The 144,179-nt window shown below is 39.3% G+C and overlaps 4 protein-coding genes, 1 long non-coding RNA gene and 1 pseudogene across 9 annotated transcripts; 3 read left to right on the forward strand and 3 right to left on the reverse strand.

Moving 5' to 3' along the window:
* The first annotated feature begins 12,302 nt into the window (after positions 1–12,302).
* Positions 12,303–30,713, forward strand: Ccdc90b (coiled-coil domain containing 90B). The gene is made up of 9 exons (XM_021646698.2): positions 12,303–12,657; positions 20,044–20,163; positions 20,976–21,079; positions 23,976–24,077; positions 25,391–25,432; positions 25,512–25,583; positions 26,076–26,129; positions 27,250–27,364; positions 30,282–30,713. Exons 1-9 carry the CDS (start codon positions 12,558–12,560, stop codon positions 30,341–30,343), a joined length of 771 nt encoding a protein of 256 aa, XP_021502373.1. The 5' UTR covers positions 12,303–12,557; the 3' UTR covers positions 30,344–30,713.
* Positions 30,714–35,124: 4,411 nt separating this feature from the next.
* On the reverse strand, positions 35,125–72,300 carry Ankrd42 (ankyrin repeat domain 42). Of its 4 annotated transcripts, none has more exons than XM_060367583.1 (9): positions 72,193–72,300; positions 69,037–69,156; positions 60,790–60,990; positions 58,131–58,256; positions 53,768–53,873; positions 47,163–47,335; positions 41,528–41,654; positions 38,982–39,126; positions 35,125–35,320 (listed from the first exon to the last, which is right to left on the reverse strand). In XM_060367583.1, exons 2-9 carry the CDS (start codon positions 69,107–69,109, stop codon positions 35,234–35,236), a joined length of 1,038 nt encoding a protein of 345 aa, XP_060223566.1. In that variant the 5' UTR covers positions 69,110–69,156; positions 72,193–72,300; the 3' UTR covers positions 35,125–35,233. The 4 variants fall into 4 exon arrangements, with proteins under 4 accessions (XP_060223566.1, XP_060223569.1, XP_060223567.1 ...); XM_060367586.1 differs by lacking the exons at positions 69,037–69,156; positions 72,193–72,300 and adding exons at positions 66,909–67,057; positions 68,747–69,009; XM_060367584.1 differs by lacking the exons at positions 69,037–69,156; positions 72,193–72,300 and adding exons at positions 67,216–67,351; positions 68,747–69,009.
* A 5,449-nt stretch (positions 72,301–77,749) lies between these two features.
* On the reverse strand, positions 77,750–83,174 carry LOC132646991 (transcription initiation factor TFIID subunit 1-like; the record flags this gene model as incomplete). Its single annotated transcript, XM_060366220.1, has 2 exons — positions 77,750–78,487; positions 82,148–83,174. Coding segments are annotated over 2 exons (1,041 nt in total), but the record flags the coding sequence as incomplete, so codon positions are not given.
* Positions 83,175–83,176: 2 nt separating this feature from the next.
* On the forward strand, positions 83,177–90,032 carry LOC132647261 (uncharacterized). The gene is made up of 2 exons (XR_009585627.1): positions 83,177–83,657; positions 84,964–90,032. It is a non-coding gene; the product is annotated as an uncharacterized LOC132647261 (long non-coding RNA).
* Positions 89,833–115,415, reverse strand: Pcf11 (PCF11 cleavage and polyadenylation factor subunit). Of its 2 annotated transcripts, none has more exons than XM_021646707.2 (16): positions 114,913–115,415; positions 111,194–111,319; positions 109,430–109,618; positions 108,931–109,125; positions 106,550–107,664; positions 105,563–105,740; positions 105,367–105,457; positions 102,854–104,415; positions 99,631–99,730; positions 95,956–96,072; positions 95,236–95,341; positions 93,991–94,174; positions 92,905–93,060; positions 92,398–92,490; positions 92,009–92,044; positions 89,833–90,901 (listed from the first exon to the last, which is right to left on the reverse strand). In XM_021646707.2, the coding sequence occupies exons 1-16, from the start codon at positions 115,102–115,104 to the stop codon at positions 90,686–90,688; spliced, it is 4,656 nt and encodes a 1,551-aa protein (XP_021502382.1). In that variant the 5' UTR covers positions 115,105–115,415; the 3' UTR covers positions 89,833–90,685. The 2 variants fall into 2 exon arrangements, with proteins under 2 accessions (XP_021502382.1, XP_021502381.1); XM_021646706.2 differs by having other exon boundaries at positions 104,974–105,457.
* Positions 115,416–122,780: 7,365 nt separating this feature from the next.
* On the forward strand, positions 122,781–124,058 carry LOC110554215 (pantothenate kinase 1-like; annotated as a pseudogene).
* The last annotated feature ends 20,121 nt before the right edge of the window (positions 124,059–144,179 follow it).

Raw genomic sequence — 144,179 nt, forward strand, 5'->3', positions numbered from 1 at the left:
AGGATGGTTTGAGACTTGAGTTCTGAGGTGAGTTGGATGGGGAAACAGACAGAGCCTAAGCCATTAAGTATTTCACATAAATCGGAATTGAGCTGACTTGGTTCCAGAGCAGAGAGTTGTAGCATCAGCTTCCTGCTTGGGTGAAAGCCTTTACTCTGCAGTGTGATTCTGGGTAACAATTCCTGGAAGCTCAAATTAATTTCTGTTTCTTTGTCATTTCCAGTGATTCTGAATTCCATAGATGCTTTTTTGATAGCTTCTCACTTAGACAAGTGGAACAGATTACATTGTTTCTAAGTACATTCTCTAGATGATACTTCACAATGTCTCATGTTGCTTTGACCTTGCACAGTCCAGAGTTATTTCTACAACTGAAAACTCCTACACGTTTTCTTGCAGTTCAGTTTACCTAACCTCTATTATGAACTTGTTCTGCTCCAGGCCCTGGTTGGAACCTGGATGGGCCCCTCCCTTTTAGAGAAACAATAAAGTGTATAGTCACTGTCAATCAGAGCCTGCTAATCTAATTTTAAGTGGCAGATGCTTGTGTTTCTAGGGGTTTTATACAAAGACAGTGATGTTTGGGAAAGAACACTTGAAAGGCGTCTCATCTTTGTCCCAAGCTGTCCACTGCACACTACTCTGAGCATCTTCTCATTAGTGCACCAAGGGTGAGTAAACATCCTCAGAGGTGATGGATTTTAAACCTAACATGAGCCGGAACCATTGCTCGTCACAATCAGCCTGACTTCTATAAGGATAACAAAACAGACAAGATCTCCACTGACTCTGTCTCTTCCTAAGAGATGCTGTCATTCCCTGCTCACAACAGATCAAGGAGCAAGAAATTGCTACCTGCAGCCAGCTGTTGAAGAGGAGAATGCTCTTTTGGGAATTGTGGGGTTTAGTTGTGTTACAGCTTTACCTCTCACTCACCTCTTCATCCTAAGGTTCAGAAATATCTGATCTTCCTCATATCTCTAATATGTTATGCCCTGACCCTTGTGCCTCCCTCATTCTGATGCTCCATACTGCTCTCCTGCCTTGTCAATATCCTGCCCATCCTCTATGGCTCAGCTAAAATGCCACCTGTACAAACCCTTCAGTCACTATAGGCAGAAGTAATTTATTCCACATCTGTAGAGGGGAATAAATAAGTTCCGTAGACATTTACAGAGTTCTACATTATTAACTTTGACCATTTTCAAACCATCATAAATATTCAGAACATTAACTAATTTGAAGTTTTGTTGGAGCAGAGTTTGATTCACAGCTAAGTCACCGATTGAACCAAGTGATCAGGTTTGGTAAAATGAACTCCTGGAGAAAGAAGATGGAGGATCAAGCTCCCATTCCCACCTTCATCTTCACTGTACCTCTTAAAAAAAATAAAGGAATGGCCATGTCTGTGATCTAGTTCCTAAACTTAATTAGATGGGCATAGGGCAATCAGGAGGTGTAGGTCATAAAAGTTAAAAGAGGGTGAAGGATGGATGTACAGGAGGTAACCAAGAACCAAGAGAGCAAGACTGGAGCAGTTAGTTAGGTGCTTGGAATCAGGCTCCACTTGTCAAGTAGAAGTTGAAGGTCTGAGGGCCAGAGAATTGACTGGGCCCCCAAGAATCAGCCCCCCTTATTTCTACACTCCTTTGTACATGCCTGATCTAGTCAAAACATTTCTATTATGTTTGTTTCTGACTTCTGTGCCGGTAATATGAAACTACGGAGCACACCCAAGCGCAGAAGTCCCAGTGGCCTTAGCAGTTGCTCTTAAAAACAAACAAACAACAACAAAAACATTGCTGTCCACTAGAATCCAATAGTGTGCCTCTGAGCCTTGAAGTGTCACCCTGGGAAGCTGAGATTCTACTTTCTCTCTTTTATATAGTCAAGGACTCATCCTTGTGGCCCTTGTATTACAGTCGTGAGTCAAAGCTTCTTAGAAGTGGGATGTTTGGCCTACGACGTTCTCACAGGGATAGACCACTGGACTATGTAGGGATGAAATCAAACTCAAGTAGTCTATGAGGCTTTTCCCTGTGGGTTTTAGACAAAGAATTAGAGAAAACTCATCCTCATTCTGATGACTGAAGTAAAACATAATAACACAACTTATAGCCCATTTTCCCACCATCTGGAAAAATCTCTGAAATAGAATAATAAAAATAATGGCAATAACCCTGACACTTTGTAAGAACTTTCTCTGTCTCAGGCACCATGCTGAGCCTCCAGGACTAACTTAGTCCTTATAACAAGCCCAGGAGGTTAGTGATGAGCTCATTCTTGTCTAAAGATGAAGAAATGGACACAGTAAGCTTAAGTAACTTGTCCAACATCACAGTTTATAAGAAATTTACCTTGTTCCAGACAGCATCACCTCAATTATTAATATATCTCAGAGCTGAAAAGCTGAATACAGTAAAAATTGGAAATAACAAGAAGCCTGGTCACATTCAAGTCCCATTTCCAGGTGTTCCAAAAGGCAGGCTGTAACCATGCTGTCCAATACAGGTATATTTCTACCTAGCAGCTAAACAGTGGTTACCGTGAGTCTTCCAAAGCATGTAGTGTGCTGTCCACCAACACCTTCTCCCTCTGCACCTACTCTCCCATCTCCACTGGTGGCCAGAATGATAGTCCAGTTCCAAAAGACACATTTTTAAACCTTCTAGTATATTCCTGCAGCCCAAAGAGAAAGACCAGACTTCTCCATGCAATACAGAAGATCCTCTAGACTCTAGAGTCTTGCTCTTTACTTCTTACTATTATTGTTCCCCTGGTCCATTCCCACAATGCTCTATGAGAAGGAAACAAATGTATTCCCAAGCTTCCCTAAGCTCCTGCTACTATCTTTGTCAAAGCATTCCCCAACTGTTCACAAGTGGCTGTCAGGTTTGGAATCTGCTTTGGTTCTGCTTTTGTCTGATCTTTGCTAGTCCCTACTCCACAGGCAGAAAACCACGATATGAGTTTCAGGACTTCAGCACAGCCTCAAAGGACCATGCTCCTAGTTGATTCCCAACTTTCATATCATTTCATCCACGGGGCTCCAACTACCCTGCTTCCTACCTGAAATGGTATATGGGAAATGGCACAGTGTCTAGGACAGAGTCATTGTTCAGCATGTGCAATTTTTCCTTCCTACAGTCCTCTTACTCCCCAGGGAACCCTATTGTTGAAGGGCTGTTGCCCTCACCTTGCCCTTGTTAAAACATTGCTGAACAGGTACTCTATGTCATTTGCCCTGTGGCATGTCTGAGAAATCTCAAGCCTCTGACAAGAATAGCTTGATGTCTGAGTGCTCTGCACCTAATGTGGACACTGTGTGGGCATCTGTGGCTGTGGGTGGATATCAAAGAACCCAACAATAATAAAGACAGACCTCCAGGTTGGCAACCCAGCAAGCCCAATGGGCCTTTCCATACAGGGCCTTGCTCTAACCCTAGATACACTATAAAAAAGAACTAGCTAAAAGCAAGCTGCTCTAGCTTCATAGTGATTCCATTTGTGTCTGCAAAAGAAAGAGGGTGGGGATTTCCCTTCTGCCTCAAATGGAACCATCAGTTGCTTTAGTCAGTCCTCAATTACCATAACTGCACTTTGACCATCTTGTAAGCAAAAGGAATATTGGTTCCAAGAGGTGCTCCTCATTAGAACTTTCTCTGAAGAAACTGACTCTGCTCCTAAGTCATGGGCTTCATATTGCAGAGGCATCTATGAATACCCTTCAATGTCTACACTTACAGAAGGACAAGAATTCTAATTCTCTTTTTCAATGTTCTAAGAACTTTAAGGGGGAGCCTAGATAATTATTTGGGTAAAGTGAAACCAGGAAGACTAATGATTAGCATATTATTACTATGATGAATATCTGAGAGAACGAATTTGGGAGGAGGAAAGATGTATGTGGTCTCATGGTTTCAGCGAGCCTTGTTTCCGGGCTATAGTGAGGGAGAACTTCATCCTGAAAGAACGGTGGAACAAAGCTGTTCACTGAAGGCAGCCAGAAAGCAGAAAGAGATAGGTAGGAAGAAGTGAGGCTCAAGTACATGCCTCCAGCGAGCTTCTTCCTCCAACTTGATCTCACCTACTAAAAGTTTACATCTTCTAAAATAGAATCACTAGTAGAAATGAAGCCTGCAACACACTAGCCTGTGAAGGCAGCTTTCTATTCAAACTGTAATAACTAAACTTTTTGCATGTGCCCATCATCTCAAGAGCTGGCTCTTTTGTCAGAAGCCATGCTGACATTATGGCACCTATTTGATGAACAAAGCAACACAAATAGTGTGCCCATCAAGACCTTGAATATGGAGAAAATGTTTTATTCAATTCCATTTTACATGGCAAGCTGTGTAATAGGTATGCCTATGCTGGACTCCTCAATCTTACCAGCAAGATTCAAGGTTTGGGATCTTAGAACGGCTTTAAAGCCATAAACAAACCCAAACTATGGAATAAATTTGCTAAGAGTAACTGAAAAATTTAAGCACATTTATCTATAAACTCAAATGCAACCATCACAGTCTGGTAGAAAGGCATATTTCGGTAAAACCATTTGATCTTGACTGAGTATATCTAAAGATGTTTCTGCAGCATTGCTGCAGCAGAAGGTCCTCAGTTGTCATCCTAACTGCACATTAAGATCTTTCTCAAGGCCTCTTCAGGGCCCACGTTCTACACGTCTGCTTTGCGTCCTTCTTAGTTTTGAAGTGTAGAGAACTCATAGTCTTTCGTAGTGGAAGTTTTGGTTGTGTTGTGTGGATATGTTTTGCTGTAGTCTCAAGGGTGGGATCCAGAATGCTTTGTCCACAACTCTTAACAGCTTCACAAGAGGGCAAGTGATCTTGCCAGCTAAAAACTACCTTGTGCAGGGGGCATGTTTTTTGCCAGCAGAAAAATACCCTGGTGTAGCCTCTGAAAAGGTATAAATAGGAGCTGAGAGACAGACAGAGAGAGAAAGAGAACATTATGTTTCAAGATGCTCCTAGAGAGAAATGCTTCAAGGAGGTTGCTGCTGCTGATTGTTGTTGCTGCTTTTGCTATTGCTGGATTGCTGGTTTGGTGGTTTGCTGATTTGTTCTGCTGCTTCATTTGCTGCTGCTGCTGGTTTACTGGTTTGCTGGACTGCTAGATATCCTGAAAACAAAGCATGGAATTGCCCCAAGGAATGACATCTAAAGAAGTCTGCATCCCATTTGATTGTTGATCTTAGAGCCTGTGCTGTTGGTGTTCTGTTCAGAAAATTGTCTCCTGTGCCAATGAGTTCAAGGCTCTTCCCTACTTTTTCTTCTAACAGGTTTAGTATGTCTGGTTTTATATTGAGGTCTTTGACCCACTTGGACTTTAGTTTCATACAGGGTGATAAATATGGATCTATTCGCATTTTCCTACGTGTAGACATCCAGTTAGAGCAGCACCATTTGTTGAAGATGCTGTCTTTTTTTCCATTGTATGGTTTTGGCTTCTTTGTCAAAAATCAAGCATCCGTAGATGTGTGGGTTTATTTCTGGGTCTTCTATTCAATTCTATTGATCCACCATTTTGTTTCTATGCCAGTACCATGCAGTTTTTATTACTATTGCTCTGTAGTACAGCTTGAGATCAGGGACAGAGTTACCTCCAGATGATCTGTTATTGAAAAGGATCGTTTCAGCAATTTTGCTTTTCCATATGAAGTTGAAAATTGTTCTTTCAAGGTCTGTAAAGAATTGTGTTGGTATTTTAATAGGAATTGCATTGAATCAGTAGATCGCTTTTGGCAGGATGGCCACTTTCACTATGTTAATCCTATCGATCTGAGCACAGGAGATCTTTCCATCTTCTGATATCTTCTATTTCTTTCTTCAGAAACTTGAAGTTTTTTTCAAACAGGTCTTTCACTTGCTTGGTTAGAGTCACACAAAGGTACTTTATGTTATTTGTGACTATTGTGAAGGCTGTAGTTTCCCTAATTTCTTTCTCAGCCCTTTTGTCTTTCATTTACAAGAGGGCTATTGATTTTTCTGCATTAATTTTGTACCCAGCTACTTTGCTGAAGGTGTTTATCAGCTGAATAAGTTCTCTGGTTAAATTTTTGGAGTCACTCATCTGCAACAATCAATAAATGGGAACTCATAAAACTGAAAAGCTTCTGTAAAGCAAAGGACACTGTCATCAGAACCAAACAACAGCCTACATCCTGGGAAAGGATCTTCACCAACCCTATATCTGACAGAGGGCTAGTATCCAGAATATACAAAGAACTCAAGAAGTTAAAAAGCAACAAATCAAGTAATCCAATTAAAAATAGGGTACAGAGCTAAACAGAGAATTCTCTATAGAGGAATATCAAATGGCAGAGAAACATTTAAAGAAATGCTCAGTGTCCTTAGTCATCAGGGAAACGCAAATCAAAACAACCCTGAAGTTTCACCTCACACCCATCAGAATGGCTAAGATCAAAATCTCAAGTGACAATACATGCTGGAGAGGTTGTGGAGAAAGGGGAACCATCCTCCTTTGCTGGTGGGAATGTAAATGTGTACAGCCACTTTGGAAATCAATCTGGTGCTTTCTCAGACAATTAGGAATAATGTTACCTCAACATCCAGCTATACCACTCTTAGGCATATATCCAAAATATGCTCAAGTACATAACAAGGACATTTGCTCAAGCATATTCATAGCAGTTTATTCATAATAGCAAGAACCTGGAAACAACCCAATTGATGTTCCTCAATTGAGGAATGGATACAGAAATTGTGGTACATTTACACAATGGAAGACTACTCAGCAATTAAAAACAAAGAAATCATGAAATTTGCAGGCAAATGATGGGGATCTAGAAAAGATCATCCGGAGTAGGGTATCCCAGAAGCAGAAAGACACACATGGTATATATACTCACTTATAAGTGGATATCATACATATAATATAGGATAAACATACTAAAAAAAAAAGGAGGACCCTGGGTAATATGATCAATTCTCACTCAGAAAGGCAAACCAGACAGACATTGGAAGAGGGAGAAAACAGGAAATAGGACAGGAGCCTACCACAGTGGGCCTCTGAAAGACTCTACCCAGCAGTTTATCAAAGCAGATGCTGAGGTTCATAGCCAAACTTTGGGCAGAGTGCAGGGAATCTTATGAAAGAGGAGGGAGATAGAAAGACCTGGAGGGGACAAGAGCTCCACAAGGAGAGCAACAGAACCAAAAAATCTGGGCCCAGGGATCTTTTCTGAGACTGATACTCCAACCAAGGACCATGCATGGAGATAACCTAGAACCCCTGCACAGATGTAGCCCATGGCAGCTCAGTCTTCAAATGGATGTCCTAGTAAGAGGAACAGGGACTGTCTCTGACATGAACTCAGCCACTGGCTCTTTGATCACCTCCCCCTGAGGGAGGAGCAGCCTTACCAGGCCACAGAGGAAGACAATCCAGCCAGTCCTTATGAGACCTGATAGGCTAGGGTCAGATGAAAGGGGAGGAGGACCTCCTCTATCAGGAGACTTGGGGAGCATGGGAGGAGATGAGGAAGGGAGGGTAGGATTGGGAGGGTAAGGTAGAAGGGGCTACAGCTGGGATACAAAGTGAATAAAATGTAATTAATAAAAATAAATAAATAAGAAAAAAATTAAAAATCAAAGCCTACACTCTTTCCCATTTGTAGTTCTAAGTCCATCCCTAAAGGGTTAAGTGTATCACAGGACTGAAAGATCCATATAATCCTGTGGACTGAAGATGCCCACAGTCCTGCCGATGTCTCTGTAGCTGCTGGGAGCTGAGCAATGGTACTTGTGTCCCTCAGGTTCTGGAGAAAAGAGCACCACTTCTGAATGAAGGACCATCGTCAGGAGTATAGAGTATACGCAACATGCTGTTCTCAGGCTACTTTTAGTGTCTCATGAATATCATCCCCTCTCCACTCCCCAATCCATAGGAGCTTGGAGCACCACAATTTTCTATGTTTCTAATTCTCTTATCTATGTTTTTTATTCATTCTTATAAAAGTTAGTGGTAGAATGTCTTTGTCATATCTTTGTCTTCTATGTGCAAATACCCAGCTCTTTCAATAAGGAATTCTCAATCCACTTCCTCCTGGGTCATCTCAGGCTGTATAGTGTGGCCCTGACACATAACCATAGTTATCAATTAAATGTCAGGTGACAAATCCAGAATCCCTTTTCTAGCAATCTAAAATTGCAATTAAATAATTCTCAACTGACTATTCCCCAATATAATGTTCTGGTTTGATTACTGACCAAAACCAGCCTGGAGAGGAAAGGGTTTACTCAGTTTACAGATTACAGTCTATCATCAAAGGAACTCAAGGCAAGAGGTTGAAGCAGAGACCATGGAAGAAAGCTGTTTACTGGCTTGTTCCCCTGACCTGCTCAGCTTATTTTCTTAAACAACTTAGGACAACCTGCCCAGGAGTGGCACCACCCAGAGGAAACTGGATACTCCCCCCAGGCCAATCTGATAGAGGTATTTTCTCAGTTGAAGTTCCTTTAACCCAAATAACTCTGTCTCACTGTAGAAATCCTGAAACCAAGCACAGTAGATAAAAACAGAACAGGAAGTTCTTGAGAAAGGTCACACAGAATAGGAGAAAGACCTTTTCTGGAGGTAGACATTCAAAACTTTAGATCCCATCCACAGAAGTTGTGTAGCACTAAACAAGTTCTTGATCATTTGAGCTACAGTTTATGCATCTATACAGTGGGAGAAATCATTGCTACTAGGCATTGTGTTCTAGAGATTAGAGTCCATGGCCCAAGAGTTCCTAGCTTCTAATCCTTTAAATTCCTAGGTCAGTATTTGCCCCACTGAAGTAACCATAATTAGTAAAGTAATTATAATTGGGGTGACTATATTTAGTGAGGTAGCTGTAATTGGTGAGTCAGGTTTAAAAGTTTCTAAAATAAAGTTAAAACCACACAAACTATATGGCTAAGAAAAATGCTAGTTTGGAGCTAGTGAGATGGCTCAGCAGGTAGGAACACTTACTGTGCAAGCCTCTGACTTGAGTTTCATCTCTGGATCCCATGGTGGAAAGAGAAACCCAAGTCAAAAAGTTGTTCTCTACCACCTGTGAAGTGGCACATGAAACACATACACACACAAAATAAATTAACTAAATAAAAGGTTGTTTTTCTTCTTTATCAAACATACATATATCTCCTATAGGAGAGACAAAGAGAACTAGATCTTTCCTCAAAAAGTTAAACAGAATGGCTGGAGAGATGGTTCAGTGGTTAAGAGTACTGTGTGCTCTTCCAGAGATCCTGAGTTCAATTCCCAGCAACCACATAGTGGCTCACAACCATCTGTACTGGGGTCTGATGCCCTCTTCTGACATGCAGGTATATGCAGTCAGAGCACTCATATACAAAAATAAATCTTTTAAAAACAGTTTATCATATAACCTTATAATTTCACTCTTACATGTACAGCCAAAAAACTAAAAAGAGATAAAGTATGTATGTATGCGTGTTCATATCAAGCCTATATACAATAGCCAAAATAGAAACATAACAAACATTAATCAGTAAATGAATGGAAAGTGTATAATTATAGATGCATATAAAGAAATATTTGGCATGAAAGACTGATACATGCTGAAACATAGATGAACACCTGAAACATTTTGCAAAGTGAAAAAGGTATGCGAAAAATGTCACCTATCAAGAGTTCCATTTATATGGTATATCTAAAATAGATAAATCCATAGAGGCAGACTACAGCTTGGTGTTAGCCAGAGGTTGAGAGGAGGGAAAACCTACTTAAAAGAAAAGGTGTTTAACTTGGCCAGGGATGGAATTAGATAGAGATAGTAGTTTTACAACACTGTAAATCCAAGCAGTACAATGAGGATGGTATTCTGAACTGGGGCTCAATCTCTACAGAGAAAGAATGTGTCCTTGCTCAGAAAAGGAGTCACCAAGGCTTCCAAAGTAGGTGGTAGGTTCAACAGGGGACCTTGGTGAAAAAATATAGCCCTGACTCCTAAAAGAAAAGCCTACTTAAGAAGACTGGGCAAAGACTTTCTCAGTGTCACTCCCCAGGTGAATGGCTCCCCTGGTGAATATCTCCCTATTTTTTGGAGAAGTGGGGGTTGTCTCAAGACACTATCTTCTTTGTAGTTCTAGATGGCTGTCCTGGAACTAGCTCTGTAGACCAGGCTGGCTACAGAGATTTGCCTGCCTCTGCCTGAGTACTGAGATTAAAGGCAGACCTGTAGCACCACCGCCCTGCCCAATGTGCTTCTTACTCACTGAGGGTCAGCCTCACCTTTTCTGACCTCATCTTCTGAACCTATGCTCAATTCACTGCCACTGTCCCTGTTCCTGCATGAGGAAGGCTCTCTCACACATACTTCCCAGTTTTTGCATGTGCTACTGCCATCTGCACACAACTACCATCTGCCAAGTCCCCTTCTACCTTTTACCTATTCTCCCAGAGGAAAGCATTGACAGAGCTTCATGCCCACTAGCAGAAGCCCCGCAGGTGTGTTTTCTTGGTCCCATGCTTCCCTTCACTGTAGCAATTATTAAACTCACAACTAACTTGAGGCCAGCACTGTGTTTTGTGTGTATCTTTTTATAGCCTGTCACAGCACTTAGCAACATAAACCATGGCTTTTTAAAAGAGCAAATGAATAATTAGCGAGAGACAATAGGAGATGATACACTACTTTGAAGTATACAAGTTTAGACAGGTTTTGTTGTTGTTGTTTTCTTTTACCATTCTTTCCTTTGAATTACTGTAACTGGCACACTTGGAACGTGTGTGTTTGTTGAATTCCTGTTACACTCAGGAAAAAAGTTGTCCCCAGATTTGCAGACGGTAAGGTGTGGCTGACATTTTTAAGCCATGAAAGCAATGTTCAGCACAGTTCCCCCCAAAGCTTTCTTGGCAATGGGCTCCTCTGTCTTAAGAAAAATCTGTAAAATAAGCTTCAGAAGAACAAAGACCAGACCTCTATCCTTTCTCACATACGCCCCCTTGTGTCAAGAACTAACACGTAGGCTAAGGTAGAAAATTGAATCCAGATAAAGCTATTTCACTGGCCTCTTTTTAAAAGGCACCAAAACCACCTATGATTTCAGAAGAATACTGACTGTGTGAGTGCACCATGCTGCATTCTCTTTCATTTATGTCACTCAAACTGCACTCACAGTGCCTAGAGCTCTTGGTCATCCCAAGCAATTGTGCCAACCTTTGACCTGGGTCCTTAGGCACCTGGGTCTTTGAGAGAGTTTAGACACTTGAAATGCTTAATGATGTTATATTATCACTAGACATGAACCTGAAAGCCCACCAAAGAAAAGAGCAAGTGCCTTTGCCTTCTCCTGGAGAGTTATCACCTTGGAGCCAAATGGGCACTACCCTTCTCCCATTCACTAATAAGGTAACTGAGCACAAATTGCTTGAAAACTGGAAGAGGAGTAATGGCTTTATTATCTATATCATTGGCAAAAAAAAAAAAAAAAAAAAAAAAAAAAAAAAGAGTAGTGCTTATCTAAATTTGGTGTACACAAAAGTAAGAAATAATAAAAGTGGTTCTCCAGAATGAAAAAGTGAGACCCACTACCTCTGCAAACCTGCCGGCCTTTGAGTTATGCACAAACTAGGTTACTTCTGTTTGGTCACATCCCTAATGCCCAGGTCACCATACACCAGTGGCACAAGAAATGATTCACGTCCCTGCATTGGTGAATGGCAAATAGTTCCTTCCAGGAAAGGAACTTAAATGGACTTTTAACTTACTTTGGCTCAAAAGCTTTAAAAATTTCTTGTGATCCACTGTATGAAACTCAATTTCTTTACTCATTCAAGTTTTGCCTTTATTTTCCCTAATTCTACCCACTATCCATGTATTCCTTTGCCCCATCTAAAGGTTTCTTACAAAATTATGACCATATTTTGAACACTCAGACATTTAACATACATTTATGAAAGGCTTGCTGTGGGCTGGACACTATGCCAAGTGCTAGAGAACACTACTTTAGTCCTCCTCTTTTAGGGAAACTAAAATAGTTGGTCCTCCAGTGCACCAGAGGGCCAAGCAGAAAGACGGGAAATCGCAAGTACGCGCTGCGAGCCGGACTTCCACAAGTCTCCTGAACCGAAGCTACAGCGCGGTCTGTCCCCGACAATGCTCAGCAGCGAGGACTGCGGGTCCCAGGATGCCATGCGGCTACCCACGACTCAGTCTGGGGAACTCGCTGTGGGACTCTAACTCACCGCTAGCGCAAAAGGGCGCCAGAAGGTGCTCCAACAAGCCGGTGTCTTAGGGTGGTAGAGGCGGGATGGGATGGGGAAGTGGCAACGGGCTAAGGGGATGAGCGATGAGCCCTGAGTCGCGTTAGTCAAGGGTAGCTCTATCTCCGAAGAGGCCCAGCCTTGTAGCACGGGATTGGAGAACGCGCCAGTAGGCGTGTTAGTGACAGACCGGAAACTACATTTCCCAGTATTCTTACGGTTAGAGAACTTCATTGCCCGAAAGCCTTTGCGAGAGACAGCACGCTTTGCGCTTCCTCCTGCTGCCCGGGCGCTCCGAGACTATGAGGAGCCGCTGGGTTTGGCGGCTCTTGCGCCCTGACGGCAGCGGGGTCCGCTGGACTTCGACTCCCCATGGGCGTCTGTCGCCCGCTCTGCGGAGAGGTGAGACGAGAGTCGCTTAGGAAGACGGTTCGGGCGGGTCGTGCCTGCTCGGGCTTAAGCGAGAGCGACACACCTCCTGCTGGGCCCCGCCCACAAGCCTGTCCCGTGGCTCGGGGCTTGCGGGTCGCGGGCTGAACGGATGGGGGTCTGGGAGGAAGAAGGGTTTCTTCCTTGGAGATCCAGCCCCCGCGGACCTGCGCTTCCGGCGGGCTTCTGAGTTTTGGGGGGGCGCGCTTCGGTCTCATCAGAACCCTTATGTAGTTTGTGAGTGTCCTGATTTTTTGTTTTGTTTTGTTTTGTGTCCCGTTCAGATTTACTTATTTAGCCACTTGCTCTGCAGTCTATTCGTTTCCAAACACATGGCCCCTTTATGTTAGTCTGTATATTCCGGAGAATATCTTAACTTTATTCTGAGGATGATTTCCAAGGCTTTTTAAAAAATGGTTTTTGCTTTTGTTTTGTTTGTTGCTTTCAAGACAAGCTTTCCCTGTACACTTGGCTGTCTTGGACTCCCTCTGTAGACCAGGGTGGCCTTGAATTCAGAGTTGAGCCTGCCTCTGCCTCCCTGAATGCTGGGGTTACAGGCGTGTGCCACCACGCCTGCTATGTTTTTGCTTTTCAATTTTTAAATTCTTTAAGGTCTCCCGCTGTAAAGGGCACCTCATCCCACCCTTCACATGTTTTTCCTATGACGATAAAGTGAGCTATTCAGTACCCAAACACATCTCTCCCTTCTCCACACTTGTGTGATTTGTTTTGTTGTCCTTGTTTTGTTTTTAACCTGTTCTTTAATTTAATTTACTCTGTTGACCTGCAGTCAAGGCTGCTGTATAACTGCCAGAGTTAGTCACATGACTTTGATTACATATTTAGGTAGTTAGTATGCATACACATTCTGATGGACTTTTCAAAAAGGGAGGGGGAAATGTGTCCGCTGGTAGTGTGCTGCACGAATTTGAATTGCCAACACCCTCATAAAAGGCTCTTGCTATGGCCGTCCACCAACTCCAGGTTCAAAGAAAGCTGGCCTCTCAAAGAATTAGGTGAGACATGGCAGAGCAGTGTACCAAAGGCCTCCTCTGACCATTCTATAGGTATGTGCACCCTCACACACAAAGGGGTATCATTGTTTTGACTCTGAAAAAGTAATTCAAATATCAGTTTATCTGTGTGCTTTTAGAAATATACATTGTTTAAACATTATTTAAAAATAGATGTCATACCGAAAATACAACACCCCAAGAAAACGTTAATATTTTAATACAGTTGTTGAGTTATTCCACTTGAGTCTGGTTACTCTTGAGTAAATCTTAAGTCTCCCCTTAAAATTAGTTCATGGTTCACAAACCCTGTTCAGTGTAACAAGTATTTACTGCTTACTATAAACAAATAACATCAATAGCCAAGCAACTTTGAAAGGTGATCCTTATCCCATGGAAAGACCTTAGTTATCTAGTCCAGTACTCTTTAAAAGTAAATGATGAGATGCAGAGGAAGATGTGATTTGTCTAAATTGTCTCTTCAGTAGTACTACATTTCAAGTTGGTTACTAGTTTCCACACTTAGAAGTATAACATTACATGTTTCCTTTAAGTACAGATTCCCAAGTCTTATCACTAGAAGTACGGAATTAGTCCTCAGGGTTGAAGAGCAGGCTTTTTTGTTCATTTAATTGGCCATACACCTCATGAAGCAAAACACACAGCATATAATGTAGGTATATATATACTTTTGTGGGTGTTTGCTTATCTGAGACAGTTTCACTGTGAAGCCATATCTGTCCTGGAATTCACTCTGTGATCAGGCTGGCCTTGAACTCACAGAGATCCATTTGCCCCCCACCCCTCGCCTCTGACTCTCCACCTCCTGAAGGCTGTGATTAAAAGGCGTGTGTGCCACTACCACCTAGCTGAGAAAATATGCTTTAATGTTTCCTTTTTGAATTCCAATAAAGAACTAATAAGCTAGGACCAGACAAGATGACTCTGCGAGCAGAGGTGTTGCTGCCAAGCCTGATGACCTGGATTCTGTCCTGGAACTCATGTGATAGAAGAACCAATTCCTCAAAGTTGTCCTCTGTCCTCCACACATATCATTACATGCACACACCCACATACATAAATCTACATACACATATACAAATAAAAGAAATTAACCATTTATGTCATTGAAGTGGTTCAGTTCTAAAACAGACAGTAATTTAATAAAACTTGCAACTTAGATTTAATGAACTTTTATATGCCTTTTTATTTTTTTAATTTTTTAAAGATTTATTATTCATACAACATTCTGCCTGTACACCAGATCTTACTATAGATGATTATGAGCTACCATGTGGTTGTTGGGAATTGAACTCAGGACCTTCGGAAGAATGCGAGTGTTCATAACCTCTGAGCCATCTCTCCAGGCCACTTATATGCCTTTTTAAAAAGCAAATTTTGGCCTTTTTCAGCAGAGAGTCATTTACTACGATTTAGGCTAGCAATCTGACCCTATATATACAATGTAGTAGTGTTGCAAATTGATGTCTCTTAGATTTGAATTTGTTTTTCTCAGTATAAACATACAAGATGAGTTTGAAAACATTAAAATGAAGAGAAAGATGTAGGGTTTTGTATAGATGTCAAATGTACTCTTGTTTTTCGAGACATGGTTTCTCTGTGTAGCCCTGGCTGGGCTGGAACTTGCTCTGTAGACCAGGCTGGCCGCAGACTCACAGAAATCTGCCTGCCTCCGCAGGGATTAAAGGCATGCACTACCACCACCTGGTTTCAAGTGTACTCTTAAGGAGTCCTTATGAATCAAATTGCTGGTGCCACAGTCAGGCCAGTGAACATAATACCTTGTTGGGAATACTCAAAGGCTTTTCAGAGAAATGAAAACACACCTTCACTCACTCAATATCCTGTTGCCAGAGACTATGTCGACACCCACATCAGAAATAAACAAAGTCAAATATAAGAAATAAATGGACTGGAGAGATGGCTCAGCAGTTAAGAACAACTTGCTCTTCAGAAAACCTGAATTTGGTTCCCAGCACCTACCTCAGGCAGTGCTTCTAACTGACTGTAACTCCAGCCAGGGGATCCAGCACTCTTCTGTAACCTCCACAGACATGTTCACAGTTGGCATACATTCATATAGACACACACATACATCTAAGTAAATTCTTTTTAAATCTTAAAAGAAATATCCCACATATCTGTCTTTATTCTTAGCCTCATCAGAAATAGAATCCAAGGTAGAAATGGCAGTGTTGTGTACCTTGGTGAATTTTGCCCATTCTGTTTACCTATCTGGCTTACTTCTCTAAGATTTCATGTAACTCTAGTTTCATTTCCAAATAATCTTTGTTCCCACAGAGGACCAAGCATCTTTTCTCCCTGTAGATATATTTTAAAATCATATCATAAGAGCCACACCCTTAAATGTCCAGAGCAGAAGTCAACACATTCAGTCTTCTGCCACTCAGAAGGCTGAAGTAGGATTACCTGGGCCCAGCAATTTGAGGCAAACTTGAACAAGTCTCAGACCCCAAAATACCATTCATCACTGTACATGCGGTGCCAGACAAACAAAGTCCCTTTCATTCAATATGTGTCTTAGAGCACCTAAAGCTGTGGGCATGGGAACTCAACAGAGTCCAAGAATAGATGTGGCCCCTACTCTTAATGTCTTACTTCAGTGGTTAGCAAACTTTCTATGAAAAGGCAAATGGTAAATATTTTAGGCTGTGTAGACCATATGGTTGACTACAACTTCTCTGTCATCCTAACGTGAAAGTACCTATATATAATAATTTCAGTAAAGTTTTATTTATAGAAACAAAAAGTGAGTGTTTGTAGCCTGATAGCAGTAGTTAACTAATACCTGATATAAGAAGGATCTTTAAAATTAATAGTTGCATAAATGAGAAAACTGTGAGTGGTGTTGAAAAGAATATTACAAAGCACTTTCAAAACCATTAGAAGAGATCAGACCTCGGGAATCCATGCACACTTCCCACCAGAAGAGATACTTGTACAGAGCTCTCAAGAATGAATATGAACATGGCAAACAAGAGCTTTCTGAACACAGGCTAGGCAAAGGCCCCAAGAAGGAAAAGCAAGCAGATGGCACATTTGTAGAGTTAAAGTCCAAGAGCCAGATAACATAATAGGACATGAGATTAGCTGTACCCTGCAGAGATTTGATGACAGTGTTAAGGCCTCTATCCCAAGGAGTTGATTTTGTGTGAGGCATTCATTATTTGTTGACTGACTTCAGAAGCTGTACTAATTTGACTGTGGACAGGAGACCTCTAAGATTTGAGATTTATCATACTTGCCTCCGAACATCACTTTTTCCCATCAATAAAATGAGAATTTTAAGAATATAGTAATAAGCATGAAAACATAAAATATATACATATTTCAGATTTTTTCTAAACTAGAGTGAACTTATGAGGAAGTGGTAACTAAGGAGACCAAGTCATCACTTCTAATGCAGCTGTTCAGGGCAGCTGCTGAACTCTACAGTTCTGACTTTTATTTTTCTCTCCTACTTTGACTCTGACACACAAAAGCACTTTTTTGTGTTTGTTTTTTTAAACTTTTCTAGATGACATTCAGTCAAAAAGAAGGCTGCTATGCTAGTGTATATTTCAAAGCAAGGTTCCACCTTTCCAGGTGCTTCTTTTATCTCTTTGGTTAAATGGAATTCAGAGGCTTTGATTTTTTTTTTTTAATAACACCTGTTTACTGTCCTCTCCCATAAAATCAGTGAAGACACCAGGTATGTTCTTTCACCATATTTTGCTCTGCGCCCAGTGCTTAATCCATATTTGTTGACTAGAAAGATACTTAAGAATTGTGTCTTAAATTTACTAGCATAAAGTAATTCCTGAAATTGAACCTGTCTTTTAAGTACCTACATATGTAAGTAGCTTGGGGTAAAACAAGAGCGACAAAGAACACAAGTGATAGGAATATTCTGAGCTTTGTAGTCAAAAGAACCTAAACCTGAATCCCATTACCTGTCAGTAGGTGTGTGACGTAAGCAGATTCCTTTGCCTTTCCTAAACACGGTATGGCTTGATCTAGTCTGGACTGGTTTTGGTATGTAGCCCAGGCTAGCATTGAATTTATGATCCACCTGCCTCTGTCTCCTGAGTGCTAGAATCACCATATCCAGCTATAATAGGCATTTTTTTTTAAATTTAAAAATGAAAATACTACTTTGCTTTGGCAGCATATAAGTTATCTGATAAAACACCTTATACTTGATTATTACACTGAAAGTTATTTTTTTCATTTTTTTATTAATTACACTTTATTTACTTTGTATCCCCCCTGTAGTTCCCTCCCTCCTCCCCTCCCAACCCCTCCTTTCCTTCCCATTCTCCACGGATGTCCCTCCCCAAGTCCACTGGTAAGGGAGGTCTTCTTGTCCTTCCTTCTGATCCTAGTCTGTTAAGTCTCATCAAGAGTGGCTGCAATGTCTTCTTCTGTGGCCTGGTAAGATTGCTCCCCCCTCAGGGGGAAGTGATCAAAGAGCAGGCCAATCAGTTCATGTCAGAAGCAGTCCCTATTCCCATTACTATGGTACCCACTTGGAGACTGAACTGTCATGGGCTACAACTGTACAGTGTTTCTAAGTTATCTCCATGCATGCTACTTGGTTGGAGTATCAGTCTCAGGGAAGACCCCTGTGCTCAGATTTTTTGGTTCTGTTTCTCTCCTTGTGGGGCTCCTGTCCTCTCCAGATCTTACTGTTTCCCACTTCTTTCATAAGATTCCCTGCATTCTGCCCAAAGGTTGCCCATAAGTCTCAGCATCTGCTTTGGTAGTCTGCAGAGCAGAGCCTTTCAGATGCCCTCTGACAATTAGACAGTTATTTTAATGTATCACAATAGTAAAGAAGTTTTTTGTTTTTTTTTTTTTTTGTTTTTGTTTTTTTTTTTTTGTTTTTTGAGACAGAGTTTTTCTGTGTAGCCTTGGCTGTCCTGGACTCATATTGTAGACCAGGCTGGCCTCAAACACACAATGATATGCCTGCCTCTGCCTCCCTGAGTGCTGGAATTAAAGGCATGTGCCACCATGGCCAGCATAAAGAAGTTTTATAAGTGCAGAATTCATCCTCAGAAAAAATACTTTATAATAAAATGTATCAGTAACAGAGAAAAGAACTATACTCTGCATTGTTTTGGGAATTAAATGGAACAGGGCCAGGCAACTTAGCAACGACTGGTAGCTCCTAAGGCTCCTATACTGACTAGTGAATGCTCCAAACCTTAATCATATTCATTGATTTTGATTCATCTCTGTGTCAAAGTACTGTTGTATGACAAAACTTTTCCTGGGGAGATGCAACACATATGTCTACTCACCCCAACTAGGGTACCTGTGACAGATCAAAATATAGATAATACCAGAGTCCAACTTGTTGAACCATGAACTTTATTGAGGTTACTTACAGGAGCAGAAATGACTGAAAAACAGCTGTATCACCAAAGCCCTCCCCGTTATGGATGACAGTCAGAAAGCTAGAAACCTGGAGCCCACTGCACAGCTTGCAGGCAGCTACTTAGGTTGGAGAGTGTCCTTTCCAGGTGCCTCAGTTGGTCTAAACCACTTCCAGGCAGCTCAGCTGGTTTCTGCCACTTTGAGGGAGCTGTTCTGGTCTGAGTCATATTTCAGCTCAGCTTGCTGAGTCTTCTTAACACTGTGTCTTCTCCCAGAATCTTTGCAGTATCCTTCCATCTGAGAGGGACTTCCACCTTGTATTGATCAGTCTGGCAGGGAGTGATATACCTTCTTGCTTAGGGTGCTTCCCTGCTGGATGAAATGTTCCCACCTTGGAAGGAACTGTTAAACAACAAGTGCCCTGGTGGGTCCTGAAGATGTAGTGATAAAAAATACAGCCAAAATAGCATAAGGCTTATAGTCTGGTTCAGAAAGAAAACAGCTATTGTGCTAATTGTATTAGTGCTGAAAACTAGGAAATAGTTGATATGGGTTTGTACAAGAGCCAAAAGTAAGAACGTACATAAACAATGGTTCTGTAGCTCTGTAAGAAACTTCTGAGCACTGAAAAAAAAAAATGGGGCAGACTCTGCTTCCCAGTTGTTAGGACAGAAGCCGTTAATACACAACCTTAGGATTTAGACCGACTCTTAAATCATTTCTGAATGTCAAAAGAAAATGAAATATCCACTAATGTTTGCCATGTGCGGAACAGCATCAGAGACTTTTCCAATGAAAAGGGTTCAGAAGAGTCAGTTAATTTGGATTACAGGACTCCTAATTTGGAAGCTAGAATTGTATTTAAATAGATGAGGAGAGCTCTTTAGAAGTCAAAATGTGATACCACTGTAAATTCCAAGATAACACTGTCTTCTCTTTTCAGGTTTCTTGACCACGACAACCAAGTTGAGCTATGATAGTAGGCCAGTGGACATAACTCCTTTAGAACAAAGAAAATTAACTTTTGATACCCATGAATTGGTGCAGGACTTGGAAACTCATGGTGAGAAACATGAATACTTGAAAGAAGAAAATTAGCAGCACTCATATAATTCCCAAGTCAAGGCAGTGGCACTGTTACCAACAATTTAAGCGGGATTATTGAAACAGGAGTGCTTGCCACACACTGGCATGTTCTATGGTCACTTAAAATCATATTGTTAGGAAGGACATAGAGTGAGAAGACAAAGTATAAAACTATGCACAAAATGATTCCAGTGAGGTGAAAAAAGAAATTCTTCAGGCCAATACTAAATCCTGGGTGCAAGTTATAAATGTTGAAGAATATTAAAGAATAAAATATTTCCAGATACCGTGATTACAAGAGAACACTATATTGACAGTACAGAGTGGTATTCAGAAATAGTGAATATGCTTACTGAAGTTACAGATAAACCTAAATGTTGAGTTCTTACGAAACAATAAAAGAAAGTTTAGTAATTTTACAGAAAATGAGTCAAAAGTTGTGCAAAAAAGTAGTACACAGAAAACTAAAAATGTATGTGAACTTACTTGTGCGTAACTTCATTATCAACCAAGTACAAATTGAAGTACAAATGAAAATAATGAAGTACCATTTTATTGTCAGTAATATACTCACTGCAAAAAAAAAAAAAAAAGACTGGGAATATTCAAATTTGTTGTAGATCTAATTATATTAGGAATTACAGAGTGCTTTTAGAATAAGATAGCATTGTCTGTTGTATTTATCATTGTAACTGTTTTAAGTATAATAGTTGACATGTTGAACATCTGTTAGCTGTCTCTTCTGCTAGTGATGTACATGTTTTAAAATGCAGATTTATTTGTATACAGGATTTGACAAAACACAAGCACAGACAATTGTATCAGTACTAAGTACATTATCAAATGTCAGCCTGGATACTATCTATAAGGAGATGGTGACTAAAGCTCAGCAGGTAATACATTCATATTTTTTTTATCACTCCTAATAGTTTCATTATATAGTATTTTCCAAGAAAGGAGGACAGAATTTGAAGGGCTTTTCACAGAGTCTGTGTCTAGAAGAATTGTATCTTCCCTTGTATGAAATGAATGTAGTATTTCAGTCATGGTGATACACATTAGTGAAACAACTCCCAACCCCCCCTGCCCCGGAAAACCCTCCAAAGTAGAAGAGCCAGCCTTTCTACATGACATAAATATGTGTGCCATAGTTAATTTTCACAGACTTTGGAAGTTAACAGGGACTAACATGGCTACAAAAGACTTTATAAAATACCTGAATTGCTGAAGTGTTTAAATCTGACTGGATAGAAAGCTCTTCAAAAAAAATTTTTAAACATTATTTATTGGGGGTGAGGGTGCATGTCATAGCACAGGTGTAGACGTCAGAGGACAGTTTACAGGAGTCAGTTGTCTCCTTCCACCATGTGGGTCCCAAGAATTGAAGTCAGGTTGTAAAGCTAGGCATATGTGCTTACCCACTGGTCCATTTTGCTGACCTGTGTGTGCATGGTTGAGTGATTTTTAAGACATTTCATATTTCAGAGATAATAAACAAAAATAAGTGGCATTGAGCTGTTTAAAAATCTGTTCTCATTTTTTATATTTTTTCAAATTTAGTCTTTGTTCTTCAGATGGTCATTTAAAAACACAGACATAAAAATTATGATTTCTTAAATAAAATTCGAATTTATGTCATGAAATTTAGTTATTTTAAGGGTTACAGAAAATCAAAAACTCTTATAAATTTTTACTATAATTCTAAAATAAATTAGAAATTGAAACACCGATCTCTTATATTTAAAACTTGCTTTTCAGTTTTGCATTATTTTAGCCTATCTTATTTCAGGATCATCACAGGCTAGCAAATTAACTGAGGGGAAAAAAGCCAAGCATTAATCAATCCTCCCAAAGTTCTGATCTGTCCTGTAGTGACCTATCCAAAGAAGCAATGGATGTTTTCAATAAAATAGCTTACTATTAAATTTTAAGCCTGTTTTTTATGTAAGCATAAATTTAAACTACGACCTTAGGAATATTCCTGCCAAAACCACTTAATCCAAAGTAGCACCAAGCATAGAAATATTACTAAACTTTAAGCTTTTTAAAGTACTTGTTTGTGATGTTAAAAAGACCCTTTAATCTAGGGACCTAACCCTACCTCTACGAAAAAGAAAGCACAAAGATGTTATTAAGGACAATGCTAAAGCTCGTGGCCATCTGGCAAACACACTGATGGTGATTGCTTCAGAAAAGGCCTCCATGCTCAGTCTTGAAGATAGGCAGTTGTACTGTTTTGTCGACTTTTCTGAGTCTCAACCTGTATTTCTATAAAGAATATAGGTAGTTATTTCTATTTTTCCAATGGGAAAACTAAAGTAACTTGTTGAAAGTCACACAGAAAATGGCAGAGTTAAAAGTCAAACATCTTTGTAGGCCATTCTCTTTGTAAAGTTGTTTTTGAAGATATATGCATTGTAGACCCTTTGAAGACTAAGTTATCTTAGTTTTTCAGCTAACTTAGCTTCTTGACCATGTGTCTGAAATTACTATACCCTCTGTTACCAAAAATGTCAGTCACTTTTCTCTTTCTCACCCTCATCAGTCAGCAGAGAACTGTAACTTTAAAAACTGGACTAGTGGTCCTTCTTGCTTGGGCCTTTTGCTGTATCAATAAGCCCTGATATGTAAGGGCCTGCTCAAGATTACATATTCTTCTTTTGGTAAAGAGAGACAAATTATGAATCTGCCAAATTTGAAGAAGTTAAATATGGAAACAGATTTCTTTGTAGAGTTGCATGAGTCATTTCTGCAGAAATGCTCATCTGCTAGGTGTACTTGGTACACACTGAGTCTGAGGCAAGAGGGCCAAGAATTTTGTTGAAGACCTTAATTTTTTTCCGTTTGTACAGACCTTTATTACAGAAACTAATAAAGTATTCTCTAAGTATTTTCTTGAGTTATGTAAAGCAAGGCCTTTCTGGGGGAAAAAAAAAAAAAGAGCTTAGAGTCCTTTATAAAGCAAATGTGTATGATGTCAGGTAGGAGTTATCTTTCGTTTCATGTTTTCTCTGTAGTATCAAATATAGGAAAGAGACGAGGATATTTAAACAAAACTGATTATGCTGTGCTGATAAAAGGCAATTATTTTAGCTGTATATCTCTCTTTTAAAAATCATACCTCTGACTCCTATTTGATCTTAGTCCCGTAAAATGAAAACACTAAAATATTGTTTAAAAACAAAACTGAGGGGCTAGAGAGATGGCTCAGCAGTTAAGATCACTGGCTGCTTTTCCAGATGTCCTGGGTTCAGTTTCCAGTGACTACATGATGGCTCACAACCGTCTACAATGATGACAGAGCACTCAAATACATAAGTATATTTTTAAAAACTAAAACAAGCTAGGCGTAGTGGCTCACACCATTAATCTCAGCACACGGGAGGCAGAGGTAGGTGGATCTCTGTGAGATTGGGGCCAGCCTGATCTACAAAGTGAGTCCAGGACATCCAAGGCTCCATAGAGAAACCCTGTCTCTAAAAAACCAAAACGGAAACACTATTTGTTGAGGAACTCATAGGAGATCCTATGAGTCTTGTTGGGCTCCTCATCATTAAAAGACCTAGATATTTCTCTTCACTGGAAGATAAGGTTTTCTTCCTTGAACTTCCTCATTTTTGTTTTGATATTTCAGATATGTGAGTTTCATGTGTATTTTTTTATTTAACCAGTAATAATACCTGTTAGCATGTTGACATAGTTTTCTTTTGGAATTCTCTAAAACAATTCAAAAACAAAGGGTTGCCACTATCCCATATATCACTCGATTCTTTTTATTTTATTTTCTAGGAAATAACAGTCCAACAGCTAATGGCCCATTTGGATTCCATCAGAAAAGACATGGTCATCCTAGAGAAAAGTGAATTTGCAAATCTGAGAGCAGAGAATGAGGTGATAGAGTTTTTAACTTCTAGTAATTAAAAAGTAATTGATTTCACAAGTATGCTACTTAGTAAATAACTTAGTAAAACCAAATATTATTATGTATTACAAATTTTTAGATTAAAAAATTCTCTGCTTAGAGCTGGGCATGGTGACACACATCTTTTTTTAATTAGTTTTTTTTTTTTAAATAATTTATGCACTTTACGTCCCGATTGTAGCCCGCTTCCTTTTCTCCTCCCAGTGCTACCCTACTTTGTTCCCCTATTTCTCAGAAAAGGGAGCCCTTTAATCTCAGCCTTAGAAGGCAGAGGAAGGGGAATCTCTGTGTGGTTGAGGCCAGCCTGGTCTGTAACACATTCCAGGCCAGCTAAGGCTATAAAGTGAGATCCTGTCTGAAAAACTAAAAACAAAATTCACTGTTTGAAAGGTTAAATTAGATAACCTAATCTTTATCTGTAAACGAATTTTTTTTTGTAAACCAATTTTTTTAATATGGGTTCGTAATGTAGGTTTTTTTTATGTAAAAATCATAGAAAAGGAGAAAAAATTGAGCTCCAGTATTACATAAATTTTCTAGTATAGCCTGTCATATATTTTTTAAAACAGAAAGTACTGTGATTTTTCCATCTTATTTAATGCTGTATTGTCCTTGTAACTGAGAAAAAAATATACTTAAAAATATTTATTATTTTGAAATCCAGCTTATATGTGAGTGGCTATATGGGTACAGGTGCCAGAAGAAGGCATCAGGTCCCATGGAGCTGGAGTAACAGGCAGTTGTGAGCAACCTGACTTGGGTGCTAGAAACTAAACTCAGGTCCACTAGAAGAGCAGTAAGCCCTCAACCATTGCGCTATCTCTGTAGACTCCCAGAATATACTTTGTAGTTAAATCAGAAACAGCTTAAAGTTTATGATTTGAAGGTAGAGGGTTGGGGGTGGGGGTGAGATACATGCCTTCTGGTAACTGTACAGGTCAGAAGAAGGTGTCAAATGCCCTGAAACTGGAGTTACAGGCTGCTGGTCCAACTCAGGTCCTCTGGAATAGCAGCAAGCAGTCTTAACCACTCAGTCATGTCTCCAGCCCTAGCTTACTTTTAACTTTAAAAAAAGCAAAGCATTTAAAAAGTAGAATCTAACACCAAAACTAAGTGTTTTGTACCTAAAATGAATACAGTGGTCTGTTCTTTACTTATTTAAATCTGTATTTTTTAAAAAAATCCATAGAGACTAAATTTTGCTAATCTTAACTTTTCAAACTTATAAAGTAATCATAGGAACTTTTGGATTGATGCTAACTGTCACCTTTTTTACACCTAGAAAATGAAAATTGAACTAGATCAAGTTAAGCAGCAGCTGGCTGTAAGTGAAATTTATTCCACTAATGCAGAACAAATGTCCATTACAGAATAATTTCTAAAACTACTAATTTTCTTTAAAGCATGAAACCAGTCGAATCAGAGCAGATAATAAATTGGATATCAACCTGGAAAGGAGCAGAGTAACAGACATGGTAATACTGTTTTTTTTTTTTAATTTAATTACATTTTATTTGTTTTTTTGTGTATATAGCCAGTAACATGCTTTTTTTTTGAAGATTTCTTTTAATTATGTGTAGCTGTATGTTCTGTGTCCACCTAGGAGCCCAGAGTTGTCAGATCTCCTGGAGCTGGTATTAAATACAATTATGCACTGCCTGACATGGGTGTGGGAAATCAAACTGAGGTCCTTAGGAAAACCAGCAAGTCCTCCTAACTTCTGAGCCATTTTTCCAGACCCTCCAATAATATGCTTTTAAATTAATTTTCTTTATTATTTATTCCCTTTTTCACTGGTTGTTATATCACATGTAGAAGTGAGAGACACCTTTGCAGAGTCAGTTTTCTCCTTCACCTGCCTTGGACCCAGAGATCCAACTCAGGTTGCAGGCTTGTGCAGCTAAGTGTCTTTCCCCAGTCATCTTGCTGCCCTTTTTCCTCTTAACCTCCGACTTCATATCCTTTAGTTCACAGATCAAGAAAAACAACTCATGGAAGCAACCAATGAATTTACCAAAAAGGTAAGGTTAGTATGTAGAAGCTTCTCTTTTATATCTCATGTGCTTGTATATGTATCAGCTTGTAAGTTCGGATTTTAAATACCTAGCTCTATGGAATCTGATTTCTTCACAGCTGTTACAGTGTACCAGCTCTTTGGGGAAAGCTGCCCCTAGGAAATGGTAGTACCTGAGCTGAACCTTGGAGTAGGAAATAAAGGTTTCCAGGGCTAGGGAGATGACTCTATGTAGAACACTTACAAAGGGGATCCCACACCCTCACATAGACCTGCATGCAGGCAAAACACCAGTGCACATGAAATATAAAACAATAAATTTTAAAAGAAGACATTCTAATCCAAAAGATTCTAATCCAATCATGACATGTAATCCCAGCACTCAAGACTGCCATTAGTCTGAAGCCAGGCTGGGCTACTATGCAATATCTTTTCTCAAAGAACCCAGACTCTTAAACCCAGTACTTAGAAGTCCTGTTTACATTCTCAGTAATCTTGTAATATAATCATTAGATGAATAAACCCTAGCTTTCTGATTTTGCCTCATCCTTTTTTTTTAAAGTTCTCTTGTTCAGAATTTAGTAGAAGGAAAGATCACCTGTGCTCTTTCAAGAATCTCTTTTCTTACAATTCTTGGCCAGAGAAAGTAATACAGAAGGAAATGAGTGCATTCTCTCAGCTAATTTCTGATCTCTGTTCCCTATGCATGCAAAGTTACCTACCAAGTATATGCCAGTTCCTTTTATATTGATCTCCATTCAAATTATAAACTTGGTTGAGTTTTTTTGGCAGAATATATTTAAAGTTTAAAGGGTTAATATTCCAAGGACTTTACACACAAAGTGATAGTTCTGGGACTAAATGTTTGCTTTTTATTTTATCATATATAGTTAGGTCGCAAATATCTTAAAAGATTTTTAGTAGACTATCCCAGTATTGAATGATTCAAGAGAATTATCTCCAGATATGAAGGAGGAATGTTTTCTTTTGTCACTTGGCAGTATTTACTATTAAGACATTTTTTTTAAGACACCATTTGCACACAATTGAAGGTTTCAATATAAATGTTTTTGTCCATAATACATAAGGGTAAAATTTAATTCTCTGCTTATTCTTATTTGCTGCAGGATACACAAACCAGAAGTATGATTTCAGAGACCAGTAATAAAATTGACACGGAAATTGCTTCCTTAAAAACATTGATGGAGTCGAGCAAGCTTGAGACGGTTCGTTATCTTGCAGGTAAATCTGTCAGAGAAAGGAATTGCTGACGGTGAATTTTTCGATCTTTTGGCTCCTACCTCTCAGGATAACCATGCCAGAACAGAGAATAAAATGAAACTAAAATATTCCTTTATTGCTTGGTACCCTGTTTTCCTTAAAGAAGGTTCCAGTTTCAAGATTAAACTTTATCAGGCAACTGTGCAATTCACTGATAGAAAACGATGTCTGGTTATCAAGAAAATAAAGCCAAAAACAAAATGGTGAAATTAGTTGGGTAAATTCCACAATGAAAATTTTCATTTTATTGTAAAGGTTTGAAAGATCACTAAAGTAGATGTAGGTTGTTAGAAACACGAAATGCAGGGAGAAGTAGAGGGTAAGGGAACCTCTTATCTCAAACTGACTGAGGACACAGGTACTGTCCCAAAATTAGATTGTCTCATACTGAGCCCCACAAGTTCTGTCTGACCTGAGATTTAATGGCCCCATGTGCAAAAAATGCATTTGTCAAGAACTTTTGTCTTTTGTTTTTTCGAAACAGGGTTTCTCTGTGTAGCCCTGGCTCTCCTGGACTCACTCTGTACCAAGATGGCCTCAAACTCATAGAGATCCACCTGCCTCTGCCTCACAAGTGCTGGGATTAAAGACATGAGCCAATACCGCCTGTCAGCACTTGTTAAGTTTTACTTGTCTTTTTACATTTTCATAAAAGCAGTATGTTTTAATTTAAATTACATAAGTCAAGAGCAATGAACATCTCCTCACCTTCATTTACTGTTAGTGGTTTATATCTTATGTTCTGTATACAATATATACACTAGTAAAAGAGAATAACCCATTATAGTTCAACGCCATGTGTTGAAATTTGACTAAATGTCTTAAATATATTTTAACATTAATACATGTAGAAACATGTTTTTATTATAAAAGATAGCATTTTGTTGTAGTTTCCCCAGCTATGTTTTGCTCAGTTCTTCTTCTTTAAAAGCAGTGCTATTCTGAACACGTATATGTATACTTCACTAAATACAGAGATTTTATACCCTTGTTGCTGTGCACATTTAAATTTTAGGGTCACACCTGGTGTATTGGTGCATGCCTTTAGTCCCAGCACTTAGGAGCCACAAACAGGTGGATCTCTGAGGTCCAGGAAAGCCCTCTTTTACATGTGTATATTAGCAAATTACCATAAAGATAAAATTTCTGATCATAGTGCTTTTCTGGTCAGCCACTGTTTGTGATGTGGCAAGTTGAAGATGAATGAGTCTCAGCCCTTAACTGATGTATAACCCCCCCCCCTTATAGTTAAAATGTTTTAGATAATGTTTTATCTCTAACATTAGCTTTCTACTAAAAATGCAGATTAAAAAATAATCTAAAGTTAGGTTTTGAAAGCCCCTACTCTAACAAAGACTATAGAACCAAAGGGCTTGAACTTAACTGTAATGCCAAGGGAAATTCTAAAACAGCCATTTGGAATGTTCATTCTCTTCTAAAATCAGTCTCACAAAGGAATGATTTGAGATTCTACCTGGTATTTCCCAGTATTCTTCTTCTTCAGAGTATAGACTTAAGAATACCATAGTTAAACCAGGCATAGTGGCACATGCCTATAATCCCAGCAGAGGCAGGCAGATCTCTGTGAGTTCAAGGCCAGCCTGGTCTAGAGTACCAGGCTAGCCAGGGATAGACAGAGAAACCGTCTTGGGGTTGGGGGAACCACAAAGTTGAAGATGGTGACATTTTCCAGAAAGCTTAATTCAGCAGTTTAGATATACAAGGCAAATCTAATAGGCTTAGTGGTAGTAGCACAAGAAATAAGCAGATTAGCAATTGTTTTTAAAAAGACTTTCTTGGGCTTGGAGAGGAGGCTCATTGGCTAAGAGCACTGGTTGTTCTTATACCAGGACTTGATTCCTAGCACCCACGTGGCTACTCACAGCCATCTCTAACTCCAGTCCCAGGGGATCCAATTCCTTCTTCTGGCCTCCACGGACACCTGGCATACACACTGACATAAATGTAGGTAAAACACCCATACACATTAAAATAAATATTTTGTTTTTTCACTGAGCGTTTGGAACCAGTAATCCTGAGGCATCTTCTTCCTCCTTTTTTAAGTATATTTTAGTACTGTTGTTACTGGTGAGCAGTTTAGGAAGCTAGTGTTACACATTTTAAACAAGTAGGATAAAATATGAGTGGATCTATTTGTCCTAGAATACCTGAGATGTTGCTAATAAGACAATAAGGTCCCCTTTATTGAAGATTCACAAATACCAGGCATGGTAGGATTTGGCTGTCAATTTGCCCAAAACTTGTAGGATTAGCCTCCCAAGTATCTGAACTATGGGTACATGCCCTCTGTGCCCAGAAACCTCAACTGAGAAAATGCCTCCATAAGGTTGGTCCATAGGCAGTGCTGTGGGGAGTTTCCTTAACAACTGATGTGAGAGGACTCAGCCCACTGTGGGCGATACACCTCTGGATAGGCTGAAGCAGGCTGAGGAAGCAGTCAGCAACACTGGGTTTTGCTTCAGTTCCAGTCTCTGGGTTCTAATCTTGACTTCTTTCCCTGTCTTCCCTCAGTGATATAGAGTGTGACCTGAGAGTTGTTAAACCTTTTCTTCTCCAGGCTGCTTTGGTCACGGTGTTTAGCACAGCTGTAGAAACCCTGGGACATGGTGTTTGAAATACTGCTTACATTTTCTAACATGACACCTGTATTTTTAAATTATTTTCATTTTTACTCTTTAAAATACAGGAAGCTATTGATGTAAATCTTGCCTTTACCAGATGTCTTTTATCCTTAGTTTAATTTTCTGGGAAATAACATGGGTTATAAATTGATTTTCTTTCTTTCTGTTCATTTAATTATTATTTTACTGCCTGAAATTAAACTATAACTTGTAACCTATTTTCTTTCTTTTCACAGCCTCGGTGTTTACTTGCTTGGCAATTGCGTTGGGGTTTTATAGGTTCTGGAAGGAGAACTGACTTTGTTGCTGCTGATCACTGTATAGATTATACTTACTACAAATTCTTCAAAAATATGTACGGACTAAATAGAAGTGTTTTGGTATTTTATTTTTATGTTGTATGTCTTTATTATGTTGAAAAGCTGTCACTCAAAGCCTCGTTTGAAACAGAAGAGCATTTTGTCCTTACCTTTTTGATAACTATAGCAACAAAACAGTTTTGCATTTGAGCTTTGTAAATGAAGTAGGGTTTGTTATCAGGCTGCATACTTGAAAACAAATCTGTAATCTATGTACTTACTGGATTTCACTTTCCTGGTTATTATTGCAGTTAGATTTTTATACTAAATAAAATAGTATTAACAAAATTGGTTGAATTTTCAAAATGACTTCCTGTGTAAGTGGAGATTTTTTTTTAATAGATCTTGCCTCTGGTTTATTTATAAAAACAGCATAGGACACTGGTCATCTGTAGAGTGTATAGGTAGGTGTGTCACACCGGTCCATCTGCCTTCACATTGGCCAGAAGCCCTCACAGGATCCTGGGCACCTTTGGGAGCCTGAGTCTGAAGCTTGGGCCTCAGATGGAGCTGTAGCCTCTGCCTTGATTTAAACCTTGAGCTTTGGTTGGCAGAGCCTACGAACCTTGGCCACAAAGCGTTGAATCCACTTCCCAAGCTTTGGTTAAGCAATGAAAGCCAGACAGCTGAGTTTGCGTCTGGGCTGTTTGGCATCTTAGGCTTTCCAGCCATAGGCTTTGATGTCCTCTGCTCCCACACTCATTGCCTTTGTGTTGTTTGCCTGCATCTTCTTCAGGCCTTTCTTGTTGTGCTTCTTGGCAAAGCACGTGTTCCTCAGGAACTTGAGGTCAACCACCGTAAGAGATTTGTGTCTTTGTGACCAGGGATTCTGGATGCCATTTCTGAGCCATTTGCGGGCCTGGTTGAAGGTGGTGTGGTTCTTGGACTTGGCCACGTCTGCACAGTAACCTGCGGCTGCTGCAGCATCTGGGACCAGAAGAGCGGAGTTTTTTTTGTTGTTGTTGTTTTGTTTTGTTTTGTTTTGTTTGTAGTGAATAAATTTTAAAATAATATATATATAATATATATTGCAAATGTTTTGCACTTAATATGAAATCTGTAGAGGTATTCTGATTATTACCTGTATCTTTTAAATTTTTCATATATATAGCAATTTGAGGGGTGGGTCTTTATGGTTTGTTTTCTTTTTTTTTGTTTGTTTGTTTGTTTTTGCTACTATCGGGGATTGAACCTAAGACTTAATGAGTGTTGGCTGATTAAGTATTCTACCAACCACCCAATGTTCCCCAGCACTCATCCTCACCTCTTAAACAACTTCACATTTAACCCATCTTAGATTTATTATATGAAACAGAATTTCTCAATAATTCGTTTAAATTCAGCAAAAATCTCTTGATATATATGTATGCATATCTGTATGTATGCATGCATGTGTTTGTGTGTATATATATATATATGTATGTATGTATGTATGACCATCTCAAAAAGAATTAAGGATTGGAACCTCCCAGAACCAAAAAGAAAAAAAAAAGAAATTCAAATATGTATTGTTTTCCTTTTGTTATCTAGTCATTACATTTTTTTATTTCTGTTTGTATGTATGTGAACATGTACATGTGTATTCATATGGAAGCCAAACAACACTGGGCATCTTATTCATTCTGGTTTATGCGGCAGGGGGGCTTTCTCTGTGTTTGCTGTTCTGGACTTACTGTAGACCTGGCCTCGAACTCACAGAGATCCACCTGCCTCTGCCTTCCAAGAACTGGGATTAAAGTTGTATGACACCATAGCTGTACCTTACTTTTCTGAGACAGGATCTTTCCTCCCTCTCCACTCCTCTTTCTCTTTCTCCTTCTTCCTCCCTCCTTTCGTCCTTCCTTCCCTTTTTTCCTTCTCTCCCTCTCCCTCCACTCTTTTCCCCATTTCCTCCTCCCGCTATACACTCCCCAAACTTGGGGCTTACTTCAACTCAACTGGCAGGCCTCAGGAATCCATCTGTTTCTGTCCCCCAGAGTGGGATTACAGACACAGGCTGTGTGCCCAGGCTTTACAAGGGTGCTAGGGGTGCAAGCACAGGTACTTCAAGCTCTTTATGCACTGAGTCAGCTCTCCAGCCCCCCTATATTTCTCTTAGTTCTCTATTCAGATTGAAAATGCTAAGCATTTCATAATATTCCATAATGCCTTGGCAGAAGCTTTTTAAGAGCTTCTGGAGATATCTCCATCCCTGCTCTCTAGCTGTACTATAGAGCAACAATAATAAAAACAGCATGGTACTGGTGTAAAAACAGACTGGTGGGTCAATGGAATCGAATCAAAGACCCAGAAATAAACCCACACACCTATGAAAACTTAATTTTTTACAAAGAAGCCAAAACTATACAGTGAAAAAAAAGACGGTATCTTAAACAAATGGTGCTGGTCTAACTGGATGTCTACATGTAGAAAAATACAAATAGACCCATATTTATCACCCTGCACAAAGTTAAAGTCCAAGTGAATCAAAGACCTCAACATAAAACCAGACACACTAAATTTGTTAGAAGAAAAAGTGGGGAAGAGCCTAGAACTCATTGGCACAGGAGACAATTTCCTGAACAGAACACCAACAGCACAGGCTCTGAGATCAACAATCAATAAATGGGATGTAGTTCCTTGGGAGGAGATGAGGGAGGGGGCTGCAGCAGGGATACAAAGTGAAATAATTGTAATAAATACATAAATAAATAAAAATTTTAAAAGAATAAAACTTAAGTTCAATTCAAAATAATCCTGCCATTTCTTAAGATACAGACTGCCTACAGGAGATAAGAGACATCTTCGTGTCTCTTTATTTGAAACAGGGTCTCATGTAGTCCTGGCCTCAAAATAACCAAGAATGACCTTGACCTTCCCAAGACATAAAACAGGAATGCACTGCCATACATACATATACATATATATAATATGCTCTGTTTTTGTTTTTGTTTTGCAGTGCTGGATACTGAACCTAGACTTTCATGCATGCTAGGCAAGCACATTTTCAGCTGGTCTACATCCCCATACATCTATAGTCCATCCATGGCATTTTTAACACTTGCTTATATGCTTCTGACTAGCTTGATCTGATCTTGGGACCAACAAATCCTGCTGATACTTGCTAGATTAAAATAGCCATCACATACCTTGCTGGCTCACCATAGGAATAAAGAGAAATAGAATGGAACCACAGAACTAAATCAGAACTACAGCGGCTTTTTGGTCAACAAAGGTCAAAGTCTAAATTCAAGGGATAATGGGAAAAGGAGAAAACAATTAAGCCATGTGCTTTTGTCTTGCTGAGCCTGCCCTTAGCTATATTCCTATAGAGCTCGCAACAGAGTAAGGATGGAATTATGAACCAGATTATTTAGGTGGGGTTTCTTTGCAAAGGTGTAATAGGCTTTTTGTAAGAGTAGATTTTCATTCATGTAAAGCTTTTGAGACGTTTTGTAGTTGTAAAGCTGTACTGTTTGAAAACTTACTACCTTTTTCTTCAAGTAAAGATGCTTTGTAAAAGTTGGAAGTCATTTGAATAAATGTTTTGTCAGGGTGGGTGAGTACCTGTGCAGACATGCATGCATATCTTGAAACAGTCACTGTGAAGCCCAGTTGCCCACAAGTTCATAGTATTCTTTTTTTTTTTTTTTTTTTTTTTTTTCTCAATGCAGTTTATTCAGGAACCTTGAACAATCTTCTGACCCTGGGGAAAGCCAGCCCACAGCTTAAAATAGCCTCTGGGTAGCCAACCCCAGCGTGCCACGTGGGCAATGCAGATAGGTCCACATACATGGAAGCAAGCCAGATCCTCAGCCTTAGCCAAATGTGGAGTTGTTTGTAACAGAGAGCACTCACCATCGGGAAGGTGGAAGGCAGAAACCAGCTCCATCTTTAAGGCGCGGCATTACGCAGCTCTCTACAGTTCCCCCTTTTTGTTTTAGACGCATCAGGCAAGAGTAGAGGTCTGATCTCTGATATTAGAAATAAATTGGGACTTTGTACTGATGTTCATTTAGGTGTCATCCACCCAAAGAGCATCAGACCCGTCCGATGCCTCTGTTTCTCAGAGGCGGGACCTGGGGCATCAACCCGCATGCAATCAGACATGCTCTTCTCTGGGTCCAAAGTGGCTGACCCTGAGTGCAGTGCTTAGCCTCGCATCCTGAGTGTAACATTTTAGCTTTTTATGGTAGCCAACCATGCTTGGGGAGACTGTCCTGCTTCAATGGCTGTAAAGGCCTGAATGATCATGGCTGCATTATGCTGTTGTGAGACTATAATCTTGCATGTACACCACAGGCAAACCAAGGAGACCAACACCAGAAGGCCTGCTAACGCTCCCATGCCCGCCCATTCCTTCAGATGATTCATGACTGCAGCAATCCATAATAATCCTGTGGCTAGTCCTGCGTCCACTCTGGTAGAATTTACCGTAACAATGGCCCTAGTTCCCTAAGTGCTGGATTTAGAGGTGTGCTCTGTAATACAGCACAGAACAAAACTCTTAAAATCATATGCACATTAGTAGTACATAGCACTTTATAGACTGTAAAAGAAATACAACTTTAATGAAGCTGTAGTGTCATTTTAATAATTTTTATTATCTAGAAATGGATTTCCTTTGATATTAAATTATACCATCTTTTATTTCACAGCTTTTGTGAATGCTTACAAAATTATTACTCATAAATGTTAGCTTGCATATATATATGTATATAAAAAGTATCCTGAGTCCATGGAATTTTCCAAGCATCTTTAATATAATATTTTCACCTTTAGAACAGAAGAATTTCCATCGATCTGAAGTGAAAAAAAAATTAGGTGTTTATTTAACCTTACTGCACTGATTAGTACCTTCTGAAAAGCAAGCCCCCAGGAGATACTTTTTTTTTCACTGGCTGCTTCTCTTTGCTGGACTCAAAAGAGTCATCTTCCTATAAACAAAGAAAAAGAAAATTAAATAAAAGCTCCATGCTAACATTCTTCTACAGCGTATAAAAAGGAAGAAGAGAGCCACACTAAGTGTTGTCTACTCTGACTGAATGTCCTTTAGGATTCTGTGTAACTATATTTCTAGGTCTGAAGTACTAGCGCTTCCTGTTGTGCTGAGTCAGCAAGACTGGTGACCTTGGAAAGCCAGGCAGTGCTGACTCTACTTAATAGAGACCTCAAGGGAACAACTTATCATCCCTGTTTTATCTTTACTAACTTTCCATGGCATAACTGCAATGTAGAAGTGTACTAATGCAACTTCATTTGGAATCTTTAAGAGCCCTACAGGGCTAGGATTTATATTTCTTTACTTCTCCATTCACAAGTTTTGGTTGTAGTTTATAAATTTTGTTTCATTTTCCACTTTGCTCATTCTCCACTGTTTGTGAATCTTTATCACCATCTTGGTATTCACATGACCTAACACAGAAGAATCAATAAATGCTATAGGAAGGAGTAAGCACAACAGATGTTCATTAGTTGTTAGTCATTGTTGAATAATTCTAGTCAAAAATGCTGTGCATACCACTTGCCCCAAGGCATACTACATGTTATAGAATAATTGGCCAACATTAAACAGACTCCATGTTTTTATTTTGTCTTGTTTCTTGGGGTGGAGGGTGTGCATGTGTGCACTTGAAGTTTGGTTTGGTTTGGGGTTTTTTCTTAGAAAAAATATGAAGTGTGGTGGGCATCTGGGAAGAGTTGAGGGGTGGACAGGAATATGACCAAGATATACTGTACCAATTTTTAAAAATAATTTTTGTAAAAGAAAAGGTGCTATTTAGGTGAGAAATGTGTACACAGATATTCCCAAAGCAGCCTTTCCAGCACATGTTCTTGGGGAGAGCTTGTGGCTAAGAGTTACTTCTGAAAGTATTCCTGCCCATGCCATTGCTAATGTGCTAAGTAAGGAGTTAACTCCTATATACTAGCATGTAAACACAGAAGTTGCTACTATCCAATACAACCTGAAAAAACAAGGCCATGTCTCCATACCCTTCCATCTGATCATTTCCTGAAACTAGCTTGGAATCATTCAAGTTCTTTTTTGTTTTTTGTTGTTTTTGTTTTGTTGTTTGTTTTTTGAAACTGTTTCTCTGTGTAGCCTTGGCTATCCTTGTCCTGACTTACTTTATAAACCAGACTGGCCTCAAACTCACAGAGATCCCCCTGCCTCTGCCTCCCTGAGTGTGATTACAGGTGTGTGCGACCCTGCCAGCTATCATTCAAGTCCTTTAGGAGAAGCTACTGTAACTTTACAAACTATTTTATCTGGCACTAGGTTTCACAACTTGTAATATGAAATAGTGCATGCAAAAAAAAAAAGCCATGACATTAGCTCATACATTATTAAGTAATACCTATTATTGATAATGACCAAGATCTCACAAAGTATGTTAAATGTTCTCATGAACCTTAAAATTTCAGTACTGTGGGTAAGGTATTCAACCATACTAAAAAAGTGACACCCCTTCAAAGTGCTTTATGGAGAGAGAGTATCTGTGGTTAGGAGCCTTGGGACAGCAGTAACAGGTAACTCCTAGGGCTTATGGGGCAGATTTGATAGGGGACCTTAAGAGAGAAGAACAAAATGAACAAAGGCTTGGGACTTGGAAAGTGTGTACTACGTTCAAAAAAGATAACCTGCATAAGACAAATGGAGGGCTGAAAGGGTACGTTAAAGCTGAACCCAAATTGAGGAATCCACTTCATTCAGGCAAGATTTTCAGAACAAGACACGATAGGAAACCAAGCTGACTATTTACTCAAGTGAATCTGGATAGGGAAGGACTAGATACCTAAATTCTGTGCTGAGACCACAGTTTATGAAAGGAGAAAGAATTGTAGGGAAAGACTCAAGAATCCAAAATTGGCCAGCATAGTGGTGTACACCTTTACTCCTTCATCCCAGCACCTGGAACTCTGGGGCCAGCCTGAGCCACACAGTGAATTCTGGGCCAGCCAGGGTTACATAAAGGGACCCTGTCTCAAAAAAAAAAAAAAAAATGGCACATGACTTTAATCCCAGCACTTAGGAGGCAGAGGCAGGTGGATCTCTTTGAGTTCAAGACCAGCCTTTTCTACAGAGTAAAGTCTAGGAAAGCCAGGGCTACACAGAAAAACTGTCTTAAGAAAAAGAAAGGAAGGAAGGGAGGAGGGGAGAGGGAAGAAGGGAGGAAGGAAGGAGAAAGAAAAAGATCAATCGATCTGGGGTGAAAATCTTATCTTGTTAAATTTGGTTTTAGACATTTTTAACTTAGACACTAGTGGAAATCTCAAAGAAATGTTTAGCTATTGGTCAGAACAAAGAAAGGGAGCCCTAGTGAGAGAGTAACACTAACATGTGTTAGAGTCTGTACAGAAACAAAGACATGATCAGAAGAAAGAGGGTCTCAATTTATTCCTGCTTCACACTATGTGTCAAACAAGCCACCCAACATAGCTTGACCTGGTAGCACATACCGGCAGTCACAACACAAAGGGAGACTGAGGCAGGGGGTTGTAAATGAGACCAGCTTGGGCTACCAAGTGCATTTTAGGTCTGTGATATATCACAAGACCCTGTCTCAAGAAAAAAAAAATGGGAGGAAAGGAAGAAAAACACATACAAGTATTTGTAGATAAATGGAAAATTTGCTGCATCTCATGGTGTACTAAACTGTTAGCAGTAGCTTCATCTGGAGAGTGGAATTTGGTGAGTGGAATAGGAAGAACATCTATATGGTTTTAACAACTTTCAAGCAACTTTACTAGGTTACAATTCTCTGAAGTGATTAAGAGGCTAACAATTGGTTTGCGTAAAGTTAAAAGCCAGGATGTTTTGTTACAGATTAGACAAGGTGGTAGGGATATGAAACAATTTATTCATGACTGGAGGAAAAAACTACTCTAAAGGATGAAATGTTTCTCAGTCCCCATAATGACAGGATAAGCTGTCCCCAAGGCCTCATCACAGTGTTGTTTTTTTGAAATAGGGTTTCTCTGTGTAGTTCTGGCTGGCCTGGAACTTGCTTTGTATACCAAGCTGGCCTTAAACTCAGAGATCTGTCTGCCTCTGCCTCCTGAGGGCTGGGATTAAAGGTGTGCCCACCACACAGTGCCCTTTCTTGCAGAGGAGTGGGAATCAAAGCCTAGTCTACTGAGTCTGGGTGGCTGTAAGTTCCCTGCAGACAGAGAAACTGCTTTTCTATCCTCGTTCTGTTTCTCATGTTCCTTTAGGTGTTGTTGATCTGGATATTTGTGGGGAGGGTGTTTCTTCTCTCTAAAACTGACATTGAGTGGAATCACTATTTATATTCTTGACCCTTTGATCTTAACCTTTTTTTTTATAACAAAAGTTCGTATTTGAACCTCAAAATACAGCCCCAGAAACTAGAAAAATGCGTATTCACAGTGGCAAAGAATGTCAAATTCACCATCTTGATGTCAGCTTTAGAACACATATTTCTAGTTTGCAACACAACTTCAAAAGGCCAAAGGCTTGCCCACATCAAAGAATATTATTGGCAGGACTCAAATTCAGCACCCACTCAGAGCTTACAATCTTAGCCATTTCTATATACCACTTATCAAGAAAAATAAATATGTAAAGACACCAACCATAGCCACAACACTGGGGACCTGAATTTTCTCCAGTGTTTCCTTGAGTTGATCCACTTCTGCTCGATATTCATCCATTTGACACTCTAACTTTTCCCTGCGGAGTCGCTCATAGGCCAGCTGGCCCTGCAGGTCTTTGATGGTCCTATGAAAAAATGTTTTCTCAGTAAATTCTGATTTATCCAACAACCTTTTTTTTTTTTTTTTTTTTTTTTTTTTTTGAGATACGGTTTCTCTGTTTAGCCTTGACTGCCCTGAACTCATTTTGTAGATCAGGCTCACCTCGAACTCACAGTGATCCACCTGCCTCTGCCTCCTTGAGTGATGGGATTATTGGCGTGCACCACCGCACCAGGTTTCCAAAAACCATTTTTGCTAACAGTGGAAAGCATTCATACTTTAAAGCAAATAAAATAACTCATGTATTTTTCAACTGTATTTAGGATATTATATGAATCAGGAGTGATTTACATACCAGAGACAAGCAGTCACCATGAAATAAATAAGCAAAATACATGGTATCCTGGAAGGTAACAGGTACTAAGAGAGGATAAAATAAAGCAGGATCAGTAATATAAAATGTGGAGCAGGTGATTAACACTTCTGTGCTAGTTTGTCAACTTGAAACAAGCTGGAGTCATGTACCCCAACTGGGAAATTACCTCCATCAGACTAACCTGAAGGCTTGTCTGTGGAACATTTTCTTAATTAAAATGATGTGGAAAGGCCCAGCAAGGCCCACCAGGGCATAAGATATAAGGATATAAGAAACAGACTGAGCGACCTATGAGGTCCACGCCAAAATCAGCAGCTTCAGTTCCTGCCTCCAGGTTCTAGCCTGGAGTTCCTGCCCTGACTTCTCTTTAAAGACAGAGTTTAACTTGGAAGTATAAGCCAAATAAACACTTTCCTCCTCAAAGCTAGTTTTGGTCAATGTTTCATCACAGCAACAAAAAGGAAACTAGGTACCAGAGAGTGACCTACTACTGTGACAGACCCAGCCATGTGGTTTGGGGGAGAATTGTGGAAGCTTTTGAAATTTTGTGCTCCAAGTGATAATAACTTAATGAAGTGTTATGGGATCTTGCTTGGAAGTAAGAATTCTGAAGAGATATAAGCTGATTTGCAAACTTTCTGAAAGAAGTAGAGACTACCAGGGCCATTCCTGTGATAAATTGGAGTCAAGAGTCTTTGGAAGCAAAGCCTGTGCTTCCCTGCAACAATAACAGGTGCTAGTTAGCTAGGGCTGAAGAATCAGCTGGCATTAACCAGAGGCCAGCACTACTGAAGGGAATTTGCTTTTGGGGGCTAATAAATACTGGTTAATGGGGTTCCAAAATCAGCTGTTATTAACAAGAAATTATTGAATTGAAATTTTCTGGCAAGTATTTCCTCAGAGTCAGCACAGGCTGTATGGTCCACTAGGTGATTCAAAGCTGCATCTTAAACTAAAAGATGAAGTCAGGCATAGTGGCGCATACCTTTAATCCCAACACTTGGGAGGCAGAGGTAGGTGGATCTCTATGAAGCCAGGCTGGTCTACAAAGCAAGTCCAGAATAGACAAGGCTACACAGAGAAATCCTGTCTCAAACACACACACACACACACACACAAACTAAAAGACAAACTTGGTAATATGTAAGAATCCCCCAGTTCCAGACATATGGCATAAACCTTTAATCCCAGCATGCAGGAGACAAAGGCAGACAAATATCTGTGGACTGAGGCCAGCTTGGACTACACAGTGAATTCTGAACTGCCAAAGCTACATAGTAAAATCCTTTTTTGTTTGCTTATTTGTTTGTTTGTTTTTAAATAAGGATTTCTATATAAAGTCTTGTTTGTCCTATAACTATGTAGACTAGGCTGACCTCAAAATTAGAGATATGCCTCCCAAGCACTGAGATTAAAGGCAGGTACCACCATGGCCAGAAAAAAAGGAAAAGAAACACTCATGTTGGTATAATGTTCTTTTGAAATGTATACACCTTACCCTGGTTCATTCAAATGCTGATTTCTCTCCCCCACTCTCTGGTTACAATCCGGACATTGCATTGTGATACTCTTTCTAAGCATCACCTGTCTCAACTTTGTGTAAACATGCCAAAATAAAACAACTAGCCACAATGTTGAGCAATAAAGAGGAAGGAGTAGGCAAGAGGGGGGAGGAGCCAGAGAACAGGAAAGAGTGGGAGACTAAGGGCAGGAGAGGCTGGAAGAACAGAGGCAGGAGCAGATGTCTTGGAATGCATGGAGAATGAACCAGACCTGAGATTTCACAAAAAGCAAGTATAATGGGTGAATCTAAATGTTAGGAAACTATGAGGGCTTGGAGGTTTAGGAAGGAGTAACTATTGCCCAGCATTGTGTTCTAGGTTAACTAAGTAAACCCAGTGTTTGTGTGTGGTGAGTTGAGTATACAGCTGTTTAGGACTAACAGCAGCATTACTACAAGATAATTAATAGTAAATATTAGCACAATACAACACACTCACATGGAATTCATAAATACCTAAATACAAAGCATTGGTTTTAAGGACATTACTTCTCAGACTCCAGTTGTTCTTTCTGCTGATTTAGATCCTCTTCTGTTATCCCACCCAACTGTTTGAAGTTGCTCTCAGCAATTTCCAGAAGTTTTCTCAATTCTACAATTTTCTTATGAGCTCTCACTGAAAAATAATTGAATAGGAACCTAGTTAGATGACAATACATATGCTTACAAGATGATGATTCTCTTTCAACATTTGCTTCTTTTTCCTTTACAAAAGGTTTTTTTTTAAGTATTTATTATTTTATTTGTTGGGTGTTTTGCCTGCATGTGTGTCTGGTGCCTGTGGAGGTCATAATGCATTAGATCCCCTGGAAATGAGTAAGATGGTTGTAAGCCATCATGTGGGTGCTGGGAATCAGACCCAGGTCCTCTGCAAGAGCAAAAAGTGCTCTTAACCACTGAGTCATCTCTCCAGCCCATTTGCTTCTTCTTTAACAGAACCATTGCCTGCTGCTTATGTAAGAAATTGATGGGAGTGTGATATATAGATAGAATGGAAAATATCAGTAATGCAAGCAATGAAATACCTACTCGGGAGAGTCTTCATCTGTTATTAGAATATGCATCATATAATTATGATGCTGACATTACAGGTGAAATGGCTTAAACAAGACTGGCTGTGTTTTAAGATGAGAAGCACCAGACCATATCTTTTTTTTTTTCTTAATATATTTTATTTTTAAAATTAGTTTATCCACTTTGTATCCCAACTGTAGGCCCCTCCATCATCCCCTCCCAATTCCACCCTCCCTTCCTCTTCCTCTCCTATGCCCCTCCCCCAGACCACTGACAGGGGAGGTCCTCCTCCCCCTCCATCTGACCCCAGTCTAGCAGGTCTCATGAGGAATGGCTGCATTGTCTTCCACTGTGGCCTGAAAAGGCTGCTCCCCCTGAGGGGGAGGTGATCAAAGAGCTAGCCACTGAGTTCATGTCAGAGACAGTCCCTGCTCCCATCAGTAGGGAACCCACTTGGAGATTGAGCTGCTATGGGCTACATCTGAGCAGGGGCTCTAGGTTATCTCCATGCATGGTCTTTGGTTGGAGTATCAGTCTCAGAAAGGACCGCTGTGCCCAGGTTTTTTTGGTTCTGTTGCTCTCCTTGTGGAACTCTTGTCCCCTCCAGGTCTTTCCATCTCCCTTTCTTTCCTAAGATTCCCTGCATTCTGCCCAAAGTTTGGCTATGAGTCTCAGCATCTGCTTTGATACCCTGTTGCACAGAGTCATTCAGAGGCCCTCTGTGGAAGGCTCCTGTCATGTTCCCTGTTTTCTCCCTTTTCCGATGTATATCCATTTGCCTTTCTGAATGAGGAATGATCATCTTACCCAGGATCCTCCTCCTTGCTTAGCTTCTTTAGGTGTACAGATTTTAGTATGTTTATCCTATAATTATATGTCTAGTATCTACTTATAGGTGAGTATATACCACATGTGTCTTTCTGCTTCTGGGATACCTCATTCAGGATGATCTTTTCTAGATCTCACCATTTGCCTGCAAATTTCATGATTTCCTTGTTTTTAATTGCCAAGTAGTAGTCCATTGTGTAAATGTACCACAATTTCTGTATCCATTCCTCAGTTGAGGGACATCTGGTTGTTTCCAGATTCTGGCTATTACAAATAAAGCTGCTACAAGCATACTTCAGCAAATGTCCTTGTTATATACTTGAGCATGTTTTGGACGTATGCCTAGGAGTGGTATAGCTGGATCTTGAGGAAGCACTATCCCTAATTATCTAAGAAAGCACCAGCTTGATTTCCAAAGTGTTGTACAAGGTTACATTCCCACCAGTAATGGAGGAGGGTTCCCCTTTCTCCAGAACCTCTCCAGCATGTGTTCTCACTTGAGTTTTTGATCTTAACCATTCTGATGAGTGTGAGGTGAAATCTCAGGATTGTTTTGATTTGCATTTCCCTGATGACTTAGGATGTTGAGCATTAAGTGTTTCTCTGCCATTTGATAATTCTCTAATGAGAATTCTCTGTTTAGCTCTGTCCCCATTTTTTTAAATTGGATTACTGATTTTTTGCTGTTTAACTTCTTGAGTTCTTTATATATTCTGGATATTAGCCCTCTGTCACGTATAAGGTTGGTGAAGATCCTTTCCCAGTCTGTAGGTTGTCATTTTGTTCTGATGACAGTGTTTTTGCCTTACAGAAGCTTTTCAATTTTAAGAGGTCTCATTTATTAAATGTTGATCTTAGAGCCTTTGCTACTTTGTTCAGGAAGTTGTCTCCTGTGCCAGTGAGGATCCAGATCCAAGAGGATCCAAAGCCTCTGGCCTTCAAGGGCACCTATTTTCTCTCCCCCCCCACACACACACGAAAATAAAAAAAAATAATTATTTTTGAAAGAAAATCATAAATGCTCTAATGGTTTTTAAAAATAAGAAAACAGCCAGGCACAGTGGTACACGCCTATAATCCCAACACTCTGGGAGGGAGTGGCAGGTGGATCTCTGTGAATTCAATGCCAGCCTAGGCTACAAAGTGAGTCCACGATGGCTAAGGCTACAAATAGAAAAACCCTGTCTTGAAAAAATATCAGTCCAAAAGCATGGAGAAATGATTTATGTGTTTCCCAATGTAACCCTGGCACTTCACACTGCCTGACACATAAACAATATTCAGAAAGCATGTGATAGATAATCAAAGAGAAATCACTGAGGAAGCACAGTTACAGAAACATCTTGTAGTACTATCTTGAGTTCAGAATATTTCTAAATGCCAAAATGTAGAACTGTATCTGGCATACTACCATAGTCCTGAGCCAAAGCTATAAACACAGTACAGACAAAATGGATAAATGGCATGCCTCCCTAATCTATTTCGCCTATCTAAATCTATTCATTCACGAAAAAGCCCAAACCCCACTTTTACAAAGGTTTCCTTGCTACTCTCGCCTGAGTGAATAATCCCTTTAAACTCATTACCATGTACCATAACTCAGGTATCTATCTATCTATCCAGGCCAAGTACCTAAGAGTCATCCTTCCTACCTTCATCTTCAAATTTCTCATACCCAGATCAACCAGCAAATCCCATGACCCCCTATTAAAAGTGCATCCAAATCTCACCATCTCCATTTCCAATCCAAGCTATCACCAATTCTTTCTCCAATTAAGGCCACATCCTCCTACCTTCCCACTTTTGTTCTTGCCCTATGAAAGGAAATGGACTTTTTACCCTCTGGAAATCTAATCAGATTCTGGCTTGCCTTCTCCATAACCAAGAATAGATAATGTATGACCTTAGTACTGTTGTCTGGTTAAAACATCAAGAAGGGTGTGCGTGTGTGTAATATCTTAAAGGGAAACACAAAGTGCTAAAGCAAGCTCTTCTGGAGTGAAAATCTCTAGTATAAAAAGGTTGAAGTAAAACAAGAATGTATTTCTAGTAGTCATGCACCTCTATTACAGACTATAGAGTCCAGAAAACTATACAGATAATACTGTAATTCTGTACCTGCTCGTGCACAATTCTAATAGAGTGTGCCTGACAAATTTCTAAATTAGAAACTTCATCCATTTGACAAATGGAAACCTTCTTTCCTAACTAACCCACCTGAAATATTACACGATCCATGCCCTCCAATCTGTTATATCCCAGTAGTTAGAATGACAGTCTTTAAACATAAATCAAATAACATCTTTCTTGCCCTAAACTTCTCCAAAGGCTTAGAAGAAAACCTAAAATGAAATTCTTATCAGGACCTTTATGATCCTACCAGGCTCCCACTCACCTCTCCAACCTTTTCTGTTAACTTCTTCTTAGTGATTCTCTCAGGCGCACTGATAAATAATATTTGCACATGCTCTGTTTAGAATTTTCTCCCAAGGTCTTCACACGGTTCATTCTCATCATTCAGATCTCCTCTGAAATATCACCTCAGAGTCCTAACAGCACTATACCACCACCTGATTCATTTTCTTCATATTCCTATTTTCTTATCAATTATTTATTACCCTCCCCTATGACTACCATCACCAAACAGAAGTTTTTTTGAACTGATCCATTTCTCTAATAATGACAATTGTTTTTTTTAATTTTATTTTATGTGCATAAGTATGAAGGTGTCAGATCCATTAAAATTGGCATTACGGAGAGTTGTGAGCTGCCATGTGGTGCTGGGAATTGAACCCAGGTCCTTTGGAAGAGCAGACAGTGCTCTTAACCACTGAGCCATCTCTCCAGCCCCTAATAATGACAATTGTTAAAGAGAAATCATTCTCTTAAAAAATTCCTAGACTGAGAATATATGCAAAAACAATTAGTGAAAAAAAGAGGCCATAAATTTGAAGGAGAGTGGGAAAGTTATATGGAAAGTTTTGGAAGGAGGTAAGGTAGAGAGAAATGATACAATAAAGAAAATAATAAATAAATAAATAAATAAATAAATAAATAAATAAATAAAATAATTATTGGTGCTGGAAACATGGCTCATCGGCTATAAGCACTTGTTGTTCTTGCAGAGGACCCAGGTTTGATTCCTAGTACATATGGTGCCTAGCAGCCGTATGTAACCACAGATGCAGAGGATCTGATGCCTTCTTCTGGACTCTGTGAGCACCAGGAAGGCACATGGTGCACAGACATACAAACTAAACACCTACGTGTATAAAATAATAAATCTTTACAAAAATATCGATTATCCAATAAGCCTGTGTGTATGTGTGTGTGTATGTGTGTGTGCTCCCTATGGTGAGAGAGAGTTAAAATCTTACTTTGTGTTCCATGCTTGCTTTAAGCTTACTATATAGTCCAGATGGCCTCAAAAGTGTGATCATCTCACTCAGACTCCAAGTGCTAGAATTACCACTCTTCAGTTGTCTTTTTCCATGCTTATGATCCATTTAAATATGTTTGTCTTGAAGTCTTCAGTTTCCATGTTACAATCTTCTATTCCAAGACCATATCTTACACTTATTTATATCTTCAATAACCCTTAGGACAAAAATACTGGAGCTGGTTCTGATTTCAAAAATACCAAATTACTTTTCTTTGTAGATGGTGCCATTTGAATAATATCCAAACATGTACCAAAAATTAGGTCTTATTAATATTAACTTTTATTTATGTGTATGGTGGGGAGGTATCCCCTAAAGCTAGATTTATACCAGAATTGGGTGCTGGGAATCAAACTTTTATCCACCCACTGAGCCATCTCACCAGCCCCAGTATCTGTCTATCTGTCTGTGTATATGTCTATCTTCCTTTCTTTTTTTTTTTTTGTGGTGATACATGTTGTCTGTGTGTCACATTCATATGTATACATGTTCTTTTATGTGCAGTCAGGCAGACACATGATAAAACACATTTTTAGGATTCATTCAAAGGACAACCTCAAGTGTTGGTCCTTGCCTTCCTCCTTGCTAGAGACAGGGTCTCTTTGTTGGTCATCGATACATACTCCAGGTTACCTGGCCCTCGCATTCAGACATCCTCCTATCTTTGCCTCCCATCACACATTAGGAGCACTGGGATTAGAGAAGCATGCACCCTTACCAGCATTCTGTGAGTTCTGGGGATTAAACTCGGGTCCTTGTGTGTGCACAGCTAGTGATTTTACCACTGAGCTATCTCCCCAGCCCCATGGCCATCATATTTCTTAGTGAGGCATCATACTTACTTCTGGCATTTGCTTTGTCTGATTCACTCAGACATAAGTCATCCTTGGCATCAGTGCTTCCCTCAACACCATGCCTTATAAAAAACTTTATATGATTTTTATCAAATTCAGTATCATCTATATCATATTTCTGTAGCCCCTCTAACAGTTTCACTGCTGCCAAATGAGCAAATCTGTAGAAAAGAATCAATAATTAGCCAGATCCTCAAACTTCCATACATTAAATCACAGTTCACAATTAACTTATACAATTTCACCATATATGCACTTCTATCAACCCACCACCAAGCAAGGAAGCAAACCTGTAGCTGAATGTCACTGAAATCTGCCATGCACTCAGCTATGTGGGAACCTTGGTTACTGAATACTATAAAGTATTCCTACTGAGAAGTGCTCACATAATTGTTGCTGCTAAAAATTCACCAGGAGAGATCTCAGAGTAGAATAATACTTAATGTGCCCCAAACCAGAATGACTCTACTGAATACAGAGCTTAGAACCATCCTACATGATTCCCTATTTTATTTCCTTCTGTTAGCCCAAGGTAAGTGACACAATTAATTCTGGTTCCAGTTGCAGAGTTAACTATAGTTCTTACTGTACATACTAACTCACTTTTCATCCTTCAACTCAAAGCACTTACCACATTTTGAAATTTAAAGAAAAAATAATGAGCTTTCCTTCTGCTTTCTATTCCCTTTGCTCTTTTCCACATTTCATGAAGCCTCTAATAGTAAATTCTCGGTCTTAGAAATTTTTCTGTTGTGAGTAAATTAAATAAGCATATTTCCCCACAATGTTGCTAATTGAAATATGTAATACGTTCTTCTAGGACATAGAAAATCACCAAATATTAAATTCTAATTTCCACAATGTTATGGTTTGAACATACAATGTTTCCATACATTCATGTTTTGAACACCTGGTTGCTCCCCAGCATGTGACACTACATGGAAGAAACTTTAGAAGATGAAGCCTGGCTCACAGAACCAGGCTGCTAAGGTAAGGCTTTGAAGATTCTACCTAACTCTGGAGAGCCAGAGCTGCCTGCTTCCAGATTTCCTGCATGTGAACAACCACTGACACATACTCTCACCCCTGTGCCCTGGCTGCTAGGCCTTCCTAACTGTGAAGAGCTAAAATTCTCTGAAACCATGAGCACAAATAAGCTTTTTTTCTTCTCAAGTTGTTGGTTAGGTAATTTGGTTACAGCAATGCAAAAGAAGCTAATACATTCATCTTTTTATAAAACTACACATTTATACATATATCTTATTTTTTAATCAGGTTCTCAAGTAAATTATTAAAGATTTATCAATATGGCTGGGTTTGCAGCTCGGTGGTACAGTACTTGACTAGCATGTACAAGTCCCCAGGTTTGTTTCCATCACCATAAGAACAAATAAAAGATTTAATTATAAATTATATAGAGAGTTGTGTATCTGACAAGGGAGGAGAGGATGGGGCTACAGACACAGGATAAAGAACATTCCTTTATTGTCACAGGATTGGGTATGTGACTGCAGCTGTGTGCAACAGTTGATGACCAGGCCAAACACAGACATATTGTACAGGTGTTTGCTGCTTGGTGGATTCCTTTCTCTCCTCCACCCTTCTCTACCCCTATACTCCTTTCCTTTCGACCCCCCAACACTAGATAGGAGAGAAAAGGGATGGAGGAGAAAGGGGGCATGTTATTATTACATTACTCTCTGCTGATTAGGGATGCCAAGTTCCGTGGGGAAAGTTTGATCTTTGCATTCAGGATATCTGATTTCTTCACACAGGACTACTTGACAAACCACAACCAACAGCATCCAACCATAAACCAGCCACACCTATTGGGCCTCAAGCATTTATATATCCTCTGAAAAGTCTCCAGAATTCCAGACATCACACACTCAAAGAAACTATCTACAGCTGGCAAAACCACACCCCTGCCAGAACATGAGGTAAATTGTAAACAGCTGCTACAAAGTAGCTCCATATCCCCACACCTGGGATTACAGGAGGAATAATAATTATATATATATATATATATATATATATATATATATATATATATATATTCCCATAACATTTCTGTGTTTTTTAAAGAAACCAAAATCACATGATTCTCACTGCACTGACTGCTAGGCAGCACAGCAGGGGACAAGCAGAAACTTGTCAGGACTTTAAGAAAAGGAGAGACAAGAACCTGAGCAAACTCCAAGGGTGCACAATTATTTTCAGACAGCAGATCTGGGTCCATACATAGGCAGGTGCAGGAGAGGCCCCTGCACTTGCTAGTTTGCTCAGTGTGCTCTACTGACCAGTCATCTTAAGAGAGATGCCACCATCAAACCTAAGGCTTAAAGAACAGGCCCTGCACCTTCATGCCTTTAAGTGCTAACAGCCTCTCTTCTTTACCAGCCCTGCTCGTGATTATTGCAGGAGTCAATGTGGATCCAAGAAACTGGTTGTGATTTGAACAAATTAACTGACAACGGTCTCCAAGGCTGGGAAATTCATGCAGAGGGAATCAGGGAGCTTCTATTTGGAAATAGTGGCCTAACCTCTGAGAAATGGAGTGAAACTAGCCATTGGCAGCAATAAGCAGGAGCTGCAACAGAGACTACAGCATTACTCGATGCCCACTCTTGGTGCAGAATACCTTCTCCACTCTCAGAATCCCCAGGGCCACAAATGGCAGGAATACTGCCATAGCTTTGCTGTTTCCCATGGCCAAGCATGACTGGTGGTGCACTGTGCCTGTGCGTGGGTGCTTCTCCTGTACTTGCTGCAGTGCTAGGTTCACATACAGAGATGACAGGCATGGACTGTAACAGTGTTGGTCACTCTCCTAGCTCTTTCCCTCTCAATAACGCTCAGAAGGACTCAGCCTACCATTCTTTCAGGTTCAAACTATTTGGAATAGAAAGGGAAAAAAACCAAACAAACAAAAACCAACCTCTCTGCCCATTTCCCCATCCCCAGTACATCCCAAAAGATGCAGCTTGGGGCGGGGGGGGAACCATCAAATACCTCCCATCCACTTACAAGAAAGATATAATAATGGCCATTTGGGTTTGTTTTGTTTTGTCTTTGTCTTGATTTTTGTTTTGAGACAGGTAGCCCTGGCTGGCCTGGAACACTGCAGAGATTTTCCCACCCTGCCTTTGGAATGCTGGGCAGGCACTACTCTGCCCATATTGTTTTTTAATTGCTTTTTTCTTTTTACTTTCTTTTCCCTATTATTTCACATACCTTTCCTCTCTTGCCAATATTCCTGCTACTTTCCCCAGTCTCGTTCCTCATTTTATTAATATTTTAGTTCAATTTTTAATATCCTAATTTACCCTATAAATTACCTTATTTAGTCTTCTTGGAGAAATAGTTCTTATTTCCTTTTTTGTATTTTACTCTATTTAAGTATTAGGTTAGGTAGATGGTGGAACATGCCTATAATCTCAGCGCTTAGAAAGTTGAAGCAGAAGGACTGCAACTTTGAGGCCAGTTTGGGCTATAATTTAAAGCCAGCCTGGACTATGATGAAAGACCCTGTATCAAATAAGCAAATAAAGCTGGTTTTGACAAAGCCACAAAGGCAGTGAAGAAAGTACATTTTCAACAAATTGTGCTATTATTGATGTCCCTATGCAAAAGAATGAACTTAGATACACACACCTAGTTCAATATTAAAAAAGAACCCACAATGAGCCATAGACCTCACAGCCTATAAATATAGAACTTCTAGAAGAAAACAACACAAAATCACAAAGATTTTCAAGATCTAACAACAAAAGCACAATCCAAAAAAGGAAAACTTCACTGAAACTGACTTACTTTTAAAGATGTTTTTAAGGTATGAAAAACATCCCGCAATTTCTTTCTTCAGAGACTCGAAGTTTTTTTCATAAAGGTCTTTCACTTGCTTGGTTAGAGTCACACCAAGGTTCTTTATGTTATTTGTGGCTATTGTAAACGGTGTTGTTTTCCTAATTTCTTTCTCAATCCTTTTCTCTTTTATACAGGAAGGCTACTGATTTATCACACTGCACAAAACTAAAGACTAAGTGGATCAAAGATCTCAATATAAAACCAGACACACTAAACCTGTTAGAAGAAAATGTGGGAAAGAGCCTTGACCTCATTGGCACAGAAGACAATTTCCTGAACAGAACACCAATAGAACAGGCTCTAAGATCAACAATTAATAAATGGGACCTCTTAAAACTGAAAAGCTTCTGTAAGGCAAAAAAAACCCACTGTCATCAGAATAAAACGACTGCCTACAGATTGGGAAAGGATTTCACCAACCCTGTACCTGACAGAGGGCTAATATCCAGAATATATAAAGAACTCAAGAAGTTAAACACCAACAAATCAAGTAATCCAATTAAAAAAATGGGGTACAGAGCTAAACAGAGAATTCTTAATAGAGGAATATCAAATGGCGGAAGACCCTAGGGAAGATGCTCAATTCTCATTCAGAAGGACAAACACAATAGACATTGAAAGCAGGAGAAGACAGGGAACAGAACAGAAGCCTACCACAGAGGGCCTCTGAAAGACTCTACTGATCGAGGTAGCAAAGTAGAGGCTGAGACTCATAGCCAAACTTTCGGCAGAGTGCAGGGAATCTTAGGAAAGAAGGGGGGATAGAAATACCTACAGGGGACAGGAGTTCCAAAAGGAGACCAACAGAGCCATAAAAACTGAGCCCAGGTGACTCCAAAGAGAATGATACCCCAAACTAGAACAATGCATGGAGAGGACATAAAGCCGTAGCCCATAGACTCAGTCTCTAAGTGAGGTTCCTTAGTAAGGGGAGCAGGGACTTTCTCTGGCATGAACTCAGTGGCAGCCTCTCTGATCACCTCCCCCTGGGGGGGGGTGCAGCCTTGCCAGTCCACAGAGGATTACAATGCAGCCAGTCCTGATGAAAACTGATAGGCTAGGGTCAGATAGAAGGGGAGGATGACCTCCCCTATCAGTGGACTAGGAGAGGAGCATAGAAGGAGGGAGGGTGTGTTTGGGAAGAGATGAGGGAAGGGGGCACAGCTGGGCTACAAATTGAATAAATTGTAATAAATGATAATAACAACAACAATAATAATAAACAAAAATTTAAAAAAGGAAAACATCCCACTAGTGAAAGAAAAAAATCTTTGCAATGGATATTTTCTAAGAAAGAACTAGTACCTAGAATATATAAAGAACCCTTTAAACTCAATAAGAAAAAAAATTCAACGAGGTATAGTGGCACAAACTTTTAATCCCAGCACCAGGGAGGCTGAGACAGGACTGCAAGTTGAAGGGCAGTCTGAGCTACATATGAAGTTAAGAGCAATTGGGCCCAACCAAGGCTCACCTGCCACTGTAACTGTAGCCTATGCTCATGGCATAAATTCAAGCAGTTTTGAATGAAAAAAATACAAAATACTATGTCACAAATCCTCCAACAAGTGTCAGTGTAAATGCTGCTTCTTCAGGATTTTTTTTACAACAATCTAAATTCTATGCTGTGATTTCTTTTACATGTTTTACTATCATCTGTACTGTTTCCAAACCCATACCATTGACAAACAGGAAGAACTGGCAGTTTTCCTCACTCATACATACCATGTAAATAAGGGTGTGGCACTGATTATAACTACTGAGAAGCATTGTTTGCATATGTGTTCTTTGAAGTAAATCTTCTAGGGCTTCCATGACTACAAGCTCCTAGAGGGCACACACTGCACTTCCCACCTGTACATCCTGACTTCTCTCCACAGTGCCTGGACCACAGTAACTAGACAGGATGTTGAATAAACAACAACCAAATAAGCACAGGGATGTGCACTAACTATTCCTTGAGGGCCTGAGCTGAGTGAGCTCACAGTTTTGTTACAGAGGTTACATTTATTTCCCATGTAAATACCTAAATATGATTCAAACCCCTCAAAATTGTTTCTCTATTATCACTGTTGTTATTCTTTTTTACTAGTGTTTCTCAATAAGGTATCAAGGATATTTGGGTGGAACAATTCATTATGCACACTAATTAGATCACTGCAGAATGCTTAGAAGTCCTGGACCTGGGACTGGGGATTTAGCTCAGTGGCAGAGAGCTTGCATAGCAAGTGCAAGGCCCCGGATTCAGTCCTCAGCTCTGGGGGGAAAAAAAAGTCCTGGACCTGACTTTATGTGGTAAATGCTCATTTTCATGGCCTTTGCTCTCATTTCAAAATGTCCCTTCCCCTGAGGAAAGAAAACTAATAATATCTAATACTATCATCCAGATAAAAATAATTGCTTTAAAGGGGAGAGCTAATAAGAAATAAACATCAGCTGGGTGTGGTGGTGCACACCTTTGATAATAGCACTAGGAGGCAGAGACAATTGGATCTCTGTGAGGCCAGCCTGGTCTACAAAAACAAGTCCAGGACAACCAAAGCTACACAGAGAAACTCTGTCTAGGAAAAAAAGAGAAATAAACATCAGTCAACTTAAAAGCTGTGATTCCATGGCATCTTGAGTCCCCCAAACCTGTATTAAATCCTCAGAAATTTCTAAGTACAGGAAAGTACATGCACAACTTTAAAAGCAGATGCAAGAAGCACACTAGACAGGAGTTTTACCTTTTAGCCACATCGATGGGTCTCTCTCCTGCTTTGTTGGTAATATTACTGTCGGCTCCCATTTTAATTAACCACTGCAAACACTCTACGTGGCCCTGTCCAGCAGCTTTTTAAAACAAGGAAACACAAAACACATACAGAGAAAGAGTTGTTATTTAAAAAAAAAAAAGTTGTATCAAATTTTGACCTTGTAGTAACTAACAAAAGTAGGCTATGCAAATATTTGTTCTTTTTCACTGTACATTTATTAGACACTTAATCAAATATCTACTGTGCTCAGGTCCTATCCAAATAATTTTGGATACAGATATAAAAAATTGGAGCTCAAAGTTCAGACAAGCAAGTAAGAGAAACTAGAATCCAGTCTTCCTAACCCTTACCCAAGTGCTACGTCATACTGCACAACTCCTACGCAATCTTGCGCCATGCTCCAATATATAAACATTCCAATCACAAGGACCTCAGAGACATCAAAAATCTTGCTCTATGCCTGCCTACTACATATGAAAATCACACACAAAAGAAATCTTTTCTCAAAAATTGTTTATCTATTTATTTGCTTTGTGTCTGTACCTGCACATATGTGTGCCTGCACATTGTAAATCTGGAGATCAAAGGACAACTTTCAGGCCCTTCTACCTATGTAGGTTCTGGGGATCAAGCTCAGGTCATCAGGTTTGGCAGTAAGCACTTTACACACTGAACCATATCACTGACCCCCACCCAATCTTGCTCTAGCATACATAGATATGTAGAATATAGGTAGACAGACAGACAGACAGACAGGGTTTCAGTAATCATTAAATGTAGTGAGAGATATGCTATTGTTGCTAAGTCCCCAAAAACATATCATCACTTTGATCCTTAGCAACTTGTTCAATTCCTTAATTCCTACTCCCTTTCTTCATCTCTCTCCTATCCAAAATCAGCTGACAAAAAACTCTACTGGATTTCACAAAGCTCTGTAAGTAAACATCCACTAGACAAAAATAGTAATATATTTTGTCTTTTCTGCTCCTAAAAGTGATCAAAAATCATATTTATGATCATCAATAATTGTGTGGTTTAAAATAATTTAGCCTGACATTTCCATTCTATCATAGGCAAATAAAAGAAAAAGGGAGACAATTTATATAAAACAATATAAGAAAAGATTCTGGGAAACTACACCCTTCACAATAGGCACAAATAATATAAAGTATATTGGTGTAACTCTTACCAAGCAAGTAATAGACCTGTATGACAAGAACTTCAAGTCTCTGAAGAAAGAAACTGAAGAAGATATCAGAAGATAAAAAGATGTCCCATGAGCATGGACTGGTAGGATTAACATAGTAAAAATGACCATCTTACCAAAAGCAATCTACATATCCAGTGCAATCCCCATCAAAATACCAACAAAGTTCTTTACAGACCTTGAAAGAACAATTCTCAACTTCATATAGAAAACAAAAACCCAGAATAGCTAAACAATTACATACAATAAAAGAACTTTTGGAAGTATCTCCATCCCTGACTTCAAGCTATACTACAGAGCAATAGTAATAAAAACTGCATAGTACTGGCATAGAAATAAACTGGTTAAACAATGGAATCAAATCAAACACCCAGAAATAAACCCACATACCTTCAGACACTTGATTTTTGACAAAGGAGCCAAAATCATGCAATGGAAAAAAGCATCTTCAACAAATGGTGCTGGTCTAACTGTATGTCTACATGTAGAAAAATGCAAATAGATCCATATTTATCTTCCTGCACAAAACTTAAATCCAAGTGGATCAAAAACCTCCACATAAAACTAGACACACTAAACCTATTAGAAGAAAAAGTGGGGAAGAGCCTTGACTCACTGGCACAGGAGACAAATTCCTGAACAGAACACAGACTCTAAGATCAACAAATAGGGCCTGTTAAAACTGAAAAGCTTCTGCAAGGCAAAAAACACTGTCAATAGAATGAAATGACAGTCTACAGATTGGGAAAAGATCTTTCACCAATCCTACATCTGACAAAGGGCTGATAACCAAAATATATAATTAAATCAAGAAATCAAACACCAATAAACAAAATAACCCAATTGAAAACTGAGCTACAGAACTAAACAGAGAATTTTCAACAGAGGATTCTCAAATGACGGAGAAGCACTTAAAGAAATGCTCAACTTCCTTAATCATCAGGGAAATGCAAATCAAAACGACTCTGAGATTCCATCTCACACTGGTCAGAATGGCTAAGATCAACATCTCTAGTGACAACACATCCTGGTGAGGGTGTGGAGAATGGAGAGCCTGGTGGGAGTGTAAACTTGTACCACCACTTTGGAAATCAATCTGGCACTTTCTCAGAAAATTGGGAAAAGCTTTACCTCAAGACCCAGCTATACTACTCCTGGGTATATACCCAAAAGACATACAAGGACACTCACTCAACTATGTTCATAGTAGCTTTATTTGTAATAGCCAGAATCTGGAAACAACCTAGATGTCTCTCAACCAAAGAATGAATAAAGAAACTGTGGCACATTTATACAATGGAAAACTACTCAACTATTAAAAAAAGGAGATCATGAAATTTGCAGGCAAATGGATGGAACTAGAAAAGATCATCCTGAGATAACACAGACCCAGAAAGACACACAAGGTATGTACTCACTTATAAAGGGATTTTAGCCATATAATACAGAGTAGACATACTACAAGGCACAGACCCAGAGAAAATAAATAACAAGGAGGCTCTAAGTGAGGATGCATAAATCTTACTTGGAAGGGAAGATAGAATAGACAGAGGTAGTGGCTAAAGAGAGGGAGCAAGGTAGGAGATGGGCCACAAAGAGTTAAGAGAGTGGAGATCAGACCAGGGAAGGCTGAGGCCAAGAGGACAAAAGGGCTGTAGAGAAAAGAGAAATGGAGGGTAGGGATATCTCTGTGAAAAGGTGGAGACCTAAGTCAGGGTAGGCACCTGGGAGGATATGAGGGGGATTTAAGCAGAGACTCCTAGTAGTGGAGGCCCAAGAAGACACCTTCTAAATAGACTAGCGTGGTAGAGGGAGGAGAATTCCAACCTATCCACAAAATCTTCAACCCCAAATTTACACTGCCTACAAGATGTGCAGAGATAAAGATAGAACAGAGACTGAGGGAATGCCCAACTAATGCCTGGCCCAACCAAAGACCTACCCTATTGGAGAGTGCCAACCCCTGATACTATGAATTGGACCTAGGCCCCTACAAAGATGTAGCAGATGGGCAGCTTATGCTTCATGTGGGTCCTCTAGTAAGGGAAGTGGGGACTATATCAGACAAAGACTCACTTGCCAGCTTTTTTTTTTCTTGTCTTTTTTTTTATTTTAATTTTTATTGTACTTTGTTCACTTTGTATCCCCCATAAGCCCCTCCCTCTTCTCCTCCCAATCCCACCTTCCCTCCCCCTTCTCCACTCATGCCCCTCCCCAAGCCCGCTGATAGGGGAGTCTTCCTCTCCTTCCTTCTGATCCTAGTCTATCAGATCTCATCAGGAGTCACTTGCCAGCTTTTTGACCACTTCCCCCTGGCAGGACTGCCTTGCCAGGCCACAGGGGAAGAGGATATGCTCAGCCCTGATGCAACTTGATGAACTGGAGAGGATGGAAAAGGGAGCTCCCCTTTTCTGAGGAAGAGGATGGGGGGGGAAGGGTGGAACTGGGAAAGGAGGGGGGATGAGGCTACAACCAGGATGTAAAGTGAATAAAAAATAAATTTTAAAGGACAGAACAGAGAATAAAGAAAGCAAAGATTCCGGCTGGAGAGATGGCTCTGTCATTAACAGTACTTGCTTTTACAGTTCCCAGCACCCACATGACAGCTCACATGTCTGTAACTCCATTATCAGGGGATCAGACGCCTTTAGCTTGTGCAGGTACCAGGCATGTACATTGTGTATATCCACACATTCAGAAAAGCACTCACACACATAAAATATTATTTAAAGAACATGCCTTTAATCCTAACACCCAGAACAGAGGCAGGCAGATCTCTGTGAGCTCGAGGCCAGCCTGCTGTACATACATAGACAGAAATATATATAAAGAATCTATTTCCAGAATAAAATTTTAAAAGAAAGAAAAAAAGAAAGAGGAAAATAAACTAATTCTTTTTAAAATATTGTTGAAAGATGGTTCCTTAGCAGTGTATTTCACCAAGAAGACTGACCCTACCTTTAAAGGCATACACATCTTGCATCTTAAAAGGTACTTGAATTAGAAATCAAGCATTGTGCATTCCATCTAACATTCACTGATATCTAGAAGGGTGGATTCATCAGAACTGTGTTAGAAGCTGAGTAACTCACAAGAAATCCCTGAAAATAACCAGGACGCGCTCACCTTTATGCATAGGAGTTGATCCAGTCTCATCACGCTCATTCAGATTGATCACTCCATCTCCTATAAGTTTCTTAAGCACTTCTAGATCGCCCTTAAAGGCAGCCACATGACCTGGAAACTCTAAACCTGAATAAAAAGTCAGCATTTTAGCAAACACAGGAATTTATTTATTTCCCTACCTCAAGCTGTCATTCAATCCAGGTTTCAATATTATCAAGTATGAAGCTACTCAAGTGCATTCAACTGACACACTGACAAATAAAAATAATTACAAAATAAGATATTACCAAATGTGCTACACTATCTAAAATAACAAAGTTACAAATTATAACTTACTAAAATTTAAAAACAGACTATAAGTGGGAGAAAAGACTATGAATGGGAGAAAATGTTTGCAATACACATCTGACAGAGTTTATGTCAAGATTATATTTAAAAATTTTGGTGATTGCTGGAGAGATGGCTCAGTGGTTAAGAGCACTGTTTACTCTCCCTAAAGGACCCAGGTTCAAATTCCAGCACCCACACGGGAGCTCACAACTGTCTGTAACTCCAGTTCCAGGTGATTTGACACCCTCACATCAATGCACATAAAATGAAATAAAATAAAATAAATTAATTTTAAAAAATTGGTGATTAAAAAAGCCCTATCTTTAAGATGTCAAAAACTAAAAAATGTATTTCATGAAAGAAGGAATGGGTGACCAATCCAGAAAAAGATGCTCAAGGAGAGAGCACACACCCATTAAAACGACTACAATAGAAGAGACTGACTATGCCCTGTGTTAGTAAGGATATAGAATACTTTGGAAAGCAGTTTGAAAGACATTTGTTTGCTGGGTGTGGTAGCACATGCCTTTAATCCCAGTACTTGGGAGCCAAAGACAAGTGGATCTCTGAGTTTGAGGACAGACTGGTCTATAGAATAAGTTCCAGGACAGCCAGGGCTACACTGAGAAACCCTGTTTCAAAAAAATCAAAAGAAAAAGTTAAAATAAAAATAAAAATAAAGCAGCTCCTTAAAAAATATCTAAAGTTAGACATATACCCATATGTTCCACTCCTAGTACTTACCAAGAGGAACAGAAATGTAGAAATAATAGCTACCCTATTCATAAATCCCCAAACTAAAAGCAATAAAATGCCCACCTCAATTTGTCTTAGAATACAATATAGCAATAAAAAGAAATAAACATAGCATGTATGAATTCTCAAAATGACTATATACAAAACTCTAGAAAACCCAAAGCAGATCAGTGATTGCATGGGAACAGAATAAAAGAAGCAGTAAGCTGAAAGGAGTCTCAGAAAACCTAGATATGATGGAAATACCTATATCTTGATTGTTATGATGAAATGATGAATGTGAAAATCATAACATTTCATACTTGAATGTAATTTTTAATTTAAAATTTACTTAACTTAAAATTAAGTAAAATTTAAAAACTATTGTTTAAGGATATAAAGTAAAGAACAATCCACTTCTGAGAGAAAATTATCTGATGAAAATTCATAAATGATTCATACCAAGAATACAGAAAACTCAAATTACTTAGAAAAATAAATGAATTGCACTTTTTAAAAAGGAAAAATATAGGTATATAACATATATGTACATATTCATAGAATATAAAGAACATAGCACCATGTCCCCACAAAAGCAGAACATGTTAACTGCGTTTTCACAGAAGGTGGTGAAAACCTTAAGAAGCTTCATCCAATGATCCCAGAATGCAATACAATTCTCACTTTCAATGTGGGCTAATGAGACAAAAACAAGGAAGCAATTTTCTAAAGAAACTCTGATACACATACACAAGAAGGTATGAGCTAAATGCATCAACTTTGTAGGATTTTATTTTATTTTTAATTTCAATTGTTTTAGGTAGGATTATTATTGTTGTTATAAAACACCACGACCAAAACAATTTTGGGAGGAAAGAGTTTAAACAGCTTGTATTTCCAAATCACTGTTCATCATCAAAGGAAGTCAAGAGAGGAACTCAAACACGGCAGGAACCTGGAGACAGAGCTGATGCAGAAGTAATGGAGGGGTGCTGTTTATTGGCTTGCTCCCCATTACTTGCTTAGTCTGTTTTCCTACAGAATCCAGGACCACCAGCCCAGGGATGGCCCCACCCACAGTAGATGAGGCCCTCCCTCATCAATCATTAATTTAAAAAATGCCCTACAGGCTTGCCTTCAGCCAGATTTTATGTGGGCATTTTCTCCGTTTAGATTCCCTCCTCTCTAATGACTCTAGCCTGTGTCAAGTTAACATAAAATTAGCCAGCACAATCCCATACAGTCTTCTTTATACTACTACCTATATGCTTTGTCTAAAATGCTTCATAAAAATAATCTGGATAGAAATATATGATAAATTTCAATGTAGCATTTGTCTTACAAGTTCTTTGTCATTGGATTCCCTTTTATTATTATCATTCTCTGTTAAAATATGTGAGGTTAGGGGAGGAGGATGTCCCCTATCAGTGGACCAAGGGAGAAGGATAGGGCAGGAAGAGGGAGAGAGGGTGGGACTGGGAGGAGATGAGGGAGGGGCCTACAACTGGGATACAAAGTGAATAATTGTAACAAATGATAATAATAATAATAATAATAATGAAATAGAATAAAATATGTGGGGTTAATTACTTACTGTCCTGATCTTCTGGATTGCTTCCTTCATACTCAGTCCCCTGAATAAACCGTATAATGTTCTGTTTCAAGAATCGCTGGGCCAGGTCCAATACATTTTCTCCGTTATCATTGAAGGCTTTTAAAGCTTGTGCTCCAGTATGCATCCTACTCAGTAGGTATTTAAAACAATGAAGGTGGCCTTCCATGGCTGCTAAATGAACTGCAGAGAAGACAAAAAGGATAGCTTTAATCCTAAAAATGACAATAAAATACCTCAGAAAGCTGAATGTGGTGGTACATTGATATAACACAAGGAATTCCTAATGGGAATGGCAAAAGGAATGTTAAGTTCCAGGTCATCCTGAACTACACAGTGAGGAGTTCCAGCTTAGCCTGTCTCAAAAAAACTGAAACTAGCTTTAGGCAGGTATAGTGGTGCACACCTTTAATCCCAGAAATCGAGAGGCAGAGGCAGATGGATCTCTGTGAGTTTGAAGCCAGCCTGGTCTACATAGTGAGGTACAGAGCTCCATAATAGGAGCTGTCTCAAAAAACACTTAAAAAAAAAGAAAAGAAGTAAATTTGCTTTAAGGAGCAAAGATGAATGATATTTTTATCATTCTTTATTTGTCCTCTTCTTATAATTCATTATTCTGTATAATAAATACAAAACTTAAAACTCTACACTGACCAGTCATGGAGGCACAGGACCACAATCCCACCATTTGAGAGTACAGGTTCAAAGCCAGCATAAGCTACATAGCCAGACCCTATCTCAAAAGAAAAGACTGCATTCTAAGCACACATTAGCAAATTCACTGCTTCCACACTAACTCCCTGAAAGTAAGACAACAAAATTTATTTCTAAAAGCTTTAGTGGACCAAAACATATGAACAGGAATGATGTGAACAGACAAAAGAATCCTTGAAAGTTATTAGATCAGATTGAGAGACAGCCAGAACCAGAAACTTTGGGGGATGAGAATAAACAGTTAAGAAGCAATGACTCCAAAGACAAGGAAAAAGTCCGATATTTGGGTAATCAGAGATGAAAGAAAATCAAAGTGATGTTCAAGTGGCCATTGCATCCTGGCCTTAAGAGAAGTCCTTAAGTCGAGGGCTACTTTGCTAGCACATACCATGCCATGCTGGGTCATCCTGCAGCCCTATAAGAAGATACACCTGAAAATGGCCCTGCTAACTGCTTACTCATCATATATGCTTGAAAATCTCACAGATTTCAACTTAATATAATAAAACTAACTTTCCCTTGCATTTTTCACACATTGTCTTCGGTATCTTTACTAATAGGAAGCTCCCTCCTTCCTGTGTTGCCCATTGCCCACGCTTGATTACCTCTGTCCCTCCCCACATCACTACACCAGAAACTCCTAGGTGTCTCTACAAATACACATAAGACCCAATTCCTTCCCACTCTCCCAGCTTCCTCCATCTACCCCACCATCAATAGTGGAACCCAAATAGTAGTTTAAGTTGCTCCCCTGATCTTCTGTCTTCCTTTCCCTGGGTCTTGGCGATTAAACCCAGGGTTCTGAGTATACCAGGTAAGTGAGCTACCTCTCTCTTCTTCTGCAATTATATTTTGAGATGGGGTCTTGCTAAATTACTCAAGACTGGCCTCAAATTTGCAATCCTCACGCCTTAAACTCTGAAGTAGCTGAGGTTATAAGAGTCTGCCACCACATCTGGATTCTCCGTTTCTCACCTTGCCGTGCCCACATCCTCACTTCAGCAGATTACAACTTCTCCTCTAAGGCAGTGGTTCTTAACTCTCCTGATGCTGCAACCCCTTAATACAGCTCCTCATGTCGTGGTGGCCCCCAACCACAAAATTATTTTGTTGCTACTTCACAACTATAATCTTGCTACTGTTATTAATTATAATGTAAATATGTTTGGAGATAGAGGTGTGAAAGGGGCCATGACCCACAGGGTGAGAACCATTACCTATGGCATAAGTCTGCTCAGGTCACCCTATGCTCAGATCCTTTCAGTTGTTTTTGGTACCTCTGCAACCTCATGTTACTCGAGCCCTCACTTTTGTTCCAGTCACACTGATTTGCTGTTACGAAAACCACTAGGCCTCCAGAGGGGAGCAACACATGCCTCATCACCTCTTCCTCTAATGTTCTTCCTCAGACTAGCCACAGACTCAACTCCTTTTGTCTCCGCTAACAGTCACTTCCCCAGTGAAGGCTTTGCTGACCAAAAGGCATTGTTTTAAATTTTATTCCTCTACTAGTCTCTACTCCCCCTTTGCTGTATTTACCCAAACATGTATTGCTATATAATGTTCTATATATAGCATTGAATCATTCATTTTGATGACTAACTTTCCCTCACCACTACATAAAATACTTTGTATTTCCTGCTGAATTACCTCTAACACATACATACATAAGTGGTACTCAATAAATACATACCAAATTAATTTTCTGAGAGGACAACTCTCTCTCAAAGTATACACTCATGATATGTGATGTGTCTCTCTGAGCATATCTCTTTCTTCTAACTTTCATGCATAAGTCATTATTAAAAGATCTTTATAAACTCCAAATATATTTTATAAAAAGTTTTTAGTCACTCAGGATTTTTTTTTGAGACAGGGTTTCTCTGTGTAGCTTTGGCTGTCCTGGACTCACTTTGTAGACCAGGCTAGCCTTGAACTCACAGTGACCTGCCTGCCTCTGCCTTTCAAGTGCTGGGATTAAAGGTGTGCACCACCACACCAGCATTTTTTTAATATTTCTATTTATTTTATGTATGAGTGTTCTATCTGCACATATGCCTGCATGCCAGAAAAGGGCATCATATTCCAGTAATAGATGGTTGTGAGCCACCATGTGGTTGCTAGGAATTGAACTCAGGACCTCTAGAGGAGAAGACAGTGCTCTTATCCATGGAGCCAATCTGATCTTTTTAATGAAAAAACAAAAAGCCAAAAGAAAATGATCAGACATACTTGAAATTATGATTCCTACCTTGATTGCATATAACAAAGGTCAGTTCTCAGTAGGTTGGAGATATAAACATAAATGTAAAAAATAAACTTTAAAAGATAAAGAAATGACTCTGACTACAGAATAGGGTGAGCATTTTTTAATCAAATACAAAAAGTACTAACACAAAAAGAAGATATTATTAAATTGGACTACATTGAAAGCAAACTTCCAGCACTTGGGGAGGCAGACATAACTCACATAACTCTGTGAGTTCAAGGCAAACCTGATCTACAAAGCAAGTCCAGGACAGTCAAGGCTACTCAGAGAAACCTTGTCTCGAGCAACCACAACAACAAGACAACAAAACAAAAAGAAAGCAAACTTCTGTTCATAAAGCATGTCTCAAAAGAGAAACAAATCAGTCCACAGAATAGAAAAGGTATGTGCAATGTATACAGCTGATAAAAGGTTTCCATCTGGGCTCTATGAAGAACCTTACAACTCCAGAAGAAGAAAAAGAAGCAGAAGAACAAGACACAGAAGAAGATAGAAAGGATGTCTGAACTGGTGCTTCACAACAGAAAATAATCAAGAAGCCATTAAACATAAAGATACTAGGACAAAGAGGAGGACATTGCAGCCAGTCCTGAAGATACCTGATAAGCTAGGGTCAGATGGAAGGGGAGGAGGTCCTCCCCTATCAGTGGACTTGGAGAGGGGCAGGGAGGAGATAAGGGAGGGATAAGGAGATAAGGGATTGGGAGGAAATGAGGGAGGGGGCTACAGCTGGGATTCAAAGTAAATAAACTGTAATTAATATAAAAATAAAAATTTAAAAAGATATAAAATGATGTGCCCTGTCGGCAGTCATGAGCAAAAATACAAATTAAAACAAGCAAGAAATCCTATAACCCAAAACAGCTACTAAAATTAAAACAACTGGTTAACAGCCAGTGTTAATAAAGTGAGAGCTATGGGGCTGGAGAGATGGCTCAGAGCTTAAGAGCTCTGACTGTTCTTCCAGAGGTCCTGAGTTTAATTCCTAGGAACCACATGGTACTCATAACCACCTACGGTAAGATCTGGTGCCCTCTTCAGGCCTGTAGGCATACATGCAGGCAGAGTACTACATAAGTAATGAATAAATCTTTTAAAAAAATAAAAGTTAGAGCTACTAAAATGTTTTCTTCTATATTACCATATTACCTTCTTTTATTATTTCTTTAGTTAGCATTAAAATAATGTATTTCACGATGACATTTACATTATTATAAACTTCTGATAATCGCTTTCCATTTTCCCTTTCTTGATGTCCCAGTCCCCCGTTAGTCATTCTTCCTTCTGACTTCATGTCTTTATACATACTTAATAAAACCTTAATTACAATTGTTTAAAATTATATTTATATATTTCTGCATTTTTAAGATTTAAAAAATTATTTGTATGTGTGCATGTCTCTGTGTACATATGTCCAGTTGGAGTTAAGGACAACTGTGAGCTGTCCAACATGGGAGGTGGGACCTAAACTCAGGTCTTCTGCAAAGTAGAAAGTGCTGTTAGCTGCTGAGCTATGTCTCCAGCCCATCTATATGTTTTCTATATTGTCTTTATGTATTTAACTCTATATCTAAATCTAAATCTAAATCTAAACACTTAAATCTAAATTCCGCACATGAGAAAAATTCCCTATAGAGCCTAGGTTGGTCTTGACCTCGCTATTCAGCCCATGGTGGTTTCCAACTCTTGATCCTTCTCTACCTTTCAAGTGCTGGAATTGGAGGCACAACACACCACCACAGTTAGAGGCACTTAAATGCCTCTATAGGTTATAACTGGTACACCTACTTTGGAAAACAAATACAAGACAGGCCCTCAGAATACTAATACACTATTTTATTCCATACAGTTTAAAACTAGGGGGGCTGATTTATAAGCCAGAAGTCAGAGATTAATTGTGGAACGTAACAGATAACTGGAAAGGAGATGTGAGAAAAGTTTCTGGTTACAAAGTAATAGACATTAGTTTATCTTAATGGTTACACAGATGCCTTCACGTATGAAAATTCAATGGCATATGCCTAGAACTGGGAACTTTTTTATATTCATATTATAGTTTAAAGTTTTATTTAGGGGGTTGGAATGTAACTCAGTAGTAGAGACAACATGCTAGAGAGGCTCTGAACTCAATCCCAAGCAACATAAAGATAGAGAGTAAGAAAGAGGGGGAGAGAGAGAAAGAGACAGACAGACAGAAAACTGAGACAGAGACAAAGACAGAGAAAGAGAAAGAGAGATAGAGAAACAGAGAGATTGAGATTTAACTGAACAAAAGAGTAAGTTTAAAAAGGATGAGAGCAAAGTAAAATTACTTTCATATATTTAAAAAATGTATTCATACCAACCAACAAATCTTCACAGAAGAATGCTTCAGAAGGAAAGCCAGCTATCCCAGATGGTAGTGTAAAGGTACAGAAGACAGAGCGGAGAGGGAGGGAGACTACAGCATCCAGCATACCAAGGTAAACCAGAATCCACAGGGATATAGAGATAGTCTAAACAGCAAAGCAACTGACTCACACTCATTCATATTATCTGCCTAAATTTTCCCTTCATAGGTGTACTTAAGAGCCCTTTAATATATAATTCAAGGATCTTCTCTTAAATCATGTGTGCGTGTATATAAGTGTGCATGTATGTGTGTGTCAGTGTGTATATGTATGTTTGTGTGGGTGTGTGTATGTATGAGCACAGGTATATACATGTGACCTCACCGAGTCCAGAGAGGGTATCTGAAACCCTCCTCCTCTATCAGATCCCTGGAGTTGGAGAGGGAGGCAGTTGTGAACCACCTCATATGGGTGCTGAGAATTAAACTAAGATCCTCTGGAAGAGCAGAGCACCAAACTATTCTAATCCCTGAGCCACCTCTTCAGCCTTCAAGAATCCAGTCTCACTGTGATCTGTCTTCTGAATTTCAATAGCACTTCATAAAGAAGGTAGGGTGTTTAGAATCTATGTCTCAACTAGCCAGTTTATTCTAAATTAAACCTAAAACTGCAATAACAAACCAGCTCATGTGTGTGTGTGTGTGTGTTTGTGTGTGATCTATACACAGTAAATAGCTGTTTGTGTGGCACAAAGACAGGAATTAAAAAAAAAAAAAAAAGACACTAACCATGAGGATATAGCCCAGTGCCCAGGCACCTGCTAAACTGTGTAAGTCCTCAGCTGGATCCCTCATGAGCAGTGAGGAAGGAGGAAGAAGAAAGGCAGAAGAAAAGGAAGAACCAGAAACCAGTTTCTCTACTGCTGAGAGAGACAGCTCTAGAAAAAAAACATGAATGGTATATAACACAGGTATAATAGTAAACAGTTTATATCAGCCTATCCAGTAGTTTAGGTCTGTGAGAAAATTGCAGTAAATTTCTTAACCTTAAGTATTTTTATCAATGACAATCAAAACCTTTGCCTTAGTTCAATACCCGGAAGGTTTCCATTGTAGTCTACGTCTTCTATGCAACATCCCCATTTGACAAGAAGTTGCAAACAGCCAAGCCGCCCATGAAAAGCTGCATAATGTACTGGTTTCCATTCTCTCTTGTCAGTCACACTGGGATCCTAGAGGTAAAATTCACTCAGTTTCAAAATGAACTCAGTTTCTTGCCATTTGTAAGGAAAATAGTAAATCTAGACTCTAATTCTGCAATTGAAAACTAGAAGCCATTCTTAAAATTATACAGCAGTTAATATAATAAAAATTTACTGTACTCACTTATCTGAACACACAAACAATGAAGTTTTCAGTGAATTATTACAAAAGTCTTCTAAAAAGAAAACTACTGTCAGGTGTGGCTCACACCTTTGATCCCAGCACTTAGGAGACAGGCAGGTGGCTCTCTGTGAGTTCAAGGCCTGCCTGTCTACAAAGAGAGTTCCAGGCCAGCCAGGACAACACAGAGAAATCTTGTCTCAAAAAAAATGAATAAACAAAGGTTTTTTGGATGGTTTGGTTTAAATTTTTTTTTTTTTTTTTGAGTCCTGGCTGTCCTGGACTTGCTTTGTAGACCAGGTTGGCCTCAAACTCACAGATCCTTCTGCCTCTGCCTGGAAGTGCTGGGATTTAAAAGGCATGCCACCACACCTGGTTACAAAACTGTGTTTTTGAAAAAACTTAAAAAACTGTTTCATAGTCTTGCCCTATAAAATGAAAACGATAGGGAGAGCTTTAAATAATGCCTTATCATTAAGAACATAAAAGATTAACCAAAAAGCCAGCACAGTGGTGCACGCCTGTAATCCCAGCACTCTGGGAGGCAGAGGCAGGCAGATCTCTGTGAGTTCAAGGCCAGTCTGGTCTACAAAGTAAGTTCAAATTGCTAAGGCTACATGGAAAAACCCTGTCTCGAAAAACAAAACAAAACAAAATTAACGAAAAAATATGTTTAATGTTTTTACTTCTTAGAAAACTCTTGCCATTATGTCTTCCATATTGGCAGTGTTTTGCCCCCCGACTCCCACCTCTCATGTGTATGAGTGGTTGGAGGGCAGGATTGAGACAAGGTCTCACATTATAGCTTCAGGCTTGCAATCCTCAAGCAAGTCTCAACTTCTCAAAGGCTAAGACTTAGAAGACTGAGCCATCATGCCTCTAAAAAGTTATACAACCAGTGAGTATTATCAAAAGTAAGTATTAGGGAACTAGAGAGGTGGCTCAGCAGTGAAGCGTACAGAGGACCTGTGTTTGATTCTAAGCACCCACTTCAGATGTCTAACATTAGCTTGCAACTATTCTAGGGAAAATCTGAGGCCTCTGGCCTCTGCAGGTACCTGTATTCATATGCACATGCCCACACACACATATACACAGTTTATAAATATTTTAATAAATAAATAAGCATCAAAATAAATAATTTAAATCCTGGAGAAATAAATGACTTCCCAAACCGGTATATGAAATAAAGGGGTTTTTAAAGCATTATGCAGATACATACAAACTCATAAAAACATAATTACCTGGTGAATGTTTGTTTAAAAGCTTCAGAGTCTTCCCAATTAAGCTCTGAACCAGCATCCAAACACAGAACCTCAGAAACATTTTGTATTACTGTTCATTTTGGGGAGAGGCAAGGGGATATTTGTCTCAATTGCTGCATCCATGCTTGAAGATGGGAAAACTACAGGAAAAAATCACTTCCCCAAAGTCATAGCAAGGACTTTAAAAGTCAGGAAGCGATAACCAAACTACCAAATACTAGTCTGTCCACATGATCACACACTACCACTAATTAGGAGGAGTCCCTCACCACTCCACTTCGCAGCATTATTTGTAAAGTAAAAGAATGTCCATGACTGGCAGCAAGGTGTATCGGCGTGCATCCACGATCATCTTGAGCTGCTAGGTTGGCTCCATTGATTACAAGAGCCTAGAAATAGAGAAGTGGGCAAAGTGTGAATGACTACAAATGTTAAACTATGAATGCAGACACAGAATAAACGCAAGCAATTAATTTATAAAGCGATTATTACATATGACCTACAGGCAAACTATGACACATTCCTTAGGTAACCCTATAAAGAGTCTGAAGTCTTCTTTAACACTGGCCCGAGGGACCTTAGTTACTAGCTCTCAGTTCCTGGTCAATGTTCTAAGGGTTTCATCCAAATCTGCAAATGAGCTGATTTCCATATCGGTCATGGACTGTAGGATTTCTTCCTATATATCAGACAAAGAATTTCACAAATCTATCAGTCCCAATCGAGACCCGGTGATATAGTTTCTGGATATCAACAAATGCATTCTAAAGTTTATAGAAAACCAAAAGACCTAGAATCACCAAGACAATATTAAAGTTTGAAGATTGACACCACCCAACTTTAAGACTCATTTAAAAAACCAAGACAAAGAAATACTGGCCAAAGAACAAAGAGATAATGCAACAAAACTGAACAGAACACCTAGAAATATATCCACAAAAACAGTCAAATAAACTGAAAAAGGAGACAATATTGTCTTTTCAATATAAAGGTGCTAAAATAACTGGAAATTCACATGTAAATTCTAAGCACAGACCTTACAGACTTTGAAAAAATTTAACTTGGCCAGGTATGATAGCAAATGACTTTAATCCCAGCACTCCTAGCCCTTAGGAGGCAGAAGTAGTAGGATCTCTGAGTTTGACGCTAGCTTGGTCTACATAGTGAGTTCTGGTACAGCCAGATCTATATAGAAAGACCCTGTCTCAAAAAAAAAAAAAGAAAGAAAGAAAGAAAAAGAAAAGAAAGGAAGAAAGAAAAAGAAAAAAGGAAGGAAGGAAGGAAGGAAGGAAGGAACGAGCGAACGAACGAACGAACGAACGAACTAACTTAAGATGGATCACAAATACAAAATACAAAACTACAATACCCTAGAGGAAAATGATAGCTCAGTTGGGGCTGAGCTACAGTTTTTTTTATACATTGCCAAATGTACAATCTTTGAAAGAAAGAATCAATAAACTAGGCTTCACTGAAATTAAACACCACTACTCTAATAAAAAAGACAGTTCACACTCAGAGAAAATATTTGTTAAAGAGATATCTGATAAAGGACTGTTACCCAAGTTACAAAACCAACTCTTAAACAGTAAGAAAAAAAAAATCAATTTTAACATTGGTCAGGGCTGTGGATGTAGCTCAGTGGTAAATTTCTTAACTTGCAACAGACCCTGCGATCAGTCTTCAATACTACCAAAGAATGTTCAGAGCAGATACTGACCAAAGGAGATAAGCATATGAAAGCCTCTCCATATCAAAGGCCACCAGAGAAATGCAAATTTAACCATCAGGAAAATATCACTCTCTTCTTATTAGAATGGCCAAAATATAGGACACTGACAATACAAATGCTAGCAAAGATGAGAAACCACAGGTTAGGTACTTTGGAAGACAGAAAGGCAGCTTCTTATAAAGCAAAGCATAATTTTACCATATACAACAATCATGCATTCCTTGGTATTTAAATAAATACCTACTAAAACTGAAACTTATGTTCACTGAAAATCTAAAAATGAATGTTTACAAGCTTTATTTATAGTCAGGTTTGGAAACTAAGATAACATTGAGTGGGCAATGGTAGTAGCAAACATTCAGACAATAAAATACTGAACGTTAAAAGAAACTAGCGATCATCAGGTATGTGGGTGACTAAATTACCATAATTTGGAGGCTAAGGCAGGAGGATCATAAGTTCAAGCCCAGCCTGTGCTATACAGTAAGACATTACCACTAAAATAAAGAAATCAAGCACTGTATCCTAATAAATTTGTTCAAATGCACGGCATGTAAAATATCAAGAGCAAACCCCATTGTAAACTATGGCTGTCAGGTGACATCCATTGCTGTACCTCCAGAGAGTCACTGACTGGGAAATCAATCTAACAATGCAAAATCTGTGTATCTTTTGCCCAATTTTGCTGAACCTACTATAGCTCTAAAAAGTAAAATCTATTTTAACAAATGAACCTTTAGAACTTTTTTTTCTTTTGGTGCTGAGGACTGGATCAGAGTGGTGACTATGCTGCTCTTGCACTGTACCATGTAGCTACATCCCAACTCCTCCCTAGTCAATAATTTTTTTTCTCACTCAAAATTTCCCTTTTTTACCAGCCTTTTTTTTTTTACCAGTACCTTAGCAAAGGATTGCTCAGACATAACTCCTACCAAAGACTTTAAAAAGAATAATTCTCATGACTTTATCTGACCTAACCAGCCAATAACAATCATAAATAATATACTGTGAGTACTTACTGTGTTTTAAAAGGCATATACTACTAATAATAATAACTAATGATTAATAATAATAATAAACTTGCCAACCTAAGGAATCAGGGCATTTGAAGGTCTAGATAATCAAATACACTAAGAAGACCTTGATAAGAAGCAACCACGTAGCACAGTACCAAAATAAGCAACATAAAAATTCTAAGAAGGAAGAGATCACTGTGGGGCAGAAAATGAGAATCAAGGGACAGGGTGACTGGAACTAATGCTTGTCAGGAGGAATGCGCTGGGCAAAGCTTCACTTGACCTAGTTTCTATTAGAGTTACTATTGGAGTTTCTCTTTGCTCTCATTGCCTACCCCCTCAAGCTAACGCCCATCAATTTGAGAGCTAACACTTGAATACTTGTATTGGCCCAACACAAACATCTGCACCACAGCAGCAAGCTACAAACAAGATATTCTGGGCATCACTATGACATCACTCAAAACAACCCAACGACTTCAGAGATTAAAGAATCCCCGTTACATGACATTTATGTGCATAGCTGGTATCAGTCAATCTTTCTTTATAGCATATAACTGCAAGAGTTGGATCAAAAAGAATAATGGCATTATCCCAACAGAACTACAGTGAAGTAACTGAACTCACTGAATTAAAAATAAAAAAAAAAAAAAACCCACAACAACCAAGATCATTACCTGCATACAGGCATCCTGACCCCGGATTGCAGCTATGTGAGCCGCTGTCCATCCTCTTGTAGTTCCCTGTGTGGTATCAGCACCATGCCAGAGTAGCCAGTGAAGGCACTATAAAAATAATAGCATTAACAAGTGATTAGCCAGATGATTTTAGTACTCTGTTATCATAAGATTCCTACTGTCACATGAGAAACAACATAGACGAATGTAAGCCCAGTGTAAGAAAATCAAAAGCAAAAATACAGTGGCATAGCAACCAACATTTGGCTCCACTGTTGGGTAAATAAAAAAAGTAATAGAAGTATAGCAAACTGGAAAGCACGTTCCTTTTCTACCAGGTACACTTGATGCTAGGTTACAGCCATTTCTTGCTGTGAGAGAAATAAATGCTAGTCCAGTAAATATACCACTTGGCTAATACTGCTCATGCCAAACAAAAGCAATCTGTGAGCCAAATTCCCTCAAGAGCTGCCAATTTGCAATTAATATTATTTTTTCTTTCTTTTCTAGAGCTAGAAAGATAGATCAGCAGTAAGAGTACTTGCTGCCCTTCCTAAAGACAGGAGTTCAGTTCCCAGTACCATTGTTAAGTAGCTTACTCTAGCTCCAGGAGAATCCTCTTCTGGCCTGGGTCAGCACCTGCAGACAGCTTCCTATGCTCTGTAGTTTGAGCGTATAGTGAACAAACATACTGAGACCAACCATGTTTTTAAAAAGTTAAAAAAATTAACAGGGCTTCAGAAATTGTTGGAAGAGGAACTGGGCAAGACTTTCATATAATCAATAATAAAATTAACAATGCTGTCAAAATTGACCTTTTTAAGTCTGGAAACTGGCCAAAGATATATAACAAAACATAAGGCATGTATTTAAGAAAATCTACGGAATCTTAGGCTGGGGAATGTAATGTAGTTCAGTTGGTAGAGTTGCCTAGCATACTCAGAGTCCACAGTTAGATCCCCAGTACTGCATACAACAGACATGGGTGCACACCTATAATACTAGCATCTAGAAGGTGGAGGAAGGAAGATTGCAGGTTTAGGGATTTCTGCTACACAGAAATTCAAGTCAGCCTGAGCTATGATACAACCTATCTCTTTAAAAAATAAAAAATAATAATAATCTTTTAAGGGAGCTACTACTCAGATGGCGCAGCAGTAAGAACAGTGGCTGTCCTTTTTTCTTTTTTATGATTTTATTTATTTTTATTTTTAAATTTATTTTTAATTTATATCATAGCCCGATCATAGCCCCCTCCCTCCTCTCCTCTCAGTCCCTCCCTCCCACCCTTTTAACCCTATCTCCCCTCCCCTTGCCTTCAGAAAAGAGGAGCTCACCCTCCTCCAAACCACCCCAGCACACCAAGCCACATCAAAGCTGAGCTCCCCCTCATCCACTAAGACCAGGCAAGGCAGCCTGGCCAGGGAAAAGTATCAAAAGCAGGCAACAGAGTCCATGTCACAGACAGCACCTGTTCAACTTACTAGAGAACCCACATGAAGATCAAAATGCCCACTAGTTACATATGGGGCGAGGGCCTAGGTCGAGTTCTTGCATGCTCTCTGGTTGGTTATTCTGTCTCTGTAAGCTGCCATGGGTCTAGTTTAGTCGACTATGTTGGTCTTCCTGCAGCATTCTTGTCCCCTCTAGGTTTAACCTTCTCTCCCACTCTTCCTTAAGACTCCTGAGCTCCACCTAATGCTTGACTGTGAGTCTCAGCAGTGGCTGTTCTTTCAGAAGACCTGAGTTCAGTTCTCAGCACACATGCCAAGTGCCTCACAACTACCTAGAATTCTAGCTCCAGGAGATCTGGCATCCTCTTCTGGTCTCCTCAGACATCTTCATGTGCACATTATCACAGACAGACATACCCATAAATAAAAACAATTTTTTTAAGGAGATTAAAAAAAAAATTACTGGATCTCAGTTAAAAAAAAAAAAAAAGGGGAGGTGGGGAATCGGGCTTCCATTTTAGCCTGGGGCTATAGCTACCCCAACCCCCAGCTTCACAGTATTGTTCTACTTGGTAATATAGCTCAATTTTCCTAACAGAGGAACATTTTTTTTAAAGTGAACAACAACATCAAAGCTACTCTGCCTAGGTATACTATAGAGGAAAATTTCAACCCCAGTAGCTAACAACCAGGGGAAAGCAAACATCAGAAACAGTCTGAAGTCACGTCTTTAATGCCACCACTCAGGAGACAGAGGCAAGTAGATCTCTAAGTCTGAGGCCAGCTTGATCTCAGAAGTTCCAGGCAAGCCAGAGAGCTACACAGTGAGACTCTGTCTAAAATATTAGTAAATAAAATAATATTTTAAAACTCTAAAGATGAGGGCTGGAGAGATGGCTTAGAGATTTTAAGAGCAACAGATGTTCTTCCAAAGGTCCTGAGTTCAATTCCCAGGCTCCTAACCATCTATAGTGAGATATGGTGCCCTCTCTTCTGACATGCAAGCACACATGCTGGCAGAATACTGTATACATAATAAATAAATAAATCTTTAAAAAATTTTTAAAGATAATTACATGAAAGTAATCAATGAGCATAAATGGGTACCAGGAAACAGAAAAATATTGCAAGGTATCCTATTTGGATATGTCAAAATAAAATCAGTATTTTTTTTCTTTCTTTCTAAAATCAGCCAAAAAGCAGAAAGGAAGGAAATAAAAATCCCACTTTTGATGAACTATCTATAACTCAAACACAAAACAGATGGAAAAATCTGCCAAAATGCAGATTTTGATGTAGAAGAGAACAGAGACCACCACCTACCTACTTACACTTACAAGCTCACAGATAATAATCAAGTACATTTCTCCCTTGTGACAGGGATCCACTGACACACCACAGTGAAAATTCCTGATCACTTCAATTGAGGCACATACTGACAGGGAGATTTTATCCAGATTTGTTTGCATAAAGCAGAGTAGTTGAAAACAACAACAACAACAACAAAAAACATAAAAACAGTTAAGTTCACAGAAAAAAAAAGTCTTTGTGTATGTGTTAGGGAGAGAGAAGTCAGTTTTGTAATCAGACCTACTATAGTCCATAGGCAAATGAAAGATAATAGCAAATGCAAGCATACAACTTTGAAAAATGAGAAATTCCTGCTACCCTTGTATATACCCCAAGAATAAGACCTGAATAAAATACTCACCAAGTAAGTTTGTACAAACTAAAACCTGGGAACCAACTAAGTACTATGGAAAATGAATAAATTGTATTATCCTAAAAATAACTATCACCATAAGACTGAAACAAATAGAGTACATATATGAAACCACATGGCTTAAAATCAAAAGCATATTATTGAATAAATAAGTAGAGGAATGATACACACAGAATGTGATATCTATACAATATCAGTCAAAAGAATTACATAACAACAAAAAAGAATTACATAACATGCAATAATTGCTGAAAACATAAGTAAATCTGATAAAAGCCAAACTTGTGTAATATTTAACTTTCTGGAGGAATGACGCCTAAGAAGTGTTCTTTGGGACTTTATAGAGTTTATGCAAAACATGAGGGTGAGTTCACTATGTTATCCTGTACAAGTTAGCCTCTCTGTTTGTCTTTAGAACCTAGTCACCATATTATAAAGATGCACAAACTAGCCCCAACAGAGAGAACACACGAAAACACCTATTTGGAAATAAATTAAAGTGCTGTCTATATCCATCATCAGTCACTGGATATCTGAGTAAATGAGGCTTCAGGAGACTGTTCAGTACTGTTCAGTACTGGAGAGGGAACCTAGGGTCTCATGTAGACTGGGCAGGTAGTCTACCACTGATCTATCTCCCCACCTGCAGCCTTCCAATCTACTGACTAAAACCCTAGACATTAAAGAGCAAAAACAAGCTGTCACTGCAATTCAACTTCTTAGTTCACTCAAGAGCCTTAAAAATGGTTACTCTGTAACACTAAGTTTGGGGATAATTTGTTAAGAAGCCCTATTAAAGGGCTGGAGAGATGGCTCAGTGGTTAAGGGCACTGTCTGCTCTTCCAGAGGTCCTGAGTTCAATTCCCGGCAACCACATGGTGGCTCACAATCATATATACTGGAATCTTCAGGCATGCAGGGGTACATGGGGACAGGGCACTCACATACATAAAGTAAATAAATTAATCTTAAAAAAAAAAGAAGCCCTATTAAAGAGCACTCAAATAACAGACAGAATTCAAAAGAAGATTATTTAAGTGCCAAGCATGAAGTCTTATAGCTGTACACTAAATTTATAAAACTATCATTGTCAATTTATTTTCATTTAATAGTAGTAATAGATTATTACCTCCAAACTTCCAGAATGTGCTGCCCAATGTAAAGGGGTAAACTGATGGAGAACATCTACTTCATTAAGGTTGGCTCCACGTTCCACTAAGTCTGCAAGCTGCTTGACATCTCCAACCCGTACCGCATCATGTATGCTACCAAAATGCACCTTCTTCCTGGAACCTATCGAAAAATCAAATTTCTTCAAATGTGTTACAAAATTGTGAAAAAGGACTAGAGCAATGAACCAGAGAAAGCACATCACTCTAGCTCTCTGAATAATTTACTACAAAATTTAGACTGCTCTGAAGGGAATTAGTCTAAAACAAGAGACAAAAAGCACAAATAGCCTTGTTAACAGAAAAATGTTTATGTGCATACATGTGGAGAACACATAGTGACTAGGGAAAGATAATAGCTAATATGAGCATACAACCTTAAAACATGAGATATTCCAGGTACCCTGATACATGTCCCCAAGAATAAGAAGTACTATATATATAATATTCATTAAATGCTTATATAAACTAAAAATTGAAAATAACTAAGTATATCCTAATCAGACTTTAGGTTCTAGTTCTAAGATACATAGCGTTAACATTAACCCACCGTTCTCCCAATAAAGGAACTAAATATATCAAAAATTAATAATTGCTAGCTATGGATGTGCATGCCTTTAACCCCAATACTTGGGAGACAGAGGCAAGCAAATTTCTGTAAGTTTGAAGCCAGCTTGATCTATACAGTGAGTTCCAAACCAGACAAGGCTACATAGTAAGACTGTATCACTAAAAAAAAGAGAGAGAGATGGCTAAGTAGTTAAGAGCACTGGATGCTCTTCCAGAGGACTCAGGTTCAGTTCCCAGCACCTTCATGGGGGCTCACAGCCATCTGTAATTACAGTTCCAGGGGATCCTTCTGGCCTCGATGGGTAGCAGGTGTGGAAAGTGGTTCACTGACATACATGTATGGAAAGCACTCACATACATAAAATAAAATAAGGAAATGTAAGAAAGAAGGAAGGAAGAGAGAGAGAGAGGGGAGAGAGAGAGAAAGAGAGAGAGACAGACAGAAAAAGAAAGAAATTCTCTCCTTGGTCCTATCAGACAATTAAAGCCTCAGGTAGAGAAATATAATTGAGTTCAGCTTACAAATGCTGCTGGAAGTCATAACCTGCTAGAAGCACTTGAACGACAATTCTGATGATTTGCTCTGGCTATGTCATAGTTAGGATTCCTATTAGTGATAAAACACTATAAACAAAAACAACTTGAGGAGGAAAGGTTTTATTTCAGCTTACATGTCCCAATCACAATCCACCATGAAGGGAAGTCCCTCTCAGACAAAAAGGAACTCAAACTGCAATGAATTTGTACCTAAACAATGACACAATATAAGCAAAGATGAGTTGGAAAAGAGTGAGTGCATGGTCCTAGCTATGGGTACCATGGCACACAACTGAGGCTGAGAAGCCTGACAGGTAAACATCTGTGGAATAAATTCCCATAGAGTTGTCTCTTTCTTTACGGTATATGTTAGTGTGCCTTCGTGCTATCACAGCAGTTATATGGTTCTTGCAATAGATAGTGAGACACACAACTAAGGCTGAGCCATCAGGATTAGCAGTGTCTGTGCAAGGAATCCCAGGACTGCAGTCTTTGTCTATGTGGTATGGGATGGCAAGCCTGCTTGATGAGTAACACAAGAGATGCTCTAAAAACTGTTAAAAGTCTAGAGGAAAATTTGAAGTCTTTGAGATTAGCACTCAAGGGTCAAGATTGCTGGCAAGCAGCAGCAGAGGTTGCCTGGCCTCTCCTGTGTGTAGTTAGAAAAGCATCTGGGGTGGCAGCAAAGCAGGAACTTCTTTTTGTAGAGGAGCAATTGAAACAAGGGAGATGCCTCTAACTTCTCCTCCATGTTAGTCTCTGATTTGGCAAGTAAAATAAATAAACAAGAGAATGATGTGCAGGTGTTGGCTTTATGCTTCTTGAGATTTAGGGATCAAAACCTTAAAAAAAAAAAAGAGTACAAGTTAGGTCCATGCTCAAAAGCCCTTCTTGGGATCCACAAACTTAGAACCCATGGGATGATTCCAAGGGTGAGGAAAAAATAGTAAAAACAATAGAAGATAACCCATAGGTCTGACCTTTAGTAGAATAAAAGGGGAAATCTATAATCCAGCATGAAGATGGAGGCATTATTAATGGTCCAATGGAAGAAATTATGGTAATCAGGGAATATTCAGTTCCTGAACTACTGGAATTTCAGGAGACTCTTAAGCAATGAAAGAGCCTCTCACAGCCTGGTTTGTGGGGCTATGGGACATGGGAGTAAATGAAATCAGTCTGACTGTTGTGAGGCCAAGAATGCATAAACTGAGACAGTATGAAGGAAATCAGCTCCTGGGCTGGTTTATCAAAGCCATTAGTAACACTTGGTTATCTCCATCTAAAGACTCCATAAATGACCTGGAATAAAAACAAGAGAGGGGGGATGGGCACTATTTGAAAGAACTAGGAATAAGAAAAGATATGTATGGACTGCAAGCCACTAACCAGACAGAACTGTTCACAGAAAAATTAAGAGGAAAGTTGATTCATCAGGGACCTTGAGATTGGTATGGGGCCTTAGTGGCTGGTGGGACAGAATCTTTATGAAGTAGGAGAGGCTTTGGCACCTGGTGATCTAGATCCTCATGTGAAATGAGTTCGTAAGACTAAATAAGTGGTTGAGAAGAGTAAACAGGCAATGGGTTCAATCTGAACCACCCAAAGGTAAACATGGCTACATTTTTGTCAAACTAGAATTCCTAGGGAAGATATCCATAACAAGTCAACTTTCTGTACTTGTCTTTTAAAGGCTGTAAAGCCAAGCCAGTTCACCTAAGGGTGGTGGTGGGGGGGACATGGAAGTACAGTCCCCAGGGCACCTCTTATTTAAAAAATGTCCCAGTGTGGGAGCCACCGAAGCCACTCCTCTAATGGGGTGACGAAGGTTACCTACAAGTAAAGGTAATACAGAGGCCTCATGTAGAGTTATGAATTTTTAAAAATTTTTATGTTATGTGCATTAGTGTGAAGGTGTCAGATTCTTTGGAATTGGCATTGAAGACAGTTGTGAGCTGCGATGTGGGTGCCGGAAACTGAACCCGGGTCCTTTGGAAGAGCAGACAGTGCTCTTAACCACTGAGCCATTTCTCCAGCCCCAAGTTATGGATTTATTGCCCCCCACCAATGTTCAAAATACTTGGGCTTTGGTGGAGACAGAGATGAGTGTATCATTCATGAAAACCTCCAAAAACATCAGGAGTGGGCAACAGGATATAGATATGGTGATAAGACAATACAGATAAAAAAAAGAACTAAGGGTGAGTAGTTCCTCCCAAGAGCATACAATGTGTATTTTTCCACTGCAAGAAAACATTCTGTTGGTGGATATACTGTTAGGTCATACTCTGTATACCACTTTGGGGAAGTTCTGCCTAAAAGTGCACAGTGAAGCCAGTCCTGTATAGTCAGGGAAGATGGCAAACTGGAAAACTGCCCACTCTGAGTAGGATGGTAAAACAATATAGATTACACAGGGGCTATAATAAAGTTACAAAAATAATTAGAGAATCAGAAAAGGTAGAAGGTATTCTTCTTGCTTTGGGCCCTTTCAACAGTCTGATATAGCCTATAAAAAAAAAAAGACAGATTGCTCCTAGAGAATGACTGTGAATTGTAGAGAGCTAAATAAGGTAGTTACTCCATTCTATTGTACCAGCTATTGTTCAACCAGTACATGCAATGGGGTTTTTCCATGCTGGATTCCAGCTTATGTTTGACTTTAGTATCTTCTTGGTTGTGAATTTCTGGGATCACATGACACTTGCTGAAAGCAGATGACAACAGACTTTCAAAGTGCTTCACCAAGGTTATCTTCATTATGGGATAGTGGTTGCCTTATCTTGCTCATTTTCTGAGTGTTTTACACATTTATAAAGACACTGGAGCCGGTTGTGGTGGCACATGTCTTTAATCCCAGCACTTGGGAGGCAGAGGCAGGTGGATTTCTATGTGTTCAAGGTCAGCTCTCCAGAGCAAGTTCTAGGACAGCCAGAGATACAGAGAAATCTTGTCTTGAAAAAACAAACCAAATATAGTCTATGGCCATAGCACACTGAATGCGCACTCGATCATTTGATCTTAGAAGCTAAGCAGGATCTGGCCTGGTTAGTACTTGGATGGGAGAACACCTGGAAATGCTGGGTGCTATAGGCTTAAAAACAAACAAAAAGAACAACCAAATATCAAATATATTGATATGCAAGGCAGGATGTGCCTGCTTGTGTAAAAGGAGCTCAAAACAACAGCCTTCTGACTGGAGCGAAGGCCTGCTTCACTAGGGTGAGGTCATCATACTGTGTAAGCCAGGACAAAACCTATGGCTCTGTAGGTCATGTCTCAAAGGGGGAGCAACTTCTTTTTTTTTTTTTCTAGATGTATATGATGTGCCTATCAAACTGCCCTCTAAACATCTGTTTATACCCATCGATCACTGTTGTCAGCCTCAACTCATAACCATTGTTGAAGCTCCTGAACAAGACAATTGTTACTCTGGCATGACTGCTTATTTATTAAGCACACATAGACATGTACAGTCACTCCTTCCAAGGCTCTGGGACTATTGGAAAGGAGAGGAAGGAAAGAATGTAAGAGCTGGAAGAAGGAGTGTAGTGTGCAACTCTCAGACCATCTGCTTGGAAGAGGTTTAGACCAACTGAGGCATTTGGAAAAGACAGTCTCCAACCTGTTGAGCTGCCTGACAGCTGGCTGTTCCATGTGCACCAGGTTTCCCAGCTTTTCTGAGATGCCATCCATGCTGGGGGGTGAGCCTTGGTGATGCAGCTGCCTTTGAGTTAGTTCTGTTCCTGTAAGTAATCCCTCACCCATACTGATGTAAGTAACTCCAACAAAACTCATGGGTTCCCCAAATTGATCTGGTGTTATCCAGTGCCTTGATCTGTCCTGTAAATCCTATCTGGGCTGAGTGGACATGTGTTGCATCTCCCCAGGAGAAGTTTTGTCACACACTTACCTTCACAAAAAGGAAGAGGAAAAACAAAGAAAAAGATGAAGAAATAGAAGACGCCTGTAAAAGGCACTCCAAATGAATGCAAGTTAGAAAATTAGATATCTAATTTGTCATTTCCACAGCATCAAATGCCGCAGAAAAGAACATACAGAGATTCATAATATTTAACAAATGATGTTTGATCTGAGTAAGATGTCCAACAAACAAGTGATGTAGATATAAAGGGGGAAAGTCAATAAGGGACAGTGGAAATTAAGAAAAAAGGGAAAGTGACAATGGTGAAGGAAAATGCCAGCAGGGGCTCAGACTGATGACCCTGAAGCAGAAAAAGTGGAGACGAGATAACAACAAAAGAATGTGACTCACAGCCAGAAGTGTTGGAGCATGTGATCCCAGCACTTAGGGAGGCAGAGGCAGGTGGACAGCTGTGAATTCGAAGCCAGCCTGGTCTAAAAAGCAAGTCCAGGGAAGCCAAGGCTACACAGAGAAAACCTGTCTCGAAAAACAGGAGGTGGAGAAGGAGGAGGAGGAAGAAGAAAAAGTAGAAGAGAAGAAGAGGAGGAGGAGGAAGAGAAAAAGGAATGAGACTCACTTGAGTCTGCAGACTCCCTAGAGGACTTGGAGGGACCAGGCATGGTATGGTCCTTCTCCCTCGGACTTGGACTCTGGGGAGGAGTAGAACCCAGGCCCCTGCTGCTGCACCGGGCTTCACTTTCTCCCTCACAGGAGTCTCTGCTGCTGCAGCAACTGGACTCCTCGTCGCTGGCGCGGGGCCCACGATCTTCCCTTTTATCCCAAGAGTCCCTCAGGCGGGAATCTTCTTCACTCTCTCTCTCCCAGAAGCCACCGTGCCGGCTACTGGATTCTTCGGCGATGCTCGCCCTGGAGGAGTCGCTGGCCTCGTAGTCAAGGCTCCCATCTACATCTTCCCAAGAACTAGTAGCGCAGTGGCTGCCATCGGTACTGGCTCCTCCCCAGGAGCCGCTGCGGTCGTCACTGCCTCGGTCGCTGGAGTGGCTGGTTTGCGGCCCCCGGGTTTCGGAGACGCCCACCCAGGCGTCTTCGCTGACAGCTCCCCTGGAGGCGCGGGAGTGCGATCCAGACACTTCACCTGGGCTCGCGTCGCTGCTGCGGTGGTCGCTGTCGCCCCTCACGGCCACCCACGGGCTGCTCAGTCGGTGGCCATCACGTCCCCGGATTCTCTCCTGAGAGACGCTGCGGTGCCGGCCTCGGTTTTCACCGGCTCTTCTCGAGTCGCTGCGGGAACAGCCGCCTTCGTCCCCTACCCTCCCCGAGGAGACCCTAGAGCGGCCGTCTAAGAAGCTTCCTTCGAGCTTTCTTTCTCTGGAGTGGTGGCGACCGGACACCTGCACCTCCCCGACCCTCTCCCTGAACCCGACGCCGAGGTAGCCGCGCGGGCTGCAGGCTGCACATGCGCGGTGGCTGGCGCGGAGGCCGCGGTCCTCGGTCTCCTGGGCCCGCGGGTGGCAGTAGCGGCGGCCGCCGTAGGCGGGAGCGCTCTCCTCGGAGTCGTTTTCCAGCGTCTCCGTTCTTGCAGCCTGAAGGGAGTGGCGGTGAGGCCGTCGCCTTGGAAACAAGCGCACTTCCGGCGTGCGGTCACTTCCGTATCCTTTATGCTCGCGTCACTTCCTGCTTCCTTCCTTTCACCTTTTTCGAGGCTTCGCCTGTGGAAATCCGCGCGACTCCGGGGCCGAGTGGTTTCCAGCGGGTCTTTGCTTTGTTTTGTTTGCTCGGTCTCCCAGGAGCCTACCGAGGCCTGTCTCTGGAACACCCTGTCATGGATCGCGACCCCCGGCCAGGTTCCCACGGCTGCGGTTCATGGAGCTGACCTGTGTGCCGCGCCTGAGGGGCCTCTTCGTCCTTGGCAAGCCCGGTATACTGTGTCAGTGCTGGTTGGAAAGAATATCTATTTTTACCCTGTGGCTTCGCAAACAGAACAATACCTGAAGGGGGGCGGTGGCAAGTGCAGTCCCTGTCATTATTAAGTGCGTGCTTAGTGGCAAGCTCTCTGATGTTCGCTTGATCCTCAGCTTACAGCTTGACACTCAAAACACCAGTAATTTGCTAAGGCCAAACATCAGGTAAGTGCTAAAAGCAACAGTCCTTAGTCGTAAGACGCTCCAGGCCTCATACTTTAAATGCAACTTTTTTTTTTCACTGTAATATTATTATCTATACTAAACCTTTCTCTCCAACAACGTGTATTTTTCCACTTTTTTTTTTTTTTTGCGAATATATGCGTCAGGTTTTTTGCTAGCCACTGAGAATCAAAAAAATGGTAAGCATCGTCCATATTGCTTGCACGTCTCAGTTTTATTTTCATTTTTATTTTTTGGTGTGCTTACATTGCCACCATTTGTTCTCCCATCTAGTTAATGAATGAGTTGGAGGCCTGAAAACAAACTTCATTTCTCTCTCTTTTTTTTTTTTTTTTTTAATTATGTAGTTTACCCTCAAGAAACTGCTCTACTCTCTGCATGGTTATATTCTCTGAACAACTCTGAAAAATTCTTGGCCATATATCTTCTCTCTTGAGATAAATTCATCTTCTTTAACATAATCTTTTAAATAGAAATAACTGCCGGGTGGTGGTGGAACATGCCTTTAATCTCAGCACTGGGGAGGCTGAAGTAGTTGGATTTCTGAGTTCGAGGCCAGCCTGGTCTACAGAGCAAGCTCCAGGACAGCCAAAGCTACACAGAGAAACCCTGCCTCAAAAAAACAGAAAAGAAATAACTGACATTTCTTGAGTTTGTGTGATCAGTCTGACATTTTATTCAGTATTTTGTATGAGTTTTCTTATTGTTAAAAAAAAACTTTATTGAGAGTATTCTTTTATTCTGTGTATTTTAAAAATCAACATTTGTTGCTTGGCAATACACAGTAAGTAGTAATAAGATGCTTGCATTAGGATTCCTACTACATCCTTGATTTTATTTTTAAATTTTATTTATTTTTTGGCAAATTCCCCTCAAAACCTGATTTCCATCACACATTGTAATCACCTACTTGACATTTGGTTCTCAACCCTCTACTCCAAGAAGGTGAAGCTTCTGGAAAGTAAGTGTTCTATCTTTAATATCTGGGTGTTCCTGGCATCTAGAATATTTACTTCAAGGGAAGGGCTGCTCAGTTTTTGGACTGTGGGGGTTGATCTAATGGGCAGGTGAGTGACAGGCTGAAGACAAAGGTTTATTTTCTTTATTGTTAGAAGGGGATATGGCATTAGTCATTTCAGTCTCTGATTTTATTTTCTTTTGAAAATTGGGATAACAGACTTTATTGTGGGACAGGTATTTATTTACTTAATATATGTGAACCAGTGCCTAGTGTAACTGATTTGCAAATAATTTCAAACCTAATCTGTGTTATGTTTATTTCTTACAGATGAAGAAACAGTTCACATTTGATCAGGATGACAGTAGTAGGAGTTGGGAATTTGGAACCTACTATATCTAATTCCAGATTAACTCCAGTGCTTATAGGTAGCTACTTCAAATAGTAAAGGCTCTGTTTCTGGGCTATGCTATGTAGAATAGATAAGCCTACACAATGGACACAACAAATCTGGGAGAGTAAACAGTATTAGAAACAAGGGGAACATACAGGTCTTTAAAATAAAAAAAAATTTTTTTTTTTTTTACATAGCCAGTACTAACTTGAAAATTTGACTTGGATAATCTAGGAAAATACAAATATCCAAAAATTGGCTCAACAACTATATAATCATGAAAGACTATTCCAAAGTAATCTATCCTTGGCATATATCACCAGGGGAAAAGCAGGACAAAATATTTGCCAAATATGAAGCTAATATAATTTACAATTCTAAATATAAAATTCATTACCTGTGAACCAGTAACTGTGTAAAGTCTTCTAAATACTGTGCTCAGAAAGATACTGTAGTCATTATAATACTTTACAGTTAGGAGTAAAAAAGTCCATAAAATAATGGTTACGTTTTATACTGCATGTGTCAGATTGAACACAGAGACGAGAGGACTCAGCCTGTAAACATGCTGGATGGCCTGAGTTGGATCCCTGAGAGCCCACATAATGGTGGGAGAGAACTGACTACAAATTGTCCACTGACTTTTGCACTCATGTGGCACACACATACCCATTCCCAAATGAATGAAAAAATTTAAAAAATAGTGGTAGAAATGTAGTCTACAGGAATCCATGTGGTTATAATGCATTGGCAGTTGAGAAAATGAATACTCTAATTTCGGTTGTAAAAATTACTCTTAAGAGAATTTTAACTTTGGAAAGAACCTGTACCAAATTAATTGATCATGTTTTAGAGCACAAAAAGAGGCATGGAAAGAGACTTTTATACTTGTTTCTTAAATCTTTAGTATAAAAATTATGGAAGCAAAAACATCCCTATCCTATAAATCAAAAGACAGTTTTAAAAACGGTCCATGATTAAGTAGCCAAGGAAAAGCACACTGGTTTTAGCAATGTCAGCGATACAGCCACAGCAGTTTTAATAAAAATCGAGCTACAAGTTTGGACTGTATAGGACTTCAAGGTAAGTTGACAGGAAAAGTAGTTTCCCCATTGAAGAAGGGGAGGGAATTCCTGCTGGAGTGGCTACATCAACATTCCAGACTAGGAATTGTTTTCAGATAGGAAACTGTAATTCTAACTAATAATAGTTGTCCACACCTGTTTTATTTGTAAATTGGTCTCTTTAAAAAAAAATTAAGATGGGGGGTTCATGTTTGCATGCACGAATCACAGCATTCCAAGGCCAGAGGAAACTATTGAAGCCCTGGGAACTGGAGGGACCGTTGTGAGCCCCCTTGGTGGTGGCTAGAATTCAAATTTTTAGAGTTCTCAAAAAAAGCCACCAGTACTATTAACTGCTGAGCCATCTCTAGTTCTCCCCTTTTTCTCTGAACTGAGATGATAAAACAAGCTAATCTCCCATAATTAGCTCTAGGCACGATTCTAGAGGGAGTGGGTCAAAACAGTTTTGACAACTGTTTCTATTCCTTTGTCCTCATGTACTCCATAAACTTTTTCTCCCACAAATAAGACAGTCTCACTATTTTGCCCAAACTCCTGGGCCCAAATGATTTTTTTTTCCTCTCTCAGCATCTCCCAAGTAGCCAGGACCATGTCATTGCACTGTGTTCTGCCCATTTACTCAAAAGCATGTCTCCTTTTGCCTTGGACATCCTGTGGCTGATTTTTGGCTCTTGGTTTACTTGTTTGCTGAACAACATACTACCTACCTCAAAGAATTGACCCTATTTTAAGTTACAGAACTACCATCATAGGAATTGAAACTGCCTGTTTTTCCTTAATTTTACATTTGTCTGGGTGGAGGAGAGGGTCATACATGCCGCAGTGCTCATGTGGAAGTCAGAGAATGACTTGTGGGAATTCTTCTACCACATGTTTTTTTTTGATACTAAACACAGCTCATATGCCTAAGTAGCTTTACCTGATGGATCATCTCACTGGCCCTCAAATTGAAAGCCATTCTTGGCAATAGCCTCCTAAGTTTTCATTCTCCCTGCCCATTTTCTCATTTTGCAGCTCAAACCCAGGGTCTTATAGATAAGAAAATGTTCTACCACTGTATAGTGTCAGCCCCTATCTGATAGGGTCTATGAAGGTTAAGCTGTCCTTTAACTTGTGAACTTCGTTCTGTTTTAGAAAGACTAGGATTACACCACACCTGGTCAGTTTTATCCTCTTTGCAGGCATAGTAAGATGCCTCCTTAAGTTTTCCTGAATAATTTTTAATAATGTACTTTTTGACAAGGTATAATGCCAGCCTCTAATGAAATATTAAGTCGAATTCCTTTCAAGCCATTCACATGATACACCTATTCCCTCCTAACAGAATTGTGTGATTGCTTTGTATCTTACGGAACATCTAAGTTCAGAAGTTTTATATAGGAAAATTACATCGTAGAATCAACCTGAAATTACACTCAAAGATAAAACTATTTTTAAGTGGTCTCAAAATTTTCAACTTTTCTTAAAAGGATTTTGTGTGTACATCTCATATATATGTATATATGTATGCATGTACCACATGTCTGCCTAGTGGCTGCAGAGACCAGAAGAATCAGATTCCCCAGGAACTTGAATTATAGACATCGTGATCCGCCCTTTGAGGTTCTGGGTATGAAACTAGGTTCTTTGCAACACCACCAAGTGCTCTTAAGTGCTAAACTATCTCTAGCCCCGAAAACTTTCAACTTTTAATTCAAAAGATGGTTTTTCTTCTAAGACTTTAGTTTTTATTATGGTACTTTGTAGCTCCAGGGCTGTGTGTAGATATTTTTTCATCTTTGGGAGCTAAAGTCTAATTTTGGTAATTTCTTGACTAGCTGTTCATAAATCTCAGCGTGGAGGTTCTTGCAAGGTGTCCTTGAACAAGATCCACTGTGTACACTGTGATTCTAAAGCACAGCTAAATTGGGAGATCAAGGTCACATTTGTCCTCTTACAAGGAGAAAGTTGAGAATTAAGTGTTTTACTACCTCCTGTCAACATATAATTGCACCTGGCCTAGGCACCCATCTTAGCTATTATGTCCATGTACAGTATTTTTTTTTTTTTTTGAGACAGGGTGTCTCACTCTGTGGCTTTACTGGCCTTGAAGTTGTTTTGTAGACCAGGCTGGACTTCAATTAAGAGTCCTGTGGACTCTGCTTCCCAAGTACTGGGATTAAAGGAATGCATGATAGTCCATGTACTGTGTTAATCTTACCACTTTTTTTTCATTTTTTTAAAAAATTTTATTACATCTTATTAACTCTATCCCAGCTGTATCCTACTCCCTCATTCCCTCCCAGTCCCGCCCTCCCTCATCTCCTCCCTGCCCCTTTCCAATTCCACTGATTGGAGAGGACCTCCTCCCCTTTCATCTGACTCTGTTTTATCACATTTACCACATTTTTTTGTGACTTAACCTACCAACATTTTCTTTTCCTCTTGGTAATTCTTTCTCCATCTACCAGTATTTTATCTAGGGACCTTTTCTTGGCCTAAGTATTTGGTAGTAGCTGTCAGTGTTCTTGCAAGAAAAAAGATGTGTGGCAGGAAATGTGGCCTACATTATTGGGTGGCATAATTCTCCCATGGCAATGTTAATGTATACTATCATCAGCTGTGCTGGTGTATCATGCATTTATAATTTGGTGCTGAATTGAGACTATTAAGGAGGGTTTTGTTTTCTAGTGTGTCTAGGAATTTTGCTTGCACATGTGGCCAGAAGCGTCCCCTGGAACTGTAGATACAAGATGGTTGTAAATTGAGGTGTGCGTGCTAGGAATCAAACTGGGATCCTCTGAATTAGCAGCCAGCACTATCTCCCCAACTTTCACCTCTTTGCATTTGGTAATCTCTTTAAAATGGACAGTATTCATTTAAAATGTCTAGTGATTACTTCATAATCAGTGTAACACAGCTGATTTTCTTAAAAATTACTACTGTTCACAACAGGTAGTGTAATCACAGCACTGAGGGAAGCAGAGGAAGGCTGATCTCTGAATTTAAGGCCAGCCCGGCCTACAAAGTCAATCCAGGACAGCCAAGGCTACCTAGAGAAACCCTGTCTCAGAAACAAAACAAAAACCTGTACAGTTTAACCTGTAAATTTTTTGGAAAAATAAGGGCTGGAAAGAGAGCTTAACAGTTAAGAGTGTAGGCTATTACTTTCAGAAAACCCAAGGTCCGGGCTCCAGTATCTGTACAGCAGCTCACAACTGGCTGCAACTCCAGTTCCAAGGAAAACTCCTTGGGTACCACATACACGGGTGAACCACAGACATACATACAGGCATTCCATGTGACCCCATTTTTAAAATTTTTAACTATTTCAAGCCCAACTCTGCAATTTGATATGCATTTCGTTTTTACACTCTTATAGACTACTTCTATAATTTAGTCCCTAAAAATTCTCCAATATTTTGGTATGCCTGTTTCAATTTTAAATTTACCTTAGTTACAAAGTAAGATAAAACCAGGCTTCACACTGTGCTTTTGGAGTGGCTAAATTTTATTCATGAACTAGAGTGCTCTTTGGTGCTGTAACCAAAGAAATCACATGAAGAAAGCCTGCCAAGTCACACCATAAAACATTACAAGTCTTAATATTGTGCAGTGTATTATGTCCTATAAATGGTAGAATATATCTACTAGTATGGCTCACAGCTGGCACTGCATGTTTTGAAACACATGAAAGACATAAAGGTCACATTCTAAAGTCACTCAAGAAATACAAACAAAGGTTGTTCATTCAATTTATTACATGTATGAATATTAACATCTCATGGTATCCATCTAATTCAATCAAAACCAACAAAGAAAAAAGTTAACCATGTTTTTCATATGAACATTCTTACACAGAATCCCTGTAACTTAAAATAGAAATATGTTCATCTGCATTAAATTGACAATTTGAAAAATATTTTCTAAAAAAAAAATCACTTTCAGTACTTAAATATATTTGTTAATTGCTTGATGGCATCAGTGTCCCGAAGTTCAAGAATAAGCGTTACTGTTTCATTACGTAGTTTCCAAAAATGGACATGTAGATGATTCTAGCTGGCGCTACATACCTATATATAAGCACATGTCTTTGTTTCGTTTTTCTTTAATCTGGCTTTCCTATTTGAGAAAAACTAAGTTTGAACTTTGCTTCTTTTAAGTCCTATGAAGCTACTAGAAAAATCTCACGTAAAGGTTGCTGTTCAGTTCCATTCTTACCCAATAAAAGTATAGAAACACTGTCTTTATTTGATGGTGTGCATAAATATTACACTCCATGGATAGCAAAAATATTTTTATTTATAATTTACAGTTCACAAGTGAAAATTGTACATTTTTACACATACAATTTTATTTTGTTAAATTTGCACTCATCTACAGAACTTTCACACAACAAGCACCTGAAACTGTGCAGGCAGTAGGAAATGCAAATACTAAAATGTATTTATTAACCAAATGATAGCTGAAGGCCCTGCCTCAGCTAGACAATTTATACAGATATATGTCTATATATACATAAAAAAATTCTTCACCTTCTAGATCCAACAGCAGCTTTTGTTAAAAAAAGAATAGCATACCTTTCTCATTTTATTTAAACTGACTCAACTGTATCACTTTCTGTTTTAATTTCAGTGGGTGTTGCTACACTTTCTTCTGAACAAGCTGGCGGAGCATCAATTTGTTCTTCCTTAACTTTGGGACTTTCACAGGGTTCTTGCAATTCGTTTTTGACAATGTTCAACATAATGTTCAAAGGGTTTTCAACTGGTGTCTTGCTGGGAGATGGTGTACAATCAAAAGAAGATGTCTACAAAATGAAAATCCCTATAAGTACTAATGAAGGTTCCAATCATATTAAGTAATAGTTTTATAACACTCTTAGTATTACAATGCTTGCTTCCCACAAACTAAAACATTGATACCACTAACAAGTTAGGCATCAGTAGTTATACAGAGGACAACCTTATCCTAACGCTGAGAGTCTACTATGTTGCTCTTAAGTGCTTTTGATAATTTTTTAAACCCCTACATCAAAAATACCCTAGGAAACACTAATCTTCTAGCGACCTAAACATGTCAGGAGTCAACATTTTCCAATGGTTTAGAAGAGTTCAGATACAAATAAATCAATATGAATTTCTAGGGCTTCTAGATTGATATCTTTCCAATTTCACATGTCATTTAAAGTTTATTAGTAGAGCTGGGGAGATGACTCAATGGATAAGGTAAACACGCCTGCCAGGTAAGTATAAGGACCTGAGTTCAAATCTCCAGAACACACATAGAATTTGGGTATATAAGAGAATCCCTGGGAACCTGAAGACCAGCTAGCCTAGTATAATCACAAAACGAGATAACATCCAAGGTTGTCCTCTGACATCGCCATGTGTTGTCTGTGGCACATGTACAGCTTATATTCATACAAACATGCATGTGCAGACACTTTTTATTTTGAGATGGGGTTGCTATGTGGTCCTGACTTCTCTAGAACTTGCTATGTAGACCAGGCTGGTCTCAAATTCAGAAGATCCTCCTGCCTGTCAAGTGCTGAGATTAAAAGGTATGTGACACCATGCCCACAGTAAATTTCAAAATATTCCTCTAGTAGTAGATAACACAAAAGAAAAATCAGTAAGTTCTTCCCAGAGCTCTAATCATTCCCATTGTGATCCTTCTCATTAGCTCTCAACTTTTCTCTGCCTTATGGTCCAATAAAAGTTATGAAGATTGAAGTAAACAAAGCAAGAAATAAACATTACTTCAAATTTTAATTATTGTATTTATCAGTGATAAATCAATGTACATCCAAGTCTATCTGATGCCAATATTTAATGAACAACCAACTATGTTTAAAGCTATAAACATTAAAACTATTAATATAAATAGAAATATATACTATCCAAAAAAAACTTACATTTTGATAATCTTCGTAACATGATGGATGATAAATCTGAACAAAAGAAAAAAATTACATGTTCATTTCTAGTACTTTTTTCTTTAAATTTTCAATCAAAGGATAGTAAAAATCATACAATCAAAAAAATTGAGTAAAACCCACTTTAACTTTAAACAGTTTTGATGGTAAAATACAGTAGACAGAAAACCTACTGAGTGTAGCCATTAGCCTCACAAAAGTAAGTATAGAACCATATGGTTACTAAGATCCATCCAAAGGAAACATCAAATGTCCAGTATCATTTTTACTGACCAAAACCCAAAAAGATTATGAATTATCTTCAAAATGGTCACTTTGCTCTAACAAAACATGAACACTTCCTTATAAAATAAATAACTTGAAATTACCTTTCCGTCCACTCTAATAGCATTTTTTAAGTGCCATTCCTCCTCCTCTTCATCCCAGTACTGTTCGAATTGTTCTTGACAGATTTCACAACTCTAAATAAAACAGTCATATAAAATGAAACTGATATTGTCCATTAGAAACAAACATTTTGAGTATGAAACTTAAAAATGTAGGATTTTAAGGAATGTCAAATAATGAAAATTTATGAATTGTGCCAACCTTCCACAAGAAAGTTTAACATTTCACTGTGTTAGTCACAGACAGCATCTAACCCAAATTGATCATGAAACAGCCAAGGTTTTTTTAAAAGTTTACAAGAAATTCCTTTACATTTGTTTACAACATTTCATGTAACCTACTAGCATCAAACTCCATAAACCAGGGCTGGTCTTGAACCCATGATTCTCTGTGCTACTATGCCAGGGATAAGGCATAAATGTGCTTATGACTTAAAATGACGTGAAGAACACTGCCAGAGACAGGGAATTCAAACACCATTCAATTACCTCAACTGCTCCAGCTGGTCCAGCAGGTACACTTTGGAACTCCTTTTCTTTAGCAGCCTCCTGGGTTTTAAGGACAACCTCTTCATGAACCTTTTCAAAAAACTGGCTTTTTGCACGTTCTTCCAGATCAGCTATTTCTTCAAATTCTATCCAGTCCTTAAAAGGAATTGATGTCAAAGATTGTTCATTTCAGTTTAAGTGTTTACCGGTTTGTCTTCACTATAAAATTTAAAGTTAAAGGTTCATTTCATACAATATGCTCTCTTTTTTCTTTGAGCTCTGTAATTTTTTTTTTTCCTTTCCAAAAGGGTCTCAGTATGTAGCCATGCTTGGCCTACTGGAAATCTTCCTCTCGCCTTCCATCTCTCAAGTGCTAAGATCACAGGCATATGCCACCAAACCTGGCAGTAACCGAGACCTTGTGTTAATTGTCTATTAACTCTAAGCTACCACTAAAGATAAACTTCATAATTTTTCATTTAAATTTATATTAGAACTGGAGAGATGTCTCAATAGTTTATTGGTGGCTCTTGCAGGACCAGGATTCGGTTCTTAGCACCAACACGATAGCTTCCAACTATATGTTAACTCAGTTCCAAGGAATCCAACACTCTCTGGCCTCCTCAAGCAGTGCATACATGTAGTACACAGCATGCAAACACAGGGTGGTGGTGCCACACACCTTTACTCCAGGACTTGTGAGCAGAAGCAGGTGGATCTCTTGAGTTCCGGGCCAACCTGGTCTACAAAGTTCCAGGACAGCCAAGGCTACTCAGAGAAACACTGTCTTGAAAAACAACAACAAAAAATTTTCTAAGTAATACTAGTATTCATAGCAAAGAAAAATGATAAAAATAATGTGTATGTACACATAGGTATAGGTGCCCCAAGGAAACTGTTTACCAGATTCCATGGAGCTGGAGGTGCAGGCAAGATGCTCATACACAAAAAAATAATACATCTAAAAAAAAAAATCTATCTATTATGGATCAAATATTCAGAAAATTCATGTTAACTTCCAAAAATTACTTATAAACACATACTTCAGAATATAACTTATATCTAGATAACTCAGTCATTACTTACTGTTAGACTATAGTACCAACGTCGATGAGTGACTTTTCTGCTAACATCTTTCTCAGTTCTGTTTTGCCGATAATGCCAGTCCAAGTGATCTGCATAAACATCTGTCTGTGATGTTGTGAACCGCATTCCACAAGAGTAACACTGAATCCCAGTATACAGCCGGTTTATAACACTGTCATAACGCCTGTTTTGAAAAACAAAGTCTTTCAATTTTGAAACATGACAATGGTTAAAAACAAATTACAAATACTTAAGTTTTCCATATGTTAACAAAAATAAAACCAGAAAGATCTATGTAAAAGTTAGTGTCACTCACCCTTGAAACACGGAGCCTGCTTTCTTATATATAAATTTGCCTTGGTTATTTATTTCCTTTTGGCTAAAATGGGAGTAACACTCTAGGCTACCTAACAAGGCAACTATTGATTTGCTCAGTTTGAAGGTACTATCAACAGAAAAGACATGGGAAGAGATTTCACCTCCCTACAGTTTTAATGTTCTAAATAATTCAAATGTTCTCCAGTTTAAAGAATAGTTGAAAGTTCTAAGTAATAACAGTATGCATAACAATTAGAAAATTATAAATATTTGTTTTTAATGATGTATATGAATATCTGCGTATGTGTACATATCTGTATATGTGCACATGGATACAGCTGCCCAAGGAGGCTGGAGATGTTAGATTCCCACAGAGCTGGAGGTACAGGAGGTTATGAACCACCTGATGTGGATGCTTAGAATCCAACTCAGGGACTCTGAAGGAACAGTAGCTCTTAACCACTGAGCCATCTCTCCAGCCCATAATATTTATATTCTTATCTACAGTTAGTTATTCCTTGCTATCTGAAAGTGGAGCATGATGGTTCACACTTATAATCCAATATCAAAGAGTTCAAGACTGGCTCAGCTAAAGAGATACCTCATAAAAGAAATAATACCATGAAATGAAGACATGAATAACTATTAGTACCTAATATTTAAACTTAAGCAGCAGCTATTTAAAAAGTAGCCACTGTTATCCAAATGATTAGCTCTAAAATTAGATTAAAAGGATGGTGTTATAGCTCATAAATAAAAGTACTTATCAGACAAGCTTGATGGTGAATTCAACAGAAACCAAGTGGAACGAGAAAAACCACCTCCCAAAAGTTGCCCTCTTACCTATACAAACACCATAACATTCATGTACCTCCACTCTCACACACATGCACATTAATAAAAAATAAATAAAAATTTAAAACATACTGCTTCAATTCTTCAATTGTGAAATTTGTAAGATCTGGGACATCTTGATCTTCATTCTGATCCTCCTCCTCTTCTTGGGGAGGCTGAGTAGCAGTCTCATTTACCTCTGCAGTTGTGAAGATAAATTTCTCAATACTACATTCCATGTGTTCTTTATAGCAAAACACTGATTACAAGCAAATACATTTAGCTAGCTAGTATTAAGTATATTTTATATGAAGTTTACTGGCCAAGGAACCTAATAAAATTTCTTAAAATTCTGGTTCCTTAACATTCAAATTATCTTCAAAACCCAAGTTAATTTTTTAATTAATTATATCTTTTCATGTGCATTGGTGGTTTGTCTGAATGTATGTGAGGATATTAGATCTTGGCAGTTACAGACAGTTCTGAGCTGCCATGTGGATGCCGGGAATTAAACTCAGGTCCTCTAACCTGAGCAGTCAGTCCTCTTAACCACTAAGCCATTTCTCCAGCCCAACCCCAAGTGAATATAGATGGACTAGTAAAAGTTGGCACATCATACTTGCAGTAGTGTTAACTAAAACAACAGTGGGCTAGGACGACAGTTCAACCTTTACATTTGGTTTTCAAAAAAATACCATAAGCCTAAAAGGTATAATAATTCAAGTACAAAACTTTACCGTAACTTATTATACCCCATAATGTATCTCTAACTTAACTAAGTTTGGCATATATGAAGTACACAGTAATACTCACGTGTTGTAGCTGAATCAGGCTGTGACAATTTGAGAATTCCTGTTTTTAGCAGTTTTGAAAACAATTCATTTACATCCACCTGACTGAGATGATTATCAGGATATGGCTTAGGAAGACCTAAAAAAAATTTTTTTTCCACAAAGTGATATTTTAAAATGAACAAAGATTCATATTAAGCATTTAAGCATATTAAGCATTAACTTCAAAGTCAAAGCTTTCTTCAAGATATTCCACTAACAAAATAAATCTTTTTAATGATGGGTTTAATTATTTTAAAAGCTCAAGTTTTCTTTTGGCTGACCAATCAACATTACCTGAAAAATATTCCAGGATAAATAATAATAGTGTATGTATAACACATACATACACACACCATTTTATATACAATACTTATATATATTTATGTTTATTTACTTTTTTTAAAAAGGGGGTATTACATATCACTTTATCACTTTCTCTAGTTACTTTCACACCAAATAAAAGCAGAATGCAAAGGACAATAAGCCTTATGATCCTTTCTATGCATGTATCACTGTGCACAAGTCCAAATTCCACCTTTCTAATTCTCTAGGCCTAATCCAACCACCTCAAAGAAGTAATTCTCCAAGAATGAAGAGACCAAAGCCAAAGGCAGTAGTACTGCTGACTGTGCTGCTCCTTGGCATGATAAACCAGAATAATGGTTGATAAATGAATGGTATGAGCCCAGAACACCTGCCCTCTGGTATGTTAAACCAGCCTTGCAAAGGAATTCAGTGCTAAGCACTGCTAACTCTACAAAAGCTTTAATTAGCTGAATAAGACAATAATCTTCTCCTTAAACTCAATCTAACCCCACCATTTTGCTAGCACTATGCTAATAAGTAATCCTTTAGCTCATCAGTAAAAACAGGACAGTAGCTCAGCAGAAGCCTAGCACAACTGAAGGCTCATAAACATTTTAAACAGTGTATTTTAGCAGATGTTGTGGTACATCTTCTAATCCCAGCAGGCAGACCTGTTAAGATGCCACCTGGTCAACATAAGTTGCAGGACAGCCAGGAATACATAGTGAGAACCCATTCAAAAGTTAAATAACATTGTAATATTTACCACTGTTAACTATCTGGCTACACCAGCAGGTGGAGAGGGAAATTCTAGGCCATTAAATGTTCAACGTAATGGCACAATCTATTTGTATTGTAATACATATAGTCCCTACCCTTGATCTTTACATATGTCCATCACAGTGCTTTTATACATATAAGTAACTATTCAAATTGTGAATGCAGGAATAAGTTCACCTCAATATTTAATCAATTACAATAGCATTTACACACTACTTCAACATTTGCATTCCATTAGAATGAGCTATTTATATGTCTAAGAGGGATAGTTAGCTATTCACTTGTTTCGAAGTATCCAAGTTCTGCAATGATAAAAACTGTATGACCACAACTCCTAGGATTTTAGATGAACCAGTTGCTTATTGGTGCCTAAATTTCTACTGCTTATAAAAGAGGAGTAATAGTTCCTGCCTAAAGTTGATATGAGGGTTAAATAAATACTATTTTGTAAGGCAATGGGGTATTATTTGGCACACATACAGTACTCAAGGGGGAAGGGAGAAAGCCTATCTGTAACACTAAAAGTTCTTTCAAGGATGAACCTTATTAGTACAAAGCCTTGCATGCAGCAAATTAAAAGAACAGAACTAAAGAAAAAGGACATTTTTTATTTTCAATTAAAGAATATTAAGAGAATCTGAAAGACAGCTTGTGGTGTTTTGTTTCTGATTTGTTTGTTTGTTTGTTTATTTGTTTGCTCAAGACAGGGTCTCTCTGTGTAGCCTTGGCTGTTATGGACTTGCTTTGCAGCTTTTCAGGCTGGCCTCAAACTCAGAGAGATCCACCTGCCAATGCCTCCCTGAGTGCTAGGATTAAAGGCATGCACCACTGTGCCTGCCTTTGAAAGACAGCTTTCTAATAATAGTTCATACTTCTTGAAAGAACAAGTAGAACTTAAGAAAAACACACATTAAAAAAAAAAGCAACAATAACAACAACAAAACACACACACACACACACACACACACACACACACACAATGCCTTGTGTCCAATACTCCCAAACTAGGGGAACAAAATGTCATTTCCTCTGCAACACTGCTCTCACATGATTATATGTATAATTCAACATTCTGAAAACCAGAAGAAAATCTGTAGTTCTTACACATTATGTCATTAACCTCAATATAACAAACTTTTTCCAAAGAATCTTATTTTATTTGGGGGAGAAGGATATGTGCACATGAGTCCAAGTGCCAATAGAGGTCAGAGGCACTGGATCTCCTTGGAACTGAAGTTATATTACATGTGGTTATGAGCCTGATATGGGTACTGGGAACTAAACATAGGTTCTCTACAAGCACCGTATGCATTCCTAAAAATTCTATCTCTACATCCCCAACAAATTCTTTATTCAACAAGAAAAACTAGTTTATAAAGGTAAATATATTCATATGGCATTTGAAAGTTACTCTTGCACATTTTATTTTCTTTTCAGAAAAATTCTAAGATACAGTGACACTACTACTTCCTTTTACAGAGGAAAAAAACTAAACAACAAGGACAACACTTGTTTATGTCTGGCCCAACCACAACTATACAAGGAGGAAGAGCGCTAACTAGTCCTAAATGTCCATCTAGAAATTAAAAGAATATGTATTAAATTGAAACCGACACAATTTTAAGAAATTAATACATAAAATGTAGCTTCATTAGAACATTCTTAGTTTGTAAATTATGAAGATCCTCTAAAAATTTGTGAAGTCAGTAACAATGCTGTTAAAACTATCATTTGTTTGGAGGGGGTTGTTTTATTTTTTGGGTTGTGTGTTTGGGACCTTTTTATGTGTGGCAGGGGTGCTTGGAATGGAACTCATGGCTTTGTATATGCTAGGCAAGTGATCTGTCACCAAGCCACACTCAAGCCCCAAAAGTATGTTTTTGAAACAGCTCAGAAATCATTTGTTCTGTTTGGCAGTGCTCCGGCTTGAACATATTCTAGGTTAAGTGCTGTACTCTAACATTGAGCTGAATTACATCCCCAAGCCTTATGATTTAGAAATTAAAACAAGTATCACAGCAGTATATAAGTCACAAAGTATATACCACAACATTCCCATTTATCTCAAAGTAAAATTAACTTTAAAATCCATTATTAGTTATGATTCACTCTAAAAATAACAAAAATACCAATCAAGAAACCTAGCTAAGAACTATTTTCTGTTTGTCCACCCATTAAAAATTCTACATGAATTATTTTATGAGGTAGTATCCTCCAGTTTTATTATCTACTGGATCATAATACACTCAAAATATCAACTAAAATTTTTGCAGTTTATAGTTTCCTTCAGCCTATCACAACAAAATTACCATTCCTCTCACCACTTCCAGCCTCCACTCAATAGATTTCCTTCCCTTTTGAATACAGTCTATGTCCAGCCTAATCATCTCTAGCTGAAAAATGAGGTGAGCATGACCATAGGTCAACAACAAACTCAAGAGGATAAAAACATTCAGCCAGATTACATTTCTATAAACTGAACACAATCTCTCAAAACTGCCATTTTCTAAACCAACAGCTATTAAACAAGTTTAATATCTTGAAAATATCACAGTTCAGAAGTACATACCTGAAGGATTTTGAATAAAAGGTCCAGGATTCTGTGGATGATGAACTGGTAAAAACTGTCCTTGGCCAAATGCTACTGGCTGAGCAACACCAGTCAGAACCTTTAAGATAAATGTTAATTTTAAGAACATTCTAGAAGTAAAATTCTAGCATTCTAATCACATGTAAATTTTCACAAATGTCCTAAGCCCCAAGGTCTGTGATAATACTTAGAAAATAACAATTGGTTTACTTCCACAAACTACAATACCTTCTTTCTATCTGTTTCAGAGTTATAAGGAACGGAATGGGTTAAAACTTCCTTTAAAAGAGGTGGATATAAAGAGCACTCAAAAGGCAGAGGGAGGATTCTGAGTTCAAGGGTACCTGGTCTACAGAGAGAGTTCCAGGACAGCCAGAGCTACACAGGGAAAGCCTGTGGGGAGTGGTGGGAAGAGACTTCCTTGAAGTATAAAGAAACCATGCAAATATACGGTACCTACCAACTAGCTGTGTGACCGATGCCATTCAAGCCACTTCACCCTAGGGTGTTTTCCTTATTTTACAAAGAGAAGAACTGGCATTCTGAGATAAAACCTTTACACAATCATAGGGTCTAGTTAACAAAGCTGAAGCCAGAATTCCTAACCTTGCCTTCTTTCCAGTCAAAAGTCTGTTTCAGCCAGACTATAATCCTAGGACTTGTGACTTGAGAGCTGAGGCAAGAGGACTGCAAATTTAAAGTCAGACTGAGCTATGCTAACAAAGTTGTGTCTCAAAAGAAAAGCAAAGAAAAAAAATTTCTATGTAGCAATGTGAACTTCAAGTAGTTATCCTGTTTTACCATTATTTTTGGATAAGGTTATTGCTAAAGTCAAAGTATATTACAAATGTTATCAGAGAGAATTTAAAAAAACCAAAAAAAGCTGGACATGGCAGGTTCACACTTGTAATCCCAGCAACTGAGACCAGCTTGGACTATTACAGATTGAGTTCTGGGCAGCCTGGACTACAGAGTTGAGATTCTGCCTAAAATAAATAAATAAAAATAAGACTGCAGACCTTAAAATAAGGCTTAGTGATACATCACCTGCTCAGAGTCCCTGAGTTTAAGCTCCATCTTATTTTATATGTATTATATATTATGGTATATGAGACATTTAAGTCTTGTTCACTATCCATGTGACTTCTCAATGGTGTACATAACACACACAAACACACCACCAATTCGATGTATCACGGAAAAAAAAGACTGCAGTGTCTAGTAATAACAGTATCATTTCTACATACTTTGAGGTCCAGGTCACCCAGAACTAAAGTTTGTCTCAACAGCAAAGTATACAGGGGCTAGAGGGTTGGCTCAGTGGTTCAAGAGAACTGGCCACTCTCACAAAGGACCTAAGTTTGGTCACAAAGGACCTCAGCCCCCCATGGTGGCTCACAACCACTGGCACTCTAGTTCCAGGAGAATCTGATGTCCTTTCTTTAGGCCTCCAGGGCCACTGTACACATGTGGTGTCCATACAATACATGCACACAAACACTCATACACATAAAATACAAATAAATCTTTTTTTTTTAAGTATGCAGAATAAAGCCAAGGATGGTAGACAGGCCTATAAACTGAACAATTAAAAGGATAGACAGGAGAACTGAGAATTCTAGGGCAACTTGAGCTACACAGCAAGCTCCAGCCAGCTTGAGCTACAAATAAGACTCTTTTAAAAACAACAACAAAAAATGCATAAGTAAGTGGATGGATGACTGTATACATTCATATTACTACAACTTATCAGAAGGCAGGCAGCAAGTTTGCCATGTAAACATCAGTATGACATGCAATTGTATGCAATTATTATTGTATGCAATTAGAGTACCTTAGAAAATGGTGAAAATAGAAAAATTAAAAAAGTATACAATATCATTTCTTAACTCAGACTAAGGAAATTCTTGGTTAAAAAACAATCTAGGAGAATCAGTTCTAACGGTTTCTTTTAAGCATATCAGGGCTCAACAGCTGTTCTGGGTAATGGAGGTCATTAAAACATTGTTATTACCGTAACAGCAGAATGGCCCACACCTGTAATCCCAGCACTCTGGAAGCGGAGGCAGAGGCAGAGGCAGGTGGATCTCTGTGAGTTCCTAGGCCAGCCTGGTCTACACAGAGAAAGCCTATCTCAAAAAACAAACCAACAAAATCATATTAGTGTTAAAAAACAAAAAAGACATATTAGTGTTAAAAAACAAAAAACAATCAAACAAAAAGTGCAGTGAGGCCAGCAAGATGGCTCAGTGGGTAAAGGAACTTGCCACCAACCCTGATGATCCCTGGTGCCCACACAGGTAGGAAATGATTCCCACAAGGTTTTCTCTTAACTCTACAAGCTCACCCTGGCACATATGCACACCAACACACACAACCACACAAAAATTGTTTCTTTGTATTTCAAGTAAAAAATAGTTCAGTGGCACAGTCAGTAGAGTGCTTGCTATCACACACAAAGACCCTGTTAAACCCCCAGCACTGGGAACAATGGGCACTCCTGTAGTTCCAGCACTTCATGGGTGAAGACAGGAGAATCTCGGTGGAAACAGGAGAATCAAGTCCAAAGTTACTCTCTAGTATACAGAGTTTAACAGCAGTCAAGGTTAAATGAGACCCTGTCTCAAAAATAAAAAAAATAGAGGCTGGAAAGATGTGCCAATTGTTAGAAGCGCCTTCTGCTCTGCTCTTCCAGAGGGCCTGAGTTCAGGTCCCAGAGTTCACATGAGGCAGCCCACAGAGGCTCTAGTGCCATTTCTAGCCTATGCAGACACCTGCACACATTTGCAAAGACAGGCACACAGATACGTAAATTAAGATACAATCCTTTAAAAATAAAGTAAGTGCCCACATACCACGAGAGGAAAGGAAGATATAAAAACAAGACTGAAATAATTCAGTGTCTTGGAAGAGCTAAAATCATTTTGCGTTTAAGTGGCAAATGTCAACCCCCCCAAAATCTCTCATCCCACTTCTCTAACACACAGATGCTCAACGTACATTAAGAACTATACCATAAAGTCCACAATTAAAGTGTGTCCCAAATATTATAAACAATTAAAAAAAAAAAAGTTAACTCAACTGTGAGAATTAACCTACACAGGGAATTTGAGAACAGCCTGAACTATACAATTCTGTTTTAAAAATGCATTTACTTACCTACATATAATTACCACATTTTAGAATAACTAGAACAGCTTACCTGTTGAGATGCCTGAATATTTCCTACTGACATCGGAGTAGGTAAATTGCCAAAGTTTCCAAACTGAGAACTCTGAAGATTCTTTTCATCAAAATAGTGTCCAGAAGCTCTGTTAAGGGGATTTGGGAAATTCTGGTTTCCAGGGCCATGTGGTCCATTAAAGTTTGGTCCTTGAGGTGTGTCAAATATTTGTTCATGTCTTTGGAACTGTAGTCCTTGAGATGGGACATTAAAAGCATTGCCAGGTGGATCATTATATGGGCCGGTCTGATTGAAAGATACCGATTCAAGCCTTTGTGAAGGATGATTGTCAAATCGGGTGCCTTGTAGACCAAGAGGAATATCAAATCTTGATGTTTGCTGGTGTTGTGGCCCATCAAATCTTTGAGGTACACCATCAAATCTCGGCTGAACCTGCTGTCCAGGTGGCCCATCAAATCTCTGTGGACCTGGCTGACCAGTTCTTTCAAATCTAGGACCTGGCTGGCCATGTAATCCATCAAATCTTGGCAAGAGTGATGGCTGACCTGGCTGCCCATCAAACCTTAAAGAGTGACAACCTTCAAATCTAGGACCACCTTGACCCAGAGGCCCTTCAATTCTTAGGCCACCTCCTGGTACAGGACCCTCAAACCTCATTCCACCTCCTTGTTGAACTAAAGGTCCTTCAAACCTGATCCCGACTCCTGGTTGACCATGTGGTCCCTCAAACCTAAGGTTTCCACCTAGTTGATTATGTCCTTCAAATCTCAGACCAGCTACAGACTGCCCATGGGGACCCTCAAACCTCATTCCAACTCCTTGCTGTAGCAAAGGGCCCTCAAATCTGATACCACCACCTGGCTGACCATGAGGCCCATCAAACCTAATTGCAGCCCCTGATGGACCATGACCCCCTTCAAATCTAAGTCCACCTACAGGCTGACCTCGAGGATTATCAAATCTAAGACTGCCCACAGGCTGTCCATGAGGTCCCTCAAACCTCAGACCACCCACAGGTTGACCACGATGTCCTTCAAACCTGAGACCACCCACAGGCTGACCCCCTGGTCCTTCAAATCGCAAACCACCTGCAGATCCCTCAAACCTCAGACTAGGTGAACCTTCAAATCGAAAACCACCTCCTCCTCCTCCTTGACCAATTGGCCCTTCAAAGCGCAGAGGTGTTCCTACTGGTCCTGGAGGACCTTCAAATCTCAAAGGGCACCCACCTCCTAACTGACCTTGCGGTCCTTCAAATCTCATAGGGCCTCCTCCCCCCATTTGTCCTGGTGACCCATCGAACCGAAGAGAACCTGGTGTAGGAGGTCCATCAATTCTAGGGCTTAATTTATTAGGTCCTTCAAAAATCATCTTGGCTGGGCCATCTCTTGTCACAGATGGCCTACCAGGTCCATCAAATAATGGTCGGTCTTCAGCTAAAGCTGTAAGTCGCTGATTTGTATCAAGGCCAGCAAATCTTGAGGCTGGGCCATCTACAAATGGTTTATCTGAATCTTCATATCTAGGTCGCTTAAGCGGAAAACGATCATTGAATGGTGATCTCTGCTCCTCTCGTACACCTTTTAAAAAGAAAAACATACACTTCACTAAAATTAAATTTACATCAAATTCTCCTTTTTTATAGTTAGCTAAATACTTAAGATATATTAGCTCACTATTAGTGGGTAGGAAAGAGACAGAAACAGTAGGTTAAGAAGATGCCCTTTTGATTCAGATACACCTAGAGTTAAAAAAAAAAAAAAACTCCCATCCTGTCAAGATACTTGTCATTTGACTTTAAGAGCAAGTTACTTAAGATCTCTAGTTTTGTTTCCTATTTGTAAAATTAGGATAATACTGTTTCCTTGGGTTTTGTGGATTTAATCAAACTAAGTATTAAAAAACAAAAACAAAAACAAAAACACCCTAATGAAGTCCCTAATATAACTGACCTAACAAATCATTAGGTCCCTTCCCTTTTCATGGGAAGGGTAGGGAAAAGGCAACAAAACAGAGATACACACACATACACACAAAGGTAGTCTGAACAGTGATAAAATCCAGCCCCACTTAGCTTGTTCATTTTCCCTTCACTGCTGTGTGATTCAATAAGCATAATCTCATTTAACTTTTTCTACCTTTAGCAGAGACTTGCTCGTCATGTCTTCTCCGGCCCTCATGGGGTGAAAGATTCTCAGCATAAGTACGACTCCCAGATACAGGAGAAAGACGTCTTGCTCTTTCACTAAATTGTTCTTTTCTGTCAAACTGTGCTCCACTATTCCTACTTGCATGTTTACTTTTGGATGGCTCACATTCTATTCCAGACAACAAGGCATCAGTCAAAGGGTAGTCAAAAATATCAGGATCTAAGAGATCAAGTCTTGGAAATGAATGCTGAACCTGTGTCCTTTTCAGTTTTGCTTTATGTTCATAGTAGGTTAATTCAGCATCAGATAAGAGAGGTTTCTTTTTTAATCCACCTTTATTTTCTTCTGAAGGACTATCCCGTACATTGCATCTATGTTTACCTTCTTGATACTGAAATAGCTGTCGAATTTGATGCACAACAACAAGGAACTCATCCTGTGTAATTTCACCAGAAGCTAAACGTTCACTCGTCTACATAGGGATGATAAAACAAAATTAAATATTTTAAATATAAAAAATACAAAAAAACTGGACAAAAGAAAATAATGACTACATGAAATTAACAATAGTCACTACCTTTTGAAGTAATTCTCTTTTGCTTGCAAGAGTTAACTCTTTAGGAATTTGAAGATTGGCATCTACACTTAATCGATGCTGCTTTGGGGCTCGAGGTGACAAGATTCCTTTAGTGCTTGACCAGCTCTCCCTATGCCTTAGATGAGGAGGTTTACTATGTTCATCACCCTGTTGTAAGCTGAAACCACAAAAGCAGTGTTACTTCAAAGTGTTTATTTAAAAAATGAAACTCCCAGGCTGAACTTAAGTACACTTTTAGGATCTGGTTAGATAAAATAGGTATGTTTTGTTGTGTTGTTTTTTTTTTTTTTTTTAATTTTGAAAAAAAAAAAAAACCAAGCCAAATTGAGTAAGAATTCTGATTCTTAGAGGTTAAAGATTTGATTGAGAGGGGAAAGTTATCTGGTATGTGCAAATCCCAAAGTTTGACCCCTAACAGCAGCACCAACAGCACCCCCAGAAAAAGAAAGAAAACAAGCTGATGGAGTAGAATCACGAATTCAAAGACAGTGGGCTAGCTAGCATGTTCCAGGCCAAGTGGTGCTACACAGCTAGACCCTGTCAAAAAATAACAACAATTAAAAACAAAAAGCAAGTAACATGTGATTCTTGACTATAAACACACAACTTCAAGATGTGCACACCTTTCTTGACTTTCATGTCTCTATAAAACCGAAAGTATTTAATCCCCACGGGGTTGTTTTTCAAAACTAGAAAAATAATTACAACATCCAATTAGTATCTTCTAGTGTTTAAATTAACACTGCCTTTTAAATGAATATTCTAAAGCCAGGAATGATGGATCACACCTATAATCCCAGCATTCAGGAGGCTGTTAGGAAGACTGTTATTAGATGGTCACCATTCTGCGCTTACTCAGTTCAGGCTAGTCTGACATAAGTGTTTGAAATTTGTCTTAATATAAGTAAAGATCGCAAAATAAAAATCATACAGTTTATATATTACCAAAAACATCAGCCAACATACCTTTTATTTTCTTCCCAACCAGATTTCCATCTTTTGGCAGACTTAGAGCTTTGCCAATTCTCTATATTCTCCTTTGGTTCAGCACCTGACTTCATAGAATGTTGACTTGCAGTTTCTTGTGGTCGGTCCTCATCCATCTTTTTCAGTCGTCTAGGATCTCGAACATCCTGCTTGGTACTTCTCTTTACATTTCTTTCTTCCCTAGAAGGTAGTGGGAACTCTTCCATATGTGACTGTTTAAGTCCTGACTGCCGCATCTTTCCACCTTTGGGTGCCAAAGTTGGAGACATACTTCTTTGCCTTCGTTTGGGTGACCGTCTATCTCTTCTCTTTGGGGAATGTATAATTGGTGACCGAGACTTAGGTGACCTGGATCTTGATCTCTTTCTAGTACTTGATCTCCCTGGTTTTGTCCCCTGTTTTTCCAATTCTTCTGTAACCATGTCTTGCTTTTGAACAATGCCATTTATGATTTTACTTCTACTTCCAATCAGTCTGTGTTCAGATGATTTCATGTGCTCATCTTTATCCTTCTTTTCTGTTTTTCTCTTTTCTTTTACATCTTCATCTTTGCCCTCACCTTTATCCTGAAGATGCTTTTTTAAACGTGGATCTCTCTTATTCATATCAGATAACCTCATACTTTCAGATTCTTGATTTTTCAAGTCTTTTGTGTGGGATAATTTGTTTTTCAAAGGTGATGGTGATTTAGATTTAGATTTAGATTTAGAGTCTAACTGGTCAAGTTCTTTCTTGGTTATTCTTTCACCTGATTTACTTTTTTCTTGCTTGGATGAATTTAGTTTTTCAGAGGGTACAGTTTTACCTGTTTTAGTATCAGACTGGTTTAATGTGTTCATTACAAATTCTTTCCTATGACTCTGCTCTTTGCCATGGGAAGAATGTTGGCTCATCCTGTTAAGACGGGGATCTCGGTTAGTTCCTTTCAAGTCTTGAATTTGTAAGGGCGGACCCGGTCGGCTTTTGTCAGGTTGCACTGGAACCTGATGGGGAGTTTTAATGGCCATAGCAGGAATTTGTGAAACATGTAATTTAGACGGTGCTGACCCAGGACCCAAGTTGGCTGTCTCCTGCTGAACACTAAGAGATACTGCCTAAAATTTAAAATGTTCATGTTAATAACACAACCCATGGAAACCGTTTTATTTCCTTGTATTTATTTAGACTATTTTAAGGACTAGAACACTTTCAAAAATCCCATTTGCTCATACTGCCTTAACACTACACATTTGGGGGTGGGAGGTGTGACAGGGAGGGAAAAGGCGCTAAGAATTTCACTATATAACTCTGGCTTGCCTGGAACTCTCACAGAGGTCTGCCTGCCTGTCTCTAGCTCCCAGTGCTGGAATTAAAGACATATATCACAAAGCATGGCACTACTCTAAACTTCTGATATACAAAATATAAGGAAGAGAGTCCAAGCATTTAAATCATCTGACTTTTTACCAGCCCTTTACCCTATATTTTCAAATTTCTAATACAGTGAAGAAAAAATAATTCTTCAAAACTATCCAAGATTCTATAACAGACCGTGGCTCAAAAACAGTAACATGACTAAACGCCTGTTCCACACAAAAGACAAAAATGATTCTAATTAAACTGTTAGAAAATGGTTTCTCTCAAAATGTTAATGAACTTATAAAATTGTCTTCCTACACCTCACTCTCAGATAAACTTAGATGCTAAGTAAAAACTACAGTCTTTCATGAATACAAATACATAGACTCTTGAGTCTTTCTATTTTGACTTTTAGAAACCTGATTTGTTTATGAACATTACCTAAAAACATTCACCACAATACACTTACTGTCTTAGGGCTGAAATATTAAATCCCTACTAAAACAACAGTAAAGCAAAACTACAGTGCTAGCCTGGTAAGTAAGAGTATTACTTTTTTCCTAGTTTTGAGACATGCTGCCAAGGCTGGCCTCAAACTTGCTATGTAACTAAGAATGACGCTGAACTTCTGATTCTCCCGCTTCCTATTCCCAAGTACTAAGATTACAGACTTGTGCCATCAAACCTGGGTGTATGTGTTATAGGGATCCAAGTACCAATTGGTGCCTATATGTAGGTATGTATGTATGTGTGTGTTTATATATATGTATATGTAAACATATACATATATACAAACATACTTGCATCCTAAGACAGCAATCTAGTAGAAAACATTAAGGAAAAACATTGTTCATAATCAAGTGTTTTATAATAAAAATAAAATTTTGGCTAAATCAGTGTAATTTTTAAATTAAGTAAAAATAAGGCAAAAACACATTATCAATAAAATATTCAAATACAACATAACTACTTTCCTATTAGAATATGTTTGAAGACTTAAATATAAAATTTTCCCTACTTACCAGCTGTGCCTTAGCTTGCTCTAACTCAAGCTCCAGCTTTTTTTGCTGAAGTTCTAACAACTGTTTTTGTTTTGCCAGTAACTGTTGCCTTATCAGTTGTTCTTGAGTAAGATTCTTTTGTATATCAGGTACAATCGGAGGAGTGGAGATACTGGGGGAACTGACCACTGTGCCAGGTGTCGAAGGCTCGTCAGGCTGCAAGAAAAAAATACTTTTTAAGCAACATCTAAAACTGCCAAAAGTCAACTAAAAAATTATCAACTTTACCTTACTATTATCCATAGTCACAAATATCCAATCACAATTAAAAGTCCACAAAAAAATACTCAGGAATTTAAAATGCCAAATGTTACATCATAAGACATGGTGACTATATACATTTATTATTTTTAAAATTAAACTGATTTTAGATTTGTTTTCTGAAAAGTTTACAGGAGTCAACACTTAATAGTCAAATTGTACTAGCATTCATTTATATACACCATTCATATAGACTTACCGATTTATTTAAAAATTTGGGATTCACATGGATGCTAGATGTATTCACATTAGGGGGCAGAGGTTTAATAGGCCAAGCAGGATCTAATGAATTGACTCTGACATCCAAGGCATAAAGTTTCTTCAAAGGGAATATTTCATCCCATGTGGAACGCAATTTAAATAAACTTTTTCTAGTATTTTCATCCACCTAGAACAACAGAACAATTCTCTGGCTTGTTAAGTTACTATAAAATGTTAATATATATTAAGTATAAAGCTACTTGCCAACTCACATATTATCCATTTGTACATAAATATCACAAAAAAACTTATTTAAGGCACATTTATTTGGTCACTAAGTTTAATAAAATTAGCCCTCAAAAACAAACAAACAAAAATCAGAAAAGTAGTTCTCTAATAGACTTCAAGCAAGCAAACAGATTTTTTTATCTTTTTAAAAGCACAAAAGTCTCCATATTTTAGAGCTTGATATAATATTCCAAATAAACTCACTGGATAAAAACATAAAAGCCAGAAATTAGTTTACCTGATGGTAATTTTTTTTTTTAAGTTACTTGCTGGTAGCACACAAGATTATCTTAACCACCCTAACACAAAATACTATGACTATGTTCTATGTACTACTGACTTTGGGTTCATAATCTTAATTCACAAAATCCTAGCCAAGAATGGGCATTATATAACTTGCCTGCAGAAACTGTAATGGATATGATTTTCAGGAATCAGAAAAACCCAGTACTTGGTAAGACAAGTAAGTTTTAACTTTAGCCTTTTACCTATATTCACATCTTTAAGAGACTGTATTTACAAGGTTATTTTTAATTAACTGTAATAAAATTAAAGTTAAGATTCAATGTGATACCAAACCCCTAAATAACTGGAACATACTGAAATTGAAATCAGCAAAGTATCTAAAATTATTCATATTACTGACTTTACTTTTTAACATCTGTAATGTAACTTTCCAAACTTTTCTCCTATATACTATTTCTTTTCTATCCACTTAAACAACCCTACTCCCCAATTCTACCAGACAGTTGGTATATCCTATAACAAGTGTTTTCTAATAAAATAGAACATAACTACAAGTTATTGTTAGGAAAGAATCTTTAAATCTAAGTATCTTCAAGGGTCCATCTGCTCAGCATGAATTGCCTCAGAAAATTGTTCCTGTTAACCAAACTACCAGTTACAATGTCACAAAAGAATGCACAATTTCTAGCTATGAACACTAACAAGCATTTCTCCCAAGCACTAAAGAGGAATTAAAAGTATTTCCAGAATAACCTAAAGCAATTAACTCGTCCACCATTCAGACATCCCTGTAACATCTACACTTTAACACGGTAAAAATGTCTAAAGGACATTTTGGGGAAGGGAGTTAATGGGAACCATGGACTGAAGCACACTGGAGGATTACGCCTTCCACTCCCCAAAAGTAGATATTTAAACTACAAAACAAAGTAGTCTGGACGCTCTAACTTTTTGTCCATATTCTAGAATTTCATGTAACCAAATCTCACATTTCAAAAACACACAATTATAAAAGTTAAAATCTATACAAATCTTGCATGGATTAAACAGCATCCATTTTTAAGGATATAAGATAAAAAACTAGCCTTTCCTCTTTCCTTGGAAAGGCACTTTACACTAAGTGTCCAAAAGAATGAAATGCTCCACCGCCCAAGAAAACCCAACACAAGACAAGTATTTATTTAATCTGGAACACGTTAAAAAAAAATTCAAATGTTTCTATATATACCTTTTCAAATACACAAATAAATGTTGCAACTAGATTTTTAGTAAAGGCAGTGAGATACTCTCTTCCAACGTTTTTCACGATAGAATCCATAAGGTACATAACAGGAAGCTTCTCTGAGGAAGGAGCCTGAAGTATAAAAAAGAAACTGAGAAGTTTAGTATAGTGAATTGCCACCAAAGAATTACTTTTAAAAGTGTTTTTAAACCTACAATACAGACCTCTAGTTTTGTTGGTACAAAATACTTTTGATTATGTTAACTTTTTATGAGCCTTAAGTGTTCAAGTACTTGTTTCTTACAATGTTTTACTTGTGCATAAAGCAAGTTCAGAATTATCAAGAGGAAAAAGCATCTCTAGTATTTAATACTTTAACTCAGGTGCATGTGGTAAAAAGGCCTGTATTCAAAGTGACAATAAAAGAAGAGGAAAAAATATTTTCTGTAATCGAAGTGTCAGCTTCAGGATCTGTGTTTATGTTTGTTATGCCTTGACTCAATAAAATACAGGTAGATGGCCTGGTTTCACTGGATTTTATATGTTAAAGTCTATGAAGCTTTGTTACCTATAAAATCATTAAGGTTATTTTTCTATAATCCAAATGAATAATGAAATTAAACACACTTCACATATGAAGTCAATGGCAAGACGCTTAAAACTTGCACAGGAACATGCAGAAGTGCAAACTTGTTACTGAAACAAGAAAAACTGGATAGAGGAGCCGCTGAGTCATGTAAGTCAGGTTCAACTTGACTGGAAACCTGGATGTCCTGAAGATTTTCTTCACAGCATGGACTGTCGTCGAAATATTTCTCCTCTACATGCACAAACCAGGGATTCTAAATTTGTGCTGAGCCAGTGTGGTGATGCTGATAAAGGTACCAGCCCTTCCAAGGTAAAGTTGCCCCAGTTGAACTGCAAAGCCTACCCACCCCTGGCTCTTAGGAGGCACAAGCTTCCAGAAAGCATCGGCAGGCTCACAGACTTGAGGAGCACTACCACATGCCACACATAGGCTGTTAATTGACTCCACAGGAGCACCCAAGGAGTAAAGCAAACAGAGAGGTGAATCCCCATTACCCACCCCGTGTGTACAGAAATCTAACTCAACACTTAGCCATAGCTACCTGTAGCTAGGGCAGGCTCACACTTCTGGGGTATGCAATGCCATGCTTCACAAAACCAATTGCCCTGACAAGTGTGTGGAAATGCTCTTGCTTCTGATATCACCTTTATAACCAAAGATGACTAAAGAATTGCTTGAGTAGTTCTGTATAAAAAAACGTATGTGCTAATAAAAGGTTTCACAAAGCCACCGTGCATGGGCCAACTATTAAGTACCAACATGTGAAATGCTTTATTGCTGTGTTTTCACCTTATCACATCTTGTTTTATACCATTTAAATAATTATTTTACTTAGGAAGATAAATAGGCTCTTTTAACACCACAATCTGTTCAACAGGCTAGTGTTTTATTGTACAAGTGAAGTCCTTCTATGTTCTTTTTCACTACTGTTACCTTATGGGAAGACTGAAATTAGGTGTGAGTCCACTAGTTTAGTATAGCTGAGATGCTAGAGAATAAGGACACAAACATACACTTCCAGAAACATAAAACCAAGCCAGCTGCTACCAAATGACGACAAACCCTCCCCTCACCCCCAACCCAGATTAAGATTCTTTTCCCAGAGTGACCTTTACATCTTCTACTTAGTCTGGCTTTACAAAAATATCCAGGAAGCATGTGCCCAAAAACTTTTGAGCAAATAGCCCAACTACTTTCACCACCTTGTGTAACAAAATACACAAATACAAGTTTTATGTGGCCAATATAGTCTGCATAGTTTTCAGTTCTCCAAGGTCTTGCAGATCCATTAAAAATTTTAAAAAAACCAAAACACAAAAACAAATTTTAAAAAAACCAAAACAGCAAGAAGCTGTCTCCTCTGAACAGCAACCTGAGCTGCTAAATTAGGTGCTGTGAATACCAATACCCAAAATATAGTTTGAAAACTTCTGTTCTTATAAATCCAAGTGCTGTTCTTTTTAAAAAGGTAATGTTACAGCCTTCAACAAGGCAAAAAAAAAAAATTTTCTCCGCCAGCATGTGGTTATCAATAAAAAGTTGAGTATGAGGAGCACTTCCTTCTTAAACCTTGTACTTTAAAAAACAGCTGTTTCACAGGCATTCTACAGGAAAACGTGAATGAAGACTTGTTTTAGCTGTCAAAATGAACATGGTAATTTGTTGAGCCCTTAAAAAAATAAAAACCTTTTCCCCCTCTTTAAATTAAGGTATGAAAGGACCACGTGAGACCGTGTATCTTGTGAACTGATTTACCCAAAAGAGTGGATGGACCTAAAGAAGAATGAACCCAAGTCACTTAAAGACTTTTGTTTAAAACACACAACCACATAAGTAAAAATTCTTGGAAACAGATTCTACACCTTACAAAGGTAAATAAAAAAGACAAATACATATTTTATATGTTTTATTCACAAATTTTATAATACCAGTCACACATTTCAAAACCATTTATTAGAGTCAGACCACTCAGTTGTACACTAGACAGACACCGTCTCTAAACAATATATTTGGTGGTTGTTGTTAAAGTGGCCTTTTTAAAGGGGTTCACTCTGCTAAAAGGAGGCTCATCCTGATAATTGCAATCACTAACAACTAGGAAAAAAAAAAACTAAACCTTAAGTACAAACTTGAAAAGTAACTTAAAACGTATTAACTGGGAAGCGGTTAAGACTCATAATAACTAAGTTTAACAGTAACTTTACTTAAATGACATATCGCTCCCACATGAATCCACAGAAGAGGAAGACCAGAGGGAAACAGAAGGTAGCGAAGGACCACTTCGGTCAAGGGGTGAAGAAAAGCAAGCCTTCACTATCAGGGAAGGGAGAAAAAGAGAATAGGAAAAGGAGGGACTGAAATTTTCAAAGAAACTCCAAGTATTTGTTACCCACTGGGCCAATTCTCCACCTACAGGTTGGATAAGATCTTGCCCCTCACACCCAAACCCCACCCTCGACCCAATTTCCCTACCATTGGGGCAAAACCAGACCCTCCGAGAGGAGAATAAAAGTTCGATCTAACAGCCCCCACCCCAAAATGGGGCTGACGGGTGTGAGCAGCTGCCTGGCTGGCAGGGAATGGATTCTCCTCTCCTCCCTTTCGCATCATGTGCTTTGCAGGCGCCATGTTGAGCTAACAGGCCGCTGCTCCACTCGGGGCCAATTCCCTATACCCAACCCACCGACAGCTCGCTCCCAGGTCCCCCTTCACCTCCTTCCAACCCACAGAGCACAATACCCCAAAAGGACACTGAGGGAAAGCCCCTCCCCACCTTCCCAGGGGCTTTAAGATGGTTTGTTTTTAACTCTTACTCTCCCAAACCACAAACTGCCTCTTAAGTCTTCCCCCCATCTGAAAGGGCTGTCCCCGAAGCGTGCGAGCGTGGGGACGTACTCAGAGGTGGCCTAAATAGGGAGTTGGTGAGCGGAAACGGGGCTCCACCCTGCATCCTCCCGCTCCCTCCCCGAGAGAGGCCCACGCTCCCAGCCAGGGCCAAAGACCAAGCCCGAGTCGGGGGTGGGGGTTGGAGAGGAGGAACTCCGTCCCCCTTAGGATGGAAGCGAGACCTGGGATGAGGCTGACACTAAAACCAAGGAGTATTAGAAGAATAGGAGGCTGCGGGGTGTATAAAAACCTTGGCGGTTTGGGCCTCGATGAGAGAGACGATCTCCTTGGCGAAGGGCAGGTTCTCCTCGGCTAGAATGGTCAGCATATTGATGTGCGGTTTGCTATTGAAGGTCAGGTCTTCCAGCGACGACTGATAATCCCGACAGGCGTCCTCCCGGGCCCCCGCAGCCCCGGCCTCGGCCGGCGTCGGCTCTGACATTGCGCCGCGGCCCCCCTCCGAGGTCCGCCGCCGCCGAGGCTGAAGCCGCTCGACACCCCGCCTCCCTTCCGACGCCTCGGCCTCGCTCCCCGGGTCTCCGGCGGCTGCGGCTTCACCACATGCTGACCGCGGAGGGGGGATGGGGGACGACCCAGGGGGAACCTCGGGGGAGAAACAACGCAGCCTCACGGGGAACCTCCGTCCACTTCCAGCCGCCGCCGGGGCTTCTTTCTCCACAGACACAAAATGGCGGCGGCAGTGGCGGCTCCAGCTCCGAAAATGTCTGTATTCCCAACCGCTGCGTCGTGCGAAATGAACTAGGGGAGGGGAAATGTGCGGTAAAGGGGCGGGGCCGTTGGAAACACCGGGCGGGATTGGCTGGCCCGCGCGTGTCACAGGCCCCGCCCCCGGCTCTTCCGCAAGACGTCCAAGCGCCGCCTTCTTCCACGGCCGGGGACTCGGCTTTCGCAACACCTCCCGCTCGGAGGCGCGGTGCAAAGGACGGTCGGTTCTCATTGGCCAATTCGTAAGGGACTGTTCGGTCATTTGTTACCATAACAACCCACCCAGGGAGGCCAATAGAGGAGGGCTGCTCCCGAGGACCGGCCCAACCAGTTCACGAAAGCTGCACCAGGCCCCTTTCGTCCCGCCTCTGCCTCTCCTCCAGCCGTCGGGCGGCTCCGTCAATCATCCTTCCTCCCGCCTGCCTCGGGGTGCAGGGGGGTTGGCGTGAGCTGGAGGAGCGAAGGCCCCCACTTGAGGCCGGTCCCCCCCACACCCGGTCTCAGGTGCTCCCGGGAGCCTGGGCGGGGCTGGCCCAGCCAGCTGTCCCTCCCGCTTTAAGGCGGGGGCGGAGGCGCCTGGCCTACCCGGAACCCAGACAGAAGTAACTACTGCAAACATCCACACTCTGAAAATCACCGACACAGGCTCGCAGGAGTTGAGTGCCCAGAAACGCTCTTAGTTAGAGGTGCTATTTAAGAAAGGCGTTCCCACAGGATTTGGAGATCTTTTGAGGAAGTCACATTTCTGGAAAGGTATTCACAATAGCAACATCCAGCCCTGAGCCTAATAGCACTCGTCTCTTTAATCTGCTACACTTCTAAATTGCCTTAGAATACAGTATCAGAGACATGTTTGCTGGCTCAGGAGGCAGAAGCATGTTGATCTCTGAGTCCGAGGACACCCTGATCTAAGAACAAGTCCCAGGACAGCCAAAGCTACACAGAGTAACCCTGTCTCAAAAAAAACAAAACACACACACACACACACAAATCTGGTACATATGGAAAAATATCTTAGGTTTTATAATCTGTTTTCATGATACACAAAAAAAAATTTACTAAGTTATGAGGCACTGTGGAAAGACAGTTCGCACACACACACGTTTTTGTATAAACTGATAACATGACTCCATGATAAGATTAAGGGGAAGGCTTTTATTGTAGATAGACCAGCCAAAGGCATCTGGAAGAATCCAGAGCAGAGAGAAAGAAGTAGATCGAACATGGTGAGCAGACTAGACAGGGCCATGGAAATCTTTGCGAGAAGGGAGAATAGAGGTGGATAGATGATACTGAAAACACAGTGAGAGAAGCAGAGCAGAGCAGAAAGGGAGACAACATAGCAAGAATAGCAGGGTTATAAAGAATGAGCGGCTGGGGAAATGGAAGCCGGTGAGCTAGAGGGAGTTTAGGGTACCTGAGGAGGTGAGAATGGATGGGATGCTAGCATGGACTTTGAAATGTGTAACAGATGTTTGTGACACCGAGGGAGGCTGGATGCCAGCGTGCATGTGCTTTGGTACCTTCTACTAGAGGTAAGGGAGTTTTGGAGTTTGAAGAGTTGGGTTTTCCTTTAAACTTGAAAGTTTTGGGAAGTCTTATTTTATTTTGTTTGAGATAATGTCTCACCGTATCCCTGGCTAGGGATGCAATGACTAGGCTAGCCTCCAGGTATACTAGGCTAGCCTCAAACTAATAGAGCTTTGCCGTCCTTTATTGGGATTACAGGAATGTGCCAGCATGTCCAGCATTACTTTTTTATTTTGTTTAAAAAAAATAATTCCTAGGTTTAGTAAATATATTTATATTCTCTCTCTCCCTTCCATTCTATGTCCCTCTTTCTTTCCCTTGTCTTTGTCTCTCCTCCCTTCTTCCTCTCTCCTCTCTTTCTCTCCAATGCTGGGCATCAAATCCAGAGCTACATACATGCTAGGTATAGTCCTGCTAGTCTGTATCTCTAATAAGCCCATATTATATATATTTTTAATATTCTTAGAGTCTCCTCTGTGTGCAAAAATCAAAAGTAGCAGCAGTACAGTTTAAGTTTCATGAGTTAACGAAAGGCACATATCAAATTATATTGTGTGTGGTTGGTTGGTTTTCAAATGGCAATTGTGATTTTTACTGGGTTTGGAGGGTTTGGGGTGCTGTTTTGTTTTGGTTTGGTCTCATTGTTTAGTTTAGGTCTCAGTGTATTTTAACGATTTGGTTACTGTTGTATGACCAAAAAAAAATTCCTGGGAAGACACAACACACACAAACATTTGCTCCAACAGGGAGCCCCAACAGACCAAAGTACAGATACCACCAACATCCAACATGATGAAACAATGAGCTTTATTGGGGTTACTTGCAGGATCAGAAATTACTTTAGCAACATCACCAAAGCTGGCCCAAACATGGATGACAGCTCACAAAAGCTGGGAACCTGGAACACACTGCACAGCCTGCAGGCAGGCAGCCCGGCAGGTTGGAGAGAGTCCTTTCTAGGTGCCGTAGGTGGTTTAAACCTTTCCAGGGAGTTCTGATTCTTCCAGACAGTTGATCTGATGTCAGAGTCTTTTTCACAGCTTCGCTCCTCTGAGGGTCTTTGCAGCTTTTACTTACTCTGGCAGGGAAGGATTTAATGAATCCAGTCAGTTTCAGTGACTTCTTGAAGCTGATCTGAGTTGTTTACCTTCTTGCTTAAAAAGCTTCCCTGCAAGGTAGAATGTTTCAACCTTGGGAGAAATTGTTTTTCAACAGTTACACAGACAATTAATTATGAAAATTAGTTTTAACTGTAGTGAGTTCTGAAATTCAGGGTTTGGAGAGATGGCTCAGGGGTTAAGAACACTGACTACTCTTCCAAAGAACCAGAATTCAATTTCCAACACTCACAAGGTTTTGTACACCCACAAGGCAGCATTCAAGTGTGTAACCGCAGTTCCAGGGTTACCGGAGCCACCACTTTCTCCATTGTATCTCTTCTTTGGATACCAGTTACATCTGATACCCTCTTCTGGCCTCTGAGGGCATCAAGGTGCCATGGTATGTGCGTACATGCAGGCAAAATAACCATACATACAATATAGTTTACAAAGTAAAATTTTACTTGTCAATTTGAGAGTTGAAATTATTATAAGTCACAATAAAACACCTGTTAGAACTCTTGTTTCTAATACTGAGTCTTGTTTGAGAGGCTGAATTCACTCACCTTCTGCAAGGATTGTTCTCTAGGGAATAACCTAGGCCAAGGCAAGAATAAAGCCCTTTAGGTAAGTGAATTAAACTGGTGAGGTATATGCATGGAGAATTCTTTTTTGTTTGCTTGTTTGTTTGTTTGTTTGTTTGTTTCAAGACAGGGTTTCTCTATGTAGCCCTGGCTGTTCTAGACTTTGTAGCCAAGGCTGACCTCGGACTCACGGAACTCACCTGCCTCTGTCTCCTTAAGTACTGAGATTAAAGGGTTGTGCCACCACTCCTCCTGCAGTGGAGAATTCTTAACTCAGGATAATCAAAGCAAAGAGTCTGGTAAAAAATGGTTTCACTTGGTTTCTATAGCACAACTTCCTCACTGCATCACTAAACATTGTTTGACTTCTGTTGGTTTGCTTTCTAGTGTGTGAAAAGAAAATGACAATTTTCGCATCATAAAGTGCTACCAAGGTGGGATGAGATGGTGAATAACTCCACGTCCAATGAGGCAAAACAGACAGTGGCTGTTGTTAGCATGCTGCTAAGCTTGCCTGGTTTTCAAGTTCTGACTGAAAAAGCTTTTTTTTTTTTTTTTTTTTTTTTTTTTTCATTTTTAGACAGAGTTTCTCTTTGTAGCCCATGCTGTCCTGGAACTCACTGTGTAGACCAGGCTGGCTTCAAATTCAAAGATCCGTCTGCCTCTGCCTCCCAAGTGCTGGGATTAAAGATGTATGCCACCATGGCCAGCTCAGTGTTATACTCTTAAATATTAAGACTTCCTGCCCTGCAGAGGTGGCACATACCTGTCTTGAGAAATCCTGTCTCAAAAAAACATAAAAAAAAAAGGGGGGGACCACTGTCCTGAAACCATAGGGATTGAAAACTGCTATTCAATCCCATACTTGAAAAACCAAATCAAAACAAAAATCCAGGTGTAATCTCAACATTCTGGGAGGCAGAGGCAAGAAGATTTCTGTAAGTTTGGGGCCAGCCTGGTCTACAAAGTGAGCCCAAGACAGCCAAGACTACACAGAGAAACCCTGTCTTGAAAACAAACAAAACAAAAACTCCAAATAACTTTAGTTTATAGAGGTTGCATTTGTTAATCTTTACCATTTGAAAATGATAAATCAGAAAATGTTTGTTGATTTTTAAATAATAGGGCTGGAGAGATGGCTCAGCAGTTAAAAGTATTTGTTCCTCCTTGGGTCCCCCGCACCCACATGGTAGCTCATAGCAATCCGTAACTCCATAACTCCAGTTTCAAGAGATCCAGTTTCCCCTTCTGACCTCCATAGGCTGTAGGCATGCAAGTGGTGCACAAGGATACATGTGGGTAAAACACTCATATACATAAAATAATATAAATATTTACAATGTTTAAATAATGATAAATATTTAGAATGTCAATATAAATAATGCTGCTTTTAAAAAGTATACATGGCCCAGCTCTTGGGAGGCAGAGGCAGGCTGAATTCTGTGAGTTGGAGGCAAGCCTGGGATACATAGGAAGACCCTGTCCCAAAAACAGAACAAAAAACCCAACAATTATATGTTCTAAAAGACAAAAAAAAAAAAAAATCAATTTTGTTTCTTTGTTTGCTTGCTTTTTCCCCAGTTTTTCTGGACAGGGTTTCTCAGTAGCTCCGACTGTCCTGGAACTCGCTCAGGATCTGGCCTCAAACTCAGAGATCTGCCTGCCTCTGGCTACCCAGTGCTAGGATTGAATGCATGCACCAGCGCTGCCTAATAGGTTTTGATTTTTTGCAAATCTTTTCAGTATGTGGCTTAATAAAAGACAGCTGAGTTCTTGGATCCACTTCTGGTTTTACTCTGCTGCACTTAACATGGTCACGTGACTTCTGGAAACCTCCTTTGCACACCAGTAGGAGAATAAAGAAAAATAACTTCTTAGAGTTGTGAAAATAATTCTGACTTTCTGGTCTCCTGTCAGAACTATTATGTTGGAATGCTGTTCATATATATATATATATATATATATATTAATATATATATTACTTAAGAAGCTCTTTATGAACTGTCCTAGAAGAATCTCTAAGATTTATTACTAAATGGAAAAAAAGACATATAACACTACATGTAGTATTTCAACCCTAGAATATTTTTTTTTCTAATCAAGGAGGAAGCTGGATAGTGGTAGCAAATGCCAGGACACCTAGCGCTATATAGAGAAACCCTGTATCAGAAAAAAAGGGGGAGCGGGGAGTTGGGAGTTAGGCATGGTGGCATATGCCTTCAGTTCCAGCACTCAGGAGACAGAGGCAGGTGGATCTCTGTAAAACTGAGACCTGCCTGGTCTACATAGTGAGTTCCAGGACAGCTAGGGCTATGTAGCGAAAACCTGTCTTATGGAAAAAAAAAAAAGCAGAAACATACATAATATACTTTTGCAAATACATGTAATATCGTTAAAATAATATCCAAAAATGGTAAATAAAATATACTCTTTTGCATGTACTTGTAACACTATTTGACGTGTATGTATTAAGAGAAAAACAAAACAAAAACTAGGACTTAAGCGCTCTGGCTGCTCTCTTCCAGAGGACCTAGACTCCACTCTTAGCACCCACGTGTTTGCTCACAGCCACCTGTCCCTCCAGCCCCAAAGGGTCCAACACCCTCTCTCAACCTCTGAGGATACCAGGCACAAATGTGGTGCACAGACATCCATGCAGGTACAGTACTCAGAAACACAAAATGCATTAATCAAAAAAATTTTTAAAGTTTAACAAAAACTAACAACAATTACATCTATACCAGCAGTGAGAAAAAAAAATCTTGTTACTTCTTTCCTTGTTGTTGTGTGCCTTTGAAATTTCTACCTTATAAAGGAACTAACTGATCAAAAATAAATTTATTTTTGAAGAGAGAGAAAAATACACATGTGCATACACACACACACATTCTTCTGGCAGCTGTTCAGTAGGTCCTTTCTATACTGAGATTTAAAAAATCACTATTTTAAAAGCCATTTTGATCATCAGAAAAGTATAAGACAAATGAAAACCTTTCATTTTCATTAAACTGTCTTATGGTAAAATACATAAAATAGAAAGCTCTTTATTTTTTAAAATCACTTTAAGTGTTTTTATTAGAATGTTGATAATTTTGGAGCTAATCAAAAATGAATCTTAGCACATGCCCAGGCAGTAGAGAGACAAGCAACTCAGTCAATCAACTGAAGAACCACAGAATTCATATATCGCCAAATCGGCATCAACTGTTTTAGAAAGTGTAATGCTAGCCACTGGCATGAAACAGGTTTTGCTGCTTATCAATAAACTTCAAACTCTCAGAGCTATATAACCACCATTGTTTTCTTTTTCTCTGGATCTGTGGGTTGCTGTGGCTCTTCTGAGTTTTACTGGAATCAGATGGGCTTGAGTCCAGGCTACTGATTAGGTTCAAGTGTACTCCACAAATTTCCTCATTCTCCTTGGGCCAGTGGCTACGTGGGACATGTTTTTCTCTTGAAGGGTCACAGGAGTTCATAAAGTAAGCAGGAACATGAGATGCTTCTCCAGGTCTTGACCTGACATGTTTGTCATTTTAGTCCATGTATCTGACAAAAACAAGTTACAAGGCCAAACACATCATTAGTTAGGAGGTATGGAAGGGGGAGGAGGATGCTTCTGCCTCCTCCGACTAGGAGATTATATGATAAACATGGGATATAGAATTCTACTAAAGCAAAACATTCTCTACAAGAATGATACCCTGGGGATCTGCATCCCCGAAATAAACCCCTGTCTGTAAATATTCTGCTGAAGGGGATAGGAGTGGAGTTAAACTGCTGTCTCCTGGGATTGATAAAAAGTAGACATAGTGTCACAAAAAAGCCCCATATTGGATGAACATGTATATATATTTCAAAAGTATCTAAAGGAGAAAGGCACAAGATGGTAGCAGCAGTAAGCGACTGGTGACAGAGTGAGCCTAGGCCTTGTCTGTCCTGACTTCAGGCTGCATCAGCCTGTTGATGGCCAAAGGTGCATTTACCAGCACATGTCCAGTCATTGTGTGCGATGGAAAGATCCACTAGCAGGTTTCATTCTGTTTTTCTCTGGTGCTGGGGCTAGAACTAGGGGCTAACGCTTGCTAAACAATTACTCTCCCACCTGAGCCACAACCAGAGCGTATTACTGAAGGGTAGGCACATAGGAAAGCCAGCATCTTAGGCACCTAGCCCTCAACATGATGGCAGAAGAGACCGCTGTTATACATAAAAACTGTCCTTTAAAACATCAGAAAACACAGATGAAACAAAGTAAGGATCCACCAGTCTTTGAAAACTTAAATTCATTAATTGAATTAAATGATCACAGAACAAGGAATGATGGGCTAGAATTTGCCAATCTCAATGACTGCTTAAAACATGTCTAGAAGCCATCAATTAAACAATTAAAAGACATGATGAGGGACTAGAGAGATGGCTCAGCAGTTAAGAGCTCTTGCTGGTATACCAAAGGACCCAAGTTTGTTTCCCAGCACCATGGCCAGGCAGCTCACAAATGCTGTAACTCCAGCTGGAGGGGATCTAAAGCCCTCTTCTGCCCTCCCTCTAGGGCCCACATATGCATACAGGACATACCTACAATACACATAAATAAAAAATTAATCTTAAAAAAAAAAGACATGATCAGGAGTCAGTGTAACCCAAAGTCAGAAGAAAAAAAATCAGCAATAGTAGATGCTCCAGACAGATGTTAAATTAACATATAAGGACATTTTTAAAAAAGACATTAGAAATAGACTAACACAATCTGAGGAAAGATAAAGAATTTCAACAGGGACATGGCTCTGGAAGGAAAGAAGGGAGAAAGGGAGGTAACAAATAGAAAACTGGTAAGTTAAATATAAGTTAAACTCATAAGTTAACTCACGGGCCTGGAGAGACGGCTCTGCCATCAAGAACAAAAGGGGCAAAAAGCAAACATTCCCTTGGTTTATCATGGATATTAGCAGAACCCTGATTACATTGGTTTACTTTGAACCAAAGGATGCCAGGGCAGAAGAGGAGTAGGAAGTGGAGAACCTGAAGAGCATCCAGAAGTATTTGACTTCTAATGCTGCTTACAGCAAAACCGGCCCCGAGCCATGCGCCTGAAACTAAAACATCTGGCAGCGTGTGGGTGCAAAGGGGATTTGCATTTCCTGCGCCTTCTCACCTGTGCCCTGCACGTGTTCGCTCAGATGGGCAGCGAACTTGTACAGTCTCTACACCAGCCCTGCGCCATGGGAGGTGGGTTTCAAGGTTGAGGAGAACTTGCAAATCTGCAGCTGCATAAACTGGGCGAACTGGACTGTTTGGTTCAGAGCCTGCTTCAGTTGACTCGGCCGGCTTAAACAGCAAGCCAAAATGTTGTTTTGAAAACCACAGAAATCCTGAGCTGTATTTAAAAAGAAAACAAGAAGAAAGCAAGCGAGCTGTACTGTCTGGATAACCCATACCCTATGTTCGTTGCTTATTAACGAAGGCTCAATGTCAGCATTCTAGCAGTATGCGCCAAGGATAACTGTTAGAGTTATAGAAACCAGTCTTGGAATGGGACATTCCTAGGCCTGCTGGCTGCTGACTGTGAGGCTGATGAAGAAGCTCTAGAAATGGCAGATAAGCTGTGGACTTTTTGGACAGCAGAAAGCTCTTTTGTTTGCTTGTTTGTTTGTTTGTTTATTGGTGCTGTTGGGGCCCTGTTGGAACTGTTTGAAATTGCTGATGAGCTCTAAAGAGCCCCCTATGAGAGCAGAGAACTGACAGTTCTTGGGGCAGAAGCCAAGCCTGTATGGTGGATGAACTTGTTGTATTTGCAAATAACTTAAAATCCTAGATCTTCTACTCTTGCATTTTAAACTTATGATATAGAAAAGGGGGATATAAGTTTTTGTTTTCTTTTGTTTTGTTTTAAGACAGGGTCCCTCTTCATAGCCCTAGCTGTCCTAGAACTCAGTATATATACCAGGCTGGCCTTGAACTCAGCAATCTACCTGCCTCTACCTCCCAAATATTGAGATTTTAAAAAATGAACCACCACATGCTGCAGAATTTCTGTGTACTGTAGGTCTGTTTTTTCCCTAGCTATTTATTTATACCTCTTTCTCCTTTCTCTGTCTCAATTGCTTCCACCACCCCAACACCAAGTAGGAGAGAAAAGGTTAGTGGGGAAAGGGGGCATTGAGATCTTTTTAGACTACTTCCTGCTGATTAAGGGCACTGAGTTCCTTGGGGTAAGTCTCCTCAAGATAGCTGCAATTTCTTGTCTCTTTTCTCATGACCACTTGACAAAGAAGGTGCATGAACCAGCAGGAGGAAGAGCTGTGCCTCCACTTCTGTTTTTTTTTTTTTTTATGCCCTCTCTAGTGGCCCCAGAATTAAACTATTTTCAGCTGGCAGAATCATACCAGTCTGCTGCTGTGAACTACCTGAAGCAGCCCATACCCCACACCTAGGATTAAAACAAAACATGTCTGCACAACATAACTGGGTTTTTGGTTTGTTTTGTTTTGTTTTTTCTTTTTTGTTTGGTTGGTTGATTTTTTGTTTTGTTTTAAGACAGGGTTTTTTTGTTTGTGTGTGTGTGTGTGTGTGTGTGTGTGTGTGTGTGTCCTTGGCTCTCCTGGACTTGATTTATAGATCAGGCTGGCCTCAAATTTAGAGAGATCTGCCTGCCTCCTGGGTGCTGGTATTAAAGGTGTGTGCCACTACACCTGGCTCATAACTGGGTTTTTAAAGAGATTAAAATTCTTACTACAGTATACTGGTTTTTGTTTTTGTTGTTTTGGTTTTGGTTTGGTTTTTTTGTTTTGTATTTTAAGTGCAGCATGGCCAAATCTACCAATTTTATTCATTAACTTTGCAAAGTTACATGATATTTAAGAGGGGTTTGAAATGAAAATGCTGTTCTTTTTTTTTTTTCCTGGGGTTTACTGATTAGTGTGATCATTTTAATTTTATTTAGTAATTAGTCTAGAAGATTTTTATCCTTACCTATCTTTTTTATTTTTTTATTTTTATTTTTTTAATATTAGTTACAGTTTATTAACTTTGTATACCTATATTTTATTTTTATTATTACCTATATTCACGATGTTTCATGATTTCAAATAAAACCACAAATCTGGCATGTCGCACTTTCTATTTCAATGTCTTCTGACCAAAAGGTCCTTCTCCCTGTTTCTGTCCCTCAATGATATCCCTCTTTTATATCTCTGTGCTCTCCTTATTGTCACTGCTCGTGTCAATCAAGGTGCTAACCAATTCACCACAAAGTTAAACACATAATCTAAAATTCTAAAAAAGTGAAATGGGCGTCCTGGTGCTCGTCTCAGGGAGGCAGAGGCAGGAGGATTTCTGTGAGTTCAAGGCCAGCCTAGTCTACAAAAGTGAGTCGGGAACAGCCAAGGCTACAGAGAGAAACCTTGTCTCAGGGAAAAAAAATCTAAAAAAGTGCCACAGTGAGAAGACTTTAAAGAAAGGGATTGATGAATTCAATGAAGGTGACATATTTTGAACATACGCAGCTTTGTCTTTGTTTTGTTAACCTGCATAACTGTACTGTTTCATTGATTTGACTCTACACGAGTTATAGTAATTGAAATGGTTTATGATGAAATGCCCTCATTTGTATATGCCATATGAATGGCATCAAATCTCTGTGTGAGAAGTTTGAAGAGGCTCACACTGGATTTAGGGGAAGTCGTGGATAGAGGTGTCAGGTGGAAATAATGGTCCGTTTTATACCTAGGAACCATATTTGCACCTAGGAACTATGTAACAAGACCGCTTAGCTGATAATGTTAAATGTTTGTTTTTAATTTTCAATTTTAATATTTAAAATGATATCTGTACCTCATTTCTAAAACTTAAATATAACTTATGATACACATATTTACGAATATTTCTTTCTGAAAGCTTTTTGCTAAGATAGACAGTCACTTTCAAAAGAGGATTTTGTACACACACTGTAGCACGTGAGATCTAATGAGCTTTCAGATCATTACCCTTGCAAGGGATTTTTGAACCGCAGTACAGTGCCAGGATATAGTGCAATGGTGGGGTGCTGGCCTTCCTGATACATGCTAGGTTCAACCCCCAGGACCAAATAAAAACCTCTAAGAACATGCTGGGCATGGTGGCATATGCCTATAATCCCAGAACTCTGGGAGGCAGAGCAGGTGGATCTCTGTGAGTTAGAGGTCAGCCTAGTCTATAAAGTGAGTTCAGAACAGCCAAGGCTAAACAGAGAAACCCTGTCTCGAGAAGAAGAAAAAAGAGAGAGAGAGAAAAAAAGAACTTACTACTACTACTTTTTTTTTTTTTAAGAGAAAGAGTCTCACTAAGTGCTGGAACTACAAGTGTGTGTTATCACCACAGCTCAAACCATATTTGTTAATGCCATGCCTCAGATAATCTACTTCAGATCTTTTTTAATATAGCCCCCAAAACAAACAATACTTCTACTAAAGATGAGTAGTGTTGTTTAAATAAAGTTACAATCATGTTACTTTTTTAAGTATTACTTGTACTTTTAGAGAATTCTATAACTTTTTTTTTTTTACATCCAAGGTATGTTAATGGATTCTGGATACCATAGTCTATGCTTCTGACTCCAGATTCTCAGGCAAGGAGCTCTCTTGAGCCCAGCAATTGGGAGTTGGGTGGGGAGACAGTCAGGGCAATACTATGAGACTCTGTATTCTAAAAGTAAAAGGTAGCCACGCAGTGCAGCACGCCTGTAATCCCAGCACTCGGGTAGGCAGAGGTAGGAGGATCTCTGTGAGTTCAAGCTTGGTCTACATAGCAAATTCCAAGACAGCCAGGACTATGCAGAAAGACCCTGTCTCCTTGGGGGAAAACAAAACCAATTAATTAAAAATGTAATTGAGTAACTGATATTTAGACTTATAAAAGAATGTTCGTTTTTATAGACCCTGTCACACACTCACACACATGCATGCATGTGCACACATATGTGAGTGTGCACTTGTACACACACACATGCATACACAAATATACACACAGTCTTGCAGTGTATCCCCAGCCCCTCAGACCCAGCTCCACAAGTTTTTTTTTCCAAATGCAAAACAATCAGGAAAGCCACATGTAAAAATTTCATTCAACTCTACAGATTTTATGTCTTTGAAAAAGCTTATGGCAGCTGGGCATGATGGCACACAGAGGGGCAAACAGATCTCTGAGTTCAAGGCCAGCCTGATCTACAAGAATGACTTGCAGGACAGCCAGGGCTACACAGAGAAAACCTGAGACAAATGTCTCAAAAGAAAGGGGGTGGGGGGGAAAGAGAAGGAAGAAAAGAAAGCAAGCTTATGAGAGAGCTTCTCTTGGTTCTAAGATCTGGCAACTTTAACCCAACCCCTCTGAAGTATATTAAGGTTGTTTATGGTATTGACTATTATAAGCAACGACTAAATTGCATCTTTTTTACATTTAATAGGTGACAACAGCTGCTGTTGGTGCCTCTGCCTCTCACTGATAGTCCCTTGGTGCCCACTGTTTCCTTAACCACTTTGACTTCAAGCACCTGTGACTTTGCCTTAGGCTTTCTCACCAAGAGGAGAAAGCTTGGTCTATACTTGCAGAAGGCACCAACCTTCCCTCTCCCCTCCTCCCAACAGCGAGTCTAGCATGTGAAACACAGGAATCTGCTGCAGATGACTGCCCCAGCTTCCTCTTTTTCCTGAGGCAAATTTTATATGCTGTCCCTGAGTAGAATTGTGCTCCAGTTTCCCAAAGTAGTAATCTGCTAATTAATTTTCCACCTTGCACTGTCTTCTTCCCCTACCCTTTCCAGTGACTCTAGGATCTCTACCTAAATAAGCCAACTCAACTCCAGCATAGGGACTATCTCGGAAAGAACAAACTGTAAACCATTACATTTGCTTCCTTAGTCATTCAGTAATCACTAAAGTGGAATTTCCAGGTCAAACACATATAATGCTTGAGAGCAGTCATTCCAAGATTGCTGTGAAGAATGCCTATTTAGCAAGAGCCATTTTAAGTTCTTAATTGTTAACATACATTCAGCTTTCTTTGCTTAATTTTTAAGAATGTTTATTTATTTTTTTTGTATTTTTTATTTTTTATTTATTTTTATTTTTTTATTTTATTTTTTTATTTTATTTTTCTTTTTAGTTACATTTTGTTAACTCTGTATTTATTTGTTTTTTAAGGTGGGGTGTCACTATGTAGTCCTGGCTGTTCTGGAACTTGCTGTGTAGAGCAGACTTCCCACAAACTCACAGAGATCAATCTTCCTCTGCCTCCTGAGAGCCTTTTTTTTTTTTTTAATTTTCAATTATGTTTATGTCTGTGTCTGAGGCAGAAGATACGCCCATGAGTGTAGGTGCCTTCTGGAAAGTTCCTGAATTCCCTGGAGCTGTAGTTACTGGAGTCCCATGCTTTCTGACTTGTGGATGCTGAGTACCAAATTCACTGGGTCCTCTGCAACGTACAATAAGCACCTCTAAACTACTGAGCCATCCCTCCACCTCCTATCTATCTATCTGTCTGTCTGTCTGTCTGTCTATCTATCTATCTATCTCTCTGTCTGTCTGTCTATCTATCTATCTATCTATCTATCTATCTATAATTTATTTTTGCAGTACTGGGAATTGGTCCTAGAGTCTGGTGCATACTGGACACACATAGAACCTTAACTACAACAATGCCTCCTAGGCAGTAGTGGTGCTTGCCTTGATCTCAGGGCAGATCAGAACAGGGAAGCAGAACAGGTGAAGTTGAGTTTGAAGCCAGCTTGGACTACACAGTGAATTTCAGGATAGCCAGAGCTACTTGGAGAAACCCTGTCTCTGAAAAACCAAAACCCCAAAACAAACAAAAAACCAAATCAAAACAAAAGTGCCTCCAAAAGACAAGACTGTAAGGCATTTTCTTAAATACTGGTTAATGGGTAGGGCCCAGGCCATTGTAGATGGGACCACACTTGGGCTGACAGTTTTAGGTTCTATACAAAAGCAGGCTAAACCAGCCATTGGAAGCAAGGCAGTAAGCAGTACCCCTCTGTGGTCTCTGCACCAGCTCCTGCCTGTAAGTTCCTGACCTGTTTGAATTCCTGTCCTGACTCTTTTTAGTGATGGACTAGGGTATGAAGTGTAACTCAAGCATTTCCTCACCAACTTTCTTGTAGTCATGATGTTTTAACACAGCAACAATAACCCTAACTAGGACATATCCCCAAGCTGGGTGTGACGGCGCATCCCCGAGATTCCAGCACTCACAGAAGCAGGTGGATTCTCTGTGAGTTTGAGGCCAGCCTGGTCTATAAAGTGAGTCCAGGACAGCCAAGACTACACAGAGAAACCCTGTCTCAAAAAAAAAAAAAAAAAAGAAAGAAAGAAAGAAAAAGAAAAAAAGAAAAGAAGAGAAGAGAAAGAAAAGCAACAACAAAAAGACATATCCCCATGTGGAGAGCTCTCAGTGAAAAACTTATTTTCACCCTGGCCTTCACCAGGAGACAGGGATAAGAAGGATGTTTTACCAGGTCTACTTCTTTTTATTTGTGTGAGGATCACAAAGACAAGTGGTTGAGGTAAACAAGTTTGACTTCCCGTTCCAATTTTATTATATGTGCTGCAGAAGCAAGCACAAGTTTGACTTCTCAATGAACCCCTTCACTGAATCGAGGTGCTTTGCTCTGACTATAAGAAGGAACTGAAGAATAAACTGTGTGTGACAGTTTCTACTGGCAGCACTCTCGAACTGATCTCATGTGTAGTGTCTTATTTTTTAATTTTCTTTCATTCCTAACTCTCCACTCAGGAACTGTTTGACTCTGCCAGCATCCCGAGCCTTTTTCATTTATTTTTTTTAAATTTTGAGATAGTCTCACTCAGTTGTCCAAGCTGCCCTCCACATCCCTCTGACGCTCTTGCAGTCCTTGAATTCATGATCTGTCTTCCATAGCTCTTCAACAACCACAAGCCCAGCTTTCTGTTTTATTTCTTATAGAACCTGAGCCTTGTTTTGAGCAGTGAGCGACCATTACACAAATTGTTTACTAGCATATTTCAATAATTTGTTAAGAGAACGAGAGTTTAGGGAGCAGGTAAAAGTAGGTTTTACCTCTTATTTTTAAATTCACATTGTAATCTTAATTGTTAACTAAGTGATCTGGACAAGTAGTTAACATCCCAAAGCAGCAGTTTTCTTTTGTTTTGTCTCATTTGGGTTTTGCATTTGCTTTGATTGAAGGTCCATCTGGAGTCACTGAAGTGGTGCAATGTGAAGGCATTTGTCAGGGAGAGAGGGAGGGAGGGAGTTGACAGGGAGAGAGGAAGGGAGAGAGGGAGGGAGGAAGAGAGAGAGAGAGAGGAAGGAAGGAAAGAAAGAAGAAAGGAAGGAAGGAAGGAAGGAAGGAAGGAAGGAAGGAAGGAAGGATGTGTATATGTATTTTGCCTGTATGGGTGCATATAAAGCACATGCATGCTTGTGGAAGTCAGACGATGGCATTGGATATTGGATCACCTGTGACTGGAGTTACAGAGAGTTTTGAGCTCTATGTGAGTTCTGGGAATTGGATTCAGGTACTCCTCAAGAGCTAAATGTTCTTAAGCCCTGAGCCATCTTTCCAGCCCAGGAATTTTACTTTCAAACCAGATACTTCACATAAGTTACTAATTAAATTATAACAACATGTGAGAAACATTGTGTGTGTGAGTGTAGCTAGCGACTGAATTCAGGGCTTATACAGATGCTGGGCAAACATCGTACCTCCAAACTACATCCCCAGCCCTTATTTTAGAAGACAAAAGATTCAGAAAGCTTCATCATCTTTCCAAATTCTGCTCTTGATGAATTCCATGACATGACTAAAATTTGAATTCACTGTCCCTTGGTTTCACAGTCCATCAAAGCTCCTTCTCCCTACTCTGTTTCACTCTAAACCAGACAACAAATTATCAACGCAAACAAGCACTATAGTTTTGTTCTAGGAGTGAGATTCAAAAGAATCTTTAAGACAAATTGGTGGGACTGGAGAGACGGTTCAGTGGCTAAGAGGACTGGCTGTTCTCCCAGAGGACCCACGCTCAATTCCCAGTACCCACATTACAGCTTACACTTCCCTGTGATTTCAGTTCCGGGGAGTTAAAAGAAAACACCCAGAGTACTGAGAGTCCAGTCATTGCCATCTCCCCCAACTCCCTTTTCCCACTTTCCCACGAAACCGAAACCATGATTCTCTTCATTGGCTGAGATGCTGCATTCTCTAGTCTCCTGGAGTAAGTCAGCACAAGACTCAAAGAGGCAGCTTAAACAAGAATAACCACCTAAAACTCACACTTATTTATAACTCAGTCCCAGGAGAGCCAACACCCACACACAGATATATATGAAAGCCAAACACCAATGCAATAAAATAAACACATAATTTTAAAGAGCTTAAACTCCATGTATAGTAAGAGATCCTAGAAAATATACATAGTGTAGACATGCATAGTCCAAGGCGTTTTCAGAGTAAGTGAATAAACAAACCATCTTGAACTTTCCACTCACCTGGGTTTCCCACAATGCTCTGTGGTACATCTGATCACATTGCATTTCATTCCCTTACTTTCCTTCCCTCCAAGATCATGAGCTCCGGAGAATCAAGAACCATGTTTTCATATTATTAACTTTTGTGTCCCTAAATCTAACATAATTCCTACCATATACCTGTAGTCATTTGGGAAGTTGAACTAAACAGGGATGGCTTTTGAGACCTAATTCGATATTAACAAGAAAATAGCATTTTCTCAGTGACTGTAATAGAGGAAGCAAGGATGAGGAAGCAAGAATACAGGCCATAGGTGTGGAGGAAGTGTCTGAATGGAACAGCTATTCAACCCATGGTTGATATGAGCACCTTCAGGCTGGAAAGGAAGTCTTTCCAACCCAGAACCCTAACTATATAGGGAACTAGCAAATTAAAGGGAGACAGTCACAGCCACTAAGGCAGTAAAAGGAACAGTGGGAAAACATAAAAACTTGTGTCATCATTACCCAACAACAGGGTGGACTCAAAGAGGCAGAGAATATCCATGTGACTGACTGGTACACTTTTCCCTATGCTTAAAGCTCTAGTTTGAAAGGCTAAGACGAGATTTTTATATGCTGTTGTCATCAACCCAGATTCCTAGTCTAAGGAAACCTCTGATTTGGGATGCAAGTTAGGGTAGACATTTCAGGGCAAAAGAAAAGACTTTGTCGTAAGTATACACCCTAAATAAAAACAAGCAGGTCCCTAATGTAAGCTGCACTACAGGGCAGACTGATTGCAGGTAAGTGACCACAAACTTTGAAAGTTTCCCTCACTTTGCAAAGGTTTCTGTTTCAAGACTAAGAATAAGCAAAAACAAACTGGAATAGCAGCACAGTTTTGTGTCTGAAGAACTAGAATTTTCTGGATATTGTTTCAGGCTTTTCTTTTCTTTCTCTCTCTTTCTTTTTATTTTTTATTTGTTTATTTATTTATCTATTTATCTATTTATTTATTTATTTATCTATCTACCTATCTATCTATTTATTTATTTATTTTGAGACCAGGTTTCTCTGTGTGGCCTTGGCTGTCCTGGACTGACTTTGTAGACCAGGCTGGCCTTGAACTCACTTTTCTAGTAATGCAAGCCAGCCTATAATGAGCCTAGTCATGTGTCGGGAATTAGTTTAGGTCCCAAACATAAAGATCACTAAGGTACAGATTTTACTTTCTATGTCCGGGAGGCAGACCTCCTAACAGCTGATCCAACACTGGTGCAGCTAAGAATCGGTTACAGTGCGACATGAATGCAAACTACCTTAAACTGGGTATGGCATTGTGCCCATGAGTCCCCACTGCTCAGGGAGCTGAGACAGGAGGATCACTTGAGCCCAGGCAACACAAGAGACTCTGTCAAAGAAGAAAGGAGAAAGGAAAAAGCAAAGAAAAAAAAAAAAGGAAAGAAGGGTGATAGCAGAAGGAAGGAGGGGGAAAGGAGTTTTATTTTTGATGACTGAGTGATTGCTTCCCAGAGAATTAAGCCACAAGTAGCCACGTGATTCTTAGACATTATTTTGTGTGTAGTGTGTACACATGTGTATGTATGTGATTGTATTTGTTTGTTGTTTTTTGTTTGTTTGTTTGTTTGTTTTTTCCAGACAGGGTTTCTCTGTGTAGCCCTGGCTGTCCTGGACTTGCTTAGTAGTCCAGGCCGGCCTTGAACTCACAGAGGTCTGCTTGCCTCTGCCTCCCTGAGTGCTGGGTTCACAGGCATGTTCCACTGCTCCTGTCTTGTGTGGGTGTATTTGCATGATGGTCAGAGGACAACCTTGAGTGTCATTCCTCAGGTGCTTTTTATCTTTCGTTTAAGACAGGGTCTCTGCCAAGTAGGCTACATGGGCAGCAAGCTCCTGAGACCCACCTGCTTTTCTTTTCCTACCATCTTACATCACTAGGATTGCAAAAGCTCATCACTGCCCAGCTTTTAAAACATCGGTTCTGGACATCTGAACTCAGGTCCTCTGTTTCCAAGGCAAGCACTTTAACAAACGAGCCTTGTCCCTAGCCTAAGAAAAAAATGCTCTGTGAATGAACAATTCAAGCAGAGGCATGAAATGTGAAGCTCAAGAGAGCTTCAGTGTGATCATTGTACTCCTATAATGAATATGAGAATTATACTTCCTGGTGTAACTCCTTCAGTTATAAAAGTCTATTTCTGCAGTTTGTAGATTAGAACCCTTCATTCGTTTATCAAAGAATTATTGAGCTTATGTTATATGGTGACCTCTGTTCTAGGGGTTGGAGATACAATAAAACTAGCAAATCCCTGCCCTGAAGGAGCCTAGCAGAAGGAAACAGGCAATAAATGTTTAGAGGGTGATAAGGATTGCATATGCAGGTATTTTTTTACCATATTAAAAAATCAATTCTGAAAATAAGATCAATAAGAGAAAAATTCACTATAACAGAATTTTATAACACAGAGTTTACTTTGCATGCAAAAAGTCTTTAAACTTGTGCGCTTCCTGCTTTGGTTAAAAGTCGGTTCGCCTACCTTGGAAAATTTAGTCTCAACAGAATTAATTAAATGAAAGTAAATGATACAAGAAAAACCACACACCATTTCTCCTTACTTGTACTCTGCCTAAATATCAGGCAATGTGGAAATCAGGTTTTTGTCAGTTGTAGAGAGGGTTATATGTTTTTGTTTGCTTGTTTGTTTCAAAGTTGGGTAGCAATGAATCCAGCTAAAAGTTAGCATTCTGTTCTCAAAGGAGAAAAAAATGAGTATTAGAAATTGTAATCATGACAAAGTCCAATGGAAAACAAAGGAAAGTATCTACAAAGGAGCTATTACTACACATCAGAATTCCACAGGTTCAGTGCCACAACCTAAGACTAGTGGCCATCACGTTATCACCAAGCTTAGGTCTAGAGTGACACAATGATTAAGGGTTTCAGAATCATGGTGAGAGGTGTTTGGTTGCCTGACGGGCAATGACTATGGTTGAGAAACTAGACCAACAGGATGTGACCCTGCAGGGAGAAAGGCAAGAGAATAAATATCCTGACGTCCCCTCTTGCCTGTCTCTGTTCTCTGGTCTATGCATCCCTTTATCTTAATAACTAGAATTGAAAGGTACTAAAGTCCTGGACTTGAGTCTTGAAACATCTTGGACCTCATGAATTTTGAGAGCTAAAGCTGCAGACTGGCTAGAACCAAGTGTTCTCTGCCTCTCACCTTGGCTTCGAGTCAGAGCTTCTCACCTGGGGTTCTGAAGGCTCAAATTCTCTACAAGTGAGACTGCAGTGTAGAGAAGGATTTTTACAGAAGTCTTCCTCACCACACCCTGAGGTGTTTCTGATCAAAGAGTAGGTGGGGGCAGTTTTTGTGGGAATACCTGAGGTTATTGAAAGGACTTGAAGGTGTGACTGGACATTAAGTTCTGACTGTATGGAAGGCATGACTGAGAACAGCACAGTACAGAGGTCGGGAGCATAGAGGCTGGTGCTACACTGTGTGGGATCTAGATACCTGTGAGAATCTGCACTGTTGATGGTCTTTAATAAGTTTCATTAGCACAGAACATTCTACGCATTTGCTAAATTTTTATTGTTCACTCTTATGTAAGTATTGTTTTTTTGCACAGTAGATTATAAGTCCCCAAGAAACATATTACCTTGGGAAAGGAAGTGATGAAAATAATACTTTCGTTTTTTAAATTTAATTTTATTTATATATTTATTTATTACAATTTATTCCCTTCGTATTCCCGCTGCAGCCCCCTCCCTCGTCTCCTTCCACACCCACCACCCTCCCTTTTCTCCCCCCTCCCAGGCCTACCCATCCTTCCTCTTCTCCTCCAATACCCTTTCCCTAGTCCCCTGATAGGGGAGGACCATCTCCCCTTCTATCTGACCCTAGCTTTTCAGGTCTAATCAATGCTGGCTGCATCATCTTCCTCTGTGGTCTGGCAAGGCTGCACCCCCCAGAGTGAGGTGATCAAAAAGCCAACCATTGAGTTCATTGCAGAGACAGCCCCTGTACTCCTTGGAAACTGAGGTACCCACTTGGAAACTGAGGAGCCAATGGGCTTCCTTTAAACAGGGGTCCTTGGTTGGAGTACAGCCCCTGTAGGGGCCCCTGGATCCAGATATTTTGGCTCTGTTGTTCTCCTTGTGGAGATAGATTTTAGTATGTTTATCCTGTATTATATGGCTAATATCCACTTATAAGTGAGTATATATCATATGTGTCTTTCTGCTTCTGGGATACCTCACTCAGGATGATCTTTTCTAGTTCCACCATTTGCCTGCAAATTTCATAATTTCTTTGTTTTTAATTGCGAGTAGTATTTCATTGTGTAAATATGTACCACACTTTCTGTATCCATTTCTCTGTTGAGGGACATCTAGGTGTTTCCAGATTCTGGCTATTACAAATAAAGCTACTGTGAACATAGTTGAGCAAATGTCCTTACTGAAAGGTGGGACATTTTCTGAGTATATGCCTAGGAGTGGTATAGCTGAATCCTGAGGTAGAACTATTCCTAATGTTCTGAAAAAGTGCCAGACTGGTTTCCAAAGTGGTTGTACAAGGTTACATTCCTACCAATGGAGAAGGGTTCCACTTTCTCCACATCATCTCCAGCATGCATATCTTGAGTCTTTGATCTTACACATTCTGATGGGTGTAAGGTGAAGTCTCAGGGTCATTTTGATTTGAATTTCCTGAATGAATAAGGATGTTGAGCATTTCTTAAGTGTTTCTCTGACATTCTATATCCCTCTGTTGAAAATTCTCTGTTTAACTCTGTACTCCTTTTTTTAATTGGATTACTTGGTTTGTTGGTGTTTAACTTCTTCAGTTCTTTATATATTCTGGATATTAGCCCTCTGTCAGATGTAGGGTTGGTAAAGATCTTTTCCTAATCTGTAGGCTGTCATTTTGTTCTGATGACAGTGTCCTTTGCTTTACAGAAGCTTTTCAGTTTCATGAGGTCCCATTTATTAATTTTTGATCTCAAAGCCTATGCTGTTGGTGATCTTTTCAGGAAGTTGTCTCCTGTGCCAATGAGGTCAAGGCTCTTCCCCACTTTTTCTTCTAACAGATTTAGTGTGTCTGGTTTTATAGTGAGGTCTTTGATCCACTTGGACTTTAACTTGTGCAGGGTGATAAATATAGGTCTATTTATATTTTTCTACATGTAGACATCGAGTTAGACCAGCACCATTTGTTGAAGATGCTATATATTTTCCATTGTATGGTTTTGGCTTCTTTGTAGGTGTGTGGGTTTATTTCTGGGTCTTTGATTTGATTCCATTGATCCATCAGTCTGTTTCTATGACAGTACCATGCCGTTTTTATTACTATTGAGATCTGGGATGGAGATACCTCCAAAAGATCTTATATGGTACGAGATTGTTTTAGCTATTCTAGGTTTTTTGTTTTTCCATATGAAATTGAAAATTGTTCTTTCAATGTCTGTAAAAAATTGTGTTGGGGGGAACCGGAGAGATTGTTCAGTGGTCAGGAGCACTGGCTGCTCTTCCAGAGGACCTGGGTTCAATTCCCAGCACCCACAGGCAGCTCACAACTGTCTGTAATTCCTATACCAGGAGATCTGACTACCTCACACATGCAGGCAAAACAGCAATGTACATACAATAAAATAAATTTTTTAAAAAATCTAACAATTATTAAAATTATATTTTAAAAAATTATGTTGGTATTTTGATTGGAATTGCATTGAGTCTCTAGATGGCTTTTGGTAAAATGGCCATTTTCACTATGTTAATCCTACCAATCCATGAGCATGAACTATCTTTCCATCTTCTGATATCTTCTTCAATTTCTTTCTTCAAAGACTTGAAGTTTTTTTCATATAGGTCTTTCACTTGCTTGGTTGGAGTTATACCAAGGTACTTTATGTTATTTGTGGCTATTGGGAAGGGTGTTGTTTCCATAATTTCTTTCTCAGACCATTTGTCTTTTGTATACAGAAGGGCTTCAGATTTTTTTGAGTTAATTTTGTATCCAGCCACTTTGCTGAAGGTGTTTATCAGCTGAAGGAATTCTCTGGTAGAATTTTTGGGGTCACTCATGTATACTATCATATCATCTGCAAATAGTGATACTTTGACTTCTTCCTTTCTGATTTGTATACCTTTGATCTCTTTCAATTGTCTTATTGCTCTAGCCAGGACTTCAAGAACTATGTTGAAGAGATAAGGAGAGAGTGGGCAGCCTTGCCTTGTCCCTGATTTCAGTGGGATTAATATATGTTTCTCTCCATTTAGTTTGATGTTGGCTATAGGCTTGCTGCACATTGCTTTTATTATGTTTAGATATGTGCCTTGTATCCCTGATCTCTCCAAAACTTTAATCATGAACGAGTGTTGAATTTTGAATACTTTCAAGTTACATAATATCCCTGTACCCATTTGGCATTTTGTAGACCTTTTTTAAAAACAGGCATTTTATTCCCACATTGTGATAAAGATGTGTTGATGATTATTAATATTTATTATTGATTTAGCTTTTAGTTAATCAGTGGTTATTCCTAAATCAGCTGTGTACCCAAATCACCATACAGAGACTAGGATTTATTTAATTAACCTAGGGCACAATGCTGAGCAATAGTTACTCCATCCTAAACCTCCCAGCCTGCATAGCTTCCTCCCATTCAGATTTCCCACATTATATCTTGGGTCTGGTTCATTTCTTCTGGTGGTTCCAAGTCTTGGCCTCTCCGATCTTTCTCCTTCCTCCTCCCCTCTGGACCAGGATGCCCCACCCTATTCTCTCCATTGCTCAGCATTGTCTGGTTGTTTTACTGACATTACAGAGAACAAGTTGGCATGTTTACACAAACTTGAGACAGGTGATGCTTAGAATGAGCATCACAATGCAATGTCTGGATTGAAACCAAATAGTGGGGAAGAGAAATCAGCATTTGAATGAACAAGGGTAAACTGTATACATTCCACAAGAACATTATACCAGCATTTTCCTCTCTAAGCCCAATAAAAGGCTCCTTTTCTTCTAATGCAATAATAATTATAAAACAGTTATGAAAACTATTAGGTAAGATTTACATGTGCAATATTCAGTCCATGTGCATTTGGAAACTTAGGAGAAAGTATTTGATTATCCTAGTTTGACAAGTTTAGAGTTCTATACTTAAATTAATTTTTATTCTTACTGGTATTACCTACAAGAAAACATTTTCTTAAATTCTAAACAACTTAAGCTTAATTGTGGAACTATAACTATTTGGTCTTCAACCCCACCAGAGACAAATAAAATTAGCTAGTGGAGTAAATAGGAAGCACATGTTAGCAGCTTCCAAAAAAAAAAAAAAAATGACAGAGACAGTCTTCTGCCTGAACAATCACCCAGAACTCTCTATAATATTGGAGTATTATCTTCACCCTTCTGGCTCAGTATATTTTACAGACATGTATTTGAAGCAGGAACTATTTAGGACTTGCTTACCCTGTCCTGGCAGAGTTCGGCAGTTGACTTGTCCTGCGTTAATCTTGCCCATTTTTGGCAGAATGCTGTCTGTTGTAAATGAGGGCATTTTCCTTACCCAGGTGACTGGTTTGCCACATTTGAAACCATTTCCATATGGAGGTTCTTTGATGTTCCTCATCTTCTTTGAGGTAGGCTGGTGCTGCCAGGAGATGACCTGTCTCATTATCAAAGAATCTTTAAAATAATAAAAAAACATTTTAAATGCCATATTCTGTAGGTCTCTGAAGTTTTGAAGATTTACCTATCTTTATATAATCATATCTGTCTGTTAAACCTAGGATATATACTCCTGTGATAAATTAGACTAGTGTCTGACATGACTATGAGTTGATTAATAATTAACTTGCATTACTTTATATCCTAACCTTATTTTCTTTCTGAATAAGATCATTAACAATTTGTAACTATCTCCCAATGACAATAAACATTCATAGCCCCAGAAAACAATCAAAAACCTACCCAAACCCCTTTAAAGAAAACTGGACATTGTTCTAATGAATCTTTTTTTTTTTTAGCTGATTTTTTGGACATGCAGAAATCCTATTAGGGGGCCCAAAGGAAACTGAGAAATGGTTAATTAAGCAAACATTAACATTTGTGGTCCAGTCTTTGAATGTTGAGAAGTTTCAGGCTTAAGTCCTATTTGAAAGAGTCTAAAATGCTGGACCAATTGAAATTAGTACTTTTCTTAAAACCTCTCCTGGGAGAAGGCTTTGAAACACAATGAAGGCAATGAGACATAGCAATTGAAGCAGTTGAGACAGGAACAAGCAGAATACAGAAACATGCCAGATGCTGGAACAGATGTGTCAACCTCTCAGCACACTGGAAGGATGAATTCTGTCAGGTTTGATCCAGAGGCTCCAATGTCTAGTCCTTTTGTTCTGCAAACATATAATTTCTTACAAGTATTATACAGTCCTAAAATTATAATTGTATGAGATGTGCATGATGAAACCAAACTATAAACCAATTTTATCTATGCCATTTTTAAAAATGGCATAATAAATTCTGAGGATATTGTAGCCAAGGATTTACTGGCCATGTATTATTTAAGTTTTAGCTGGAAACATATTTATATATCAGTCAGTTTTAGAGTTGTTCCCATGTGAAGGGATCATCAATTTATTTTTGCCTGTTTTGTTTTGTCTTCTTGATTTCTCTCTTCTTGTGTGTGGCCAAGATCTTCAGTTGGTCTTCCTCTGTCATTTCTGATTTTTATTAGTTTTGATAGGACCCATAATTTCCCTTTTCCTGTATGAACATAGCAGAACCTCTTTCCCAGAATAACACATTCCCTGTTCTCCATTTTGGAATTAGGACCTTTATACGCTTTTCTAATTCAGTAGTACTTTCTAAATTCCACTGTGTCTTAGCAGCTGTGCTACTTATCTCATTTAAACATTTTAAAATTGATAAATCATTATTTGATCTATTTTAGGAAGATATTACATTTTCCTTCTGTTTTCTAACCATCTTTCTAAAATTACTGTTATATATTTTCATAATTGTTTGACCTGTAGGATTATAAATTTTATCTGTAACAGGTTTCATGTCATAGTATTTAAAATATTGTTGAATTCCGATGGATATACATGTTGAAGCACTATCAGCCCCAATTTCTAGGGCATCTTCAAAACATTCACCATCTCTAACAAACAAATGTGTAACCTTAGGATCATACTCTCCAGATTTTAAGGCAAAAGTCCACTGGAATTCTGAATATGAATCTATTGAAAGGGTTAGACTAAGTTTGTAACCTATATGTCTTCTAAAGCCTATAGTTTTGAGTTTTAGGTCCAGATTCAGCTAAAGCCTCTTAGTGCCTTTCCAGAGAACGGAGGAATGTGACCCTATCTGTGAGGACAGATAAAAAAAAAAAGCAAGCAAGCAATGACCTTCACTCAGCAAAAAGAACGACCAGACCCTTGTCTTCAAGATAGTGTTTCTTAGCAACCAACCCAGACGGCCTCAATCCTTCTTCTGAGTAGCTCCTGACCTCCAGCCAAAAGCCAGCCCTAATCTTCAAGGATGAGCTAACCACCCCCACCTTAAATTGCAGCTGCATCCACACTTGGCAGGACTGGCCAAGCTTGAGCACCTAAGACTAACCAATTATCTTACTTTATAGCTTCCTCATCCAATCCTAAATTGCCAAAACTGCAACTTCAAATTTCCTGCAATTTTTCTTTTAAAAACCTAAAGCCTTTGTCTCCTGGTGCCACTCTTTGCTGACCAGCAGGGGTGGCCCCATTGCAATGAGTCGTGGTCTAGGGGAGTTTCTGGGAAGGATGCGATCTTGAACTCCTGAGCTGTGAGACCCCACTATGACATGGTGCAGGTATTTCAGTTCTCCAAACTCTGTTAAATGGAGCACACCAGCCACTATATGACCTTGTTCCAAGACACACTACACAGGATCAGCATTTCTACTTTAGCATATAGATTGTCATCTACTACTTGAAACTTAACAACACACACACAATATCCATCTGACCAAGTTGGCCTATAGCTGAAGACTTTCTCTCCAGCATCTCAGTGGGCTGCCATTTTGCAATATCTTCATGCCTCTGTGGACTTTAATTATCTGGAACTACCTCTTTTGGCATTATTGTAAATACCAGATTGGATTGCTCTGAAGGCTCTCTATTTTGATTCAAAGATTCCTCCAACCTCTTTTCTAGGCCTTTAATTTAGCATCTATTTTTCTTAGTCTCTTCTTTCTCCAAATCTGTCTTATCCTGATCTTTCCCAAAGAGGATATATAAAACTGAAGTCATCAGTGAAAAAATTATTGTATGATATGAGAAACAAACTCAAATGGTACCCAGAAGCACTGAGTCATTGTGTCTTCCTCCATTTTCAACATAGAAAATTATCTTTTCTAATCTCAAAACTTTTCCCTAAAGGCTTTACTTTCTTAGACCCAGCTTCCCTTCTAGACCTTACCAGTTTAGATGCTTGAGGCTTCGCAGTCTGTCTCTGGCTCTTGCCTCTAGGGAGAGGTATTTTCTCTGCCTCACTCACTAGATCCTGACCCCTTCCTCACTCTGGGAAGTTACTGGGTCCACAAATGTTTGCTCCTCGGACTGGCAAGAACCCCTTCTCAAAGGGATTTCACTTTCTGCCTTGGCTAGCAAAGTCTGCATTGAGAAGCTTCCTTGTTAAAGAGCCACTTTTTTTTTTTTTCTCTTCCTAAAGAAACTGCCTCTCTGGGGTTTGTATGTATCAATTTTTGTTTTTCTGCAGCCTGCTGGAGGCCTTGCTGCTCTGCAGGGGTTTTGTCTAATCAGGAATCTGTGAGCTCCTAGTTTAGGAACTGCCTTTGCTTTTTTAAGGAACAGAACTAAAAAACTTCTCTATAGTTTTATTTTCTATGTAAGTTCTTGCTAGATTACTGTAAATTCTGCCCCATGTTGGGTGCTATTTGGTATTGATTATTAATATTTATTATTGATTTAGCTTTTACTTAATCAGCGGTTATTCCTAAAGCAGCTGTATACCCAAATCACCACACAGAGACTAGGATTTATTTAATTAACCTAGAGCACAATTCTGGGCAGTAGTTTTTCCATCCTATACCTCCAAGCCCGCATAGCTTCCTCCCATTCAGATTACCCACATTATACTTGCTTTTAGTCATATCTTGGGTCCAGTTCATCTTTCCTGGTGTTTCCAAGTCCTGGCCTCTCCCATCTCTCTCCTCCTCGGTTTTCCTCCCCTCTGGACCAGGATGTCACATCCTATTCTCTCCATTGCTCAGCATTGGCTGGTATAATGGCATGTTTACACAAACTTGAGACAGGTGGTGCTTAGAATAAACATCGAAAAGCAATATTGGGATTGAAACCAGATAGTGGGGTAAAACATACCAACACAGATGTGTTTTTTTGGTTGTTGTTTTTTTTTTTTTTTTTTTTTTTTTTTGAGACAGTTTATCTGTGTAGCCCTTTGTGTCCTAGAACTCACTCTGTAGACTTGCTGGCCTCAAACTCACAGAGATCCACCTGCCTCTGAGTGCTGGGATTTAAGGCATGTGCCACTATTGCCTGGCAGATGTGATCATCTTAAGGCAGACATTGGTGCTAAAGCCCAAATAAGTACATTCCTTAAGGTTGTATAGTTAGAGATGGAATTCAAAACTGCTCCAAAGCCAAACCCCATAATCATATCTTAGTAATCATGGGGATCCAGGAGGGAGGTGAGACTAGTTTCATAATCACATCATACTATTGTTTTGTTTTCCTCTGAGCTATCATAACATGTTCAGTGTGTGTTTCTGTGATGATAAAGGACATACATTCAGTATTGTGCCTTCGGATCATATATACAAGAGACACTTATTCTACCTTTTTCAAGCAAATACAAATTATATATAAAAAATTTTACAGTTTCTCTTTAGGCTTTACCCTAGTTTGGGCCCTTTCCACTTTGTGTCACTCGGTAATGCCTGACAGCCTTTCTCTTTCTTTCTCTAAAAGAATTTCAGGATTAGTCAGTATGAAGCCATTTTATTAGTGACACATACCTAAGAATGTAAAAAGATTTTCTTATTACTTT

This window comes from Meriones unguiculatus, chromosome 14 (assembly GCF_030254825.1).
Source record: "Meriones unguiculatus strain TT.TT164.6M chromosome 14, Bangor_MerUng_6.1, whole genome shotgun sequence".
Classification (NCBI taxonomy): domain Eukaryota; kingdom Metazoa; phylum Chordata; class Mammalia; order Rodentia; family Muridae; genus Meriones; species Meriones unguiculatus.

Excerpts from the sequence above, each read along its gene's own strand:
- Ccdc90b (XM_021646698.2), top strand. The coding sequence starts at position 12,558 with ATGAGGAGCCGCTGGGTTTGGCGGCTCTTGCGCCCTGACGGCAGCGGG. Across the intron at positions 25,584-26,075 it reads GGAGCAGAGTAACAGACATG|TTCACAGATCAAGAAAAACA; the intron begins GTAATACTGTTT and ends CATATCCTTTAG. Across the intron at positions 26,130-27,249 it reads CCAATGAATTTACCAAAAAG|GATACACAAACCAGAAGTAT; the intron begins GTAAGGTTAGTA and ends TATTTGCTGCAG.
- Ankrd42 (XM_060367582.1), bottom strand. The coding sequence starts at position 68,828 with ATGTTTCTGAGGTTCTGTGTTTGGATGCTGGTTCAGAGCTTAATTGGG. Across the intron at positions 58,257-60,789 it reads CAATCCAGAAGATCAGGACA|GTTTAGAGTTTCCAGGTCAT; the intron begins GTAAGTAATTAA and ends CTTTTTATTCAG. Across the intron at positions 41,655-47,162 it reads AGACAAAGCAAATGCCAGAA|TGAGAGCTCATAAGAAAATT; the intron begins GTAAGTATGATG and ends ATTATTTTTCAG.
- Pcf11 (XM_021646706.2), bottom strand. The coding sequence starts at position 115,104 with ATGTCAGAGCCGACGCCGGCCGAGGCCGGGGCTGCGGGGGCCCGGGAG. Across the intron at positions 96,073-99,630 it reads TTTTATTCAAAATCCTTCAG|GTCTTCCTAAGCCATATCCT; the intron begins GTATGTACTTCT and ends AATTTTTTTTAG. Across the intron at positions 90,902-92,008 it reads GTTACGAAGATTATCAAAAT|ACATCTTCTTTTGATTGTAC; the intron begins GTAAGTTTTTTT and ends TTCATTTTGTAG.